General features: G+C 31.6%; 14 protein-coding genes, 3 long non-coding RNA genes and 2 other non-coding genes across 35 annotated transcripts; 9 read left to right on the plus strand and 10 right to left on the minus strand.

Annotated features, from left to right (window-relative positions):
• Positions 1-6,945: 6,945 nt before the first annotated feature.
• On the plus strand, positions 6,946-9,514 carry LOC121114996 (uncharacterized). 4 transcript variants are annotated; one of them, XR_005863395.2, is made up of 3 exons: positions 6,946-7,816; positions 8,437-8,900; positions 9,223-9,514. XR_005863395.2 is itself a non-coding variant. In XM_040709134.2 (2 exons), the coding sequence occupies exons 1-2, from the start codon at positions 7,293-7,295 to the stop codon at positions 8,654-8,656; spliced, it is 744 nt and encodes a 247-aa protein (XP_040565068.1). In that variant the 5' UTR covers positions 7,177-7,292; the 3' UTR covers positions 8,657-9,514. The 4 variants fall into 4 exon arrangements, 1 of the variants encoding a protein (XP_040565068.1); XR_005863396.2 differs by having other exon boundaries at positions 7,100-7,816; positions 9,439-9,514; XR_011779402.1 differs by having other exon boundaries at positions 7,177-7,816; positions 8,437-8,785.
• Positions 9,515-10,561: 1,047 nt separating this feature from the next.
• On the plus strand, positions 10,562-11,666 carry LOC121114999 (uncharacterized). Its single transcript, XR_011779403.1, has 2 exons — positions 10,562-11,201; positions 11,494-11,666. It is a non-coding gene; the product is annotated as an uncharacterized protein (transcript).
• A 3,110-nt stretch (positions 11,667-14,776) lies between these two features.
• On the minus strand, positions 14,777-15,866 carry LOC121114998 (uncharacterized). 2 transcript variants are annotated; one of them, XM_040709136.2, is made up of 3 exons: positions 15,715-15,851; positions 15,416-15,647; positions 14,777-15,332 (listed from the first exon to the last, which is right to left on the minus strand). In XM_040709136.2, the coding sequence occupies exons 2-3, from the start codon at positions 15,630-15,632 to the stop codon at positions 15,058-15,060; spliced, it is 492 nt and encodes a 163-aa protein (XP_040565070.1). In that variant the 5' UTR covers positions 15,633-15,647; positions 15,715-15,851; the 3' UTR covers positions 14,777-15,057. The 2 variants fall into 2 exon arrangements, with proteins under 2 accessions (XP_040565070.1, XP_040565069.1); XM_040709135.2 differs by having other exon boundaries at positions 15,416-15,866.
• Positions 15,867-19,285: 3,419 nt separating this feature from the next.
• LOC139905002 (uncharacterized) lies at positions 19,286-20,652 on the minus strand. Its single transcript, XR_011779404.1, has 3 exons — positions 20,252-20,652; positions 20,057-20,196; positions 19,286-19,998 (listed from the first exon to the last, which is right to left on the minus strand). It is a non-coding gene; the product is annotated as an uncharacterized lncRNA (long non-coding RNA).
• A 1,115-nt stretch (positions 20,653-21,767) lies between these two features.
• LOC121115357 (protein FAM200A-like) lies at positions 21,768-22,193 on the plus strand. Its single transcript, XM_040709581.1, has one exon. The coding sequence runs from the start codon at positions 21,768-21,770 to the stop codon at positions 22,191-22,193; it is 426 nt and encodes a 141-aa protein (XP_040565515.1).
• Positions 22,194-24,817: 2,624 nt separating this feature from the next.
• Positions 24,818-26,061, plus strand: LOC121115002 (TBP-associated factor 9). Of its 2 annotated transcripts, none has more exons than XM_040709141.2 (2): positions 24,818-24,957; positions 25,313-26,061. In XM_040709141.2, exon 2 carries the CDS (start codon positions 25,359-25,361, stop codon positions 25,932-25,934), a length of 576 nt encoding a protein of 191 aa, XP_040565075.1. In that variant the 5' UTR covers positions 24,818-24,957; positions 25,313-25,358; the 3' UTR covers positions 25,935-26,061. The 2 variants fall into 2 exon arrangements, with proteins under 2 accessions (XP_040565075.1, XP_040565074.1); XM_040709140.2 differs by lacking the exon at positions 24,818-24,957 and adding an exon at positions 25,025-25,231.
• On the minus strand, positions 25,925-28,899 carry LOC121115001 (TAF6-like RNA polymerase II p300/CBP-associated factor-associated factor 65 kDa subunit 6L). 4 transcript variants are annotated; one of them, XR_005863398.2, is made up of 6 exons: positions 28,410-28,899; positions 28,108-28,348; positions 27,885-28,042; positions 27,651-27,830; positions 26,224-27,589; positions 25,925-26,164 (listed from the first exon to the last, which is right to left on the minus strand). XR_005863398.2 is itself a non-coding variant. In XM_040709139.2 (5 exons), exons 1-5 carry the CDS (start codon positions 28,596-28,598, stop codon positions 26,363-26,365), a joined length of 1,995 nt encoding a protein of 664 aa, XP_040565073.1. In that variant the 5' UTR covers positions 28,599-28,638; the 3' UTR covers positions 25,925-26,362. The 4 variants fall into 4 exon arrangements, 2 of the variants coding, with proteins under 2 accessions (XP_040565073.1, XP_071743472.1); XR_011779405.1 differs by having other exon boundaries at positions 28,108-28,362; positions 28,410-28,575; XM_040709139.2 differs by having other exon boundaries at positions 25,925-27,589; positions 28,410-28,638.
• LOC121115000 (uncharacterized) lies at positions 28,601-31,076 on the minus strand. Its single transcript, XM_040709138.2, has 2 exons — positions 30,596-31,076; positions 28,601-30,534 (listed from the first exon to the last, which is right to left on the minus strand). The coding sequence occupies exons 1-2, from the start codon at positions 30,914-30,916 to the stop codon at positions 28,687-28,689; spliced, it is 2,169 nt and encodes a 722-aa protein (XP_040565072.1). The 5' UTR covers positions 30,917-31,076; the 3' UTR covers positions 28,601-28,686.
• Positions 31,077-32,784: 1,708 nt separating this feature from the next.
• On the minus strand, positions 32,785-35,023 carry LOC121115006 (uncharacterized). Its single transcript, XM_040709144.2, has 4 exons — positions 34,799-35,023; positions 34,377-34,560; positions 33,914-34,298; positions 32,785-33,844 (listed from the first exon to the last, which is right to left on the minus strand). Exons 1-4 carry the CDS (start codon positions 34,809-34,811, stop codon positions 32,999-33,001), a joined length of 1,428 nt encoding a protein of 475 aa, XP_040565078.1. The 5' UTR covers positions 34,812-35,023; the 3' UTR covers positions 32,785-32,998.
• A 249-nt stretch (positions 35,024-35,272) lies between these two features.
• On the plus strand, positions 35,273-39,325 carry Ranbp21 (exportin-5-like protein Ranbp21). Its single transcript, XM_040709142.2, has 2 exons — positions 35,273-35,885; positions 35,945-39,325. The coding sequence occupies exons 1-2, from the start codon at positions 35,576-35,578 to the stop codon at positions 39,142-39,144; spliced, it is 3,510 nt and encodes a 1,169-aa protein (XP_040565076.1). The 5' UTR covers positions 35,273-35,575; the 3' UTR covers positions 39,145-39,325.
• On the minus strand, positions 39,313-44,011 carry Fcp1 (RNA polymerase II subunit A C-terminal domain phosphatase Fcp1). The gene is made up of 4 exons (XM_040709143.2): positions 41,628-44,011; positions 41,199-41,569; positions 40,940-41,139; positions 39,313-40,870 (listed from the first exon to the last, which is right to left on the minus strand). Exons 1-4 carry the CDS (start codon positions 42,006-42,008, stop codon positions 39,603-39,605), a joined length of 2,220 nt encoding a protein of 739 aa, XP_040565077.1. The 5' UTR covers positions 42,009-44,011; the 3' UTR covers positions 39,313-39,602.
• Positions 44,012-48,554: 4,543 nt separating this feature from the next.
• Positions 48,555-48,965, plus strand: LOC121115007 (uncharacterized). The gene is made up of 2 exons (XR_005863400.2): positions 48,555-48,693; positions 48,755-48,965. It is a non-coding gene; the product is annotated as an uncharacterized lncRNA (long non-coding RNA).
• A 2,586-nt stretch (positions 48,966-51,551) lies between these two features.
• LOC121115008 (uncharacterized) lies at positions 51,552-56,222 on the minus strand. 2 transcript variants are annotated; one of them, XM_040709146.2, is made up of 5 exons: positions 56,066-56,175; positions 55,374-55,696; positions 55,086-55,241; positions 54,356-54,583; positions 51,552-54,264 (listed from the first exon to the last, which is right to left on the minus strand). In XM_040709146.2, the coding sequence occupies exons 2-5, from the start codon at positions 55,382-55,384 to the stop codon at positions 51,789-51,791; spliced, it is 2,871 nt and encodes a 956-aa protein (XP_040565080.1). In that variant the 5' UTR covers positions 55,385-55,696; positions 56,066-56,175; the 3' UTR covers positions 51,552-51,788. The 2 variants fall into 2 exon arrangements, with proteins under 2 accessions (XP_040565080.1, XP_040565081.1); XM_040709147.2 differs by lacking the exon at positions 55,374-55,696 and having other exon boundaries at positions 56,066-56,222.
• Positions 56,223-60,890: 4,668 nt separating this feature from the next.
• Positions 60,891-62,703, plus strand: LOC121115011 (uncharacterized). Its single transcript, XR_011779407.1, has 2 exons — positions 60,891-61,302; positions 61,403-62,703. It is a non-coding gene; the product is annotated as an uncharacterized protein (transcript).
• Positions 62,704-64,089: 1,386 nt separating this feature from the next.
• LOC121115009 (centromere protein L) lies at positions 64,090-66,947 on the plus strand. 2 transcript variants are annotated; one of them, XM_071887374.1, is made up of 4 exons: positions 64,090-64,223; positions 64,333-66,249; positions 66,324-66,483; positions 66,561-66,947. In XM_071887374.1, exons 2-4 carry the CDS (start codon positions 65,510-65,512, stop codon positions 66,675-66,677), a joined length of 1,017 nt encoding a protein of 338 aa, XP_071743475.1. In that variant the 5' UTR covers positions 64,090-64,223; positions 64,333-65,509; the 3' UTR covers positions 66,678-66,947. The 2 variants fall into 2 exon arrangements, with proteins under 2 accessions (XP_071743475.1, XP_040565082.1); XM_040709148.2 differs by lacking the exon at positions 64,090-64,223 and having other exon boundaries at positions 64,308-66,249.
• A 2,175-nt stretch (positions 66,948-69,122) lies between these two features.
• Positions 69,123-82,357, plus strand: LOC121115012 (steroid hormone receptor ERR2). Of its 7 annotated transcripts, none has more exons than XM_071887372.1 (10): positions 69,123-69,179; positions 69,290-69,938; positions 71,290-71,547; positions 73,994-74,194; positions 75,633-75,759; positions 77,274-77,489; positions 79,551-79,712; positions 79,889-80,070; positions 81,628-81,800; positions 81,875-82,357. In XM_071887372.1, exons 2-10 carry the CDS (start codon positions 69,624-69,626, stop codon positions 82,029-82,031), a joined length of 1,791 nt encoding a protein of 596 aa, XP_071743473.1. In that variant the 5' UTR covers positions 69,123-69,179; positions 69,290-69,623; the 3' UTR covers positions 82,032-82,357. The 7 variants fall into 7 exon arrangements, with proteins under 7 accessions (XP_071743473.1, XP_040565090.1, XP_040565085.1 ...); XM_040709156.2 differs by having other exon boundaries at positions 69,290-69,507; XM_040709151.2 differs by having other exon boundaries at positions 69,152-69,938.
• Positions 82,358-85,828: 3,471 nt separating this feature from the next.
• Positions 85,829-86,737, minus strand: LOC121115013 (mitochondrial import inner membrane translocase subunit Tim10). The gene is made up of 2 exons (XM_040709157.2): positions 86,601-86,737; positions 85,829-86,536 (listed from the first exon to the last, which is right to left on the minus strand). The coding sequence occupies exon 2, from the start codon at positions 86,252-86,254 to the stop codon at positions 85,973-85,975; it is 282 nt and encodes a 93-aa protein (XP_040565091.1). The 5' UTR covers positions 86,255-86,536; positions 86,601-86,737; the 3' UTR covers positions 85,829-85,972.
• A 741-nt stretch (positions 86,738-87,478) lies between these two features.
• On the minus strand, positions 87,479-88,570 carry LOC139905003 (uncharacterized). The gene is made up of 3 exons (XR_011779408.1): positions 88,324-88,570; positions 88,192-88,252; positions 87,479-87,878 (listed from the first exon to the last, which is right to left on the minus strand). It is a non-coding gene; the product is annotated as an uncharacterized lncRNA (long non-coding RNA).
• An 840-nt stretch (positions 88,571-89,410) lies between these two features.
• LOC121115014 (uncharacterized) lies at positions 89,411-91,677 on the minus strand. The gene is made up of 4 exons (XM_040709158.2): positions 91,075-91,677; positions 90,738-90,955; positions 90,277-90,662; positions 89,411-90,207 (listed from the first exon to the last, which is right to left on the minus strand). Exons 1-4 carry the CDS (start codon positions 91,076-91,078, stop codon positions 89,730-89,732), a joined length of 1,086 nt encoding a protein of 361 aa, XP_040565092.1. The 5' UTR covers positions 91,079-91,677; the 3' UTR covers positions 89,411-89,729.
• Between the last annotated feature and the right edge of the window lie 51,927 nt (positions 91,678-143,604).

The following is a 143,604-nucleotide window of genomic DNA, read 5'->3' on the forward strand; positions in this document are numbered from 1 at the left end:
CGGATGAGAAACAGATGGCTTGTCGGATTTGTAGATATAAATGTGCCTTTAGTCCCTTGTCTAGAATTACACGCCACTCATTATCCTCATCTCATATCAAGAGCATGGATATTCATCTAAGAAATCAAGTTAATGATGAAATACATCAAGTCAGACTTTAACTCTGATCTCACAAAGATGCTTATTGCATGTAATATAACCTTATCCATTGGCCATTGCTAATCATCTACGTTCAAAAAATTTATGAAGATATACATGGGTAAACCTATCCCTTCCCGAGGAACCATCATTAAATTAATGGAAGATGTTGGTACTGATGTCATTCATAGAAATACATATAAAAATGTTTTGAGTCTCCCACACCAAATGACGATCAAGTTATCAGTAAAAAGTATAAAATATTTACTAATTTCGAAATGGAACTCTGAATTTTGTACTATCTAACAGTAAGTATTCAATTTTTTTTAAATTTAACCCTAAAATATGATTCTATTTTAGCCAAAATTATCAAGAATTATAATACACAACCCCTTCAATGGCAAAAAAAAAGTGCTTAAATGGTCACAACAACGGGAGTAGTAGCTTTGGATGGTTCGCAACTAGTTTGTCTGACACTAGTTTCTTCACTTAAAGACTTGGGTATGATCATTAGGTTTTCCAATATTATATAGTCAATAAATATTACTTTTTTTATCACTTCAGGCTTAGCTATGGTTGATAGGCTCCAAGAAATGGTGTTCAGAAAACTGATAAAAGGCAAAAACAACTGCTTAAATGGGTACAACAACGGGTGTAGTTACATTGGGTGTAGCATTATAATTAGCTATTGTGTATATCCTTCATGATAATAGTATGTTGTTATATAAGCATAAATAACGGGGAAAATAACTTTTTTGATGCTCTTAATAAGGAGTAATATCGCCGGGCATTACTACATAATTAGCTTTTGCTCTAAATCTTTAAGATGCATTTATTTCTAATATTTTTTTATTAGTATATTTATTGTCTAATTTAATGATTTTGACATTTACTTTATTATTAATAATTAGTTAGATCTCATCGGTAGAGATATATCTTCCTGTGCACAATTGTATATAGGAACTTCCACATGAAGAAAAGGGTGATTATCTTTTTGATTAATCTCCACGTCTCGCTTGTGTTTTGCAACCTAAAGTTATGACATATTTAACTGGATTCCGGTGTCAGAACAAGAAAATATTATTTGGATCAATCTATTATTTGAATATTCTGTATATATAATTTATTGTTATTAGTTATATGATTTCAATTGTTTAATTTTGTATGTTTAACATAAATGTATGATGGTATATTTTTTATTATGTAGATTATATTTAATTAAAGCCTTCTTTTTTAAACTTGGAACTTCAAATATATTTCGAAATACTCTACTTTGTCGTTTCATTAGCTATTATTCTGAGAATAAGTTTCATAATGAATTACAATTTTATGGAGTGTGACGTTATAAAATCCACTGTAACGGATAAAAAATGTCAAAATCAATTATACGTAGTATATTTTCATTAAACATTTTGCTAATAAATACTTTCGTTACACCCTCAAAATCATAACAAAGCAGGCAGATGATAATCCCATCAGTATTTTAAACAATGATACCATATGTATTTCCCCCCCCCCCCCCTTCTCCTTGCACGCGTTTTTCTCTACAATATTATCAACTTTTAATAATAATAATGAGGATAGTACTTTATACAGTATAAAGTACTATCCTCATTATTATTCATATAAATAGCCGTGCATTGTGTATGTTTGTCAGAGTAGTAATGATTATGTATTAATAAGAATATATACATGCTCCTATCAAATTATATCGTTGCCTTATTCCTCCAAGCCTCTTCCCTCCTCATTTCTCTCGGTCATCCTGGATTCCTTTATTTAATAGTTTGTATCTCTTCAACCTCGTCAAGACACAACATTTTACACTAAATATACCATCAAATTCAAGCTCATCACCCCGAAAAACATATAACTTGATACCAAAATTATACTTTGATCATGAGTATGACCGCTAAAATCACTGATTAAAGTTTTTCAATATGTGAGCGCCAACTAATTTTAAAAAGGGCCTTATCTCGCAAACCGTTTGGCCGATTTTAAATTTTTTTTTTTTTTAAGTGTATGTTTAACTGCATGCATGCCATTATTAAATATTTTTTTTGCATAATTCAACCATGGGTACATGGCATTTGTTTAAATATAATGGAAATATCCCAAGGGAAATTCTTTGACGTCGCGACAGCAGACGAGAGAAAAAAGATAGTTGACCAAAATAATCGAAATATATTATTTCCCGCTATAACTCCAACAATTTTATAGTATTAGTAGAGCCGTTGTAAAAAATATTGGCTTTAAGAAAAATGATTAGGTTTTCAAATCTATTAATGATCATGTCTCTGATTCATTTCATCAATCAAAATATATATTCACATTATATAAATCTATTTCAAAATGTTATATAGCCATAAAATTATATAATTCGGTAAAACGTGAAAGTGAGATAATTCATGGGACCAAAGTTCGAAGCATACTCACGAATCTATTAAATTTTAATCAATACCGCGTGTGTGATACAATAAAAGTAACTACGGGTTCAATGCAACTGTTTATGTATAATTAATTTATAATCTTAATCAAGGAAGTCTATAACAGCTAAGTCTAATAAGATTTCCTTGTCTAAGACCAAGGTTAATAGAAATATTTCTATTAACCTTGGTCTTACTATATGTCGCTCCAAATACTAATCAAGATAGATCTGGGATATAATGATACATTTGCTATGTTCAAAATAGATAATATATTTCTTTTAAACTAGGATTAAGCAATACTATACATAAGCATTTTGATATCTGAAAAATTTCTCGGATCTTTTATAAGATTGGAGTTGGAGTGCCAGAAGCCAGTTCGGGTCACGGATCTTTTTGAGTATTATAAGTTTAGTTATAACGTACCTGGATAATTAGTATCTGGGTCCACGACTCGTCCCATCTCTACTTATAGCTCTAATTCTAAATAAATCATTTTTAGTATCAATATAACTTTAGACAATTTCAACTAGTTTAACTCTCTTTATTCCATTTTCCCTCCTTAATTCCCTCCACAGATTTCCCTATTAATGTTATTAATATTGACTATTGTATAATAATTAATATGTATTTTGTATAAACAGGAAGTACTTTAGTACTCTGTAAAGTACTCTCAATTAATGGAACTGTTAGACTAAGCACCGTCCTTAGGAGAAATGTCCATATGCAGGGCTGTAATTACTAGGGGGGCTCCAATATTTTTTGAATTATTGTATTTATCGCCCTACTAATGGTGAGTCATCATCTAGAGGGGCTTTCATTAAAAGACAGTTTTTCTAACTTCGCACGACTGTTTTTTTGTAATAAATATACAAATTTTAGTTCAATTTATTTCAAAGAAATTTTTTTTACATATTACAATTAATATAATCAAATTAACTTGCCAATTTATATATATATAATCCTATAGGGGAGACCAGAAACAACTGAAAAACACATCACTCTTTTGTAAAATTGCCTTCAAATTAAGATGTGACATCAGAAGTTTACATCTTTTACTTAAAGTTAAACTTATCGAAATACACTTATTATAATTACTTTTTCAGTAATTTGCATTTGAATGTGAAATGCCACAGTACTCCCTGAGCTCAAGTGAAGTTATAGTAGGGTTAAGCTCAATTCGGCATGTGAAATTCCGTTCTTAATAAATATATGTTTTATCAAAACATACTCATTCAGGAGTAATTTCAGATAGAGCGTTTTCATATAACATCAGCATTGTTGATGTTGGGCATTTGGGTGGTGTTAACTGCCATATTTCATAAAAATTAAAACTCTTTTTTTAATTAATATTAAGGAAAATAGTGAACTATTGGATGTCAAAATGGAACCAACAAACAAATGGATTAATACTTTACTGTTTGTACAAAATTAATCCCTTTACTCCATAGTTTTATTATATATCTCAACCTAAGATGTATTAAAAATATATTATTACATCGTTATATAATCTTATTTCCGTATTGTAGATAAAAATTAGCAATTACACTGGAAAAAATAAGATATATGTCTGCTATTATTCCTTTATTTCCGTAATTTTCTTACTTTTATCGTCCCTAAACGATTAAGAAAAGAAAAAATAACGAAGTAATAATATATTTTTAATACATTTTAGGGTCGGATATAAAATAATAAAACAGGACAATTTAGCGATAAAAGGCTTAATGACATAAAAATGTAAGTTCTTCTATTTGTGGGTCCCATTTTGACATGATCCAGTAGTGCACTATTTTTTTTTTTTTTTTTTTTTAATATTTATGGAAAAAGGTTTTTCATTGTTATAAAAATTGGTTGTTTAATAACAAACTGGACGACATCAAAATTGTGACGTCACATACAAATACTCTATTATTTAGGCTATACGGTATAGCCTAAATAATAAAGCTATACCGTATAGCATGTTTGTCGGAGAGAATTAAGTGGGTTTTAATACTGATCAACAGCGACTTCGCTAGTTTTCATCATTTTTTTTTTTGGGGGGCTTAGCCACAAAAATTGATAACACTGTAATTACTTATATAAATTTGTTTATTATATCATATAATTTATATGTTATGTTGTGTATAAGTTGAACCAAAAAATGAGATAAATAATTATCAATGAAGGATTTTCAGTATTTGGGACGATGATTTTGTAATAACGGAATATTCCATGAATGATGGATGTATTAATTCTGTAATTTTTGACTATTTTAATAAATAAAAACTGAAGTATAACTATTCTGTGGCACATTATAAAGTTCAAAAACCGACAATTATATTACACATAAATACATAATGACCATGTAATTTTAATAGATTAAAATGAAATGATACTACCAATGTATAGTTGGTAATTAAAAATACCCATCTTGTAATTAAATAATGTATTTTCAAACGAAAAAATTGAAACTTGTACACAACACACATATATAAATAATATTATATAGACAAAAATTGTTTGTGGCTTTAGAATTTTTTTTTTTTTTTGCTGCTATTATACATCGAAGGTTAATAATACCTTTAAAAGATTTAGTTATTTATTCCTAAAAAATAATTATTTACTCTAATTTTACTTCATTTCTGAGTTCCGAATGATTGAACCAGAAACCAAAATTGTTGCATCTGTCCTCTGTGCTATTGATTATTCTAAAAAAGTACACAATATTCTATCCCTACGGCAACATTTTAAGAAGGATGCTGTACTTTTTTTACTCGGATTCAAAAAGTTTTACGACCGCACGAGAAAGAAAGCTACTAACCATTCTAAACACATAGGATAATCATTAATCTGCTAATCATTCTAAGCTCATGGAAAACAACATATCTACTAATAATTCTAAGCTCATGGAAGAATCTATTCTGCTAATCATTTAAACACATAGAATAATCACTTCAGTAATAACCCATGGAGCTAAGCTTTTATTATTTTTTCCCCTTGAGGGAATGAAGTAAAAAATGGCGTTTACTGTTTTTTATATTTTATTTCACCTATTACTTCTTTTATATTCCCCTCATGTGGGAATAAATATTTTGCATGATTACTCTAGATCTCTAGACTTTTATGGATGTATCTAATGAAAAGGGAAAAAGAGTGTATTTGGTAAGTCAAGATTAGTTCGTCTTAATTTTTAAAATTTGCTAATACAAGCTACAACTTTTACAAACAGTTAACCGATTGTATTAGTTATTTTAGCCGTAAACTGAGTTGTCAGACTTTCATTCTTGAAGCAGTTTCCATAAATATCGCTTCAGGTGAAACGGAACGTCGCCCTCGTGGGAATACAAGCCCAAAACGGATAATTATTTTGCATTTTCCTCAGAAAATGTTTGCGTGTGGAAGGGACCTTATTTTGTATAATCTGGAAACCAACAACATCTTTGTTTCAACGAAAATGTTTACCTTATTCGAATTACATAACTATAAGTTATGTAGATATTTAGTTCACTATTAATTTTTAGATATATTATTTAGTCCATAAAATCAGACATTTTATATTTTTTTGCTAATTAAGTTTCGCGTAACATTTTACTTCCTATCTCATCCAACGGTGGAATTATAAAGTCTATATTCGTGGAAAATTTGTATAGTTGAAAATTTAAATCTGTCATTTTTTTGTAGATATATTTGACATCGAAGTTTGGTTAGGATAAAAATTCTCGATTTTGCTCTTTTCTTATTTAAAGTGGAATAAAAATCAACTAGATATATAATGGATTTATAAAAAGGTTCCGGACAACATGTGAAAAGAGGATCTATCTTAGGGAAAGAAGACAGCTAGTCAGCCTATCTATGGTGAAATTCAAAGCTATTTTTATCTGGAATTGAATAAGTGAGGAAGGAATATACAGTTGCAGTTAAGAATGCCATTTCATTCTTGCACAATGTCGAATATGTACGATTTTATACTATGATGAAATTATAAATTAAATTATATTATTATTGGTGTTGAAATTAGAGAAAAAAAATTGCCTTAATTAAAACCGACAATTTTTTGAAAAATATGACTCAAATGATCATGAGAACTCGAAACATACCAATAATAATTTTTAGTGCAATTTCTATTATCACTCCAAAGGACAGTAAAAGACTAGAGACGATCCTGTTTATTCAAATAAGAGTTGTTGTACTAAAAAGGAGAAACCACATAATTTATTAAGTGGAAACTATTCGAAATAGGCCTAACTTGAATTCAATTCGACTCAGAACACAAATTCTGACTCGAATCTAACACTAATATCTACAGGAAAAGATGAAACCGAAGATAAGGAAGATTCTAAATCCTGATTGGTTTTAACAAGATTATTTTATACAACTAAAAAAGAGGATCATAATTGAGAATAATGAATAGTAAGTTTTTTTATGGAGAAGTGAAAATCTATGGCCCTCGGGATCTAGAATCCGACTTACTACTGTGGACATTGGACTGAGAAAGAATCATGATTCATGAATTTATTAACTCGATCTGTTGCCCCCCTACACACGTGATACGGTACACCGTTGCTGCTAGGCGCAACCGTCTAGCTAGCTGGAGCAGCCCGGAAAAGAGTGAATTGAATTATAAAGAGTTATTAAGAGAGGAAAAAGGAGAAAAAGAAAGAGAAAAGAAGAAGAAGGACTAAAACCTAAAAAGGTATTTGGACGTACGTCTCATTAGTGATTGTGGATCTGGTGATCATTTTGACTTAAGTAATGAGTTCGGATGGAGAGAAGGAAGACTTGAAGGAGGATGAGGGTGGTGATTCCTCCTCCCCTCCCCCAGTAGCACCAGCCTCATCGGATGTCAAAGAGGACCAAGAAGTGCGGCGACCCAATGGGAGAGTGATTTCTGATTTTTTAGGCGCTTGTGGATCATTAGACATTAAGAAAATGCGAGAGATTTTAGATAAGGATGATCTGGATCCGAATGATATTGTGGATGATGTGGGTCAAAATGGTTTTCACTATGCCGTGTGCTCCATTCTGAGGAACAACACGTCACGACAAACCTCCGTTTTGAAATATTTACGAAAGAAGGGTCTGAATGTGAATAAAGCAAGAACAACGGACAAATGGACACCCATTTTTCTGGCTGTGGCTTTTGGATTTCAAAATATTGTGAGTTGGCTCCTTTCCAAAGGTGCAAGGATCGATATATCCGACTCTGAGACTCGCTCACCAGAAGAAGTGGCTGCAACTTATCGATTTCATAAAATCAAGGATATCCTGATTCATCAGTAATATATTTACAGTCAAATCATTTAATTCTATTAATTATAATATGCATATATATTAGGAGTCCACCAATGCATCGTCTGGGCCAATCTTTGTCTAGTTCACTCCTCTGACTCTTTTATCATTATTTTTACTTTTTCATAATACTCTACTTCTAATATCAATCAGAATAAAATTAGCTATTATTAGTATAATTTCTGTTTGATTAATCGGCGGCCTGATTGAGCTTGTGCTCATTCAAGTTTTAGTGTGATGGAGAACTCTAAATAGCTTGTAGTAGGTTTATTACAAGAACAAAGGAAGAAACAGGGCAAATAATAACAACATAGGTATTTGCCCAGAATCGTTGCATCCCTAATATATATACATTAGTATAGTCAACATGATGTAGTAAGGCCACCTCCCATCCCTATTAATTTTTTTGAAACGTTTTCATTTACATGTTCCAAGAAATTAATATTCTCTAATTTTTTAACTTGCGTACTAATTATATAAGTAAAACATACATATTATTAGGTTTACACATTTGATAATTAATTATCAGTCCATTGTTTGTTCTATTACTTGTTTGCTAAATTGAGATAATTAATCATAATGAACGTTATTCTATTTATGATTTCAGTCGCTCTCGTGTACCTCATTCAAGATTTTCCTGCGTTTTGAGTGGACCTGCCATTAGTAGTCCGACATCCCCACCACCCCCGGCCCCTCCAACGACGACGACGACAATTACCAATATCTCATCTCAAGAACCATCATCTACTGATAATAATTCAAGTGTATTTTCTCCAACTGTTGAGGGGGAAGCAGCGGAGAACAGTATGATGCTTAAAGCAGCCTAATGAAGACGTTGAGAATATCAGATATAAATTATATCTCCAATGAAATAAATATTTTGAATGTGTAGCACATGTGCAGTTTGACTAGCTCATCACATGTGCTAATGTTTTACAACAGAAGAAGTTTAGGAGGTTTAGAAAGAGAAGAATAATGAAATTGATTAATAGCAATTATTATATCATTATGAACTTCAACGTTGTTTTTTTATCGTCTTTTAAACTTACTTCCATCTTAATCATATAAACTGTAATTATAAATATATATATATATTCTATATTTTACATAGAGTCGCACAATTATAATCCTGATATTATTTATTAATGTTAAAATTTCAAGGGTTTTTTCTTCTATTTATATATATATTAAAATGTTTTTTTGTTTTTTGACAAATTATAATTTAAAACAAAATATTTAAATTTATATATTATAATAATATGGTGATCCATCAAATGGATCCTCCTCACCCCATAACAGAAGTCAACAGAATTTTCTTGAATAAACGCATCTAGAATTTTAGTGAAATAATAATATATATTTATCTATTTTCGAATATGGAATCGATCATCAGTTTATAACAAAGCAGATAAATGGCATTTCTTTTCTAAAATCATTTATTTATACCTTGTTTCTATATGTCTTGGCTGTGTTTTTGGTGAGAGGTGAACATTAATTCCTATAAATTAACTCGTAATTATAAAATTATGTTTAATACATATATATATATATAATTCGATTTTCTCTTTATTAACAATTGTGCCTATAACCTGTCAATCCAACTCTTTAGAAATGCAGTCAAAATAACTAAAAGCTTATAACTACTAATACTTTTATACTTGAAATATATTTGGAGTGAATTTAAATACATAGAAGGCGTTTAACTTTATTTACTCATATTTTTTTCTGGATATGAGTAAATCCTCATTCGGGTCGTATTTCCGAGCATTTTCCCGAGCTAAATAAATTCATTCTTTAAGGTGATCGAGATCATCCCAAAATACCGGAATCCTTTCAATAATTATTTTAGGAATAGCTGGATGAACGTATGATTAAAAAAATAAAATGGCTTTGTTCGTTTCTAAATAATTTGGCTCCAATCTAATTACAATTGTAACATTAGTGTTGGGTTCGAGTTTTTGACTCCTGTGGCGATTTAGTTCGTTTTAGGACAATAAATCAATTTTAGAGAATTTCTACAAAAAAAAAATGTATGTAATTTGGTTTGTCTTTTTTAATGAAAAGAAGATTCTGTAGTTTTTACTGTACTTCTGAGTGATAATATAAATTTGACTAATCATTAAATCGAACTTTGATTATTCCAGTACAAGTAAAGTCGCATTTTCTGAAAAAAAAAATATTTTGGCTGATTTCGAGTATTTTTACGAAAATTGTCCGGTTTAGTAAGGTCATTTTTTTTCTCGAGTTTGAGTAATAATCAAATCCAACACTGGTAAATAATAATTATATTGATATCATATCAATACTTTAGAAAATTGTTATCCTCTTTAAAACTATCTTAAAAATATATTCCAAACAGTATGTCAGTTTGAGTATTGCTGTTAGAAGAGGTTCATTTTCATATTTATTAATAGTACATTTGATTTATACCATATTAAATGTATTTTAGTATTAAATTAGTTAATCATTAATACTACTTTAACTAAGTCGTATAGTGTAGATATTTTTATTTTATTAGTGAATTTGAGGAATACCTGTATTAGTTTAAGTTGAACAGTTGTAATAATATTAATATTTAAAAGGCGTGCGTCACTTTAAGATATATAACTAAGTAACACAGTAACAACAGTGAGTAATACTTCTGAAATAACTATGAATATGATGATTCCTGGCTATAATAAAATAATATTAATACCTTAGTTAGTGGTTACTTCATACTTATATTATATTTTATGCTCAGATTGTGATGTGCAAAGAAGGGGCGTCCTAAAGCTGATTTCGTGTAACTAATAACGAGAAATAAGTTCTAATTAGTAATTAGTGTGTGTAGTGTAGAAAATGACGTCTACTGCTGAAACCAACATCGACGCTTCCTTGCGATGGGATCCTACATACGTAAGGACCCTTCCTGGAATACTCAAATTAGCACAGATTGGCCTAAACGTTCTAGGATTTTTTTGTATTATCTTTTCTGGATTCTATCAATCCTTCTCTCAGGCCGAATGGTTCACTTTTGTATCATCTACGGGATTTCTAATTAATGTTATATTTGTGCTATTCTATTGTTTTCATTTCATTGAGAAATTTCATGTTATTCCATGGAATCTCATCGAAGCAGGATATGCTGGTCTATGGGGTTTTTTCTATTTAACTGCATCCATCGCTGTTGCTTCTTATGCCAACGTTATATCAGCTTTCGGAGCTGCTGCATTTTTTGGATTTGTTGCTATGGTCCTTTATATTGTGGATGCAGTATTTAAACTTAAAGGCTTTCGTGGAGGTTTCATTTCTCAGCATAGCACTGCGGCTAATACTCCTTCATGAATCACCATGCTTCGACTTTCATACGAATGATTTGATTATATTATTTTTGTATTTATTGCTAATGATATCAAACACATTTAATTGTATTTATTTCTTATAAAATTACACAATTTATAATTTATAGCTTTTTTGTGATATAGAAAAACTGTTTTAATAGTCTTTTAATTTTTGTTTTTATTCATTCATATTGAAGTAGTACTTATCTACTTAAATTAAGATATTAATGGAAAAAAGTATTTGAATATTAATAAATAAACGATCCTTAAATGTCAAACTTCCAATCAAAAGCAATTACAAAAATTCTTGACTTTTGACAATCATTTTTCATGATAAAACAAAGTATTATTTCCTGTGCCTGTATAAGTATATGGAACATATCTATAATTAATTTATCTATTAACGTTTTTGCTATAAATATTTATAAAACTTATGACTGATAATAAAAATTTATTTTGATGTAATAGTAGTTTTATATAAATTTGGAATAAAAATATGCATTTGTACTAATCCAAACATACTTTTTTTTAATCTCTTTTTCAAGAATTTATCTAACAAAAACATTATGCATTTATTATTTCATAAAATATATAGTTTAAGTTAAACTTTAGATAAAAGAATATGAACATATTTGATATTTTTAGTAAGTAATAAAGTCTTTGTTCAAATTGTATTGATCAAAATATAATTTTATATCAAATCCAGATAATAGAAAAAAAATGCTGAAATGCAATTTTCCCTCTGAGACTATTCTTTTACTCTATAAACTACTTCGCTTAAAAGCCTCTTGATTACTAAAAGTACGAGTAAGTTCAATTTTGAACGTAATTTTCGACATAAAAATGTGCGATATTGACAATGTATTTAATGAAATTTAATATATATTGTATACATACTTTAATGTGTTATATATTTATATTTATTGTGTACTACAAAGAGATTATTTCAGCGTTGTATCTCAATTTGTTCAAAAGTGATTGTTGATTATGCGTTTTTGATCTTTCGTGTAACTTTGACCTTTAATCTTAACCTTAAATTTTTTTCTATATGAAGCATTTTTTATTAACCCTATATAATGACACAAATTTGAGCTCTGTACCTCAAAATGATCTAAAGATATTGTCGGTTATGTATTTTTAAAGTTTTGGGCTACCTTGATCTTAAAATTTAATAATCCTTTTACAGCGACCATATATAATCTTCGAACAAAGTTAGACAAAAATTGATCAGTAACTTTGGCTGTAATCCTATAGACCAACAGACGTTCAGAGGCAAAAAACATAGCTTCCGTTCAACTTCGTTGGTAATATCTGAATATATGAAATAACTATGCATAATAGTAAATGGTCTTATTTCATTTTGTAGGTCATCATTGTACTTAGATAATTAAAAAATGTGTTATTTTTTTTTCCTATTTACTTTGGATAGGAGCAACATTTTTGCAGGAACTGATGAGTTGCTCCTATCCGCATTTGACTGTATCAGCGTACTTGGACAAATAGCCGAAAGTAATTTGGCTGAGGTTCGAATGTACAGCTATCCATGGAAGTATCTTCATCATGAAATGAATGAATAGTATCAATTCGTAGTAAATAAATAAACATTTCTTCTTTCGAAATTGGTAAAATATAAATGGGAAGTAGAGGGGGAGACTGGGGATAGTTTCCAACATTTTTTGCTATTGACAATTAATTGGACCTAGTTTGACTCAGACACGCCAAAATTTGACGTCGTATTGCCACTTGGCTTTAGCATTGGCCTTGGAATAAAATAATTAAAAAAACAAAACAACAATTAACAACATATCTGCTTTTGATTCAATCTATTTAAAGATTATACCAATTGTATTTGAATACAACCCGTAGAATATTGTAAGTTTTCCAGAAGTCAAGGACGGTTGTAACAGTTGAAAAATTGAGTTTGAGTTAGAAATTAAGAAAATTAGACCAGATAGTATTTTTGAGGAATAAACTACTAGACCTTTCGAGGTATTGAATTATTAATTTTCAATGTATTATAGCATTTTAAGACATATATTATAGATCGGTGAAATTTCCTCTTGAATTTTTTTTCCGGGGCCTACCTTCAAAAAAGATATACTTGTAGTTTTGTGTCTAAATGAAAATAAACTTCATGTTATTCAAAGAGTATCTGTTATCAATTTCAACAGTTTATAATAATATTTTTTGTAGTGAATATCTTTTTTTTTTTTTCATTTTCAAAAATGGAAGCCTTATTTACCATCTGGACCAAATTAACTTAAATGAATTAACTGAAATAATCTTCTATTGTTGTACTTTCATATGTAAAAATTTGTTCCGATTATTGAATGTATTATATTGAGAAATCAACGATAATAGAGAATATGTTTTAAGTGTATTCTGATCTTTCTAGTGTTTGCATATGAAATCTTTTTATCGGCCAAAAGACGTCAATTTTCTGGGAAAAATATTTTTAGCTCTAATTTATAACCATATTAACTAAATTAAAAAGTTTCATTCAAAAATCTAAAAAATGTTTATCGGTACTATTTGTTAATTTTTGAAGTTTTAAAATTCAAAATTATCACTTATGATTTTTTGTTTGTAGATAGCTCAATAATATCCAAGGTAAGGCATGATTAATTCATTTGGTATAATATAAAAGAGGAAGTTTCACTTATCACATAAAACTTTGGTACAATAATTTTTTTCACCAAAAATAAAAATGAAACATCAATCACAACGATAAAAAGACATAGAATGTAATAAAATATATCTTTCTTTGAGTGCCTAGTAACCAAAGAGTTAAAATTACATGACCCCTTATTCTGTTATACACTAATTCCCTTATGTGGTACATTGAGTCTTGAATAATGGATGTGTGTGGAGGGTGAATACAACCCACACGCCCCATCTTAGACTAAAATTTTATGGTCAAAATTTGAAAGAATTCATTTTGTTTTTCTGGATTTTATTTTAAAAAAAATCAAATGAAAGTGTTTTGATAACAAAATATAAATTTCACATCTAATATGTTCCTGTATAATATAATGTATGTAGATACTCCTTTTAAGTTTCTAGTTATATTAATAATATGTCAGTCCTTCTTTAAATCTCATCCTACCATAGATGATATAGTTTAACTTACTTAGCACTTCGAAATTTGTGTAACTTTGCACTGATGACATTTTATAGGAATATTTGGTTAACGTTGGAATAACTTTAAAGAATTGGGAATGTGACATAGTACCATCATTAATTAGAAAAGAAATAGAAACCAAGTGGGTTAAAATCCAAATTGCTAATTAACTATGATATCAATTAAGATAGTTATTAAATTATATAAAATAATGCAAGTCAATTATAGTTTAAAATTGGATTCTTGGACTGGATTGGATCGAAAATTTGGAACCTAAACAACACTAGTTATGACTCAATAATATTAATTTCACAGATGTGTAACAAAATACATAATGACGCCATGTTGCGAAACATAATGTTGATATAATTATTAAAAATATCAGGCAAAAATCCCAAAAAATGTTACGGAAACTTCACCTAATCTCTTTAAAAACGAAAATAACTAAACTGTTGTATATTGATTGACTCGATGCCAAGGATAAAATAAATTAAAACCACAATAGATTTTGAGCAGTTAATTAGTTTTAGTATTCGGCAAGTTCAATAATATATTTACTAAAACAAAGTACCCTGAAAAAATGTTGTCTAAGAGATCACTTTGCTCAGTGATAAGTTTATCACTGCGTCTACTACCATAGGCCTGTGGTATAAAACTTTCAAGTTCTTAGGCCTGTCGATGAAAACTTCAAAGCACTCTATGCATCTTCAAATGAATCCAATTCATATTTTTTCTTTAAACAAAGTAATTTCTTCTCCATTTTGAAGTTTGATCCGCTGCGTAAGGATTAGTTCTCTTCCCGAAGGAAGTCTAAATATTCTCCTGTGATGTCTGGTTGAACTTCAACAATTTCTGGAGATGGTGGCATGGATTCAGATAGAAAAACAGGTTCCTCTGGTCCAGGTACACTTTCTTTTTTTAAAGCAGGCATTCTCTTCTTCTCAAGCTTCCCAGCTTTCATGCGCCTGGATAAAGTTTCATCATCTCCAGTGGAACCGGGACTCATTCCTAATGAAGGGATCCAGTTCGGACTGTCCTTCTTATAGAGCTCAGCTTTGACTCCTGAAAAATATAGGTATAGCGCATAAGTCTCTACATCCAGGCTCCTTTTTATGGATCAAAGTATCCAAAGAACTGAGACTCACCCTCCACGAAATGAGCCGAACAAACCCTGATGTTATCCAGATTCTTCCCTTCGAAGTTTTGCTTCAAACTATCAATCCAAAGACGTCTTCTTTCGGAGGAGAGTTTCTCAGTCATTTCGCCTTGGCTCTTGACGATTTTAGGAAGACGGTAAAATTGCAAGTGCTTGTGTTTGTCATTCCTGTTGTGGCACCCAACCACGCGGCAGTAATTCACCATCTTCCCTCTCTTCAACTGTATCCACTCACGGAGAAAAGATTTCTATTCCAAGAAGGATGTTATCAACTTGCCTAACTTATACCTCCAAAATGGCTGACTTCAAGAATGATGACGTCACGACAAATCCCTCTTCATTTATATCATTCAATTTGACAATATATAAATAAAATATATAGCATAATTATTCACGGCCTTACCCCACTAGCACAAAAATATACAGAGTATTTTGTTGTCAGCTGTCGATGCTTCTAGCTCTTCTCTTCATCATTGTTCTAAACGTTCATTGGTTCAAATAGAATTAGCTCCTTTTAAGCTGCTTATGGTTCTCAACAATTATTGAATAATAATTCCAATAGTTGGGAAGAATTGCCTAAACAGCAACTAAGTTTTTGACATTTCCCTCGTTTCTTTTAGGAGTACAGGTTGCATGAATCATTAATTGCTAAAATAAAGTATTTGACCAGAAAGTTATATTGAGCATGTTTGAAGTTAGCCCAAAATACATTAACATATTAAAATTTATCAGGCCAATATAACTACTAATTAAAAATAGTTGGACTTTGAGGAAAAAACATAGAATATTATAGCTAATAGATAATTATTATTAATGATATGAACATTTTATTTTTTAAGGAAAGGTTGGGTGTTATTAAGTACTAAATCATTAAAGTACGTGCGGACAAACCTGTGTCCTGCTAACACGTCGTAATTCGCTCCATAACAATAAATCTTATTCGTTGCTTTTTTAGTCAGCTGTCAGTTTTCTATATCTCTTTTGTACATTTTTATTGGTGCTTTTAAATATTGATGTTGAACTCGAATTAAGATGAATTACTATAGTATGTTTTTGAATGAAAATTGAGCAATACGACAGTGAGGAATATTTTGTTAGTCCAAGACCACTACATACATATAGTGCTCCCTGCCTAATCATAATCGAACCAAGGGTCAATTACTTAACCTCATGTATGGGGATCATAGAGATAGAGTGCTTACTCTCTAGAATGACGAGGGCAATTTATTGAAGCGTTCAGCTGATGAGCCAGAAAGAAACATAAGGATCAAAACATTCAGTTATTATGTCAACATCAGAGCCCTATAATAAGCCTTTCTGTCTACTATAGTATCTAAGTTTCCAAAAGAGCTCTTTCATCGTATGATCCATAATAAAAAAATGGGAATTATAACAACAAAAGAAATATTCAGAGGAATTAAAGCAATTTGGATTGCCTATACAGTTTTTCTCTCAGAAGGGTTATGATTATATCCGAAGGACTTTCAACATGGTATTGCCACATCCTTCTGTTATTAGAACCTGGTATCGATCGATTGATGGTTCTCCTGGCTTTACTCTAGAATCATTTGAAGCATTAAGAATACAGCTCATCTACAAGAAAGCGCTAACGGCGAAAAAATCTATTGCAACCTCACTCTAGATGAAATGAGTATTAAAAAAAAGATGGAGTTTGATGGCAGTAAGTATCATGGGTACGTTGATATTGGCACAGGAGTGCCCGACGATTCAATGCTTCCTGCCACAGAGGTTCTTGTACTGATGGTGGTTGCCATCAATGGGAGTTGGGAAATACCTATCGGAAACTTTATGATCTATGGATTCTCTGGATTGAAATTGCGAAAAGCTTTCATTGAATGGAGAAGAATGAAAATGAAAGTAATTTTGGCATGCCAAACACTTTCGAGAAGTGTAGCAGATGTTTAGGACATGCTCTCAATGGATCTTCAACACAAAAACTTTTCGAACTGTACGGCTACAGTGGAGTTCATTAGAATATTTGACGCCTTATTTGACATTTTTAACTCTCGGAATATATTAGGAAGCTCAGCTAAAGCTCCATTAAGAAGATTCAACTATGATTATTGGCGCCCTCTCATGGAATCAAGCTACGACTATATCAAAGAATTACAAACTTGCATTGGTCAAAAAGTTGTTAATACAAAGCAAAAAACAGGATATGTTGAATTTTTGAGTGCAATTCAGAGTTTTATACACTTATATAATTCTCTTATATAAACAAATTATCTAAAATATATTCTAACATACACATTCAGTCAAAATCCCTTGGAACTTTTCTTCTGTGTAATTCGCTCTGCCAACGGGCATAATAATAATGCTTCGGTCAGACAGTTTTCCTCATTATAAAAGATTGATTATTCAACATAAGATTAAAGCAGGAACGAGAGGAAATTGTTTAAGTCAAGATAACACCACCTTTCCATCTTCCTAGAGGAAAAAAAGGAAGATGCCTTATAAATATGGATAGCAACCAAATGGAATGTATTCGTAAACATGGCTTAATTTATAAGGGTCCCTTATAGATCGACCATGACTACAGCAAAGTGCCTAATCCTAATTCTTGCATAGCAATTTAGGACTATAAAAGAGTAGTCATCACTTACATTGCTGGATTTGTAGTGAAAAAATTGGAAAGAACAATCTTTTGTGAAAAATGCATTGAATCTTTGTGATGTCTTGACAACGAATTCAGGGTCGATTATGCCTTGACAAAACAAAAGGATTGCATCAAACAGCTCTAACTTATCCTTCTAAGGATGTAATTTAAGTTTGTCTAGAAACTTAAATACTTTTAAATTCTACAAAACGGGCTTTGCCCAGAGATTCCAGCCTGGCTCTTAAGATTAGCATTGCAACTTTGAAAAATATTGGCTTTCGTAAAAATTAGGCCTTTCAATGCCTTAGTGATCATATATTTGATTCATTTCCAGAAGCTCATCATGTATTTTCTCTTTTAAAAGCAATTTCTCGATGGCAAGTATAAAACTGTATCACTTTGGAAAGCTAGAAACTGATACTGTTGTGGGAACCAAGATTCGTAGTGTCTCTACGGATCTTATACAGTTTAAGAATCAATAATATGTTGAAAGGCTTAATTTTATTAGTATATAATATTTTTTAGAATAAATTATACTTCATTGATTAGATCAGGGGTTCCCAAAGTGGGGGTCGCGACCCCCCCGGGGGTCGCGAGACACAGATGCGGGGTCGCGAAATGCATTCCAAAAAACAAATACAATTTTTTTTTTTTATTAAAAAAAAAAAGAATTATAATTTTTTTTTTTGTATAACATATACATATGAGTTGATATTAGAGTTAAACCATGCAATTGTAGCCGAGCGTTTAGTTGTTGTATTGAATAAGGCCTCAGCCTAAAGAAGACACAGGAGACATAGCAGCCGTTTAGTACAGCACATCCTTCCGGTAAAACCCCTCTTCAAAATAAGAGTCACTAAATAAAATAGCTTACACATTTCCCATCAGTTTTTTTCTTTTTTCTCCCCTTTTTTTCCTCCACAAAAAGAACATTTCCTTTTTTTATCTTATGAGTATAGTTGATAATATTGTAGAGAAAAACGCGTGCGAGGAGGAGGGGGGAAAAAAGACATATGGTATCATTGTTTAAAATACTGATGTGATTATCATCTGCCTGCTTTATTATGATTTTTGAGGGTATAACGAATGTATTTATTAGCAAAATGTTTAATGAAGATATACTACGTATAATTGACTTCGACGTTTTTATCCGTTACAGTAGATTTGAAAACGTCACACTCCATGAAATTGTAATTCATTATGAACCTTATTCTCAGAATAATAGCTAATGAAACGACAAAGTAGAGTATTTGAAATATATTTGAAGCTCAAAGTTTAAAAAAGAAGGCTTTAATGAAATATAATCTACATACTAAAAATAAACCATTAAACATTTAAGTTAAATATACAAAATTAAACAATTAAAATCATATAACTATTAATAATAATAAATTATAAATAAAGAATATTGAAATAATAGATTGATCCAGATAATTTTTTCTTGTTCTAACATCGGAATTCAGTTAAATATGTCATAACTTTAGGTTGCAATACACAAGCGAGACGTGGAGTTTAATCAAAAAGATAATCACCCCTCTTCTTCATGTGGAAGTTGCTATATACAATTGTGCACAGGATAGATATATCTCTACCGATGAGATCTAACTAATTATTAATAATAAAGTAAATGTCAAAATCATAAAATTAGACAATAAATATATTAATAAAAAAATGTTAGAAATAAATTCATCTTAAAGATTTAGAGCAAAAGCTAATTATGTAGTAATGTCCGGCGATATTACTCCTTATTAAGAGCATCAAAAAATATTTTCCCCCGTTATTAAGGTATGCTTATATAACAACATACTATTATCATGAAGGATATACACAATTGTTAATTATAATGCAACACCCAATGTAACTACCCTCGTTGTTGTGACCATTTAAACAGTTATTTTTGCCTTTTATGAGTTTTCTGAACACCATTTCTTGGAGCCCATCAACCATAGCTAAGCCTTAAGGGATAAGTAATATTTAATGACTATGTAATATTGGAAAACCTAATTATCATACCCAAGTCTTAAAACGAAGTAAGTAGTCTCAGACAAACTTGTTGCAAACCATCCAAAGCTACTACCCCCGTTGTTGTGACCATTTAAGCAGTTGTTTTTGCCCTTTACTGAGTTGTGTATCATAATTCTTGATATGTTTAGCTAAAATAGAATCATATTTTATGGTTAGATTTAAAAAAAAAAATTGAATACTTACTGTGAGATAGTACAAAATTCAGAGTTCCATTTCGATATTCGTAAATACTTTTTACTGATAACTTGATCGTCATTTGGTGTGGATGACTCAAAACATTTTATATGTATTTCTATAAATGACATCAGTAACAACATCCTCCATTAATTTAATGATGGTTCCTCGGGAAGGGATATGTTTACCCTTGTATTTCTCCATAAATTTTTTGAACGTAGATGATTAGCAATGGATAAGGTTATATTACATACAATAAGCATCCTTGTGAAATCAGAGTTAAAGTCTGACTTGATGTATTCATCGTTAAATTGATTTTATAGATGAATATCCATACTCTAGTTATGAGATGAGGATAATGAGTGGCGTGTAATTCTAGACAGGGGACTAAAGGCACATTTATATCGACAAATCCATCTGTTTCTCATCATTATTGACAGTCACAATGAAACGTTGGTTAATACCAACCAAATCGAGGAGGCCACAGGAACAGGACAGGCTAGCGGAGAAGGAGAGGCTACCTGAGCTTGAGAAGCTAGCGGAGAAGGAGAGGCCAGCGGAGCTTGAGATGCCAGCGGAGGTAGAGATGCAAGCGGAGCATCTCTATATAACCTTAATTAAACCTGCTGCTATAGCTATGAGTCGGGCCATGCATGGGGATCAATTAGCCCGTGAGCTGGAATCGGTGCCGGTGTCAAACGGGACTATTGCCCGGCGCATCACAGACATGGCCCAGGACATAATGTGCCAGCTGGTGGACAGAATAAAAGGAGGAAAATATGCTTTACAACTAGATGAATCGACAGATATATCCAACTCTGCCCAGCTGCTTGTTTTTGTCAGATACAGCTTTGACGGAAAACTAAATGAGGACATGCTGTTTTGCTCGCCGCTGGAGGGAACGTGCACAGGTGAGGACATTTTTGAAAAGCTTGACAGCAAACTAAAAGAAGAGGGACTATTTTGGGAAAATTGCATCGGTGTGTGTACGGACGGGGCTGGAGCGATGCTGGGGAAAAAGAAAGGACTGAAAGCGAGAGTATTACAAGTGGCGCCGCACATAAATTTCACACACTGCATGATTCACAGGGAATCGCTTGCCAGCAAAACGCTTGAACCAGACCTTAAACATGTTCTAGACACTGCGGTTAAAATGGTAAACTACATAAAAACACGTCCACTCAATGTTAGACTGTTTGCCTCTCTGTGTAACGAACTGGGATCAGAGCATGAGGGCCTGCTGTTCCATACCGAAGTCCGATGGCTCTCGCGGGGAAATGTGCTCAGCCGCCTGTATAAACTGCGGGACGAGGTGCGCCTTTTTCTGATGGAGCATGGATCCCAGCTCGCCGACCACCTCAATGACCCTGCATGGATAACAAGGCTGGCGTATTTGTCTTGCATATTTGAAAAATTAAATGGACTTAATCTGGCACTGCAAGGTGAAAACACTAACATCTTGTCAATGAATGACAAAATCTGCGCATTCAAGAGGAAACTCGAGCGCTGGTCAGGGCAAGTGAGAATGGGGAGTCTCGATATGTTTTCTGAGCTGGACGAATTCATCGAGGAAAATGCACTGAGTGTCAAAACTGTGCAGAAGTTCATCACAGCGCACCTTCAGTCTCTCCTGGAACACTTCAACAAGTATTTTCCGGAGGAAACTGCTCCAGAGAAATATGACTGGATAAGATCACCATTCACCGTTACGAGGGCTTATCATCTCACATCCGACCTGGAGGACGCATTGGTTGAACTGTCAAGTGACAGAACCTTACAGGCAGCATTTAACACCAAGACGCTGGCGGAGTTTTGGATTTCGGTCGAGAGGGAATACCCACAGCTATCCAAGGCCGCTATGCATCTCCTGATTCCATTTGGCTCTACTTACTTGTGCGAAAAAACGTTCTCAGCACTGACCTACATAAAAATAAATACAGATCGCGGCTAAACGTGGAGGAGGATCTACGAGTGGCCGTCTCTAAAATAAAGCCCAGAATGGACTTGCTCTGCTCCAAGAATATTGCCCACCCATCTCATTAGGTGTGTTTAAGAAATGTAAATAATAGGCTAAAATAAGTATCCCTAATAAGTAAAGTTTTTGCACATGCAGCAATAAGGTGTCTGTTGCACGTTATAAGCGCACAGATCCTGTGTTTTTCTCAGACAAGACTTACCTGCGCACTTGTTTATAATTGTATGTTCACTCAGCCCTGCTGTTTAAAGTTTCCCTGTATTCTGGTTGTATTTTATTTCTCAAATTACTATAAAATAATTTCATCTCTGTAAGGCTGTTGTTATTTTGTGTTGTATTAATGCCCGTTTTGCATAGGCCAGGGGTAAGCAACCTTTACTATCGAAAGAGCCGTTTTGCCCCCTCTTCCCCCAAATCAAATTTGTCTGGAGCCGCAAATCATATTTGATAACACAGCTTATAAAGTTTTATATATAGTTATACTATATATATTAAAACTATAGTTTGTTGCAATGATTAAAGTATAGAACGACAACTGTTGAAATTTTTTTTAGCTATTTTTACCTGTGACAACAAAGGAAAATACCAAACTCGTCTGAAGAGGAGAAAAAATACACCTGCAAGTATAGGCCTATTTTGAAATAAATTGCTACCCAAATATGTGTGTATATGTATGAAATGTATAAAATAAGAAGCACTCTATTTTGAAATAAATAATATTATATAGGTGCAGCCTAATAGCTTAAAAAGATATATTTTAGTTGACGAAATATTAAAACTAAACGTGAGAGCAGGTCGGACTGGAGGCGGACACAGAAACTCGGTACAAACCACCAGTAGCTTCTGCTCTGTTCAAGAAGCTGCGGCGCTGATCTCTGAGCAGCTATGACCAGAGAGACTCTGTGTTTTCACTGTTTCAACTGTTAAGAAGCAGTCAGTCACTGATCGGCTGCTTCACGTGAACGAGCTCTGATCTCACTGTGTGCGTCTCTCTGGTCGAGTGAGCGGGGCCCCGTGGCCTGTGTGTACGCGCGCTATCTGGGAGAACAGACACGCACGCACAGTGCATGTACGCGTGGCTGTGCGCAACGTTATAATCCACCTCCAGTGTTGTTGGGGGTCGCCAGTCTCTGGCACCGTTATTTTGGGGGTCGCAGGCTGAAAAGTTTGGGAACCCCTGGATTAGATGTTCATGTATCTTAAATATTTTTAAACATTTTTTTATTAAAATTAGTATGTACATGAACAAACGAGAATATTAGGAATTTATAAGAAAAAGTCCATTTTGAAAATGTTCTTCATTGTGTTGTTAGAGGCTTCATGGGATTCAAGTTGAATTTAAATATCAATCGTAGATATTCCTTTAGAGTTGAATTATGATAATCCTTTCTAAGAGTGAAAATTGAGGTTGATTAATTATTATAATATTAATAATGAACTATTTTGCAGATTTTATATTTATACTTGCCATTTTGATAAGAGAATAATTTGAAGTAAGTTGAGTACCCTCATTATCCATTACGCCCTAAAATCACATTATTAAGTAAGACAAAACGGCTATATAGTATTTACTATATAATATTTGAATGTTTTGATCCTTTTGTTGTTTGTATTGATCAGCTGTCTCTCCCTTCAATTTTGTCCTCAAGTATATTTTTTATCTCTGAGGTGGATGTGTATTTTTGTTACTTCACAATCAGATGGTATAACCTGATAGACTTCGTACAATATTACTCCATTTTTATTTCAATTGCATCAGAAAATCTATGTGAAGTCACATAGAAAATGGCAAGGACACAATACTGTCTAATATAATATTAATATTATTAATAATCATTCAATCCTCTCTTTCTTTCTTAATTCTGTACTAAAAATTTACTTTGTAAATATTGTACATCCTTCGCCTAAAAGATTATTCCTAATCTTTACGGATAAAATGTTCGATCTAAACTTTACTTTTTGTAATTAACTTGTAGAAAAATGTGAAAAGTAATATCTGTATCATTCTCCGATTATCTCTTACCCTACGCAAGTTTTTTAATCAAAAACATTTTTATTTCAGTTCAAAAATGTTGTCTTGGTGGAAGATATATTAATTGTAGTAGCACGGTACTTCATATAGATTTTCTGATGCTGTTGAAATAGAAATGGAGTAACATTGTACAAAGTCAATTAGGTTTTGATAATTGATTTTTAAGCATAAAAAATACACATCGCCCTACATGAGGTTAAGTGATAGACCCTTGGTTCACTCCAGATATTACTATTAGTAAAACTCATTTTCAGGGCCTTCGTTCCTTATCCTTTGAGATGATGAGAGGTTTCGTGATGTACACAGAGTCATAATCAACATTTTACTAGCTATCTAGTTATGACTTATGTGGTGGAAAAAGAGAGAGAAAATATGAGCTAGAAAGTGAGGGCCGGCTGGAGAGTTAGAGAAGGAAAAGCTAGAATAGGAAGGCGTATCTAAGGACAACTGGTCAATGAATGTGTTAGCTCGCAGCGGTAGTAGAAGTAGGAACAAGCAGCAGCTTCGCGTTGTATGCGGATGAAAGAAGAAAAGAGAAAAAAGGAAATTAGAACTGAAGTAAGAGGATCAAAGAGAATCTTTATCTGGGGACGTGGAAGGGGCTTATCTAGGATTTTGTATGCGGAATTTATAATTATGACCTATTTGGATTCATGGGAAGCTTTCGAGATAGCCGCTGAGAAATTGTATCTGCAAGATCCTATGAAGGTAATGAGAATTCCTTTTCCTTGCTCGGCCTTTGCTATTGGCATTTCCCTATAATTTATAATCTCAGGTGAGGTATACTTTAAAGTACGACCACGCTCATGGACTCTTAAAGATGAAAATGACTGACGATGCCATTTGTCTCCAGTTTAAGACGTACGCTGCCCAAGATGTAAAGAAAATGGACAAATTTGTCAACAACTTGATGCGTCACATGGCATCCAAAGAAAGAAACTAAATGCTTGTTTTTCCTACTTTTCCGCTCTCAACCCTAAAGGTGCTCCTCCATTCACTTGACTCCACTTCTTCTCGCTCACTCACTTAATTCCGTTAATACCTTTCCTCTTTTCTATTCCAGACTTAAACTACTCTCATTTAACCCTAGCAACACATTGATATAGAAAATGGTGAAAGATTCCTTGCCCAAAGACGCTCGAGTCATGAGCGCAATTCTCCGTGATATGGGCGTCTCGGAATATGAACCCCGTGTTCTTAATCAACTTCTCGAATTTTCTTACCGTTATATTGCATCCGTCTTGGAGGACTCCAAGTCTCTTTCGTCTCATGCTAAGAAGAAATTGATCGATGCTGAAGATGTGAGACTTGCTGTTGACCTATTAACGAGACAAAACTTTACGAGTCCACCCTCTAGAGACGTTTTATTAGAGACTTCTCGTACTAAGAACGCTGTCTCTCTACCAGTACCCAAGTCCTCTTCAGGTGCAATGAAATTACCTCCCGACAGACATTGTATTACTGCTTGTAATTACAGGCTTAAGTCTAAAGCGAAGCCCAAGGGCTATTCTAGTGGAGTTGGCTCAAAAATGTCTAAAGGGCTATCTTTAAATTCTAAGTATTCCACATCTAGCGCTTCTGCGCCTGTTTTTAAGATACAAGTAGCGCCAGGAGTTCAATTGGGCAATTCTTCTTCTCAACCTTCTGTCAACTCAAATAAAAGAAAAAGAGATGATGAAAATTAAGTGATTTGTATATTTTGATGTCAATGTGAATATTTTGGTGTAGTTCATGACTATTTCGGAAAATGTTATTTGTTAGTATAAAATGTCCAATAATTGCATCTCATAAATTCAGAATCTTGAAGCATTATTAGTGGCTGGTTTTCTTTATTTTGTCTTTGTTGTGATGATATAGAGAAATTAGAGAATTGTACGATATAATTCTATACGACATATTTGATATTAAGATGAAACTAAAGTGAGAATGGGATTAAATTATTTAAACAAAGCTTTCTCGAGTTCGGTTTCTTACAATAGTAGTAGTTGAAAGGCTTCAAAGTCTTGTTAACTTTGAGTGTAATTGAAAAGCTAATTATGATTACAAGTTCCATTTGAAAAACACCTAGTGCCTAGAAATTGGGAGTAGAGGAGATGAAATGACTATGATTGATTTAGATCGTCGTATAAAGAGAACATGAGTGGAGTAGGATCAACCTACGTTGTTCTTCAGTATAAAAGGTTCCACCCAACTTTTTTCCTATAAAGCAATTTCTTTTTGTCTTAGTATCTTCTCGCAAATGTTCAAACGACTTTCTTTTTAATTGTTCCCAGGGCCGTCCATAGTAGAATGAAATCTTTGGATATTGAACTACAATATATTTCGATGAAACTTCAAACTCGTTTTGAACACTTTGTGACACAGGGGTTCTCGATGAGTCTGTTATATCTTCAGAATTCAATCCATTGTTTTGAGTACTGCTTGTATCAATAAAACCGTCGTTCGAAGTTTCGTCGAATATATCACTGGGTACTCCCATATGAGCCAGATGGTCAAAATTTTGTGAAGTTGAGAAAATATTGTCAGATGGGGTCGGATCCTCTAATTCCTTAGATACCATGGTCATGGTGCTGTCGTGATTTTTTGATGAAAAGCCATCAAATTTTAATAGATTACCACACTTCCTTATACAAAATTTAACTTTTTGATTTGTTATATGAAGTGCATTGTGCTCGTGCTTAACTTTATATGCAGGGCACAAAGGAATTATGCAAAGACTATCTCCAAAATTATTATATGCAGAGTTATATACATCTAATAAAGAAGTTGAAATCTCATTTATGGTCACAGATGATCCATGAGTATGATTAGAAACTGTACCAGGTTCCTTTTTAATTTCATCTTTGATAGGAACTTTGGAAATAATAACCGGTTTCAATTCTGGATTGGAAGATCTGTGATGAATAATTATCCTTGAGGCTGTGAGAATTTGACCCATCATATGTACTAATACTTGTCTTTCTTTTTCGTACAGAGAAACAGATCTAATATTACTTCTACTCGATTCAAACTTGGACTCAAGTGATAGGTAATAATTGTTCATAAGAGGAACTAGAGTATCTTCTAACACCTCTGGACCCAAAGCTATTAGAGCTGATAAAGCTCCATATTGAGAACTATAGGAAAGTTTAGTGTCTTTGAGATATTCGCGGAGGGCTCTTAATGTTTGAGATCTTAGTAGGTTAACTGGGGTAGCCCAACGATCCAGAACGCCTCTTAGTATTCTTGAGGCCAACGGCACATGCTCAATTTTAAGTGTTAATTTATCGATTTCAGAAATTTCGCGACTTCGACGTTCAATAATAAGACTTGATAATAGACCCGTCACTAAATGACTTAACTAGAAAAAATTTATGCAAAGTAAAACAATAAGATATAAAACAAACTTTTTCCAAACTTACATAAGGTTTAGGACTCAAATTTAAATATTCATTCGAGAAAAGGGATTGTAAAAAATATAAGAGCCGTCCAGTAATAATGCGATTATCGCAATGTTTTTGTAAAGTATTGCGAATAAAAGTAACAAAATATGGTAGAAGGGTGCTAATTTTAGAATTTGTTTTTAAATCATCAAGTATTATCTGAAATGTTAAAAGAATGGACTATTTTACAAAATATTAAATAGATTCTAATACCCTCAACATTTCTTCAGAATTTCCAAGAATGATGTTAGTAACACTAGTATAGTATTGAAGAAGGGTAGGGGTAATATGATTGGGTTGTGGGTGCTCAATTGGTTTATTATCTTCCGAATCAATTGGCAATTGTGTGCCCTCAATACTTAACCAAAACCCTACAATAATAAACATACAACAAACTTATTTAAAAAAAAAACACAATATAATAATGCTTAACAACCTTTTATAATTGGGTCTTCTCCAATTTCATGTGATGTATTACTGAGAGAATAATTTGTAAGATTGATTGGCTTCTCCTCATCAGGTATAAAAATTTCTGCTTCTGGAATTCGAATAAAATTTGGACAAGTTTCAGAGCCCTGGCCAAAGATTGGGCTAACGTCATACCAACGTAGTGCTCTATTAAAATCATTTGTTGTTAGTTTTCTGCGTTTTCCATGTCGTAAAAATTGAGTACAGTACTGAATAAGAAAGGCTATTATTAAAACTTAAGGCCTCTTCAACATTTGAAATACTACTTACATGAACCACCTCGCGACATCTATAGGATGCATCCTCTGACAAGGATCGTGTAATACTTTCGGGTATATTAGTAATTCCCAATGTTTCACCAACTAATCCAACTGTTTCTGGTGGGATCTGCACAAATCTTCGTTCCTCACTGTCTGTGTCCTCTTTTTTAATATTATTGCTGCCATCGATTGAATTCATACTCTGGGAAATAAAAATATAATATATAAATGTTGAAGTAAACTCCCAAAAATAAAATAAATGTTTTTTTTATTAATAAATTATAAAACTAAACAATTTTGCTAATAACAGGGAGAGATAAACTAAGAGTTTCTTCCTCCTCATCAGGACCGGATACAAGCATTGGATCATGATTGACTACATCAGAAAATAAATGAGTTTGCTCGCTCAAAGTATCTTGAGAAAAATCCATAAGAACATTTTGTTCTCCTTGAGAAGCGTATATAATAGGGTGATTCACTTGGGTGGAGTGACTTTCCCCACTTTCCACAACTTTTTTTATAGTGTAGGCTCCTTCAGATGCTGTTTGATGACAAGTATCATGATGACTAAAGTGCTGTCTAAGACCCGATGGTGACGTAAAAGATTTGTTACAGTTTTTACATTGGAACCGCTTCATTCCAATGTGTGTACAAATATGATATCCTAAATGTCTTTTCGATCTAAACGTTTTTTTGCAAAAATCACAGGAGAAAGGAGACTCTCCTGAGTGTTTAAGGGTATGAATTTTTAAATCCGAGGCATTAACATAAGTCGCTGGACATGCTGAACATTCATAGTACTTCTTTTTTTCTCCAGTATGAATTTTAGAATGCTCCTTTAGATTTGAATGAGTAAAAAAAGATTTTCCACATGTTACGCAGACAAAAGGCCTTTCTCCAGAGTGTTGAAGCAAATGAGTCTTAAGATGAGCCTTTTGGATAAATGCTTTTCCACATTCCACACATTTAAAGTTTCTTTCTTGATTGTGAGTTTTTGTATGCTTGTTAAGGGCAGATGAAGTGAAAAAACCTTTGTCACAAAATGAACAAAAATGAGTCTTGGGTTTATTTTCATGGATTGAGGCGTGAACAGTCTTTAAATGATAGTTCAATTGAGATTTTTGAGTAAATCTCCTATCACATTGATCACATTGATGAGGTTTATAGCCTGTATGAATTAAAGAATGAGTTTCTAATGCAGATTTTGATAGACATGTACGTCGGCAGACTGTACATGTAAACTGAGTCTCCCCTTTGTGAAACTTTTGATGAATTTTTAGTGCACTTATGGACGAAAACTTTTCATGACATTCCTCACAAGGAAACAAAGGAGCTTCAGTGGAATGCGTCTTGACATGTATACGTAGATAGTGCAAATTGTCATATAATCTCCCACAGTATTCACATACATGTTTAAATTGCTGCTCAGTAGAGGACTTCCCATCTTCATTGGAATCACTTTGTTGATTGTGAATCAGTAAATGTTTTTTCATATTAGATGCAGCAGAAAACGTTTTTCCGCAATAGGGACACATGTTATGCCTTAACCCCTGATGTGTTCCCTGCTCGTGCACACTAAGATGAGATTTTTGACTAAAGCGTTTTTTACAGAAAATACATTCAAAGGATTTCTTTTCTTCATCCCCCAACAATTCTTCTTCATCATCATCATCCTCATCTTCTTCTTCGTCCTCTATATCACTCATTTCTTTAACATCTGGCTTTTGATGTATCTTTATATGACGCCTCACTGCAACACGACTTCCAAGCTTAAGACCACAAATTTCACATACATTACTACATCCCTTTTTGGTAGGAGTTATGGATTCATTATGAACATTGATCAAATGATCATTCAATTGCGATGTTTGGGCAAAAAATTTAGAGCAAATGTGACAAGGATAGGGTTTTTCCTTAGTGTGGATCCGTACATGAATAGTTAGCTCACTTTTGGATCGACATCGGTGAAGGCAAATGAGACATTGATATTCGGGGTTCGTTGAATGAACAACCCGAAGATGACGCGAGAGAAGTTTGTTCAAAGTAAACTTTTTAGAGCAATGTGGACATGGGAAGACAGAAGGCTCCGAACTAGGGAAATCAATGCCAAGAAGACAACCCACTGAGAAAATGACCTATAATAAAGATAGATGTAAATAAGCGGTTAATAATAGAAAGCAATGAAAGTATTCTAACTTTTGAGTCCGCTTTGGAATGTTGAGGCTCCAAGAATTTGTTGAGAAAAATCCTTAATTCTGAAGAAGAGACATCGGGGAGGTAAATCAATTCTCCACCTTGAAGTAGTGCGTGCTTAATACTCTTGGAGACGGAGCCCAGGAGAAAGGCAGAAGTTGAAAAGGGCACTCCATCTCCGGAAATGATCATCAAATCCTTGTAGAAAGAGTCTGAGTCCCTCTCCTTGAGAAGAAGCAATTGGATATCAGAGAGTAATCGCCGACCTTGAAGAACAAAATGATTCTCTTCACATCCCATGGCGTCTTCTTCGTAGAGGGACATGAGTCATGTATGGATAACACTTGGAATCATACCAGTGGCAAAACAAGACTCAAAATAATCTAATATATCATTAAATAGTTGCAAATTGTCAAGTGGAATACAAACAACAATAATAATCACCAAATTTAATAACATCAAACATGTATTTGATTTTGTAAATAAATAAATAAAAATCCCCATAGCTATTTCTCTAGCTTATACTTATTATTAAAGGACTCAATCAGAAGAAACACTAAAGAAATCACGCAACCTGCTATGAAAAAATACTTAATCTTTGATGAGAAATTCATTGATTGATGGTAAACCTGGGGTGCAATTTTTATTTTTAAACTGGGGATAATTCAAGGATGTCATTTAATAAATACTACATATCTGTAGAGTAATTCCCCTCCTAACTACGCTCATTTTGTAAACTAATATATGTTTTGTCGTAGTTATCATTACGGAGAATTTTAATCAATCCTTCCAATTTAAGGAAATATAAAATACCCAGATAAATATTAATCTAGATCAAAAAATGATAGAATCACTGGAGGTTTTTCTTTAAAATACATTGAATATTTAAACTGATAAATTTATACTTTAAAATCAAATATCATCAACTTCAGTACGGGTTTGTACATGATTATTATTTAGTCTTATTCAAATAATATTTCTCTATTAATTTCAATACAAAATGTTTCATTCATTTTATCGTGAAGAAGGGTTATTTTGTTGGGTCCTGTAATGTATTTCGTGCTTCCTTCCCTCTTGTTCTTCTTCTTATCGTCTTGTATTTTCTTATATATATATATATATATGTATTAAAAGTACTGTCTTTTACTTTGTATAAATAGTCTTGTATTTTATGTATTAATTAGAGTAGGGTTTTGTATTATAAAGAATACAGATGTCCTTTAATAACTATTGTATTATTTCCTCCACGCCATTCCTTCTTCTTATTTCTCTCGGTCGTCCTGGATTCATCGTTATAAATAAGTTTGTGTCTCCTCTCCCTCGTCAAGACACAACAGGTCCCCAACTGGAGACGATAGGAATCTTCCCCTTGCAGAGTGATTAAACAACAAAATATTATTATTATATAACTGTAGGATATTCATATTTGACTAACACGAATTTTTCATCATTCATCAACTTAGCGTTATCTTCATAATAGGTTGTGTGATTTAGTTAGTTCTTCTCCTGATAGTAATATATATATAATAATTAACTCATTGTCCATACAATATATTATTCGAATTTCAATTTTACCCCAATAACTTCATTATTCTTCTATTTATGATTTATTTTTATCTAAAGAAATTACTATTTGCCCTTGATTCAGTATAACCTAGAGTTTGTACTTCTTATAATTTCCAAATTAGTAAGAATTTTCATTTTTTTCAGCATTTACATAAATAATTATTAACGAATTAGGAAGATATCAATATTAAATTAATGAAAACATTAAGTTAAACATTTAATGTAGCCTTGGACATTCAATAAGATTATATTAATTCATACTACCAGGACGGATTAAAGCGTGAGCGGGGACGGAGCAAAGATAAATGCGTGAGGCCCTTTTTATCGTTTCTTTTTGTAAAATATGGGCCCGTTTTTTAAAGAATTTTCAATAGTAATTCTCGAATGACTTTTTTTGAAAAAAGGTCAATTCATTTTTTTTTAATATTTTCTTGGTTTACTTATTTCAAATTTTTCCTAAATATACAGCGCCAGGCCTAGGACAATTGTCTCCCCTCTAAAACGGGCCTTGCCTACCTTAGTAATGTGTTTGGTTAAAATAATGTTTTTCCGCTTCCCTTTCCATATGGTACTTTAAAATATCCTGGTCTGTATCATTATAATCAATTAAATCAAGATGCTGAAAATTATGTATGCAGAATGTTTTATTATTGAAGTTAGCAAAATTATATCAATTTTAAATTCAAAATTATTCGAAATAAGAGCATATAAAAATATATTTGACAGAATATAAGAGGCAACAGTTACAAGATAAGATATTATAGTCTCGTTATAAGTTAGTTACCGCACAAATTTTCAATAAATAAACAAATTTTGAGTCATTTTTTTGAATAACTAAATCTAATTCAGATGAATAATGTCTCCATCAACATCCCTAAAATTTTTATCATGATAGTTGGCAATTTTGACAGCTTTCTCTTGAAGATCTTCGAGAATTCTTTCATCATCGTCAATTACAATGCCGTATCTTCCCGTCTTTTGAGCAGATAAAATTATTTCACTAATACCTTTTCCTGCCAAGTCTAGGATCCAATCCCCAGGCTCAGTAAAAGCATCTATTACTTTATTTTCTATATCCTCTTCCGATTTTCCAATAAAACAATTTGTCATAGACTCGTTCCTCATCATTTTATGTCTTAGAGTAGAGCCTTCTTTATCACATCCAGGGAAGAAATAAGCTAGGAAATAGGTTGTACATGTTTCCCTCATTTTGTGAGGATGGGGTGGACTCCCATCATCAGTACAAGGATTAGTACATTGCAAAAATAATTGCTGAACATGATCAGTAAAACGCGCTGTTAAACTAGCCTTAGTGGATGCTGCATTATCAACATCACACTTAATAAGTAGTAAGAACTTATCTAGGCCTTTACTCAAATTTATATTAACGACGGATTCGATGGCCAAATATATTTCTGGAGACATCCAGTCATCCGGTGTATGAATGAGAGATAATGCTGCTCCGGGAAATGAAGGTATTTCACCGACCAGGGAGTTCAGGTTAATTCGAAAAGGAGAAGACTGAACAATATAAACTTCATTTCGAGCACCATTAGGCAAGGTTAATGCTCCAGAAAACGAATTTTTCGGCTTATGTGGCTTGGGTTCATTTACAGATTTTTTAGATAGAGCCATGCTGTTATTGTTGTTCACTCCGATTCGCTTGGAAGCAATATCCAACATAGCCTTAGAATCATACATAAGAAAGAAGTATAACAACCATAGCCTCATTTATGAGAATATGTACAATGTTACCTGAGTAGGCTTATTTCCTTGAAGACGACAGTCCACCTTCTCATTTACCAAAATTTCGGGAGCCATACTTTTCCTTCTGCTTTTAGGTCCAGAGGCCGTTTTATTAGGAGTTGCACTTAAATTCAAGGTTTCATTAATACAAGAGCGCCGACTTAGCTTCTTGGTCCTTTTGTTGGTGGGAGGTGCTTCATCAAAGGTAATCTCATCTTCTTCATCCATCCTGGCGAGGCTTCTTTTTCCAGGACTAGAGACAAGGGATCCGTTTGCCTCTAATATGAGCCAATGCGCCAGTTTCCGTAAACTACTCACATCTAATCCCGGTCCATCAGGGGGACTTGGAATCCCCAACTCCTTCTCAATAGTACCAATATTCTTTCCAGTAAGACTATAATAAATTAATAATACGTAATAATAATTAATAACAATTTACATAAATCGAAAGAGATGATGAAGGAAGACAAACCTCTGGATTCTGTGCTTAAGCATACTCTTAGCCATGGAACCCACTTTCTCATTCTTCTTAAAACAAGCCTCTTGATCTACAGGAACGGAAGAAGCATTGAAGTGGGAATACACTCGAGTTAGATCCGCGTCCAAAAGAGAGGATTTGGGATTTAGCATAAGAACACCTCCTCTATCCATGATTACTATTAATTATGTAGAATTCACTTTTTAGCGCAATATCAAATAATTATAAATAATTTATATTAAATATTAATAAATCAATATAGTAATCAAATCTACTTAAATGAAAATCTGAGATACTAATAGAATTAAAGCAAGATAATGAGTAGTTGAGTGAGTGAAAAAAAGGCTCCAACTGAAACTGGCGCTAGTTATTAGCAATGGACAGTTCCCGCTTAAAAACCAACGTACACTACGTACCTTGTCCGCCCATTTTAATCAATTGTAGCAGTGGTTATAATAATATTTTATCTTTCTATAGATCAGAAGTGTGCAAAATTTTGAGTGAGACATTCAAAACATTGCATTTTTGATATTATTTAAAAAATGTGTAATTATATTCAGGAAATTTTCTTTTTTAATAATTTATATTTAAAAGTAGGAACTTCGCCTGACTTTGTATATCTTATAAATTATAATACGACTGAAAAGCAATTAATTTCTAGCACAGATGAGCTATCAATGGAATCAGGAATAGGATTGCAAAGGATCAGCTAGTAAAATATTTGATAACGTGAATGTGGTGTTTGGATAGATAACATATTAATATAAATATATATATATTAACATATAAAGAAGTGATACGAGACTGCGTGACTTAGTGAGGATGTGGCTTGCTCAATGCAGGGTATGAATGTATGAATAAATAAGTAAATAATATTGCTGCTGATTAATATTCGTGATAAGTGATAGTGATAAGTCACAACGAGTTCTACGTACTGGAGAAGTATTTATTCATTGTAAGTTATGAATTATAACTTATAATTTATACTAAGGAAAACGTCATCAACGTACGAAGCAATTGAAGTTAGCAGCTGGAATACACACAGTAGCTCCAGCAATTGAATTAAAAGGCACTAGTTTTTCATTTATTATTTATGAGATTGAATTGAATTCATCGCTATCTATTTTTTGTATTGAATCATACCGGCTCTCAGTATCTGAGGATATCCATCCCATCGGCCATCCTCTCGAAGGATGTCTCATGAAGACGTGAGTTCTGCTTGCTTGGCTCTTGCTCAAGCTGCTGAGTTAGTCACAGATCCTAAAACATCAAGAGAGGATCGACTAAGAGCGTATCAAGAATGTGAATCCTTTAAAGATAGGTCTCCCATTGCTGCGGAATGTGGATTTGCTTTGGCATCCGACACTTCAAAGTCTCTTGTTGTACGTATTTGCGGTTTAAAGATCCTTGAGGATTCCATTAAGTCCCGCTGGAATGACTTCAACCCCCAAGTCAAATTGTCTCTCAAGGAAAATTTGATGAACATGATTCGAAGTTCCATGGGTAATTCTCGTTTTATGTCATCATCTTTTTAAAAATGACTTTGAAAACTCTAATTCCAGGTGATGTTCTGAGTGAACCTATCCATATTAAGGATGGAATCTCTCGTTGCATTGTGGAAATTATCAAAAGGGAGTGGCCTCAACATTGGCCTACTCTTTTGGCTGAATTAAATGGGTGTTGTGTATCAGAAATTGGTACCGAGATCAGTCTATTTGTCATTCTTCGCCTGGTTGAGGATATTGCCGTTTTACAAAATTTAGAACAAACTCAGCGAAGAAAAGAAATTTATACAGCTCTTACGCAACAGCTAGGAGATATTTTTGCTTTTTTAATGAGTCTCTTGGAACGTCATTACAAGGCCTATCTGGAATCAACCGAAATCTTAGCTAGAAAGCGTCAAGTCAAGGTTTGCTCTGCTGCTCTAGGAACCTTTAATGCATTTGTCGAATGGGTTCCTGTATCCTATGTAATGGCAAACGACAAGTACTTAATACGCTGTCTTTGTCATCTTCTCATGGACGAGTCTTTACAGCTCAATGCTGGAGAATGTTTACTCAATATTGTCTCGATTAAATGTGTCAAGAATCAAGACCGTCTGCAATTTTTGTCCTTCTTTGAAACTGATATGATTACTCAGCTTTTTTCTGCCACAGAAGCTGCTGAACAAAAATCATCTTCAGATGATGTACACTATGTATTCTTAAAGAAGATGGTGTTGATACTTGTCGAGCTGGGTAATCAACTCTGTGGGTTGTGGTCAATCATAGAAAAGCATACTCAAAGACCCTCAAACTTTGACGTTTATTTGAATGCCATCCTTTTTTTTACTCGCCATCCTAGCCTAACTGTTAATTTCTATGTGAACGAGTTATGGATTAAGTTCTTTAGGCACACAGAAATATTGAAGGATGATATTTTTAAAGATTTTGTTCCTAAATGGGCTGAAATTGTTCTTAAAAAGACTGTTAAACTGGGATATAGAAATGAAGGTTTTTCAATTTTAGATTTTGAAACTGAAGAGGAATATGGAACATTCTTTGGAAAATATCGTATCATTATCCTTGAAGGTGTTAAACTTGTGTGTTGTAATTATTCCCCTACATTGGTCTATGATCATATTGAAGAATGGCTTTCATCATTATTGAGAAGCCAAATCCTAAACGAATCTTTGTACTTGCAAATAGAAGCAGTTAGTCTAATATTGGATCCTGTATTATCCAAAAGTAATTTATCACCCATTCTTGCTCGAGCTTTGCATCTACTTAAGTCTATATTGGAATATGAGACATCTGATCCTATTCTTTCATCAAATTTATTATCATGTGTGAGTGCATCATTCGTTTTGGTTGCCCACGATTCCACCCTTCTACCCATAATCATGAACAAAATATTTTCCTGCATTACGTTTACTGAAAGAGGAACATCTAATGGACATCAAATATCTCAAGTTGTTAAAACACTAAGACGCCATGGTTGCTCTCTTCTAGTAAAAATCGCTACTAAATTCGCGAGCACTCTTCATCCAATTTTTGATCATCTTAAAGACACAATTGCAACACTTCGAGAGACTGAAAAAATAAACAAAATGGAGTTCTCGTGCCTTGTTGAAGCACTGGTCTTGGTGTCTAACGAGTTTAAAAATTATTCAATACAAGCAAATTTTGTGGAAAATGTTTCTGCTTTTCCTTTCGAAGAGTTTAAAAGTCTTCAAGAAAATTTATCTTCGGCTGAAACTTTTGTTGAATACATTGGATTAACAAAAGTGAATGATGTTAAAGTTGATAAATTAGCTCAAGATCCTTACTATGTTAATCGCTCAAAAATTTCATTTTGCACAACATTCTTGTTATCAGTTTGCCGAAGGACTAAAGTACCTTCAGATATAAATGAATGTCACTCGGGTGGATTCATTTTACATGAAGAACCCTGTGGTAGTGGTTCATTTAATGTGCGTAATCCTGCGGCAAGTGTTGCCAATGCTGCGTTGCCTTTGTTTTTATCATTGGCAAGGGTTATTAATTCATTATGGACTCCAGAAAATATTTCAAAATACGGCTACTCTCGCACTCTTGAAATGATAGATACTGAAAAGTTAACAGTAACTGGATCAACTAATGTTGACAGTTCTACTGGTCTCAAAGAGAAGAAAACCTCTTCCCGTGATAAAATGAAAAGCTTTATTTATGAAACTTACGAAAATATATTTCACTTTTTGTATGAGTGTTGCTCTAGTTTTGGATCAGAATTTTATCGTTTACCTGGACTTACAGAGGCATTAAAGTCGTACTTATTTGCTGGAATCCACAATGTTCCTGACTATCGTTTAAGGTGCCTTGTAAAAACGTTCATGAAATCTTTCATCAACAAATGTTCAAAAAGTTCGTTTTCTGATGTGCTTGGACCTATACTTTTAGATTTCTGTCCTTATATGCTAACTCGACTCACCGAACGTTGGAAGTACATTGAGTCTATTGTTATAAGCGACGACGATGCAGTGAATGATAATGAAAAGGATTCTAAAGAAGTATTAGAAGATGTTTTTCTGCGCCAGCTCACTAGAGACTATTTAAATGCAGTTAAAGTTCTGTTCATGTCAGGAAATGGAAATGATGTTGTAGTTAATCCCACAACAGAAGACCAATCAGCTCTAAGTGAACTTGGAAAACTTGTTTTAGATTATGATACCCTTAGAGAGTGTTTATTGGTTACTCTTCTCAGAGCCTTAGTTTGGAATGACTCACTGTCTTCTGTCAGAGCATGCAATTTAATCAAAGTAATACTGCCTTATGTAATCCTTTCGAAAAAGTTGAATGAAGACGGTGCCAGACAAATAATGATAAGTATATTATCTGCATTCCATGCCCTCGGGCAACATGAAATGAATAATATAGCTCTGACACAATTAGCAATCCAAGCATATGAATGGATGAGGTCTGGCTACCCCTCTGTTCTTAGTGTACTTTCTCAAGTTCCTGGTTGTAATCAGGAAGATTTAAAACGATTCGATGATAGAATAGTGGTAGCTATCAATGGAAAAGATGTAGGCAAGGTGAGTGATCGCGTCAAGAAAGATATGTTTAAAAAGATCATTAACCAATTTGTGGGCAAAGATAAAGCTCAACTATTTAAGAAAGAAGTTATTATCAAAAATTTACCTTCATTTATCCCACCTAAAATTCGTCATAAAAACCTAAGTTTAGATGAAACAGAAACAAACGATATAAGTCTAACTACCCTATTCAATAATGGAACTAAATAATAAGTTCAGTTGTGATATTATGATTAATAGTGATGAAAACAGTCGTGCATTTTTCTATTATTAGCGCTAAAAACCTGTGATGTTTTTAAAATCTCTTAATGTTCTCACTCAATTGACATATAACATATGGGCCAACATAATAGTATAATGTGAGAAAAGAAATACATGTTTATATTCAAAATAGTCGTGTTTATTTATTATAATAATGATGAATAAGTACCAATTCATATACAATATATTAATATTATGTTTGTATATAAGACTATAGTAATGGTACTTTACTAAGTAATAGTTATAGAGCATGAGAGACGGAACACAGCCTTTAGGAAAAGTAATAGTTTAACACCCATTCAATACAGAGAGAAGCTAGAAAAATAAAGCTCCAGTCTATATGTACAGTTAACTCAACAACAAATCCATAATACTTTTTTATTGCATGGGGAAAAGAAGAACCTATTTCATAGATTAAATAAGCTGTCATCGTCACCGAGAAATTCTCTTTCCAATTCTTTACCCATTGAGTTCCAATTGGCGTCATCGTCTTCTTCATTTGCATCTTCTTCCTCCTCTTCTTCTTCGTCAATTACATCTTCGCTTTGTTCAATTTCTTCATCCTCATTATCATCACTTTGCCTAGCAACGTCAAAGTCCTGAGGTAGAGTTTTACCAGCCCTAAAACGATCATAAGCGTCATCTTCATCTTGACTACGTTTTCTTTTCCGCGAAGGGTTTCTTAAGACCTCATTTTCAGTTTCTTCGGATGAAGAGGATGAGCTTTCCCCAGACAAAATATCGTCTATTTCTTTGTCCATACCCTTAAGATCTTCACTGGAAAATGCTAAAAAAGGATTCATAGCTTCTGGAAGTTTGGAATCTTTTTCAATATGGAAGTCGGGACTCCCTGAGCAATGAGGAGGAGGACGTAGGGTTACTGGTGGGCCTCCGGATTTCTTTAAAGGAAATAATTTTTCTTCGCAACGTTCCCACCTTTCCGCGCAATTCCAAAGCCAATCAGGTGTAACTATATGAATTCCTTTGATCTTACGAGATTCATTGACTTTGGCAGTACCATATTTGGCTGCGATTAAATGTGTTGTTCCTGGATTTTCCAATTTATTTGTCACTTTAGCACCCAAACTCTTAGCAACCATATAGGCTTTAGATGTTTCCAACTTAACTGACGTAGGAAATACTCCAGAAAAGACGAGACTTGTACCTTGAAGAACCTTGCGTTTTACATACGGAACAACCGTTTTCAAATCAGGACTTTCGTTGTTATTATCCATTTGATCAAAAAGATCGTAGTATGCCTTGTGTATTGTAATAAGTATATCTTCCAAATGATGGAGATAATCATCATGATCTTCAATTTCGATTAAATCGTCTTCGTTTTTCTTTGAAGAGACTGCTTCAAACGGTATGTTTTTTTGCTCGTCTTCATCATCTGAATCCAGATCTTCAATTTCTGTTTTTTTATCATCCTTAGCATTTAATATTTTTGAATCTTTGAAAGATAGGCTATCTTCGTCAGACAGTTCCAAATCATCAGACACCACGGATACTGCGTCATCTTTATTGACTATTCCATCATTGGTGTTGTCATCAAGAACTGGCATATCAATGCTTTCTCTCCTTTCCATATTTTTGATAGCCTTGTCTTCTTTTTTTACTTCCTTGTCTACTACTTGGACTTCTTCCTCATCTTTGTCAGTTTCATTTGGTGTTTCTATATTAGAAATAAATAATCAATGTAATGAGACAATTAAATCTTGATTGACTCAAAATAACAACACACCTTTAATAGAGGTATTTTGATCAGAAACTTTATTATTATTATCAATTTTTTCATCTGAAGATCCAGGAGGTGCGTTTATATCCCCAGTGTGTTTGAAAAAATGGTAAGGCTTCACATGAATTAAATTTGGAGAATAATTCCACACATCTTCTCTATCATCGATAATACACACCATGTGATCCCCACAAGGAAAAAGAGCCCTACAATAAAATATGGATTTATTAAAGATGAAAATGAGAATGAGAATATCTGTAATTACGATAAGTTAGCCGTTTTGGATCGATTATTGAAGCTTTCATCTCGTGAAAGTATTCTATGGGAAAAGTACTTGCTATCAGGATCCAAGAATCCAGCAATGGTATGTGCATACATTCTTGCTCCAAAGGTACATATGTGTAATTCATAATATTTTGAAATGGACTCTAAGAATTCCATGGTTCGAGGGCGTATTCGAGTATGATACCAAGGGGACTGGGGCCCATAAAGTTGAAAATGATAGACATCTTTCATATTGGGTGCTATATTATCGTTGGTCGTATGTATGAGCGTTTGGTCTAAATCAACAAGTAGAGCCAATTTACGATATTTCAATAAGCGTTTCTCGTCCTCTCTTCCTAGATTCTGAGCTTCCTATGAAAAGAGAATGAATAAGTAGAAGTAGTGAATGGAAAGAAGAGTCAGTTCTTACATCACTGTTGACTTTAAGCTCAGGAATGGAATGGACCATGGCAATACTGGCAGCTGGCCGTGTAGTTGGAGTATGTGTGCTTTGTAGTTCTCTGAGATCCGCACCGCACTCTGCACACATGTCTTTCATGACTGTCGGGTGGGAACAGCCTTCGGCCACTTGGAAAAGGACATCTCCCTTCTTCACCCGGGAGCCTTTTTCCACTAACACTCCTAAAACACGTCCCGACGTTTTGGCCTTCAATTTCAAAGTACCGGAAATAACCCCAAGGAGCTTTCCCTTGGAGAGTGGCATCCCAACTCGTACCTTGATCTCTGTAATCTCCCCATCGCACGGAGAAAGGATCTTCCTACTCTTGTCGTCCTCTTCTTCTTCACTCATTCGACAGGCTTCAGTCCCGCCTTCTCTTCTCTCTACCAATCAACTACTCACCTCTTACTCTGTAACGTGCAGCGAGATACACTATGAACAATGAACCAAGGACTCAATCAATCCCACTTCACTCTTCAGGCTCACCTCAACTCTGAACTCACTATTAGTATTTAGTATTTAGAATAAAATATGTTATGTACACACATATTATTATTCTATTTGGATGACGTCACCTTTGGGTTATATGACGTCACTCGCACTCACACCACTATTAAGGGGGACCGGCGTAGGAAATGGAGATAGTTAAGTGTTAATCCTAATAAGCATCTTAATTATTTATTGATGAACATTCATTTAATAAAACATTTCTAATATACCCGTGATCTCACGATAGGATTATATTATCACTAGTATATAAATTTTATATCAATTAATCGGGGATCCTTGGGATTTATATTTAAATGACTAATGTAATTGATATTTACATTTACCATTCATTAAGATCAGAAATAATCCCTTCACTGATATCAATTAAACTTAAAGAAATGAAATAATTGGCTTTATATATATATATATATATAGATAAAGAAAAACGATGAGTTGCTTAATTCTAGTATCCAGATTCCATGTTCTCTCCAATCCTACTCTTACTCTGTGAGAAGAGTACATAGTATGAGAAAATCTCGATTTTATCATAATTTATTACAGAAATTGTCAATAGGATAAGTTTAGGAAGTAATAGGAAATTGGTGACAGCCAATCGATTTCGGTCTCCCCTAAAAACCTAGATAACCTCGCTCGCCAATTTTTCTCAGAGCTATTGCTGTACAGCTGTGTTCCCGCCAAGTGTACTTCCAATCATTAATCATACTCTTTTCAAATTAACTGAATAATATCAAAATCAGATAATGTGATTGATGGACGATTATGTATGGACTGTATAATAAATTCGGAACCTACATCGTCATGAACTTATCCATTAATTTCATAGATAGACTCAAATACTCTCATTACTGAAACAATTTTGGTATCTGATTTTTGCACTCATTAGCCGTGTTATTAATGCAATATAATAGCATAATTTTTGTAGACTATGATTCTCTTAATTTAATAATATGTTGCCCTTGGCTATTTATATACAATAGAGTGTTCTCACATGACGTCAGTGTTGTAGATGTCGCCCATTTTGTGGGCCTAAATAATCAAGTTTAATTACAATGAAAACCATTTTTTCATTAATATAAAGGAAAATAGTCAATTATTGTTTGTCAAAATGAGACTAACATATAAAAGGGCTTAAAATTTACTGTTAATCGAAAAATTATCCCTCTAATGCCCAGATTAATTCTATGCTCAGTGTGCTCAAAAACAATTTCGTGTTTTAATATTACACTGCTTCTTGACTGGAAAAAATAGTGTTCAAGCTAAGCCATAGCCAATGGCTTAAAAGTGTTATGTGGACTCCATAAAACGAATAAAATTATAATTAAAAGAAAACCAATTTTGAAAAAAACAAAACGTGTTTTCTTTGATAAACCCCGGATTTTTCAGCCCATGTGTTATGTATATTAGCTTCATAAGTTGTTAAACTTTTAATGAAGTCATCCTCCGACAATATCATGTACACTATTAATATTATACGTAGTTCAAAACATAGGTATAAACCGGCTAATAATGGCACTGACGTCAATCCATAAAGTATTATTATGCTATTAATACTTATCTCTATCCAGATTGGAATTTGGGCCATCTAAGACCGGTCCTCCTGATCGTATAGTATAACACTTTTAATTTATATATTATACCTATAAATTTTATTGATACCAGATTAAAAAACTATATTCGACTATCATTCTTGGTTGAATAGATTACATTAATTATTATCAGTATAAAATAATTTAAGTGGTGTGTCTTGACTACTTTACTTGACACAAACTATATGATAAGAGGAATCCAGAAAGGCCGAGAAATGAGGAGGAGGATCGTGGATCAATTTTTTCTTATAGGCAACCAATTGCGATATTATATCGCTGATTGCAGTATCGCAATCGGTTCTGATCTTTATATCACAACAGAAATTTCAAAAAAATTGCGATACAATTAATTTGTACAAAACCGATTTTTGTCTTGAGACTGTTCTCAAGACTGTTTTTTATGGTTTTGGTCTCGTCTTGGTCTTGATACATCAAAGTCTTTGATTCAATTTAAAGTAATGTTTCTTACTGAGGAGACTCAAGAAAAAGCAAAGCAGTTCCTTCTGGAGGGACGTCCGAAAAAGATAGATACGGTGAAGCAGGAGGTGGAAAGATACCTGGGTGATGACTTTTAAAGTCTGGAAATGATTTTGGCCTACCGAAGGTTTAAAAAAGGTATATCAAAGATACAATGTCATGCTTCCCGGTAGTGCCAGTAGCGAGAATTTGTTCTCGATCCTGATCGTTATATCGCAGTGAATTTCTGATCGCATTTTTTCCCCTGATACCTCACAAGCCTGAAGGACCATATTTATCATTAGTGATATGCTGCGAGCTAAATTTTGCTGCTCGAGTATGTTTGAGCTTATAAAAACCACTTGATGAATTACGAGCTATACTCGTTACTGGTTTGTATATTCGTTACTCGTTTCAATATTCATTATTCATGGTTATTGAAGTTACAATTTTTGCCTAACTGATAATTTCGGGTGATAAAGAAAAAAATTCATTAATTTAAGAGGACTATAGTCCCTCCATCCCACCCTCCTGGGGACGCCCTTGACACTCCCTAACACTTTTTGCATTCTAACAAATTCGTCAGATGAAAAATCATATTTTTTTAGGATTATTGAAAATTTGTCGTTAAAAAAAATGTTTTTCCCTTCTCTAATTATTAATAATTAGATTCCCATTCTTAACCGGCTCGAATGAAGTAGCTTTCTTCTTCTTTTGGATGCGAAACTTTTTAAATCTAAATAAAAAAATACGTTTTGAGAATTAACATGTTTTAATATTCTCAAAAAAAGAAAAAGGGGGAAAACATAATTTTTGACGAGTTACGAGTAAATACTCGCATTTAAGACACGCGAGCCGAGTTTTTGGTCTCTTGTTTCGTTTACTTCATAAATCATAGAACTGGATTACCGATTTAGGAGTTTTGCCCGCAATACATCACTATAAATTATAATAAACGATTCAATTTTTTGCCCTGGAATATTATTGTAATATATATTCACGCAACCTGACCAGCTTAATGTATTTAAATATCTTAATAAATATTAAAAACTAAATTAACCAAAAATCAATAAAAATTTATCTTTTTTAAAGACATTTAAAAAAAAATTGAAATATAAAGTTTATTCTGTAACTTCTGGTAGGATATAAAGCATTTGAAGAGAATATAAAAAAGATATTAGCTTCTAAGTAAGGTCCTTCATTTTACTCCATTTTTTGGTGCTTATATACATTTTTAAATTAATTAAGTAATCAAGATAAATTAATAATTAATTCATTTTTCAAATGTAAATTGTTTGTATCAATTTATATTTACTTTTATTTCCATCTATATAGTTCTTTCATGTCGAAATATTCACTGAATCGTAGTTATGCCCTAAATTTTTTTTTTTTTTTTAAAGTTTTAAAGGCCAAACCGATATCTGTTGAAAGTTTTAATGGTCATATTAGTATTTTATGGTTTAAATGGCAATAATAAATGTCGGGTTCGGTCTACGGGCGCTCCAAGACCTTCATTTTGTTGTATAGTGTAATTTATATTTGTTTTATCTAACCCTGATTTCACAGAAAAATTCACTATTCAACAGTAAAACTGTTACAAAAACAGTATATACTCAATTTAATAGAATTTGATCTCTTGATTCCAAATCAGCCTTATTTTTTATTTGCTAGCCTCATGGCCTTCATAAAAAGGCCATACATTTTTTTGGCTATTTTTAAGATTCAAAGCTTTTGTTAGGTCTTGGTGTTGAAGATAAGGATACATTATGTGAATATATTTTAAAGCCCAATGTTAATAAATTCTAAAACTCTTTTTAAAATGCCTTTTATCATGCTTATAACTAAAGTTATCGTTGTTAATATCAAATAAAGAATTCAAAGGGAAAGAGCAAACAGACAAAACATCTACAACAAAAATATAAGGGAAAGAAATAAGGTCTAATTCTACAGCTATTCCACCGACTGATATGATTAAAAATGGTTATTTTTTATAAAATAGTTGTTAATACTTTGTGTTAATATCTTTATTAAAGAATTCAATTAAAAATTTAATTTTTTGAAATAAATATAATATTAAAAAAGAATGGAATTTACTTTTTAAATATTAAATACTTGAATGATTTTTTTTACTAAACTTAAATAATATTTTTAGGAAATAATACACTTAAGTAATTAATTATAATTATATGGTCAATAATCAATACCTGTGATGCACAATTTCATGCATACATCCACTTTTTTTTTGTTTCAGTTAAACGGGAGCTTTCGTTGTTTTTTATCTTAGAATATTCAAATAAAGTATGAATTGCATTATGTACCAAACACCACCGTCCTTTTTTGGAGACTTCCGCAGAAATATTGATTCTTCAAAGTGAGCGTAAATAGAATAATTTAAGTATGAATAATTAAAATATGGAGCCCAGTGACATCCTTATAAAACAACCCATTAATTTAATTTTTACAAAACTCATATAGGAAAAAATAGTTGATTATATCACTTGGTAAACTCTTGAGTTTTTGACGGGAGTCCAATTCCTACATTTGATGGCATTGCTCCACAACTTCCTTCGATTGATGTCGTTTGGAAAATTAAACATATTCTTGGGCGATAGGCCAGGAGACTTTTTAGTCGAAGTTGATCTATTATTACAATACACTGCACCACACATTACCATTATGAAAAATATATTGCAATTAATAAGTATTGCCTAATTATCATAAATAATTAAAATAAGCTCACAAAGTAGTACATAAAATGCCTTCAAGACCTTTAAAATAGACCAGTTGGCAGCTGACAATTTTAAGCCAATCAGCAAAGAGGAGGAAAAAAGAATTGTAGTAATTGTCCACTCTTTCCCTTGAGCCCTTTAATATCAAAATCTCTTACGATAATATATGCCTGCAGATCAAAAAGGAATAAACTTCTTGAAGGTTTAAAAAACAAACAATCGCGAGATAGATGGTCTCAATGGATTTTGAAACTATATCACATTAAATACTTTTATTATATATTAGGGACTTCTACCTATCTTTTAACAACCCATACATCCCTAATAACATTTAATGCAATTTATTATAACTTGAGAAGACTGAATTTTTCTAAACTTATTTTAAACAATTTTACATTTATATGCATTTGGCAGATTTAATTATCTGAATCGAAAGTAATGATGATCATAAAAAAATGTGTATATACTTTACTCAGAGTGATCCATGTAATTTTTTTATCTAATTTAAATAAAATGATTGTTTGACAGTTAATGAAGTGTTAGGGCGATCAAGGCTAATAGAAATACAAGATTAGACCATCATGTAATCGGGCTTGCTAGAATTTTCAATCTGATGTATTTTATATTTTATTGACTGCTGGGCAAGAAAAACATATGTTGACAAAACACGCAACCACTCAATTATTATGACGTGAATATTGAAAGCATGTTGGAAGTCAAACATCAGTCGTACACGCGTTATGGACGGTATAACCTTGTATTTCTGTTAATCTTGAGGACGAGTAAAGAGTATGATTTGTAATTACTCGAGTATTTTAGAAACTCAGAAATACTTGAAAAGCAAAAGTTTGTAGCACACCACTACCTATTGTCTGATAAAGGATAATATAAGAAGGGAAGGGACGAGGGAAGAAGATCCATCCATAGGCCATAGGATCCTTTTTACTTTGTACATACACAAAACTAAGAATGCATGCACAACGTTTGGCAATTGGTATATTAGCTCCATTATTTCATTACTATTAACCCTTCATTACTTACAGAGTGTTTGAACACTCTTAACATTAAAAGGGATATTTCAGTAATATAAAAATTTATTTACGACTATATTTTTTTATCCATGAATGAATAACCTAAAATAGGGGTAGGAGAAAATAATATTTAATTTAGAAGACTGTAGAGAAGAAGTTCATAAATTTTTTTTACCCAATAAACCACATGTCAATATTTTGTATTCTGTCGACCACCTATTAAATTTTATCAGAGTAGTAGTACTTGAGTCTGGACTCGGAGTTGGCACGCGCAAAAAAAGACCCCACCTATTTCGAAATTTTGGGTGCGGTCCTGTCATATAAACAAGAGATAGATTGTAATTATCATGAAATGCATAACAGATATGTCCAGAATGTAGAAACAAGTACAACTAAAGTTGTACTTGGTAGAAAAATTAAGACGAAAAAATAAATCAAAACAAAAGAAATTTTGAGCGTATTTATTCATTTAAATAATATACAGCTAATAAAAATCAATTTAAGAATCACATTTGTTAATTACAAGCTATAAGTTCTCTCAAAGAGGGACATTATCTCATCCTCTTTGGGAATAAGTGCACCAGTGGCCAATGATTCCTTGATTATTTTGTATCCCTGAGACAACAACCTAATGAAGCACTCTACATGGATCTTGATGGGCAATCTTTTGAAATTTTTCAACAGCTAATGGTTTTTGACCTGAAAACGAATCTTTTACATCAATGTAAGTAATATAATTTATGTTATGCCTTTAACGAGGTTGAGAGACACAAGCTATTTATTAGAGAAATCCAGGACGGTCGAGAGAAACGTCTCTTGACGTGGAGGAATAATGCAAGGCTTGATTTATAAGAAACACAGATCTATTCTTATTTGAGACATATTACTCTGACAATTATAATCCATACATTCTATTTATACCTATAAAAAATGTCACTCTACTTTATATGTATCTTAAATAAACACAATAATAATAAAAACATAAGAGAAATAAAAGAGTCGGGGAAAAGGAAGGAAAGAAGAGACAAATACATAACAATTTATATTAAATATATAAGGTGCCACAATTAGTGATGAGTTAGTCCTTATTTAGGACAAAAGACTGCAGTTCTGTCCAGTTCAGTCTCGACCTAGCCCGGTTCAGTAATGCATATCAATCCTAAAAAGTTATACAATTCGGTCCTGGATGACGTCACTCAACTTCATTTCCTCTTTTTTTTAGTTTTGATTTAACTTATATAATACTGATAGTCCGAAGAACCGATCTTAAGACTAGACTGGACCGAATAAATAAGGATTGACACAACACTAACCACAATGAACTATAACAAAAAACAGAGCTCTGTAAGTAGAGTTACGTCACCAGGCTATCCGCTTTGACGATAGCTGACTTCCTCATGTGTTTGAGTCACGGGCCAAAACATTCAAAATTTAATACTATATTTTAGCTGAAGAACTCTACAATGGCGATATATTTTGTTAAAATACTCCAAGTATGCCTCTTGTCGTGCATCGTGGGTTACAGGAATCGTTCTTGAGCTGAAGGGATGACACTTTTTTCATTTCTAAGGGGCAAATTCCTTGAAAAAGCAATGGGTCCTAAAAATGAAATGAAATCTTTGGAAACCATAATATAATTCTCGATTGTACTCTAAACATTTTGAAGAAATAAGAAATTCCAACTCTCAAGCCATTCTAACATTGTTTAAACATCTAAAACCTAAAGTTTCAAGGCTCACCAAAAACTCCAACAAACCCATTTTCATTCGGGAGAACAATGCTGGTGCTAAAAAAAATTAATAATTAAGGAAATCTCAAGCAACTTTTTTATTTAGAATTTCAGGTAAAAAAAGATCCCAACAATTTCCGGATCATATATACTTAACTCTTTATGTGGAACCTTCTACTTCCGAAAAGAGAAATAGACTTAGTGGACATGAATCTAATTTCATCAACAATAGAAGATAAAACTTCTTATAATGATATATATGAATATTTTTTTTTGCATTAGTTTCTTTATCGTTAGAAAATAATTATTGTATGCTGTATTACAGATATTTCTCCTGAGGTAAAACATCTAAAGGAAATAAATACCAACATACAAATCCAACCTGGAGTCTATGAAGCAAAAATAAAGAAATTTAAGAAGAAGTTGAAGGAGAAAGGTGTCAAAATTTGGGACGCAGAATCAAAGTTTAAGTCTTTAAAAATGTGCCTCTCTTCAGTATTGAATTCAAACCGTATAAAATTTTTAAATGGCAAGTCTTCACGTTCCAAAAATTCATCTAATGAAACCATGGATAATTCACTTCAGTTAAGATTCGTTGTGTAACTATATGTTGTCCAATTAATCTATTGCGACTTTGTACTGTTTGGATGAATTTGCAAAAATACAGGCTTTATTCAAATCTTATGTAAATCAATTAAAAAAAAATACAAAAAATTGTAAACTCAATAACTGAAGTAGCGGTTCCATTCATTCAGTCGTCCATAAATTTCGCCAAATGTCATAAAATTTTATTTTTTACCATGTCTGAGTATGTATGTTAGTATAAGAATGAACATACATTTACGAATGCAAACTACGATTATCAAAGAAAATAGAATAGCTTCTTCTACTTTCGGAAGACGAAAAATGTGTACGCGAAATTAAGTAAGTTAAATAAATTATTATTAAAGTAATTATTCCATTTTTTCATAATAATCAAGCTCAATAAAATTATTTTTTTAGTATGCATTTATTGTATTAAGTTCTTTTTGGGCCGTTTGATATATGTCACAAGGGGCACTGAAATCTTGTGACGTAACTCTTCTTATAGAACTCTGACAAAAAAGAAACAAACGCAAGAGTGAAGGAGGATATCCAGACCAGAGTTCTTCATAATTGTACAAAATTTTATATTCTGGTAAATTTTGAAAAGGAACTTTAATGAAACTTTTGAAATTCAGTATCATAATGTTAAAATTAAAGCCGAATAGATAATTTCGTTAAAAAACCATTTTCAAATAACGAGAGGTTATAAAAGCGGCTAATTTTAATTTTTATCTCATCAAAGCACTCCCAATATATGTGGTCATCAGAAAAGGTGGCTAAAAGTAAAATTGAATCTGCTCATTTTCATAAATGTCATTAGAATAAACAGATGTGGTAGGTTCAACAATTGTTATTTTAGTTCAATATGTTTTGTTAATGTAATCATGCATATTGTCTCATATCTGGGACCGTACCAAACGTGTTGGATTATTGTACTGTATAGGCTTCCGTTAACTTGCTAGTAGTGCTGTAACATTGGTTGACCTAAAGCATTAGGTTTAATGCTTTAGGTCAGTGTGCAAGATGTAAAATAGTATAAAGATCGCTAGCAGTATTATAAATAATGTGGAATCGGCATCAGGATTTTTTTTAATCGTCCGATGAAGTTGTGCAATAGATCTGGTGCCACTCCTTATATTTATAAAACTCATTCACCAAACTTTATAAGAGAACAACTTTTTCGCTAACTTAATACTCTTAAAATCGTAAACTACTACCGTCTACTTGGATCACAAAATAGGACGGACAAATAAAACGAACAAAAGGAATTAAACCTTTACTATTTCAAGAATGTATTATAATGATTAATATCATATGTATTCAGTTTATTGTATACATAGAGATAAATGATTGTATAATTATAATATGAGATTAATTTTACTCTAACATTGAAGAAGGTGAATGCATACGGATAACTGAAACATAACTATATAATTTTATTGAACATAGTCATATAAATATTTATTAAAAAGCTTGTATTTTGTAAATTAATCCGACAAAAAGGCTCAAGATTCTGAGCTAAGTTTAACAATTTTTTTATCGGTGGGATTATGAAAAGTGGACGATCTTTTTTTAGACATCTGTGTTATTATGTTATCACTTTCGTTCAGCTTATTTTTGTTTGAAAAATTGAAAAAATTAAAGGCTACATGGGAAGCATAGTCTTCAAAAATATGTTTTCTTTTGCATTTCAAGCCTAAAGGAATTATACATTCCCCATTCTTCATTAAATCTATAAATAATTTTATAAATAAGTTTCGAGGGTTTGGACTGGATAATAAAATCATTTTGGCTTGAGATGAAGCAAATATCAACTCATTAAGATGATGTGCGTGCAATGTGGTCAAGTAAATTAAATCTGATGCTTTCTTTAGACGTCCTCTATCCATTTGATTTTGAAAACTCTTCAACAGAATATGAGAATCATCATCTGAGAATTCAATATTTTTTGTTATGAGCTCATCAGAAATTAAAAAGTTAATGCAGTCACAATTCTTGATCTGGAAAATGTCAACAATTGACGATGCGATATAGCCTGATACGAAGAACATAAGATTGACTTGTAATTCATTTATACTAAAATTAGAAGATGCAAAACTGTAAAAGTCGAGAATTGACTTAATTTCATGCATATCTTTTTCATATGAGTCGTCGTTTTCTTCTTTTAAATCGTAAAAAAATTCTGATAAGTTGAGCTTGCAGGAATTGATTAACACTTTGAGTCGGATTATTTTTTCGGTCTTAACAAATTGTCGACAGTTCAAATAATAATCAATACCGGAAAGTTGTTTGTATTGTCCAAAATGGAGCTCTATTGGATCAGATGTAATATTACCTAAACAAACAAACTTTAGTCCTTTTACATCCAATAAATACTCTGAGAGTTCTATAATACTCGATGTGGTATGAATAGCTGTCATAAATGTATCTTTGGTTAATCCATTTTTGTAACAAAACGGTAAAGTTTCCCATGACAGGAGCCAATTTAAAAAGTTGCGTAAGAAGTCCAAATTCTGTCTTTGGTTTATTGTAATAAATTTTCGTTCTTCTCTCCGCTCAATAAAACCTGACTTGGGAATTCTTACAGACGTAATATTCCAAAATTTGTTAATTATCTCAAGAAATGAGGATGTATGACACCAATCCGGATTTTCCGGACTATATTTTAAAAGTCCATTGATTGTCGATGGACTAAAAAAGAGTTCGGCCAAATTAACTTGTACTTTTTCTATTGAGTTAGTTGCCAAGACTTTTTTATTTAATTGGAGTTCATCTTCTATTTCATGAAGTTGAAATATGTGGTCTAAACTAGCAGTGAAATTTTTTTCCTCATCTTCATTTTTTTCTCTAAACGATGGCAATACTAAAGTTTTTTTATTTAGGAAGTTGCTATAAATTTTTTTAAACAAATGGACTGTATCAAAGAGCAAAAATAATCGATTTCCTGGTGAATACGGATTTTCAATCGATGATTGCAAGGCTCCATGACATAATTCCTTGTTATAAAATTCTATATTAGAAGCATATCCATCACACACCAATCCAACTACATCAAATCCAAGTTTCGTAATCATTTTGATTGCTTCCATTGTCCAATTTTTGATGATTTTGGAGTTAAGTGTAAATACAGGAACCATAGCGACAACATCATTGTAATTATAAGTGACACTTCTTATCATAAAGCATAAAATAGTTCCTGTTGGAGTCTCAGAACCATACAATTTTCCACTAATGAATTCAATGCGTTGTGAAGAATATACTTCATCAAATATCAATATTCCTTTTCGATGTTCTGGAGGTAGCAACTCTAACCGTTGTTTAAGATATGAGTTTGTAGAAGAAGAGGGTATTTCTGTACTTAGATTTAAAGGTCCAGTCAAGTTTCTCAAGTATGAAATACTTGGCATGCAAAAACAGTCTTCATATACAAGTCTTTTATATAGAGAGGGGCTACAACTTTCCCATAAAATACACATGGCTAAAAACTGTATGGAGAACTGTCGCGTTCTTTCTGGTTTTGATAGGAGATCCAACTGTTCAGCGATAAAATCTATTTTTCTTTGAAAATTATTTTCTTCATTTTCTATCGTACTTAGAACTGTTGTACACTGTTCAAGCTTGGATTTTGCCGTAATATCAATTGAAAGAGACTTAGCAAAAGCAATCAAGTTTTGAACCTGACTAACAGTTTCAATTTTCTCTGACTGACATATATGGTTATATTTGTCTTGAGTGATAATTGTATTCTGATTACATAATTTAAAGGTTAAATTATCAAATATTTGAAGAGATTGATGAATTTGCGGAATTGTTCCCTCAATAAAGCAAAAAAGTAGATTGTCTTTCCTTTTTATAAGATGAGTGCCAGATGGAAGATGACTTAATTTGATTTTCTTTTTTATATCTAATAAAGATAATATTTCTTTTTCTTCAAAATAAGGTACTTCTGCTTTTAATCTAGGATTTTTTTCTTTTTTAAATCTGTAAAAAATTATAGAAAAAACATTAATAGATTCAAAAGGGCTGACTTATTTGTTGAGTTAATATAGATCATGATAATTGGTATATTTACCTAGTAGGTGAAACTGAAGCAGTAGTTCTACGAGTTTGCCGAGCCTCGGGATGTTTAGCTGGAACACGATCAAAAATAGATGGAACTGCATCTATCTTTAAGTTACGACGAATGAGAATAACTGGCTTTTTTCTATAGGGATTTGAATCTGTTCGTATTGCTTTATAGTCTTCTTGTTTAAAATGCTTGCTACATAGCCTTGAATGTTTATTCGGTTCAAAATCTTTTCTAAAAAAATATGCATCAGTAAAATTATTATAATGGTGGATAAGTTCTTTTGGTGTTCAAGATTTAGGTAAAAATAAAATAATATATATTTATGTATAACAAATACATCTTAAAAAATGATGATCAAATTTTTTAACTGTGACAGTGCTGGGTTCGACTCAAAATATTCAAATTCGAGTTCTTGAGAATTTCTACATATGTCATGGTTTCTACTTTTTAATAAATGATCAACTCTTCTATAAATAAGAAAATATCGTCTGTAGTTTTTTACTACTGCCCTTTTGATTGATACTAGAAATTTCACTAATAATAATTACTCAAATGTTTCGATTTCTAATGGTTATTCGAGTTCAAGTAGAGTCAAATTTTTCACTTAAGTATTTCGGGCGAGGTCAAATAATTTTCAGAAAATTATCGGCTTTAGTTTTTTTCGAGTTCGAATAATACTCGAATCCAACACTAATAAAAAGTACTAACCAACAAGTCATAAAATATTACCTACCTATGTATTGCCTTAATCCAACAATGAAGAAGAGGTATATTTTTCAATGGTAGCCTATGAAAAAAAACATCGTCATCCTTCGGAGTGCCAGGATAACCTGTCCTACACATTGGAGCACAACAAGTGGAAGGCATCACAGTCTTTTGAAAGGGAAATCTGAAAATAAATTACAGAGAAAAAAAGTTCAATTCTTCACATATCGTATGCTTAATTTAAAAGCCTAATAAAGTGAATTGAATAAGTAACAAAATCACATATTATTCTGTCATAATTTATTAATGAATTAACTTGAATAGCATAAGTATCCTTTTCTAGCCAATCCTGAAGATATCAAAATGTAGCATTGATCCGCATAGATACATTATTTCCATTTAGTAATATTTGTATATAGTCTGGCCGGAATAGTAGAAGTTGAAAGCAGTCTGTTGATAAATGTGATTTGATTCCTTATTAGTTATTCATGGTTACGCTTATTACGGATCACTATAAAGTTTTAAAATATGATGTATCTTCCCGTTGAAAACCAGCGCCATGGTCTCAATGTGAGATTTGAACGACTTGTATGTTTTGACATTCAACTCATATAACTTACATAACGTATCTATACTGCTCTGAGAAGTTGGAGAATATATTAATCTATATTTAATATTTGGTATAATTTATCAAGAATTACAATTGAAAACTTGATATTGATACTTATAGCTCATGTATTAATCCTGGCTAATGGTATACTTGACTTCTGAATTCTGAGTAATGTAAGATACGTAAAATATATGTTCATATATCAGATGATAAATATGCATATGAAAAAAGAGATACAATATAACTAATTACAGTCATTAGTAATTACTCATAGTTCTAACTTTTTATAACGTCGAGTTGTTTTTTTTTGTTGGAATAATTAATACTCGAATCCGACAATAATAAAAAGTGATGACCAACAACTTGTCAACAAGTCTTAGAATTAAAAAAATACCAACCTATAATATTGTCTTGATTAATTGTTATTAATTAATTATGAATAGTGCGTAGACGGTACAATGAATACTAATAGTATATTTATTGAATGGGAATTCTTGTGATTGATTCCATGCGACGAAATAAATAAATAAACATTTTGAATTTCAAAGTTTTGTCAATGTGTTCCAGTACTATCTGGAGAAGCCCCTACTCTAACCACGCAACCTGTTGTGGTGAAAAACCGTTCACAGTTTTTGAAAAATAATATTTTCTCGTAATTGTAATTATATATCAACATCACGTGGTATTTCAATCAAACCTTTCATTTCGAGCTAATTTTTGGAATCCCCAAAAATGATCTTGAACAAAAAATGATAGACTGACTTAATATATAGTGTTCAAAATTAAAATACATATATTTGAAAGCGTTTTCTAAAGAAAATGTTCAAAATATTGTTGAATTAATTATTTAAAGTTTAAACTGATGAATTTGCCCATCAAAAATTAAGTATCATCTATAGTTCCTGTTTGTACGAGATTATGTTATACCTATGTAGTAAGTTTCATTAAAATAATATGAAAAAGAGATGTTTTTATTACAACAGGTTGCGTGATTGGAGTTGGTACAACCCATAGATAACTATAGATTGCTTTAGGGCGCTGTCGTTGCAGCATTTCATATCAGCTATTGTTGGGGCTCGAACTATATAAAGGGGGGGGACTTACATATTCTTTTTAACTCACAGAACTTATAGATATTGAATTCTATTAGTGACTATTACTCAGCAATCAGCAGAAGAATGGATGTGAGGGATGAGAGGAGTTGGAAAGACATTTAATTCAATCATGGTCATTTGAATGGACCTCTCCTACGTAGAAAATTGGATGCATGAATCTGCATCCATGCATCTTTCCTGTTCCTAGGAATATCCAATTCACACGCCTTCTGATACTCTCTTCAATGTCATAGTCTGTTGAAGGGATCTCGACTCTTAAGACATGATCCCTTGAAAAAGTGTTTCACTCGTTGGATCTCATCTCCTTTAATGGAAGGATCGTTGATTGTTCAAGTGCCTCTTCATGTCAAGGTCTATGATAGCGACTTCTGATCTCGTTAATCATTGTTCCTATAGATAAATTCCTCTAGATCTTCTACGGAATCAATAATATCGTCATCTTCTACATACAAGAAATATGGAGCTCCATAAAACGACAGAAAAACGACCCAATGAGGAACAGAGAGAGTTCTCATCCTCCATCCACAGCTCCTTCTTTGAAATTCTTTAAAGTTAGCTCTCTTTTTTCTCCTACTTTAAGAAAACTATTTCATTGATAAGAGTCGTTCAGTGCTATGGTGAATTGTATATAATGCAGTAATCACTCATCGCGATCAAATTTATATCAATTCCATTTATAAGTTGGACTTTGTGATATACGGACAATTATACAACCTGGACACTTCAATCTCACGCCTGATTTCTTTATTACTACTGAATGCTAAGGGATTATGTGATAACAAATTATATTATACCTCTAAATTTCTGTAGACTTATATTTGAAAACCTTAATACAATTGCAATATCGAAACTTAGTTAGTCTTCATCATGTTCTAAAAAACTTATTTGCATATCACCATATTGGAATATTACCCCCACTAAGATTTAGGATCTCCACGCTAATAACGATTATTAAAAAATGTTTCCCGTAACAGTTCTTATATTTAATTATTAGTTATTCTAAAAGTACTCTTTAATGACATAGATACAGACGTTCAAAATTAAACGGTAACTATTTATATTTTATCCTTCTTTTCTTTGATATATATATATATATAATGAAAATGTATTATTATTTTACAATCTGAATAAAACACCTTTTAGAGTAAATCCCTCTATTAAACGAAACAAAATGAAAATTCAAGATTTAGAAGATTACTTAGTAATTTTTCTGGAACTTGTACCATGAGAATTTGATCTTTTTTACCCAAGTTTATGTTACTATTAGCCTCATTTATGAGATTTTTTATAGATATATTAAAATATTTAAATCCTACTTGAGCAATATAATTAGCAAAAGGATGTTTTTTACACTGCAACCAGATAGGAATCTCTTGTTTCTAATAAATTAACAAATAGCTTTGTAAAGCACTGTCTTGAATTTGTCAAGTTTTGGTCTCCATGAGTTATTTATTTCTCAGAATTTAAAAAGGTCGTGCATTCGCAATCTTTAATTTTGAAAAACTTAATGATGGAATAGGCTATGTATGTGGATATATAAAACAATAGATTGGCTTGAGATTCTTCCATACTAAAATTAGAATTAGAAAAACCGAAAATAAATATTGGTATTTGGAACAATTAGATCAGTGCTTACAAATTATATGATGTTTTTATTTTCACATTCATACTTATTATTTGATTTTCATATAATATTCTTAAGTTTTTAGTATAAATTCATTTCTTTATTTATAAAAATATATACGTAATATTAACATAATGATATATGATCTCTTAATTAAAACAAATGTATTGAAAAATGTTCATAAATGGCTTAATATATCCCTTCAATACTACGATATAACTACATAATACTATTCATAGTTCATTCATCTTCTTCTATCCCTACTAAGGTATAGTATGATAATTTGATGCAAGTCAGGAGGACTTGCATCTTATTTTTGGGAGTTAGTAAATCAATCAAATTTATTATTATAAGTAAAGAAAACATGCTCGAGTCGTCCATTACTTTATACTTTTATAATAATACAATAACTTTATGTATGACGTACATATGAGTTATTACTTATGACGTATTATAATTTTGAATGAAGAGGTCGTGGAGGTAATTATCATTCATGTTTATTATTATTATCTATTACTATTCACTTATTTAATTTTTTACTGCCCAGATATTATAGAAAAAGTCCTTTATCCATCCGGGATTGAATTAAATAATTCAAATTATTGTCTAAAATGGCTCATAGTTGTGCTGCTTTTGGTTTTTTCCAAAATAAGGGTGATATTTTTCAAAGTTAAAATAACTATTAAGTATAAAATTCAAATTTAAAAAAAAAAAAAATATTTTAAATATAAATTACTAAACCAAAATAGTTAATCTATCATTTGACGAAATTTTATAAATATGCATTAAGCTTCTATGCGATATTTAATCTTTTATTTCTATGGACATAATAATAGTATCTTTTTTCATTCAAACAAATCATAAATTTTTGTCCATGACTGGGTATAAATTTTTTTTTTTTTAAATTTTAAATTGTAGTTTTATGTATTTGCTACAACTTCTATTAGTTTTTATATTTTTTTTTATTTTCGTATTTTTTGAAATACTAAAATAAATAACATTAAGTATATATTAATCAATTCTCGAATAACCTTTTTCATTATCGAAACGGTACTTTTAGCGCTTGTTTGAAACGTAAATTATTCAATCAATATGTTTCATCTATCATCTGATAAAATTACATAAGCATAACATTAACTATCCATGTGATATTTAAACATTTTAGCTGTCACTGATAACTAATAAGCAATAAGTATAAATAGCTAACAAGATTCAATACATAACATAAATTTGCCCTGACAATAGCTGGGTCTTATTGCAGGACCAATTTTTTTCCCATAGAAGTGATTTTTTTAAATTTCTCCATTTAGGGGTGGGGCTGGAGAAGCAGACGCCCCTGATAGGTACTCACACCTTTAAGCCAAGGAGTCTAAAATTTTGCATGGGTCCCTCTTTTGAACCTAGTAAAGCTAAGACGGGAATGTCGATTTTGGGGGGATCATATAAGGGGGGCTTATGCTATACCCAAAACACAAAAACGGTTTTTGGAGCTCAAGGAGACTAGGTATGGTGTTGAGTTACAAAATTAAGAAGTGATTGGCGTTTCAAAACACAACTATACGAATAACTACGTTTTCAAAATTAATTCAAAATCCAAAAAGTTATGGACAAAAAAAGAAATCGGCAAAAATTGCAATTTCATTTATGTTATGGTTTTACAAAACTTCTATTAGTTTTTAATCGTATTTTTTGAAAAAATAAATGCAAAGTTTCATTTTTGTTTTTTCATTATCGAAACGGTACAAAAAAAAATATGTTTCATTTAATAAAATGAACTCCCAATGAAATACATTGAAAGTTAGTAAAAATAATAAAGTTTTTAGAAATTTGTAAGGAGATTCGTTTCCAAAAAAAAAAAAATATAAAAATTTGACTAAAAATAATAAAGTTTTTAAAATTGATGTTTAACTGAAATATCTGTCATTTTCTGAATATTTTTTTTCTCATTTTTTCATCGAACGTCAATTTTCAATTTTTTAAAAAGAAATGCCATAAAATGTTATATTTTGCACATACAACTTTCCACTCTGGGCTACTAATTGACTCAGTATTTTTAATTTCTGGAACATTTTATTGCATAATTTTTGTAATATTTGCAAAAATGTACCATTTATTGAGGGTTATTTTTTTGACAACATTATTCTTCATAACTTTTTTATTTTTACAAGTATGAAAAAAATGATTTTTTAATTTTCTCAATTAATTTGACCATTTTTAGTGTGATTTCCAAGTTAACCAAGTCGAATTTCTCAAAAAAAAAAAGTGATGCTTTTCACCACAGCAGGTTGCGTAATTGGAGTTTGTGCTCCTCCAGATAGTATTAGAACTCATTGATTAAACTCTCCATCAGCTCCAGCCGTATAGGGCAGTGACAGTTGTTTAATTTTATTACAACAATATGAATATCAATGCAAATTTTTAAACCTTTTTTGTTCCCGCGAAACCTCAACTTTCAAAAAAGAAAAGGAAAATGTATGTAATAGCAAAAACTAAAGGATCTCTCAACCTATGTTACCCAATCCCCAACTCCGTTTATAACAGCTTCAACAAACAACTCAAAAGTATTACTATTATTTCAAAACGAGTATGACTATGGCTTAGCAAATAATGTCAATGCTAAACTGCCACTTTCCTTGTTAATTCGGGGCTAATTAAAGTCCAATGAATCAACTTTCTAAAGAGGAATAGTCGAAGAGATTTTTGACAGCTTATACAGCAAATACACGGAAAAGGATCCTCATTAAATCACTACTCATTACTTGAATCGCAGGTCCCCCAATCTTGATTATTGTGTTTTTCCTCACGATGGTAACAGCCTGTGCTGCCTTTGGTTGTCGTAATAAGAGCAAGGGTGCTGCCTCCGGCCGTAGTTTCCATTGCTTCCCCAAAGATCCAGGTTAGACTAACAAGATAATAATTAATAATCATATCCAATTCTAAATTCACTCAAAGTTGGTTTAATATTTATAACTAAGATAAGATTTTTATTATGGTAGAGGTTCGTGTGAAATGGATACGAGCTCTTCGTCGAAAGGACTTCACGCCCGGCACTTATACAGTCATATGCTCGGATCACTTTTTGCCAGAGGATTACATAGATAATCCGGATTTTGTTATAAGGAAATTAAAAAGCACTGCAGTGCCCACTCGACTTCCAACTAAATCAACATATCCAGGGGGGAGAAAACGTCGACTTTCTGAGGGAGAAGATGTCGAAATAGATGATGTCCAAAAGGATGATGATATTTTATCTAAAATAATAATCATTCCTCTGGGTACTACTCAGGCGATAAATATGGATCATTCATATGCCTTCCCGTCGAATATAACATTGGCTAAACTTAAGCATGATCGTCTTCAGTCATTATTAGCAAAAAAACTTTTGGTCGAGGAAAAGCAACGACAGAAGATTCGTCAATTAAAATCAAAGAACAAACAACTTAACCAGATGCATCAAGTTAAATTTAAGAACCAAATACGAATGGAGAATATGCGTCATGTAAAATTTAAGAGCAGAAAAGAACGCTCTCGAGTTAAGGGAAGTTTTTGAGCTCATGTCAGAAAATGAGTTTTTATCAAAACAAAGAATTGTTATGTCTGAACATGGATTCACCTGAAGAATGTTAAGGGTTTGATTAAAAAAAGAAGCAAAACGCCTTATTTCTCTCCAGAATTGAGGAATTTTCCCATTTCATTTTACTATAATGACTCCTGAGGCTTTTAAATTTGTCGCTCATCTGTTCATCTCCAAAAATATTATTCTGGATTTTAAGTCTCAAGATTTGGAATAATTGAAGTACCTAGGTATCGATTTAAATTTTAAGGAGAAAAACCTCTAACATCGACGCTATGGTGATAAAAGAGATGATACCAATCTGTGAAATAAATTTAGATACTTTGATTTCGTTGGACAAAGTGGATCAGTGGAGATGTCTTACTAGCTAATAAGTATCTACTTGTTAAGTTGGTTGGTTAGTCTGAAGAGTTTAACCCTTTACAGCTTACATTTTTTTAAATATGTAAATAAAAAATATTCAATATTTTTTTTGATTTAGTATTTTAAATGCAACACAATGCAATTGATGTAAAAAAAAAAGAAGAAAATATGGTCCAATCAAACCTAGCAAATATTAAAGGAAAAATAAAAAAAATAGTATATTCTTATACATAGGAATTGGAAATGATAAAAGCCCTTATAATTTACAGTTTGACAAAAAAAATGTTATTGCAATCTTAACATATAATCGTGTTTCCTACATACTTAAGAAAAATGATATAAACACACTTTATTTCCTGATTTATCACTTCATGGTTCAGGAAGGATTATTATTTTGGATAAAATTTCTGATATATCATTCATTAGAAAACATGTTCTTGACCTATTTATTCTTGATTTACATATCATAAACCACTGAATGAACATTTTTTTAAAGATGAGCGTATGGCCCTCTTGAACGGTAAAGAGTTAAGATAACGGCTTGCTACATACTTTTTAATCAAGAAGCTTCAATTAGATTTTCTTGCGGGATTAATTCGTGGAGCAATTAGTAATTATCTTGAGTTACAATAATGATTTTTATGTTACAATCTGTGTTTAGATGGTGACATATTATTTATTAATTATTTGTTCTAATAAAGAAAAGATTATCTTCTAAACAACAAAATTACTTGTCACCTTATTGGAATATTACTCTAAAGAAGAACTAGGATCTCCCACAAATAAATAAATCATTAAATGTTTGCCATACTTGCTAATTACAAATTATTTTACTGAAAACAATAGTTGAAATGTAACCAAACAAAAATACGATTGTATTAGTATTGATTGAAAAAAAGAAAACATTAATGATATTTTTCAAAATTTACATTCCCTATTTATGAGTTCGCCGTTATTTTAGTTTTTTATTCATTCGGTTTTATTTTGGACATGCAAATGCTGTTTAGTTATTGTGATTATTGTCAGGTAAGTAGAAATGTCAAAATCCTTCCTTTTATTAGTTGTAGAAATATTATTGGTCTGTATTACATGCTATTTCAAGCAATATGAAGGTAGGGATACTTCAGAAAATTTGATTTCTCCGAGTATTATTCAAATATTTACTAAAATATAAATATCTTTGGTGAAAATAATATAAATCACAATGCAACAGGCTTATTTAAGCATCATCTTCGGTTTTATTAGCAAAATATTAACATTGAATTCTATATTTAAGATAAGTGACAAATTAAGGTCTTATTCTAAGCTTATTTTATTCACATTAGCATTTTATGTTTAGTACATAATATCCACTCATTCTTAATATATTATTTATTTCTTCGCTATACTGATGGTTTTTTTATAATAAAAATATACCTGATATTAAGATAATGATGTATATCTTATACCTAAAGAAAATTAAAAAATACTCAAACAGTTGTTTAAAGTTACTAGGCAACTAGTAGTAGTCTACTGTATTATATTTATAAACGTAGCTTGATAGATGTTCTCTTTTTTCTATTTTTCATACCTACTAGGGTATAATATGAAAATAAGATGCAAGTTCCCCTATAAATAGTCCTACATAAATAATTAATATAAATATTATTGATTATTTCTATAATGTGTGTAAAGTTAACAAGGTTTCGTTTTTTTCTTAGAGCAAGTTCATTGTCATTAATATATAAATAAATAAAATCTGAAGGCAGTTGCAATTAATAAAGAGACTAAAATGGATTTAGAAGACAATATGGTTGAAATTAAAGGACTGCTCTAGAGTCCTTTAGTTGAAAATGAAAAGTAAACAAAAACTATGTAAATGAATTGTGTTCAGGATTCACGTAAACTCAATCAAAAAATATAAATACCCTTCGTTGATGATTAGGATTATGCATTTTTCTTTTAAAATAACTTTTAATTAATAGTTTATGTTTGTTGTTAAATCTACAGAAAGATGGATAACCTTGTCCGAAACGTTGAAATCTACTAAATTGCATTAGATTAATCTTAGTCAAAAGACGTGAAAACAATGAACTGTGAAAAAGAAGTCCATAGCATATTTACAAAATTTTAGACGAATCAGAATTAGAGATAAGAAAAAACATTTGTGATTGATATACATTTCCCTTACAGTCTCTTTAGTGGCAACGAGTTTTCCTTATATCTGGAGTAGACCAAAGCTCAATCACTTAACCTCGTGTAGGGGAAAGTGTATTCTTATGGTTAAAATTCAAATTGAAAAACATAATTGAGTTTGTACACTATTACTCTCTTTTCCTCAAGTCACATGCTACAATTAATATATCTTCCACAAAGACAACATTTTTGAACTGAAATAAAAAAATTTGTTAAATTAAAAAACTTGCCTAGAGGAGTTTCAATCTGGGATAGCTACAGATATTACGTTTAACATTTTTCTATAAGTCAACAACAAAAAAATTACTAAAAATAAAGTTTAGATCGAATATTTTATTTCTTAACATTAAGAACTATCTTTTTCGCAAAGGATGAACACTTTAATACAGAATTAAAAAAAGAAAGAGGATCTAAGGGATGAATGAGGATTAATTGATATGAAATTGGTTAATAATATTTATATTATACAGTATTGCGTCCGTGCCATTTTCATTTCACTACTAAGTATTATTAGTTAATTTTTCTTTATAGAATAATTAGTTGAAAAGGTAACTATACATTATCCTTTCACATGTATCGTGGACAGAATGTATTTTTTCTACTACACTACTGATAATAAAATTTTCAAAGGTAATATATATAACAATCCCAGGTTGAAACACTTACTCTTAGCATGTTGTACTTGTTCTAATCAAAAACATTTTTATTTCAGTTCAAAAATGTTGTCTTGGTGGAAGAAGATATATTAATTGTAGTAGCACGTTACTTCACATAGATTTTCTGATGCTGTTGAAATAAAAGGGGAGTAATATTGTACAAAGTGAATTCGGTTTTGCCATTTGATTTTTAAACCTAAACAATACTGTTCCCTCTACACGAGGTTAAGTGATTGAGCCTTGGTCCAGTCCAGATATTAGTAGAACTCATTGGCTGTGGATTTTGAATAGAAACGAATATAAATTAAAATAATTTGACGAAAACCCCGCCAAATATGACGAGTCTCAAAGTAGTTCCACAAAAGGGGAAAACTATCTATGAATTCTATCGAAAAAGGCCTTTGAAGCAGAAGAATAATGTACGAGGATCCTCTGGGAGGAGGATTTCTTTCAATCCTGACATTGTGGCTTTTATGGAGGAAGAAGGACACACTCGTATCTTGGAGGAGCTTTGTCATAACGAATGGATTATATTTAAATCAACTCCTTTATTCAAGGTCCCTCAAAATAAGAAAGGCTTCTCCGAAATCTCTGATAAATTGAGCAGGATCATGTCGCTAGGAGAGCTGAGTTATGTGGTGAATGTAGAAGAAGTGTGTGGTCTTCGTGGCTCCTTGGCGGATCATAGTGCCTTGAAGATTACACTTCATGTGTCTTATCACTCTCGTGTAGGCGAAACCCCCATTCTCATTGCTTTCTTTCTGGGAGTGGATACCAAAGACATTAATTTATACTCTGAAAACACAAGTGTGTTGCCTGTTTTGCTCATATCTGGTCATAGGAAAGCCGTTTCAGGTCTTGTAGAGTCCCTTCAAATTGTGTTTGATTCCTCCATATCCAAAGCTTGCTTTCATGAGGATGAGCTTCGATGGATGTTTGCCCTTTGGAGTGGGTTCGAAAGTAGTCCGAAAAGAAACACTGTCTATATGGACTATAAACTACCTCCTTCTGTTAAAGGAATCAAATTGCTACAAGTTGCAGTGAGCTATACAGACTTATTAAGCATTTGGAATAGGTAATCATATAATATAAGCCTATCTATCCTTCATTATTTCTAATATTAATTTCAATCCATTATTACCTATATAGTGTTCATTCTACATCCGAATCCGAATTCACATTAAAGGAGATGAAAACTTTTTATAGTAAACTCTATGATCATTTAGAGACCGTATATGGAATTCATTTCTCTTCCTTCGCTTTGAACGTGTTTTCACTCCCAACAGTCACATTTCATCAAAATGGGACGGTAAGACGAGTTGTTTTAAGTCTATTTAAAAGTTAACATTATTGTATTTAACACACACAAATCTTGTTACTTTTTAGATTAATATTCACGAAGTTAAATATCTGAAAAACATGATAGGCTACTTAACTGAGCGCTTTCAAAATAATCTCCAAGCTGCGCCTCGAATAGGAGTACAACTCGAGTCTTTCTTATAGTATGAAGATAATGCATAGAATATTGGCGAGAAAAGTATTATGCAATGGGTTTGGTGCCGTATCATGAAATCATTCTAATTCATTATAAATGAGTACCAAAAACGAAATAAGGATTTTTTAAATAGATAAATGGTTGTTTTTAGTAGCAAATTACTATACCCCTATGAAATTGTTAATTTGTATCCATTTGATAAGTTCAAAGGATAAAAAAAGAAAGAACAAAAAGTTTTTTATTGAAATGAAATATGAAATATATAATATTACTATAAACATTGCTGAAATTGAAAGATATTTTTTATTTATATACAATCAAATCCAGATAAAGGAAGCTGCTATTTTTCGAAACAAAAGTTGACTATATCCGGTTTTTTCATATATCTGAAATATTTTAAAAATCAGGATGTTTCGGATACTTATATTAATAATTAATTTTGAAACTCCCCATTTCGAGGCAACAACCAGTGTTTGATTAGATCCTGTTTTTGACAGATCATTGAGAATTTTTAGCTTACCTTTCAGCTAAAGTGTTTTTTAGGGCGTACTTATGACATGTAGTATCCGTATTAATTGAAAAGCAATGAGACATGAATTTTAAAATATACCTACGGACCTAAGTAACGTAAACATTTTGTAAATCCTCTTCAGTAACTATACGAACCATTTGTTATTTATTAAATTTTTTTATAAAAAATGATTGATTTTCACTGAATCCGTAGTTAACTTGTTATCTATATAACTTGAAAGAATATGGAGATATGAAATTTCCTTACTCTTTAATGATGATTATTGATTAATTAATAACATATCTGATAATTTTATTTTTTAAACAAGTCTGAATCGTGTTCAACATAAAAAAAAAATTATATTCTATAGAAATCCTTAGCAATAGTTGTTTGCGCTATTATGTGGAATGGATCAATCATATGATGATAAGGATATTTTGGATATATATTCTAAGCAATATCAAATTGAAATTTCGAAAACAGTATCTAATTATACTTTTCATTAATAGGTACTATTTTTTCCACGGGAAGATAAATAAATAAAAGTGTTTGCTACTACTATTTTAAATATTGTAAGTTCAAACCATTTAAAATCACAAACTAGACTTGAAAATGAAATAAAAATATATAACCTCATAAGTATTTGTTCATTAAATCATACATCCCTTTATTTCTTGATGATCTGTGTTATACTTGGTCCTGATTTTCTCATCCTTTTCATAAGATCAGAAAAGTTTCATTTTAGTTATGCAAAATTTGCTCAAATAGTCCTAACACATTTTGCTATGTACGTATGTAAGGATAATTCATCTGATATATATTTAAAATATACGCTTGAATTTAACAAATATTCTAATCATTCATACATACTTTAGTATATGTATTTAATAGAGAAAGATAAATAAATTGATAACCAAAATAGGTATATTACTCTCTATAAAATCACAGGTTGAAATTATAAGAAATTCGTAAAATATTAAAAATAATTAGGTACTTTCAATTGAAACATTCACAAACAAACATAAGATAAATTAATGGAATCGATGAGATTTCTAAATGAGACGTCAAACGCTACTTTTGGAATAGCTCTATGTTTGTACCTATTAAAAAATCAATGAGATTTATAAATATAGATAAATCCCTATGGCAATTCTTCATTCTCATAAATTCTTAATAAGTTGATTACAAAAAAATGAAGAAAAAGTTTAATTTAAGCGGATTTTTTTACTGCGTGTTTCTTGTATGCGAATATTTCATGAAGTGAAAAATTGGTATCTGAGAGAACTTTGATTATAAGTGTATTCTAGTTATATTGACCACCTTATGTAATATTACTATATAATATATTAGATATATATCTAGGGCTGTAAATCGTAAGCATTTTGTAAGCATAGGCAGGAATGACTCCGTTTTTTATCATTAATTATTCACTGAGTCCACCAACAATGGCTTACACAAATAAATCTTCCCATCAAATCTTTAGCGTAGCTATGTCATTTATAAGCACAAGCTTTAGTGGTTACACTTTATTCTTAGATGTTATCTCGTCAAGGTTGAAATAAATAATGATAACAGCTTTTGAAACAAAAAACCTGTTTAAATGCAAGCAACAACATAACTTGCATGCTAAAAATGCAAGGATTTGCATCCCTAAATATATTCATTTTCGAGTTCACGATGCAAACAAAATATGCTATTATATCCCTGGTACCTACTCCTAATAACATTTTTAACAATTAATGGTATGCAACTAAATAACTAAGCGACTCCATGGTATGAAAATCTAGCATAGTCGAATGGCAGACTTAAATTATTTATGATTAATATAAATCATTGTTTTTTCAAACTCATAACTTCCGTCTCTTATTCAATTTCTTATTTATTATGATGTTCCTTATATCAGTAAAAGTTGAATAAAAATATATTTAATAATAATTATGATAGACGTATCTAGCTAGGACAGCTTTCTCCACATGAGCACCTATTTATCTCTCTTTAAGTACGAATATGTAATAGTAATATTAATATATATTTGGATAAAACATAGACAACCTTTTAGATGGGTTTAAGTATATAAAAAGTAAATACCATATAATTTTCCTGTCTTAGTTAAGTGTTGAAAGCGGATCGAGTCGAGGACTGAGCTCCAGTACTAGAAAGACAGCAATGTGAAGCAGGAAAACATAAAGAAAGAAAGAGAGAGAATGAAGCTAAGAAGAATAAGTTAGATGAGGAAAAGGCAAAAGCTGCTGGAATAAAATTATGTATTAACAACTAAGCTGGGGGAAGGAGAGGAGCTGTGAATGAATGGAGTTGCTGAGTGCTGGGTGAGTGAGTGAAGTCATTAAAGGGGAACAACTAAAAAGGTACCGGGGGCGTGATGATTATTAATTATTATGAGTCTGATGACTGAAGAAGTGATCTATCGTCTTGAGAACCAAAGATGTCTCGAATCATTGTAATGAAAATAGGACAGTTCGGTGAGCTCTGGAAGATCTTTGACAAAGTTTCTCCCAACGGAGTTTCCATCGAGGACAACAACTCTGAGAATAATAATAACCTTTCTAAGAACCTTCTTTTGGATTCCACAGACTTGTCTCTACATAAATCTTCTCCAGGAGGGAGCAGTGGCGGTGGAAAGCTGCTGCAACAATTGTTGGACACTGATCCAGAGAGTTCCTCCGAGAGGGTTCATAAGGGTAATAAAATAGGAATCGCTCTAAAAAACAAGATTCTCTCCTCTTCAGTTGGAGAAGATGTGAGTCGAGTTATTTCTTTCTTTTTTCTATCTCTCCCTAATCTTCAATCCAATCCCTTAGGCAGTCCAAACTCTTATGGGCTATGTTAATACATTTCTTACTTCAGCATACCTTTTTTAGCTTGATTTTTTTCATGTACATCATTAGGCTGGTTCTTAAATTAATTTAGTTCCAAATATTGGAGGGACATAGTCCAAAAATGTTTCTTATGAAAAAAAAAAAATATATATATATAAGGTTTGAGCCTTATTGATCCATGTTTAAAGGTTGCACAGGGCCTTTGAAGTTTCAAAATTTCACTATTTTATGGAGGAAAATAGAATTATTATCTACAAAAATGTCAATGTATGTCAAAATAAAGCAATTTATAATAATACATAACTATTTTTGATGAATAAATTATCTTTCAAAAGTGTAAAAATGGGTTTCCCTTAAAAAGATTATTTCTTATTAAAAAATGATACATAAAGTTTTGTTGTACATTTAAGATCTAAACTTCTTTACTTAAAACGCTTGACTTCAACTTTATATTTCTTCCTTTTTTATCAAAAAGGACAATTATTAGCTATATTTTCCAACATTTTGTGGAGAAAAAAATCAGACTAAAGAGTCCCAACGAATATAAATTAAATTTTTTTTTCATTAAAAAGTGTCATGTATATTTACCAATTTTTTATATTTCATCTCAACTAAACTCATTTTTTTCTTTAGAACAAGCATCATTCTGATAATTGCTTATAATTGAGCTGAAACATTATTACTTGAGCCTAGTGTGGATATTTCACACTCAAATTCAAGTTGAAATAATTTTTATGAAAATTAAAACCAGTCTAATATTATACAAATACTTCAAAGCAATTGCGTTGTTTGTGAAATATTTGTAAAAGACACATGTGATGTCCCTCAAGTAATTATCGATATATATAAATATACTCCTCTATACATAAATTAAAGAGAATTAATAAATTATGTATAGAACTCTACAATCATTATTGTCACGTCACCTGTGAGTTGTGACCCATGAACGGTTGATTCAGGAAGGTAATCATACACCAACATGATTCTTAAATTCTACCCATATTTTGTAAGTAGTATTGAATTCCACTATTTATTTTTAAAGTACCTGGGTATCCAAACTGGTAAGTCTTTTTAAATTCATATATTTTAATATAAGATAAGATAGGGTAGAAATGTAATTGTTGTTATTGCTTACAAATTATAAGCCCCATAAATATTAGACCATTTTAATTGAAGGTCAATTTTTGTGTAGCTCTGGATATGCCTTATGATCCAATTATCCATAATTTATTTTAAATTTCCATATCACTAAGGCTTTTATTAATTTTTTAGGTGTTGAATTCCCCACCGTCTCCTTTGGACTCCTTAAAGGGCAAAAATGTGTGTTCTCCCAGTACGAGCGTTTCTACCTCTTTCAATAGAAATGATACTAGCAATAACAACGACACAATAACGAGTTCCTCAGAGGAACAAGATTCGATTTACCTCTTAAATATCATCAAGGATGAGGCTGCTCCTTCCTATGAGGATAATGAAATATTATATTCTCTCAGCAATAGTAGTACTATGACATTACTTCAGAATAACGAGGTAATTAATAATAAAAAATGAGTGATAATTGAACTGATGTTTTATGGATGCAATTTAATGATAATTATGACATTTTATTCATAGGTATGATAAAAAATAATTTTTCCATAATGATCCAACACTTCAATTTTCTGTTTTATTTTTTCTTAACATGATAATTAATCTAATCAAGTTGCAATATTAGTCTCTGAAATTTGTTTATTATAATTTAATTTTTTGCTTAGGTAACCATTTATATCTAAACAAAAAAAATCTAAATTGCAAACTTAAAAGAAATTAAGTTAAAGTCAATATTTATATACTTTTGAACTTTCTCCATTTAAAAAAATTCTTGATTTTTTATTTTCTTCAACAAGGTCTAAAGCAAATTGTAGTAGAAAATGTCTCTATGAATATTAAAAAGTCATTTTTCCTCTCGTTATATTAGAAATAATGTTAAATTCAAATCATCATTGCAATAATCCTAAATTAAGATTTTTATTATAATTGATGTGGCGAAAATATACATTTTTCATTCAATGGATATTTGCCAAAATCTTTATGTTACTTGTGATGATAATTTTATTTTGTTTATACATCTGAGCTAGACTAAGCTGTCATTTTGTAGGATGATGTATCCATGTACAGAGATAGATATGTAGAACTAGTGTTGAGACTCTATTCGATACCTAATTTTTTCACGATTCGGTCTTTTTTCTTGACCAATCTGAATCAATATATTTGATTTTGCTAACTTGTACAAACAGATATGTACAAGTTCTATTTCTAACTATAAAGGATGCTATGATTTGATTTTCATCTACTAAAATAACAATTTTCTTTAAGTACTCTAAATTCTACATTTTATAACTAAACTATTCATCTTATTTTTTGTTTGCAAATTTTATCTGCTAAAACAAATTACAACGCATTACACGGCATTTTTTTTTTGTACAAGTTATAACTTATACAAGCAAATTGTACAATTTGCAATCAAAAAATGGGATGAATAATTTTAAATGAAGGATTTACTGTACTTGGGATGAGGAAAATACAATAATTGAATATTCTATGGATAATCGATATATTAATGGTATATTATAATAATGAAAAATAATAAAATTATTATGTGGTACATTTTAAATTTCAAATACCCAATTATATTACTCGTAAATACACAATAGCCATGTAATTTTAATAGATCAAAATGAAATGATAGTATTATTAAGGGCTTTTCTATGCTTTCACAATTGGGAGGGGGGAGGGTAAGCTTACTTATCTTAATTGTTTTATTATATATATACATATTATATAATTAAAATAATTTATTATTTTGAAAAACAATGATAAACACGCATTTATTTCAAAAACAGAGACAAATACAGACTTTAGACATGGCATAAAAGTTGTTCAGAATTTTGAGTTACGTACGTAAGGCTATGTTTAATTCTGATCAGACCAGATTCCTGGGCTCTGGAGGGCAACTTCGATTTTTCGCAAATAAGTTGATTTTTTTCATAAAACAAGATCGATTCCCCGTATCTCAAAGTTTATTTGAGGTATGGGTTGTATATTCGAAAATGCACCAATAAATTAAAAAATCCTAAAAACGAATTATGGAAAAAATTGAAAAAGGCAACTATGTCTATTAGTACAGCACAGGAAACAGCGGATTAGCAAGTTAATCTTAGTATCTTCAATTTTCATTATGGTTGAAGAAGGAACAGGGTAAGCTAGCAATGACAATAAATAAATCATAAGGTCAAACATTTGAAAAAATTGATTTATATTAACTAAAATCAGTATTTGATCAAATACGTTAGATTTTCAAGGGGGTGCATGTTTGATTATATTTACATCAAATGGACAGAAAACTCACCTGCAAGGAACACAAGGTACAAGGAAGTTTTACGAAAGAAATTTACCTATTATATAATTATAGTTTATAGTAGATCGATTTACTTTAGAATTTGAACAGAATCAAGCTAAATATAAATAACATCTTCTTAATTGGCTATCTTTAAGATAGCGTGTTCGTGCTAGTATATATTATAAAAATTTGAGGAGGCTAGCGACGCCCCTGGTATCGATTAATAGTTGCTAATTGGAATGACTAATGTTCTTAATTAAATGATGCATTTTAAGATAAAGAAAAAGGAATTTGTACAATGTTCCCATACAAGTCGTACATACATCTTGTACTCAATATATATATAATTTTGTCAAATGCACTTATGTAGGTATTTTTTGGATCATACAAATATTGTTTAATTGATTTTTAATAACCGTTTAATAAAATCTTGAAAAAAATGTTGAACTCAACGACTTTATTTTGCTCAATACAATTTGTACTTTAATAACGTTTATCTTGAATTTGTGTTAAAACAAAAATTATTATATATTTGATATTGTATGTATGTACATGATGGGTAAAATAAATAATCATTTTTGAATAATTTATTTATAGATGGAGATAGCTGATAGCTGTGAAGTGAATGCTAATTCGCCAACGACATCCATGAAGGACTCAGATGTTCACTCTTCAAGAGATCCCTTAAATACTCAACTCAATGTAACCACAACAACAAATATAGCGTCTTATGCTCCTCCTGGTAGTCCAGACCATCATCTCTGTTCTTCAACATCTGAAACTAATTTATTTTCTCGAGTAAGTATATGCATTTATATATGTATATACATTAGAGCAGTTTTATTTTTAACTCTTTCGAATTTATATTACGGCTGGTGCATTAAAGTTGTAATATGGAATAAAAATTACCTATACGAAATTGCATTAACCTACGGACGCATATCTCGATCAAATTATGAAAAAGGCAAAATCTCTTTATTTAGTGAATATATAAAGACATTTTTAGTTGTTTTGTATAAAATAATTTTGATAGACATTTATTTAACTTATAAAAAGTGTTTTATCAATGTTTTTTTTTTCTAGAATTGTCCTATGAAACAAAAAAAATCGATGATCCTCATGTATCGCCCATCCTTTTTTAACATTTTCAGAAAGGAAAGATAAAAATTTTCTTATGTTATTCTCTCTTGTTGCTCAACAGGGTAGCTTTAGAATAAAACTTTATTAATGTTTTTTATAGGTTAGAACAGGGGTCACCAAACTTTTTTTTACTCGGGCCTGATAAATGAAAGAATGACAAGCGCGGGCGGCATAATAATTCTATTTTGTAACTTGTAACAGAGACAGACTCATTTTCAGCAAACTTTCTCGTGAAGAAGTTTCTTTGAGTTTCTAAACTACATTTCATGGACTCATAATTCTCAGTGTGTAACGTTCCAGAAAACTTTTGGTAGATGTTTTGCTTAATTTTCACGACGGAGATGTTACTCTTTCAAAACTGCAACACTTTTGCTACATATTAAGCAACTAGCTTTTTGGTCCTTTATTTCCACAAAGAAATACTTTACTCCCCACTCTTCTTTGAAAACGCGACACTCTGTGTCCACTTTTCACGTTTTTAGTAGGCATAATGTAGAGTGAAGGAAACGGGATCTGAAAATGAATGAACGGGAAAGATACATAATTTTGGGATAACTACACAGAGATGGAGAAAATGAATGTAGCTCCTGCTGATGCTACATGTGCACTGAATCTATATGTCTTGAAATGCAGTGAACAAGACAAAGATACTCTATTGTTATTTTAAAGATAATACGCATGACATAAAGTATAGCAATAGTAAATGTAAGACACATAGCAATCAATATCTTTCTAGTTTTCCCAACATGTTCAAATTTAAATTTTATCACAAAGTTTCATGTTCCGTACGTTTTATAAAGCAAATTATAGTACCGTCGGCGGGCCACATGAACTTACGTGGAGTCTGGACCTGACCTGTGGGCTGTAATTTGGTAACCCCTGGGTTAGAATCATAATTAAAAAATGATTAATGCTGTATTTTAATCTTTATTGACGAAATAAATTACTTTTATCCCCTTTCAAACTTTGATCTAGATGTGCTACCTAAAGATGGCATCTTATGACAACTTTTCCGAACTAACCGTAATCGATATTCGAAAAAGGTTTTTTTTCCATCAGTAACAATGGTTTACATTTAATTATAATCTTACATTAGGATATTATAAAAGAGGAAGAGGGACAAAGAAGAACGTGTTTGGTTTGTGGTGATATTGCTTCTGGCTTTCACTACGGCGTTTCATCTTGTGAGGCGTGCAAGGCCTTCTTCAAACGAACTATTCAAGGTACACACTAGAACATTATAGCATATGCATAATTATAAAAAAAAAACATACAGACAAACCTGTATGTACTGGTATGGCAATGGAAACTGAAAAAGTGACCGCTATGTACAATTTACCTCTTAAACCGGGTTTTGTATTTTGGAAAATAGGATGAGATTTACGTTTGGGCAGTGATGGCATGATATACATTCTATGGGCGTTCGAAAGTTTATATATATATTTTTTTTTTTTGGGGGAGCTTGGTGTTAGAAATTTAAAAAAAAAAAAATCCAAAAGTTTTAATTTTTTTTGAACATTTTTGAAAAATCCATAGTTATTCACAAAAAATTTCCAAAAGTAATTTCAAATGTTAAGTTTTTTGCAAAAGAAATTCATAAACACAATAGCCAATCCCAAAAAAATGATTTTTTGGAGAAAAAAAATAAATTCCAAAATCCTGAGCTATTCACAAAAAATTTGATTTTTTCAATTTTTTTTTCAAAAATACACAGCTGTTCAAAAAAAAAATTCCAAAATCCATATCTATTCAGGGAAAATTAATTTTTTTGCAAATTTGGATAAAAGGGGGAAACATTCATTTATGTACATGCAACTAGTCAAGAAAGGGTTTATAATAAGCCAGCCCTTCTTTGTTTTGTACTCAACACTCAATCTAAGTTTAAATTAGTGACCTTTAAAATCAGGTCATCTATGAAACTAAGAAAGGAGAAATTTCAATCATTAAAACTTTCCATGGAAAGTTTCGACTAATAACAGTGTTAAACTTTGAACATTCTAGTTTGAAGGCTATAAACATTAATAAAAAAATATATGTTTTAACATATTAGTACATAAAACAAACAAATTTAGCGACACCGCTAGCCGTTACCCTTCATATATAAATAGTATTTAGGTAGAGCCATGTAAAAGGAAATCATTTTCAACTGTCTCACTGCTAAAAAAACTAATATCTGAATATGTAACACTAACAAAACGCTATTTTCTATTATTTTATTGGTTCGACCCACATGAAATCAAATGATCTTGAACTGTCTCCAGCTCCTTATTGAGTTTTATATGCTTGCCCAAAGTAATTCCTACCTTTACGAACTTTTGAACTATTCATGATACAATTCAAATGTATGGGGCACTAAAAATATGGTTGTGTCTTAATTGTTACTTCCATGTAAATTTCCTGTAAAAACCTGCAAATCTGTATAATCTTTCTATATACACCCCCCTGAACGACGTCGTCTAGTCCAGCTATTTTATTGATTTGTAACCATAATTTTGTCTCCGAATAAGTCATATTAGCCATATCGGTTCTGTGTCGAAATTTAGTCTATCTTAATGTTTATTTGAATACAGTACCGTAATCACGGTTTTCTTATTGGGATTGACTCGCTATTAATAGTACCGATAAATACTACTATTTAAATACAATAATTGGACCCTCTGCCCCCTCCGGTGTTAACGTCCCTGGAATATGATTATAAAAGCCTACAAAAATAGTTATTCATATTATATGTATATAGGTAATATTGAGTATACGTGTCCAGCCTCAAATGAATGCGAAATCAATAAAAGGAGACGTAAAGCATGTCAAGCCTGTCGATTTCAAAAATGTTTAAGAATGGGAATGTTAAAAGAAGGTGTTCGTCTTGATCGAGTTAGGGGTGGACGACAAAAATATAGGCGCATGATTGAATCCAGTCCTTACATTCAACCTCCTCCAAAGAAAACGCTCGAAGGTATGTATTCTTTGGTTACTTTTAAAGTTAACTAACTATTCCATAGAGTTACTTCGCATTTTATCATTTCCCAGTCAATAACTACTGATTTTTGGAATCAATTCTGATTTTGCATGCATAATATTTACTGCATGACTTTGTTTTTTATGATGTGCTATAAAAATAAATATCTTTAGTACGAGAGACTAAAACAGAAAAGTGCACAGATTTAAAGTTCTTCTTGTATATGGTGCTGAAGCAAATTTTTCCGGTCAGGAAAAAAGAACAAAAACTTTTTAGTTCAAAAAACGGACCGGAAAATTTTACTCTGGTACATTATACAGTGTAATATCATGATTACATTCCAAAATTTACCTTAAACAATTATTGAAGGGGTAGGGATATTAATATTATGTTTACTTATTGTAATTTAAAAAATATTATTCTTTATTATTTGCATTTGACGATTAGTGCTGACCATCCTTACATTTAATAAAAATATATGCCGAGTCCATTAGATCTCCACAGCATTGTAAACCTTACCAAAAACTTAATTTGAGCAAGTATTACTTAGAGTGTTTGATTTAGAAATTTTAAATTTGATGTTTGAAAACATATTTGTACTCTCATGTCTAATAAATAATTTGTATTAAGATGGAAAAAAGACAGATAGATACAAATGTTAAATTAGCCAACTTTACGAGGTTTGTGACTTCATATTGAGTGAAATATTTATTATATTGAATAAATTTATAATTTTAAGTATCTTGTCAATTTTTTTCTCTTCTGCATAATTTGCTCTACACGTTGTTTTAAATAGTCTGAATGAATCTAATCGACTTCCTGTATACAGGTAAATTATGTTTAACTTATAGTATTAAAAATAATACTATTTTGATTATGAAAACATCTTTGACTTCTTCTGGACTTCTTTGTTAGGACATATAATTTGATACAGGGGATTTCGAAGTCATTATGATTTTGTTAGTTGCTCCAGTGCATAAGATTTTTTAAGAAAAAAAATTACATTATATAGGGTGTAACGATTTTTGCAAAGAAAATTTTTCCTGGAAACTTCAAGAAAATTAATTGAAAGTGAGACTTATAAGCAGATATTTTGTTTAAAAAATCGTTATTTGAAAGGTGACAATATCCAAAACCATTAAAAAAATTGCTGTCTTGCCTCAGTTTAAAGCTCAAAAGTGGCACAGAAGTTATTTGAGGACAGTGTGGGGGCCTTTTGCAAGTGGGGGAGGAGCGGCAAATTATATAATGCTGACGTTATCAGGGGGAGCCCTTATAATTATTTTTCTTAAGGGGGACTTTTTTGAGAATTGCCACAGGATTTTTTATTCTTTTTTGTAAATAGAAAATTATTATTATTCTTTTCAAAATTAGCTCCGATGCCTATATCAAGGCTGTCTGCAAGGACTTCCAGTAGAAATTGGAGGTTATTTGTTCAGCTTAGGGGGTATATTGACTAAAAAATATTTTAAATTCAATAATATAAAAATAATTCCTTTCAGTTAATTTATTTTCTACGACTTGTTGTTACGGATGAAGTCAGAGAGGTTTTTTTTATTACACCCGATATATGTATAAATAGTTTTTCTCATAAATAAATAAATAATTTGCTAACAAAATAAAATGCCCCTTCTTATCAATCAAGCACACTACTTTAAAAGCACCTGTATTTGATTATTATGAATCTCAACCAGTTCCAGTCTACTTTACAATTTAAGTACGAGGGCAAAAAAGTTCATTATGCGTGTGAGTCTATAACTAATTTATTAATTTAAATACAGAATTGAAATATAAATTTTATTCATGATTCTCCTAATTTAGCTTATATAGATAAGCTCCCATATGACTCATTCGTGATTGTATTGATCTCAGAAGGTAACTCAGGGATTTTCATCATTGTTATTATATTCAAACCTATTTATTTAAATACATTTTAAAATTACAACTAAGTAATATCGAGATATTCTGACGCGCGCATATTGAAATTTGTTATTCTCGTATATTGATTAATTAATCATCTTCATTTCAATTAATCATTGAATATGATTTTTACTTTAGATAACAAACTACTCCAAGTTTTACGACATTGCGAGCCGGAGGCTTTTCTTGTGAATATGGATATGACTCTGCCAAATTACAAAATTAGAACCATTTCAACGTTGTCAGATTTCTATAATCGCGAGCTTATTGGGACAATAGAATGGGCTAAACAAATTCCTGGTATAAAAATAGAAATCTCAATATTTATTTGCCATACTTCATTTATTTTTCAATCATTTCTTCTTCTTTTTTTTTCTACTTTATTCAAATAAGTGTCACATATATTTTCTATAACGTTTGTTCATATCATGAATTTAATTTTTTTAAACTTACAATTTACTTTAATATATATCTAGGTTTTTCAAATTTAACTATAAACGATCAAATGAAGTTGCTTCAATCTAGTTGGTCTGAAATTCTCGTCCTATCTCTTGTATATCGATCCCTACCATACAACGGAAAAATTAGTCTTACTAATAACTTTTCATTGGATGAATCTCAAGCACGACTTTGCGGCCTCTCGGAGTTTTTCTTTCAAGTAATAATTTATTTTATTTCTATATACTCGCACATTTTTTCACAATGCTCTAAGAAATTGACTAAGTTGATTTATCGTATCGATATTTTTCGCTTTTCATCAATTACTAATGTTATTTTTTCATAATTAATCAGCTGTAACATGAAGAGGGATGAACGTCTGATGTATATTCAACAATCATACTTGGTCTAAGGGTCACCTGTTTTAAGCCTTTTACCGCACTAAGTTACTATATCTAGTTTGCAAATCGTTACAAAATAGGAAACCTGGTTTAAGAGGTCACCTACACAAAGCGGTCGTTATTTTATTTGTCCTTGCCTGACCGTTTAATATAAGTTTGGCTCTATCTCATTTTTGCCATATACAACCATTTTTACGTTCAAATTGTTACATCAATATTAATTTGGACCCGGTTACCCTTTTTCCGTTTATTTTCTGAAAAGTTCTATTCTTTTTTGAGCTGCAGAAAAAAAACCCATGACAGTAGAAATTTTTGTATTGTAGTAATATGAATGTTCCCGCAACTACATGGCAACTAATCTAGTAAATTTGGAGCTTGTGAATATAAATTTATAGTACTAAATAATTTCTTCAAAAAAAATTCGTGAAGTAGTTAAAGATCTTTGAACAGTGAATTGGTTGATGGTTCCTCCTAAACTTTTGGAAACACAGACCAAGGAGTCGTAACATGTATGCGAGTCATTGGGTGTAACTAAACCCGAAAGGCTTTAACATAATGTAAACATACAGTCCAATATTTCCCAGGAATATTTAAGTTAATTATAGACATAGAATCAAAAATGGTGTCTATGGGTTTAAATGAGTTATTATATTGACATCGAATGTAAACTAAAAATATACAATAAAACCTGGTCTAACGGCTGTTTTGAGCTAGGCACCACTCTAAAGAAAGGGAAATTGAAAAAGCGACTGCGTAGTGCACGTGAAATCTTGAACCAAGTTTTTTCTATTTTGTAACGATTCTGAATTTGAAAATTGCATTGACGCGTTTTGATATGAACATTTTTTAAGTGTCGGGGGAAAAAAAGGAAATTTCTAATTTATTTCTTTGTAATGATCGATTTGAATCAAGTAACAGTATTTTTATTTTATTAAGTACTATAGATGAAACATATATTTTTCAACAATATTTTAACAGTCTTTTTCTAACTTGCTTCATGGTATTAGTATTTTAGTTCCAATCTTGTTGTGAATAAATAAATATTTTCATTTAGTACTGCTTATTACCCGCATTTATTTTGATATTTTTCTTCATTTTTACTACTCAAATCTCGTATTTTGAAACCAAGTGTGTAATATATTATTATCAAATATACTTTGATTGTTCATTTATGCCAAATAAGACATCCTAAAATACTTATATATAATTTTGGACTTCAAAAACTGTATATTATTTTTATTTCATGTTTCTTCTATGCGAGGTATTTGATGTAGTAAAAAATGGGTATCTGCGAGAACGTTGATCGTATAAGCTTTTTTTTATTATATCCGGATTCAACTGTATATTCATTTATATATTATGTTCTTTTGAATTAGTGTTTACGTATTTTGGAACGAGTGGAACATTTTGGACTCCGGAAAGAAGAGTATATTATAATGAAGGCCATTATCATAGCAAACTGTGATATACAACTTGAAAACTATTCTTCACTCCTCAAATTAAAAAATAACTTGTTATCTGCGTTATATGATACAACTGCAATCTTAAGGTGGAGTATGATTCTTATAATTTAGTCAATTATTGTAAAGATTTCTAATCATATTCTTATATTATATTATGTAGGTCTGGAAACCCAAGTATCAATGTACAAAATACACTCCTTCTACTGCCAAGTATCAGGCAGGCTGACATATTGATACACCAATTTTGGGATTTAATTAGGACTGAGGGGAAAATATCTCTCAATAGACTTTTAGTTGAAATGTTGGACGCACAATAATTATGGCGATTGTGTCATGTATATGCTTTGTATGCACATATTAAGCGCTTTTAAGCTTTATTTCAGGATAGAAAATTTTATTTATGTTATTATGAGAGAATTTTATTACATATAGTGAAAGAAAAATTGAAGATGATAAAATTATATTTGAACTTTTCAAATAGTTGATATTAATTGATATATTTCAATATATTGTATTGTAATATATCATTTTTATGTTTGCACTTCAGCTTAAGTTAGATGAGAATTTTATTTACGGAATTAATAAAAAAACTGTATTATCAGACAACAACTAATATATGCACTTGTGTGCTGAGAATATCCTACGATCAACATAAAACATCAATTCATTCATAATATATTTTTTAGTCCATTTGAAGTTGATTCTATAGCTAGATCAGCTTAATGGTCAGCCCACTAATATCTTTTTAATATATCTGCGAAAATGGTTCAATTGATCATGGAACTAAAATTAATTCATTTGAGGAAGTAATTCCTCAAGATGCGAATAAGTATATACTTAGCTCCGATCGATATATATTTTGTTTGGATGCCAATACAGATTATTGGGGAAGACGATAATAGATTAATTGACTGATCCTCCCCCCTTTAAATAAGTCCAAAAATCACTGTTTAATTTTCCTTATCAGTCATAACTATAACAAAGCTGCTAATTTGCCAAGATTTTGAGACATTACACTATACTCTAGAATTTTCCTCTTGATAATTATTTTAAATTTTAATCGTGGGGTCATTGTTGAATAGAGTACAAATAGGGGGGTAATTACCTTCGGCAACAAAGTTGGACGGAGGTTATGTTTTTTTTTGTCAGTCTATCTGTTTGGGTTCAGGATTATGGCAAAAGTTACGGATCGATTTTGATCCAACTTGGTACGAAGATTATATATGGTCACAGTAATAGGCCATTAAAGTTTGAGAGGTCAAGGTCAAAGTAGCACAAAATATTAAAAATATATAATTGACAATAACTTAGGAACATATTAATGTGCAGAGCTCAAATTAGTGTCATTATGTAGGTTTAATAAACAAGCTTCATATATTTAAAAAAAAGGCAAAAATTAAGCGTCAAAATAACTCAAAGGGTCAAAAAGCATAATCGATCATAACTTTTGAACAAATTGAGATATAGAGTTGAAATCATCGCTTCGTGGCACACAATCCATTCATATTAAAGAATGAGTGCAATAGATATTAAATTTCATTAATTTCAACTTGTTCTATATCGCACATTTTGAAGTATAACATAGAGAAGAAATTATATTTTATTGAGGAAAAATTACCGAAGGTAGAGGTTTGCACTCTACCGAGTGCCCATTCTAGTTCTATTTTATATTTGTTGATATTGTTTGTTAAGAGGGAAATATTTGTAATAATCGACAAATTTTTGTCAATCTTATTAAATTGTCTATAATTTGATCGGGCACTTGAGATCATTGGTCCAGCTAGGATTTTTAATTATTTTCCTATATAAATGTTGTAAAATCTGGATGAGAGGAGTTATTTTGGGGTTACATGAATGTACCCTCCAATTGTTCTCTACTTTACATTAATGTTCTATAATAATGTTTCTTAACTGTATTTTTACGGAATAATGTGAGAATATCTGGTAATGGGGAGAGGAGGAATGACAAAGAATGATTTTCTTTATAAATAATATACTTATTTCAATTATATTATACTCAAAGTATATCAATAGATTCGGAACACACCTCATTCTATTCTGTTTCATTCCTGTAATCACGGTTTTTATCGATGGCGTCTCTTATTTTTTTTAAAGGTAGGGAGGGGGTAGCCTGACTGAAGTGTCTATGGATGACTTACCATTAATATGCCGATAATGACTACTGCTGAAAAATGGGGATCTGGCCCCAGTGATTTCGGCCTACCATTATAGAAAATTATTTTTATATTTCAACTATGATTTTAATAGTATGTAATAAAGAACTAAAACGAACAACTGCTGATTCTTGGAGTGTATGTATAATGTATCAAATCATCAATTCAACTTCGTATTTTGGTAGAAGGTAATTAATTAAATTTTCATAAATATGAATACGTCATGGGATTTTTTCTCAATTACGTAAATACATTTACCTTTAATTCCAAGAATACTTTTTGCTATATAATGATGGAGCATCTGAATTATTAAGCAAATTATGAGAATATGAGTGTAAAAAGTTTTTGCTAATTGTTTGGTTCGAATCAATCGAACAAAAGACGGCTCCGTTCTTCCGTAATGCATGCAATTTTTCATGCTTTCATTCATGTAATAACCGTAAACTAGGTCTGACTCAGGTCTAAATTCTGTACTTGTAAATATTCTTGATGATAATTTAACAGAACATGTCTTGATTAATTCCCGATTCTTTTCTGCAAGTATTTTAACTCAGAAAAAATAGAGTTAATTAATTATTTTAATTACCTCTAAGAAGACGGACTTCTTTATTGATCTTTTCAACTCCATAATCCCTTATATGTTCATCATGTTTCCTGAAAAATGATCGTATAATATATAATCATACTTTAACCATTCACGAAGTATCTTCCGAGTGCTGAATGTCATTTCACTCTTACTTATTCTGATATTATGTTTTAAGTAAGTAATGTTGTCCAAGCTCCAGCATAATTTTCTCATCATAAGGATTAAAGATTGATCAATTTTTTCTAATATTAGGACCAGATCAAAAATGTCATCAAGTTGACTTATTGCACTATCAATTGAGTTTAAATTATTCAAATTTTGAAATCCTAAGTCCCAAAAAAGTTGATTCCTTCCAATAAAAGATTCATTTTTTCTTTTATTCTCGTTTTTGAGGTATTTTTGAGTAAACTCGTTAATGTTGGAACCGTTATATCGACTACTGAGACCCATGTATACGTAATTCGATTCAAAGGTCTCGACGGGATCTCTTAAAATCGTAAGCACAATTGGATCAGAAATTACTTTTCTTAACTCATCAATGTTAAAACGACTGGAATATGAAAGAGACCCAATGAATTTATGTATTGTAAAAGTAATATTAAATATAATGAGGACTTGACAGATACACTAGCCCTGGCTAGTAAAATACCAGTCAGGGTGGTGCATTAGTGAAATATTTTCACATTTTCAATGAATACATATTATTGAAGATTCATTTAAAATCCAAGTTTTCAACGATTTTTACTTGAGCTAATTATGTGCATTGACAGAAAATATCCCCAACGATTTATCTATAACAAATGAGGCTTCACCATCTAAAGTCGGAAACATGGATCTTGTTAAAAATCTTCTTAAAATATTAAATAAATTTTACATTATGTCATCCCGAAGTTGCCGGGAATTGAGAGATACTAGTAACTATGTTAAGTATAACCTGTGAAATGCAAATACATCCATGGAAAAGTATTTTGACCAAGGTTGTTCATTGCCTTTCGCCATTTCAGCCTCAAAGCCTTTATCCAATGAATACATCCAACCCTGGGGTGGTAAGGCAAATACTAAATCCTGCAAGTATCCATATCGAAAAAGTATGTTTTGAAGAGTAGAACCACCGGTTTTGTGAGTTTTAACAAAGACAATTTTAGACTTATAAACACATTCTTCTTCAGCTACAAGTTTAATTAGAGGAGGAGGAGAAGAATCCTTCAAAATCAATGAAATAAATGCACAAGAGACCATGACAAGTACAAGTAGTAGAGTATAACCTATCTTGTAGCACCTCATTTTTAGTAGCTACCCAATTTACATATATATGAAACTAATAAATAAATAAATCCTTGACTACTACTAAAAATAAAAAATAAACCGTTTATTGATACGGCGACTGAACACATAAAGTCCTAACAACGAAGGGAATAATAGAATAAAGCTCCCAGCTTCAAAAATGACTTAAGACTAAATTATGAAATAATTTATAAATATGAGAAATAAATGTCAACTATTGGGAAACACCCATGACTCGCTCTTGGAATTGTTGATCCTTGGTCGAGATTTCCGTTAATTTCTTCCCAATCCTTTCGTGTACTTCCAAATATTTGGCAACACAGCGATCAATACAGACAGACTCCCCTTTTTGAAGCTCGGCTTCTCTGTACTTGGGTGGAATACACTTTTTATGACAGGCTTTGGTTAATCGGCCGTACATGTCCGTCATCATTTCGATCTCCAATTCCTGGACGAGTTTCATTTTATCAGCGTCCATTTCAGGTAGTTGTGCCATAATGAGAATGAAGCAGGGTAATTACGTAGACGGATTTAATGGGGCTCTTTTAGAAGGATGGGAAATTGTCGGAAAAAAATTAGGTCCTCTGTGCAAATAAATACACAGAATACGAATCAAATGGATTTAAAGTCGAACTAATCTTCTTTCACTTTTAAGTCAGCTTCTTCACGAATTTGTCGTATAACCTCACGCTTTTTCTGCATTTTCAAAGATCTTGCATTGTTCACGTCAGACACTACGTAAGAAAAAGACCCAAATCCTAAAATTGCCAATAGACTCCTAGTACATACAATAAAAATCAATGATAGATAAATAAAGACATAATATGCACGAATCCACTTACCAAGAAACAGCGATTTTGAACTGAGGAGACTTGTACCAAGGCTGAAGATTCATAACCAACCCTCGTGGTCTAGAGCATCAATAAATTATTTAATATACATGGACATTTTTACACATGTTTTTTTTTATAAAAAGAACATACACCTCAATATGCTCGTAATGACGTCATCACGCATTCGCCCCTAATTAAAAAGAAGTTCGAACTCTTTTACATGTACATGCGTAATTTTATGCTTTTACCGGTCAACAGATGACGCTTCACAAACTGATAGTGCTGCCATCTCGAGTTATGAAGTGATTAGGAGGGTAGAAAAGTACACAGACGCTAAATAAAGACATTTCGTTAAGGAATAGATTTGGATATATATTATTATCTTTTTTATTTATACTTCTTATTTAATTATACAATATAATAATGATTATAGATGACAATGATTATTAATTTCTTTATGTCAATAATAATGTGAAAAAATAATAATATACTTAAGATAACAAACCATTCTGGACCAAATAAAAAAAATATTTTAATAAAGAGATGCATGAACTAGGGAATTTTCTCGAGTCCAATGATCATTTGAGGGTGTATTTATATTAATAATAAAAGAACAACAATACAACTTGTAGATCATTTATTTTCCTTTCTGTGTATTAAATAAAATAATGCCTTTTAAAATAGTAGTAGAGCAAAATAAATGGAAGAAGCCATTGGAAATTGTTAGTTGGTATAAATGTCAAAAAATACAAAAAAACAAACAAACCATTTTTGAGAGCAGATTAAAAAATACTGTGCTTTTGTGTGAGACAATAAATCCCATCAAATAAGGGGTTGTATCACAAAACATATTAATTTTTATTAGTCGAATATGTTAGTGAGGGGAATTTTTTTTTTTTTTTAATAATTTGATCATTTACTATCTTACTATGGCACGATACAATTATTCGTTTTTATTTATAATTAGAAGGATCCCTAAATCCTAGATTAACAGATACCAACTTCCATCGAGTAAACATGATATTATCTTAAATAATATTTAGTTCGCAAGACAGAAAAATAGTTATTATTATTACAACTCTTGACTAAAAAAATTCGACTTCATCTTGACAACTTTTTAAAGGATATTTTCTTTTTTTAAATCCGTAGTAAAACATTATTATTTTTTTCTTCAAATAGGATGTATATATAAAAAAATAAACATAAAATCAGATGTGGTAGTATATATAGCGCTGAAAATAGCATGGCCAGTCCAAGTAAGGGGTGGTGATAGTAGTAGAGAGATAACTTTAAGAGTGGTAAAGGACAAAAATGGTTTTTAATATATATTATAATAGTAATAATAAATTGATATTTTACCAACATTCTTAAGAAACAAAATCACAATAGAGCCCAAGAAATTATTAAGTTTTTTTTTTCATATACATGTTTAATAATTGCATATTAATATAGAGAAAGAATAGTTGTATTATAATAATAAATTTTAAGGTACATTTGGCAGTAGACTATTTTTTCCTTTCAATCTTGAAATATAAGTAGCATTCGTTTAAAAATATTATTAATATAATATATATATAAAAAGTGTTATTAAATTATTTACTGAAAAAATATAATGAAAAAAAGAAGAGAATAGTAATTAAGCGAGTTTGAGCGTTCCGGGTCTATAAAGAAAAAAAAATGGGAAACCGAATCATTTATGTATATATATAAATAGCTTAGTGATGAATATTACCAATGAGACATCATCACGACTGCCTTTACCCTTGCAATTCAAATATAATTCTACTAACAACTAAAGTTATCAATATAAAAAACACACGTAGACATAAAGTACATTATAATATTTAGTATTAGGTATAAGAATTGAGAAATTACGGCTAAATATATATATATATATAATTTTTTGAATATATCTGCTTCTTGTTTTGCTATTATTAAAGTATTTCTCATCGTAAATAGTAGATTAAGTATTGACCAACGCACGCGACTCAAATACCAATAGTATAATAATATAATTATTAATTACAACAGTAGTAATTATTCTCATCATAATAAAAAAGTCCATGAACAAAAAACCAGCATATATTTTTTTGCGAGGTTAAAGCGGTAAATCTTCACACAGAAACGTAATTAGCATGTTAAAACATAAATACGTTCAAGTCGTAGTGGTACTAAGCATAGATATATATATATATATAAAGAGCTTTCTATATCTAGTATATGTACAAATTTATATACACAAGTAGTAACATAGATAATAATTAATATAAATCTGAAAACAATCATCACACACCTCTCCTTTCACTCAAAAAAGTATATATATAAAAAATTAGCATTCATTTTTTTGTTTTTTTTAAAGGAATATATAGGAAAGAGAAATGCTGCTTTTCGTATTATTTTTTTATAAATTATATATAATATATAGACTTTATTTTTCTTCAGAAAAAAAAAAAAAAGACATTCTTGAGCCAACGTTAGGTATTTATTATATATATATAGAATTTAAACGCTCTAAAACGAGCGAAAAGGGGGAGTAGGGGTGAAGAGTAGGAGAGGGGGTTGGGATGTAGTAAAAATCGAAACAATTCAATATCGATGATGAAAATATGTATAAATATATTAGAAGCAAGCTTGTTTTCATATTTTGTTGTGTCCTATTTCTGTTTTTTTTTGTTTAATTCTTAATTTTTTTTATCTTTTTTACTTATACATATATCTATATAATTTTAAGCGGTGATGTGACAAACATCTTTTTTTTTCTTCAATTGGGGATTGAGAGAGATGGAGATAGAGAGGGAAAAAAAGATAGAGAGAGAGAATACGAGATATAATGATATTATAATATAAATGTGTATAAATATAAACATAGTAGACGATGTAATAATACATAAATATAATTATATAATTATAATGGTTGTAGTTTAATAATAATAATAAGGTCTTAAGCGTTATGTCCAGATTCACACACACACATATACACCAATCATAGGAGATGATGAAGATGGGGGTGGCCTCCACCGGCCTTGAGATACATATTTCTAAAAAGGATCATTATTGATGTCGCAATTATTAATATCATCAATGTGGGATAATATAATAATGTTAATGTCAATAACTTTGACTTGACTTGATACTGTCCTAAGCCATACAAAGAGACTCTGCAGCCTTTTCCTGTAGCTCTCTTTCTCGCATATCCACAGCCGCGTCCACTAGCATGTATAAGCACCGAAACTTATCTTTCTCATCTTCCATAATGGATTCTGATTCTTCGGGTGGAGATTGAGGAGGGGTTATTGCTCCATTGACACCCCCTACACCACCGTAGAGTACAGAGCTTGTTTTGGACATATCGAGAGGGGCATCATCCCGTACTTCATCTGCTGCTGACCTCGGAGGGTAGTATACATGGTTTACGGGTTGCTGAGGGTAGGAAACGGACTTTGTTGGTGACGAGATCGGGGATTCTGGAACACGGTATTGAGGAGAAGAAGAGGAGGAGGGTGATGTAGCAGAGGCATTCTTCCCATGGTTGTCTTTTCCACATCCACATGGACAGGTAGGGACCAGTGAAGATGCGGCCGGTACATAGGCCGAGCTGTTCGACAAACCTGACGGCCTTAAATAGAGAGAGATTATTTTAGTATAATGATGCTAGCATTCAAATAATGATGAATAAAGGACTTACCATGATGAAATATGATTAGTTTCTTCAGATCCAGACATTTCGGACTCATCCGAGTCGTCTTCTCTTTGATCATCCGCAGAGTCGATATCTGCACGATACATAGTAATAGTAGATGCTGCTTCCCCGTACTCGTGGTCCCTAGAGCCCATTTCCCACCTTGGATTCTTGAGAGACACATTAGGAAGATAGGAGGAAGGAGTTCCATGATGGTGGTGATTGGAAGAAGACGAAGAGGAGCTTGAGGAAGAGGAGGAGGAGGAAGAAGAAGAAGAGGCTGGTACTTTTTTGCCTCTTCGAGAAATAGTATAACGGTGGGGATCATTCCCTTCCCGCCTAATTATATCCGGAAGAACACGACGGCGTGCGTTAATGAACCAGTTGCAAACCTGAATAAGGAGAATAGAAAAGGGATGAATGAAACACCTTTCCAAGAGACGTTAGATGGACAAGAGGAGACATACCTGAAGGACCGTGAGATTCGCTTCACGAGAGAGCGCAGATTTCTCTGCATCGGATGGGTAAGCGTTGTAACGATGGTCATAGAGCCACTTCTTGAGGATCTTGATGGATTCCTTGGGAAGATTTCCACGTCTTTTCCGAATGACAGAAGGACGAGGTCGACTATATTCCTCCGAAGAAGAGTGATCATCAGTCGAAGAACTCGGGTAACGCTCTCGAACTGCAAAAACACAAATGAGTAATAGCTTGGAGTTAATAGGAATGCTTAGTACTTGAAGCACAAACAGTACATTTACTTTCAGAAAATGTAACAGAGTAGTAAGAGCAACAATAACTTACACATATCGATCTTTTCGAATATGTCACCGACGTCCTTGTAGACTACAACCTTTTTGGGATCCAGCCTTAATTCTTTTTGGGTACACTTAACGTCACAAAAAGGTGGGTGAGGCTTGGAGAAGAGGATTGAAGAGAAGATGTCAATTTTGTAGACTCACTCACTCACTCACTCGAACACTTATTTGTACTTAGTAGTTCACGTATTATAAATGACTACACCAGATAGGAGCTAAAGAGACAGACAACTAATAGCTGAGTATTCTTATTATTTCCAGCAATCCGGCGATGAATACGACTTCGTAGAAACTACCTTTTTCAGTTTTAACAACTTATGTATAAAAAAATGGAACACTCTTTGACAGATACACGCACGCTCCCACGTACATACAATACATAATACTGCTATCGTCTCTTTGAATTTTCACACGCCCGCAGTCACTTCGCAAACTATGTTTGTATGTTACAATACGAACTCCCTATCCAATTCCCTTCTTTTTTTTCTTTCCTTCAAAGAAAAAAAATTGTGTTTCTCCCTAGTTCGATGTGATTCCCCACGAAAGCGCGGTCAGACTGAATCATTGAAAGGAAAAAAAACTTGACTGCATCTTTTGCCTTCCTTCGTTGCCTCACATAGAACGTGAGTAGTAAATAGTACGGGCGTGCTCCGTCGCCGGTGCCTCTAACACGCCGGTTGATGCGCGTCATAAACCGGGGTGTTTTTTTTTGTGTGTGTTTGTTTGCAGGCTCTCTCCTCTCCTTACAACTAGAAAAATGCAGCCGACGTGCGCCCTCTGTCAAAAAAATGCATCTCGTAACAGCAGAGGCCGGCTTTTGGATAGTTCGTAGTAGTAGTACTATAACAAGCTGTCTTGTAAAGGCCGGCCGGCCTCATCACCCAGGGATAGCAGCTTTTTTTTTGTTTGAAGGCGTCGTCATAAAAAAAAATACAGGCTCGTTTTATCGATGACTTCTTCACGTTTTTTCTTTCTTCTTCATCTTATAGCGTACAATTTTTCCGGTTTGTAAAGTGCTGTCCTCTAGCGGAAGGGAGGAAACAAATAAAATTTCTTTTAAGTTATATGAATGCGTTTAGTCATGATGGATATTGTAGGAGGAAAGGATTCGCCGAAGACGTTAATTATACTTTTTTTTAATACTTAAAATCATTTGTTCTTCTTTTTTTCCGTCTAAAAACAAAGATTAACTTTAGATAAACTTTGTTTATTCCACTAAGAAACTACTGAAGGCATGAATAACTTTTTCTTCTTGAAAATTATTATATTAAAATGTACAGGAGTCCGTTATCTTTGGAGTTGAAATGGATAAATGAATAGATAAAACACTTATTTATTATTCGAATTTGGCGGGGAAGACAAATATGTATTCAATTGTCATTCCACGAGTTTTATTCATGTTTTCTGTTAATTGGAAATATGTACTTTATTCACACATAACATTGGCCATGAAGGACTGACAGAGGGGAGAAGGGGGGGGGGGAGGTAGGAGGATAAAAACAAGACTCCCTCGAAGAGATTTGTTAAAAAAATTTAATTTTCTCACGGGTAAATATTTGTTGATTCGTTCGTTATTTAATATCTTAAATTCTTTTGCATATTTCGGTCAAATAATTCTTTCCAACATCATCATCTATCGGGGATTTTTTTAATCTTCCGTCTATCGAGCACATTATATTACATACAAATATAAATGGAACAATAGTTGTCAGATAATATAATGATGTATTTATTGGGTCCAAGGATGATGCTTTGAAAATGATTTTCCCGCCAACAACATGTAGGATTTATGGTTTTATACGCTCAGCTGAAAGAAGAGACGATGATGAAGAATTTACAATAAGAAGCTAGATGAAGAAGACATCTTATTTATTGTCGTTCAGAAACTGAAATTAAGATTTGTTGTGTATAATACAAGTTGGGATTATTTTTTACAAGTTAAGGGGCCTTCAGTTGATAAGAAGTAGTACATACAATACAATGATTGGAATTACAGGTATTAGATGATCGATATATTCTGGACAAATGTAAGAGTAATACATTGAGACACGGGTCGCGAAAACGCAATTTTTTAAATTCATTTCTTGTGGGATAAATTGCTTGGACTTACGTGACCCCTCCAGGTCAGAATTAAACTCGTATGTCAAGGTATTACAGTATTTGATAAAAATTAATTAATGAAGAGACGCATTCTGTGGGCACATTTCTATCATAAATTCAATGGCCCACACTTACATCACTCGTAAATATAGGATAACTGATAAGTGAAATACAAGTTGATCTGATCTAAATGGAATGATAACATCAATTTACTTACATAATGAATTTAAAATAAATGAGTTACAATTAGTTTTATCTAGAGACTCGGACTTGAGTCGCACTTAACTTTCATTAATATGTTAAACTGTTGCAAATTTTTATTAAATTTGGACTCGGTTAGTGAGAGGACACACGATTCAACACGTAAGTAATGACTTGTACAATCTCTTTGTACAAATTACAACACAGTCTCAGCTTGTACACAATATATATATGGTAAAAATTAGAGCAACTCAGTGTGCATATTTTGATTTCTAAAAAAGTGGACATGACCAGTGTCGGATTTTAGGAGGGATTTTGGTGGATAAGTCCCTCAACTAGATATTTCATGAATTTATAAAAAAGTTCCCAAACGCCAGGAAAGGACGTAAAAGAGGACACGTCGATAGATTAGAGGACGATTATGCTAATTTATCATAAGTAGATACAATCTATTAGATTACATATCAAGATCTAGAAAAAGAAGAGGTACTCCTTGGAATTTTTAAAACATGGATCTACGGGAGTGAAGAAAGGGGATGAAAATAACCACGTTTAACCATTTATATTTTACAATTAACCATTGCTGCCCTTATACCAATATCTTTGTACCGGCCCGTGTATAAGTTTTCGATTCTTTTTCGACTAAAATATACACTAAGGGGAAATTCACATGCACTTAAAGGGGTGTCTGCAGCATTTTTGGTTGGGTTGAGGATGACTTTTTCTTTTTAAAAGACAATTTTCATTGTTAGAGGCTAACTCAGAAATTTGGGAGTTAAATTCACTTTTTTAAAAGCGTAATGTCGCTGTATGTTCCGGTTCTAATTCCTATTTAGTTTTAAATAGGTGGAGTTTGCAGGGGAGAAAGACTATGACCCTCAAACTTTAATATACATATATACTATCATATTTAGTTTCCAAAAAAGGAGGAAACGTGGTCAGGGTTCAGTTTTTTCCTTAATATTGTAAAATTAAGAAAATTCAAGAAGAATAACATATTTATAAATTTTGATTATTGTTTAGTTTTAAAAAATATATTTTAGATCTTCCTTTTTTTAGGACCTAAATTTTTTTTGAATTTGGTCTTTTCTAAATATTTAGTTTAACTTTTATTGTAAGTCTATCTTTAACAAGTTGTCCGACAAAACACCGGGCATTTCATGAATTTATAAAAAAAAAATGTCCCTGGATAGAACGTAAAAAGGGAACATGTCTAATTAAGTTAAAGTTAATTTTGAGTATTTTTTTTTTTACCTACCTAGTTAAGTTTAAGTTAATTAACTTTAGAGTAATTTAAGTTATTTTAACTTACCCATCCTTGGTTAAGTTAATGTTAATTTTGATATTAAAAAATAAATATTTAAGTTCAAGTCAATTTAGAGATTTATCAAGGCTACAATATAAAGATTATTTTGTTGGTCTGTCTGGGTGGGATTTTCTCCACTTCCAATTGAACGATCAAAAAAAAAAAAATACTGATTCAAAGTCCTAACATCTTCTGTTTTGAATCAAAAAGCAATGTAAGGGAAGCTTGCTTCGTATGATAACTACAGAGGAGGCTAATGTGGATTGAAACACGTTCAACAACGTGTCTCCAGATTTTTACTTAAACTTTAACTTAACCAAATGAAGTTAAAGTTAAGATAATGCTGTTTAAAAAATGAACTAGTTCAGTTAAAAGTTAATTTTGATAAATATAAAATTAATTAGTTAATTTATAGTTAAAATAATACTGTTTAAATAAACAACTAGTTAAGTTAAAAGTTAATTAACTTAACTAACTAACTCATATAAGTTAAGTTAAATTACAGTAACTTGCCTAACTCAGATAATTTGTATAAAAATTGGACCCCTTGGAATATATTGTCAAACTCTTTGTCCTTTAGTATAAATTTTCAACTCCCCTATATCCGGTACGACTATAGTACCGGTATACCGAACAGCAACAACACCACTAATACTAAAGTCATTTGACTTGTGTTACAGGTCATGAAGTAATGAAGCGAATTGATCCAATGAAGCGTTTCATTATTCATCATTCATCCCGAAATTGTTCCCCTCTCCCATAATATAATATAATGTATGTCATTAAGATTATGAATGTACAATGTAGGACGTAGAACGTAGGTATTCTCGACATAATATTAGAGAAAAAGACATCCGAAAGGGTCCCTCCTCCTCTTTCTTCTCTTCGGTTGGATTGTTGCAGTTGAAGAAAACAGGACAATAAATGCATTGGGTCACTCAAAGGAGAACACAATATGCTATACTCGTAATAATAAAAGGAAAATAAGCGGGAAATGCTTTATGAAAAAAAAATCAAACTTATACAATTTTTACAGTGTTTTTCCTCTTTCTTTATTTATTATCTATAAAGACTATGAGAACAGGTAGTGAAAGAAGAATGGTCAAGCTAGAAATAATCTCTATAAAATATATATTGCTCCAATTCATCTTTTACTTAATTTGTCACTTCATTAATATTAATATTCAATCAGATTCGGATATTGAGTTGAAAATGAGCGCCATTCATCTTGAAAGCTCATTTTTGTACGCTTGAATAAAAAAACAACAACTTTGTACGGCATTCATTTATCTGCTGTTGTATTTTGTGTTTTCCAAAGACATCTTTTACCCATAGATCAAAGCTAGAACCAAGTGGCAAAAATGACAACCACGTGATCCATTTTTGTTGGAGAAACTTAAAAAAATATATTAGTCTCAAGGTGTTGCGACTGTATTTTAGGAGACAACAGAAATTTTTCACAACGCCCTCTATGCGAGTAAAATGCCTATATTTTATATTAACTTATTTTATTTTGTAGCCAGACGGCGCCACTCTTGGTCGCTTTGCTTAGAAACTAATAGTAGTAAACAAAACTCATGCCTTATTATGCCGTAATGGCCTTGCTCTTCATTAATTCATATTTGAATTAATGATCTTTTAAAGTTGTTTAATAATGAAATATTATTTATTTACTCTTGAGTAGTCGAGATTATAATATTGTTTACTTTCAAACTGAAGTGGATTTCGTAGCTTTAATGCATGATTATGGCGTCTTATATGTACCTTAATGTGTGACCGTACCCTACATTCACATTAATTCTCCAACAACTCCTGCTCAAAGCAACAACCACTTGAGTTTTTAATAATAAAAATAATATAAAACCATTTATTTAATTTTCTGTTAATAGAAAAGGTATTCTACCTATGTTGAAGATAGTACGTATTGTTTTCTCTCGCTGTCATCTGCCAACTGACTTGTCAGATATTAAGTTGAAAGAGAAAAGAAAAAGAGGGAAAATGAAAAAAGTGGGTGGAAATTTTTGCTGCTTCACTCTCTCACTCAAAAACCATTTTCAACAACAACATGGACGGCGCCCCTCGGATCTTTTATATTGTTTCGAAAATATGTTGTTTGTTTCCTTGTTAAAAACTAAAACATGTAAATTTGTCATCAATACATATAGGTATGATACCGTGTCGTAATCAAGGTTTTGTTATTGGGACTTGATTGGAGTGAATAACCATGAAAGGTGGGAAAAAGTAGTCGATATACTGAAAGTCCAAGTTTGGCCTCAACTCTTTGTTCGCAAGTGAAGTCCTTGAATATTTTCATGAGGTCCAGCTTGAGTCCTTCATTTCAAGTCCATAATTATAATATAGGACCCATAGTAGTATTAAGGATTTTCTTGAGTTCAGTATGATCTTGGTTTCGAGTCCAAGTATGGTCGCGAATCTTTTATTGTGAGAAGTGTGAAATATGGACTCAAGTCGAGTCAAAAGTGTCGAGTCCAAGTCCCACCACTTCTCACCATTAATATGGCTGGTAAATACTATTACTGAAAAAATGAATGCGTGGTACCCAGGTACCTCAGGCCCAGTGATTATGACACTGTCTATTAGTGTTGTAACGATATCAATATTTTTATATCGGTTCTGTCACTCAAATTTCTATACTTTTCGAAAAATGTCATTAATGCAATAATCTAGCACCTAATGGGGAATCCATACCTGTGATTTTTGTTTAAAGACAGAGAGGGAGAGCTGGCACAGATATTGTGTGATTTTTTTTTGACAATTTTCACTTTTTTTCTGAATAATGTCTTCTTTTTTGAGATGTTCGATTTTAGGTTAGAAATTGAGAATTTTTTAAAATTCAAAGTACTTGAACAAATGTTCTTACTATTGTTGTTAAAAAAATGAAATTTTTCTCCATAGTAATCGAGGATTTGAAAATCCAAGTATTAAATATAATACTTATGTACATATATTTGTCAACAAAATAGCAATCTTGAACAGAAATGGAGAAAAAGAGAAATGCTCAATTTATGGTTTTAATTCCTAAATACTCATGGCCCATTATCATTTAACTGACTTTTGTCGCTCAATTATGGGTTTCATATTACAATTTGTCAGATGGGTTGAGAGATATAGGAATATTAACTATAGTCTGGAGCTTTCATTTGATATATGATACTTTGTGTAGTTGCGATATTGCCTTTCAAATATAATCTATTTTATCTTTTTCTATAATTGATCAAGAGCTTTTTCTATCTTTAAGTGCAATTTGCGGCATATTCAAATGATTTATCAATATAATTTATTCATAGAAATGTAAGGTTAATTGGATTCAAGATAATAATGTAATCCAGGCTTACTTTTGAGAAAAATAATCCAAGCTTGTTTTTGTTTTGACGGTCCACATATGGTGTTAAGTGTAGAAGTGAGCCCTGTACGGGTTATGAATACGGTTTTATAAAATATGAAAATGGAAGATCGCGCTCTTTTTGTAATTGTAACCTGTAAAGGACTTCTTATTTTCCAAACCTATTATTATCATACGTTTATTCTTGAAGAGATAACATATAAGTATAAAGTAATCACTAGTGAGTGAAAGACAAGGAGTAATCTAAGGATTCGTTACAGAGTTATAAGTGTAAGTCCTTGTTGGACTCGGTGTAGAATTGAGAATCGTCATCGTTGGGATTCCTGCTTAGATCATTGTTAGATACGGAGTAAGATTTGCGTTTATTTCCATGATATCATAACTGCTCGCAGCTAATCTAATAAAAGGTCGTGACAGCTTATCTGCTCTCTTCTCAAACATTTGTAATATTACCATGTTATTATTTTTTAACATGCCGGGATTATATGAATCTATGGTTATGAAAAGTGATTGTTTATTTTCTTTTCTTCTTCATGCCAACTCTTTGTAGCTTATCTAATGAAACGTCATGACAGCTAAGCTGCTCTCCTCCAAAACATTCTTCAAATTGTCAGGGTTACCATGTTGATTTTCGTCTTCTTTCTTTTAACCTGTCTAAACTTCCCCGGATAAACATAACTGGTAATGAATGTTATGATGGACCAATGGATACAAAATTAGTCATGTGAATTAAATCTGAATAATTTTCTTGTTTCTTTCATAGCCTGTAACATTTTCCTCAATTGATTGAATAATATCTAACACTAAAACATCACTCTTGCCACAAAATATAATTGATTATGATCCGTCTCTAAATGAATTTAAGATTTTAATAGTCTATATGGAGTCTATTCCAATATATTACTTATGAACATAATATTATATGAAGACTATATACGGTCATATGTACAGAAATCAAAACCACAATTACTTTGAAAAGGAAACAAATTTTGCGTCTCGTGGTTTTTATTTGGCATATGTAAAAAGACGAAGAAGAAGAACAACAGTTTTGTTGAGTTGAGGCGAAACATGAATAAATTGCACTAATCTTTCCCCCCTTCTTTCTCACTTCCAAAGAAACACTTGTTTTGACATTTAAAAAAAAATATAAGTAATAAAATTTTTAATGTGTAGTTTATGTATGGAACTAATCGCAATGCATCCACAAGTATGATTTCGTAGGAGATTTACCTTTCTTCTTTTTATAGTAGTAGGTACATAAGTCGAAGGTATGTCTGCATGCAGGGTTAAGTAAAAAGAAATCCATGCCTGAATATAATGAATATCGTAATCGTTGAGGAAAGTTCTATTTAGCCATATTATAGGTATCTAATTTCAAATAAATATCCCTAGATCCTTATTCATCAATACTGAAATCAACAGGCAATAGAGGGGTATCCTTACCTCTAATAATTTCTTCAGAAGCAGTATTTATCGGTCCTACTAATAGTGAGTCATCCATAGTCACTCAAATCAGGCCCCAGTAACACAAAATGGTATTACGACACTGCTATCTAGTTTCATGTCAGACCTTATTTATTCACTCCAGCCCAGTCCAGTCATAGGATCGGACTTATCAGTCCTTGGGACCAATCCTTTGGACTAAAATTGATAAAAACAAAGAAGAAATAAATATGAGAGACGTCATCAAGGGCCGAACTTTATAAGTTTTCAGAACTGATATGTAGGACTGAAATAAATGGGACATCAGTTTTCTGTTCTAAATAAGGACTGACACAACAATCCTGCTAGCTAAATAATACGAAAGACTTAACTAAGGGGTTTTCAATCAGGAAGGAAATACATCCATGCCCTGATATTATGAATATAATTTTTACAGAAGTAGTTTATATTGACCCTACTAATAGGGACTATTTGATGTAGAATAAGATCAATTAGAACACGCTTTATTTAAAACCTCACAAGATATCAAATAGAGGAAGTCGACTTTCTGTCGAAAAATTCAAATTACTCCAAGTCATCATTTTCTTGTGATATCACCTTTGGATTTTTCACATTTTATAATGTTTTCAGCCTAAAATTATCGATTAAAATCTTTTTGAAGAAATAAAGACGAGACTTAATGTGACAAAGATGGGACCAAATGTGACGAAACAAGACTAAATTACCACTCACTATATTAATGGTGAGTCATCCATAGTCACTCAAATTAGGCCCTGTTCCAATAACAATAACGTAAGGGAAGGTAAACCAGAAACTTTATTTTTTAAATGTAAGCACCGTTACCTAATTCTGAAATTGAGGTAGTTCATGTGGGAAGGGGGTTCAGGGCAACAACACTAAAATGCATTTTAAGGGAGGCAAATTGTATATGCTGAAGTTATCAGAGGTGTCCACAACACTATTATTTTAGTTGATAATTTTGAACTATTTTTTTTTAGAAGACACCAATAAATTTTCCTTTATTTAAAAAAACCTTTTTTACAAAAAGTTTCTTTTTCTTAAAAATTATGACATTAAAATTGAATTTTTGAATTGTTATAAATTTAAAAATTCTGCAAAAAGGGCGTGGAGGAATGACCCCTTGGTCTCTATAATTCCGACACCACTGATTTAGGGGTACTATAAATAACTCAAAAGTGTAGTCTCATAATAATGACGTCATACATTGATGAAAACATAATTAGTAATCACACAACTTTTCATTCTTATTGTCTTGCAAAAAGTTTTTATTGGCTATGGAGGGGTACAGTTGTTATTCATTCATTTTTTGGAGGGATGGGAGGCTTGTTTTCTTCAAATTTGAAAACCCCATAGTCTAACTTAGTGGTTCTCAAATGGGGGTATGTATCCCTTGGGGTACTTGATATTTTGAAAGAATATTTTACAAGTGGTACATCACTGAAGCTAAAAATGCTTTGTGCTTGTAAGGGGTATTTGGGTTAAATAAATATTTTACAAGTGGTGCATCACTAAAATAAAAAAGGTTGAGAATCTCTGGTCCAACTTATATAGATAGTTTATGTATTTACATATAATGTATTAATTGTCACGATAGAAATATTATGGTAACGGTTCCACTAACAAAATTAGTTGTTATATTCCGGGACTTTTTAAAATAAAAGGATATCACAAAAATGACATGACTGATTTGTTTTAATAGGAAAGAAAAAGTTTTCCTTTATATTAGAGGTGTATTGGTGCCAACATTTGGACATCCCGTCGTATCCCATCTTAGATCTTAAGAATGCATCCAAAAGAAGCAACAAAATCACGTCCCATGTAACAATTTTCGCAAAATGATGTCATCATGAATTTACCTAGACTATATTGGAGTTATTCATATCTAGTACATCTAAGAATTAAAAAAATATTTAATTAATCCTTAATTAATAGCAGTGGCAGAATACAATTATCGTACATGAAAGATACTTGATGTTTTGAACGGATTCAATATATGATTAACTGACATTAATTCAATATTTGGATTGGTGAGGTAGGGGTTATTTTAAAATATGGAAAGTTTTTCTAGAACCAATAACAGAGATGGAAGGGATTTAAATCCCTTATTAAGGACCAATTCAGCCAATAAAAGGCATTAAGTGTAAAAAATGAATATAAACTTGTTACTATCTGATTAGGATTCTTTTGGAAGGGAATGACTCAGTTTATTCTTTCTTTCACCAATATTTCTATGACGTAATGGCACTGTAAGTACCGATTTCAATACAAATTTAGTACACATAATACAGTTTTAAATGTATCAACATCCCATATTTGTGTAGTATTGGTATACACAACAAAACTACTGTACTTATATATCTATGGACACCTACTTACTTAATAAACCTTCAATTTCATGCCAAAAAGTCTATGTAATCTAGTTTACATATGTTGTAACACTGAAGGATAAAAAGCTATTCATTCCTTCAGAGTTGATATCAAAGTTGTTTTATAAATATAATTATTACATCACATCGGTAGGATCAACAAAACCTATCGAGTGTTTTGTCACTTGTTGATTTCTAGGTATAAGGTGATTTATTAATTTTAATTAAATATTGTTAAGTTCTGAATATCCCAAATAGGAAATGAACAATGTTTGGATTTGCCTTTTTTGGGAAGGGGGATAAGAAGTTAATTTTTTTAAACTTTTATGTATATATATATATATAAATAAATGTTGTTTACAAGTTGCAACTTGTATAAGAAAATTATACAAGTTGCAAGCAAAAATTTGATGAACAATTTTAAAAGATGCATTCACTGTACTTGGGATGAGGATAATGTAATAATTAATGTTCCAAAGATGATCGATATACTAATGACTATTTTTATACAAATTACTAAAACATAAGTATTATGTGGCACAGTATTATGTTAAAATGCCCACAGTTATATTACTCATAAATTAAAAATAACCATGTAATTTTAATGATAGCATCAATCTATATATTATATAGTTGGTAATTAGAATTACCACTTGCTCGTTTGCCAAATTTGAGAATAACAATGAAAATTGTTATGTGACATTGTAGACACATTTAAGCATGTGTCACGAATGAATTAGACTGCCTCTTCTATATATGTACTATGTACCTATATAAAGTCTATTCATCCAGCAGGATTCTCATTCCACAATATTGCTTATCAAAAAATTGAACTTAAATTCCAGTTGTCAAAGATAGGCATAATAATATTATGTACAAATACTTTTATCTACACGTATCGATAATAACTAACAATGATGGTACTTTGATTCGTTAACTCATCAGGCGTCCGCAGGATTATATATAATAAATAAATAAATATATATATTTTTTTTTTTTTTTGGGGGGATGCTTGGTTTTTGTTAGAAAGTTAAAAAAATCGAAAAGTTAAATCTTTTGGAAAAAATTTCAAAAATTAAATTTCATATATTGAAGTTTTTGGAAAAAAGAATTCAAATTTTAATTTTCTTTCAAATATCGACAGCTATTCACAAAAAATTAAATATTTAACAAAAAAAAATTCAAAAATTAACTTTCAAATACTAAATTTTTTGAAAAAAAAAAATTAAAAAAACCACAGTTATAACAAAAAAAAAAATTTTTTTTGAAAACAAATTTAAAAAATTAAATTACAAGTATTAAATTTTTTGGATTTTTTTTAAAAGTCCACAGCTATTCACAATAAGATTTCAAATATTAAATTAACTAGTAAAAAGCAAAAATTCCTTAATTTAGGGATGGCTACAGCACCTCCAGTGCACCTTCTTCGGACGCCCCTTCTCATAACTGACAAGAGTTCCATAATATATTTTTTACCTCTTACGCCTATGTTCATACATACATACATATAAAGGTATATTTGAGAAGAATGCGTTTTGATAATTGAATATTAATCTATAAGTATTTAAGATATATAAATACATTGATAATCTTTTATGAATTATGTGTGAGTGAGTAAGGGAGAGCGAGCTGAAGCACGGCTAATGCCGCATCTATGAATCTGTTAAAGTTTATCATTTGTATGTAAAACATCTTCTGGAGCGTGTATGCATATTATCCACTCAAATAGCTCCTTATTTGAAGCTCAAACAGGAATGATTAATAATTGATAGGTGAGAATCAGGATTTTTAAAATTTTTTTGAATTAATATGTGTATGGATTTACTTGTAATTGTGTGAACCTAAACAGACTCTAAGGAAAAAGGTGACCGATATATCAATTGAAAAAAAAAATATATATATATAAATTACCTTGAATTCTGATAGGTTTAAAATAGTTGAAGTGCTCTATGATCATTATTTGAGTCGTGTCATTTTTTAAGGATGCAATTTTTGTAAATAAATATGACAGTTTTAAAATTCCAGTGGGTTCACATCTGATGAGGAAGGGGACCATATCTTTTTGTACCAGAATCGAGCCATGCTATCTGTGCAGAACTTTTGGCACTTGGTGGACGTGTGAGAGGGGCACCTTCCTGAGCTCACACATAGTTATCCTCCAGGTAGTTGTTCTTCAGCCAAGGCAAGATACCACCTAAGCAACTTATAGTAGGCATCTTGGCCGTATTTCTGTTCAGCCATGAAAAAGAACAGAACATCTTCTTTCCATCAGAGGCCACAACGACGAGGACCATGGCTTGGATTTGGTGTGATACACCCTTTGGACCTATTCTTTTGTTTCCGCAAGCCAGTGGTCGTTCTAGCTGTTGTGGCATTGATCAACAGTGAAAATCGCCTTTTTCGAGAAAATTTTCACAATTGACCCCTTTGCCTTGATCTATATGAGGATTTTCTTACACCTCTCGAGCATCCTGGCCTTCATGCCCTCTTCTGAAAGGTGGCGTGAGATCCTAGTGAAACAAATTAATCCCAAGTTGCGCTTTATAGTCCTCCTGATTGTCCCGGCAGCCACAGATAAATCGTTGACGAGGGGATGAATCGACTTTGTGGGATCCTCCTTTATATTCTTCTCCAAACTTAACAAGAACTTTGCATCCCTCTTTAAATTATGCCCTCCACTTCTTGATATCCTGGAGATTTTTTTGCTATTTTTTTTTATCTTGGCCAACTTAAAAACCAGGCTCTTACAACACTTAATAATGTCCGTAATTATCATCCCCTCAAGTGCAGCATCTAGGAGATCTGAGATGAGCTACCTTTTTTACTTGCTACTGGCTCATGATGATGAAATAACTTAATGATTAGAATAGTTTTTTTTTGTAAAAAAGGCGTTGAAAACAGAATATCAAAAAATAATCACTAAAACGTTTCATAGTAATGAGAAAATAAACATTAATTAACAGTCCTCGTTTTGCTGCCTCACCCTATATATATATATGTAAAAGATACAATTTTATCGAAATTGTAAATTGTAATCATGTAACAGGGAGCTGATATTAACAAGGGTCTTTATTCAATAATACCATATATCTCGCGTCCGCCTTCTCCTCGTGATCTTACAAAAATGATATGTTCGATTTATTTAGATTAAACGTAGCCGTAGACAAAATAATCCATCAGAGTAATATCCGGACTTCTGGGAACAATATTTTTCTTCCCAATTAAGTCATAGCAGTGCTCACTAAGCCACTTAAGTGACTTATCTGAGGCATGACAAGTTGCTGAGTCTTATTGGCAGATCCAAGGCACACATTTTGACACATTTGAGACCTGCTGATTTGAAATTTCCATCTTGTGAATAAAAATTATCATCACGGCGTAAAACCGTTCTCTTCTGTAAATTCAATCTAAATTTTGTTAGATACAGCAACGTTTCTGCTGGGAAAAAAAAGATACCATAAGACAGCTCTATCATAACAAAATCGCCGACGCACGCAAGTCCCCATGTGATCTTAACGCCCCGTATATATTGCTATTTGATAAATTTTAATAATTATAATTTTGTCCCAGATATATGTAGATTCAATTTAAGTTATTTTACTGATTAAGAATTCACATGGGGAGCTGTCTCCTTGTATTTATGTTACAAAATAGTAATTTGCCAGAATCAACCAAGATTATGTGTTTTATTCGAAATATATAGTATATTGTACACAGTAGTAGTCTTACGTATTTAAAGAGTCACTTGTAGAAATCTCTTAGCATTGTACGCTTATACCTATGTATACATATTTGCACAATTTTGATTTGCAATTTTGCGGTAGAAATAATTGTGAGACTTGGATATTTGAAAATTTCAGCAATTAAATAAAATATTTATAATAATAAAGGCATTTATTCATTTATGTACCATCTCTTCCATTTACATTAGAAAAATACCTTAATTACAAGTAAGTAAATTTAATCTCCATTATCAAAAATGAATCTTTTGTCTATGTACTATTATTGACTGTAGAATATATACTAGGGTCGTTTGGAAAGTGCGTGCAAAGTTCAAGATATGACACTACTAGCGACTATCGATGTTTTGTTTAGTTAGTAGCTTCTCTTGGAAGAGCACACACTAATTTTCATCCAGATGCCTCTATTTATTTCTGTTTGGCATTCATTTAAATCGAGGAATCGGCCGGAAAGATTATGGAGACTCTCTTTTGGATTTGCAAGGAATAATCCTCATCGGCTATCGGGAAAAGGGTAAACATATTACAGATTTCATATAATTTGTCGTTATTGGACCGTTTGAAAACGGAGCTGCAAGAAAAACGCCCACGATTGGCCCACAAAAAAGTCCTTTTCCACCACGACATTGCACCAGCTCACACCCCAGCAATTGTGGCTGCAAAATTAATGGAAATAGGGATCCAACTCGAGATGCCCACAGCACCAGTAATCTCACACACCTTCACTTTTCTGTTTTCTATCATCATATTATGGATTTCATCAATGATTTCTGGAGTAGTAACCTCAACAGGGCATCCTGAACAGTCAGCGTCACTTGTTCCCATATGGCCACTCCAAAAATTTTGAAACCACTTATAATCTGTTCTAATCGCAGTTGTAGAGTCCTTATTATGTGTATCTAGCTTCTTTTTAGTTTCTTGAGGTGTTTTGTCTTTCATAAATTTCTTTAATTAACATACAATTTTTTTTTGCCCATTTCTTGAAAATCCCTCGACTTCCTCGATTCAAACAAATGCCAAACATAAAGAAATATACCGATTTGGATGAAAGTGGTGTGTGTTCTGTCAAGAGATACTACTAATTAAACATAACCAGAAGCGCTATTCCTCGGACTTTGCACGCACTTTTCAAACGACCCTCGTATATATAGCAGTACATTTGTGTTGCTCGGTATACTCGGTAGTATAATTACGTCATACAAATATAGACTCTCTCATGACAAATAAACCCCCACACCACAAATTTATCCATTATGATTTTTTTTTAAAAGAAGGAATGTTCGTAAAAAAATCATTTCAGATTTCTAAATTAGACATCTTTTTCCGTCTCTTAGCAATACTAATTCTCATGGGCTCCGCATTATGAGCATGTTAATTGTCCAAAACGACGTTTTTAAATACTTAGTATTAGTATCCTTGACAGAAATAATTTGGATATATGTCACGTCGTCACCTGAAATGTATTTTGCGACATTTCCAGTGAAAATAAATGGAAACTAGAATAGTCACTAGGTAGAACGCAAATCCTAAAATCAAATTGAGTAATGTATTTCCATTTGTTCCAAAGTTATGGTCGATCATGCATTTTTTACGTTTTGTGTTGCCTTGACCTCTCAAAATTTAATGACTTCTTACCGTGACCATATATATATATATGTAATCTTCATACCAAGTTTGCTCAAAATCGATCTGTAACTTTTGGCTTAATCATGGTAACTAACAAATGAAGACTATAATATAACCTCCGTTCAACTTTGTTGGCACAGGGAAAATGGCCAGAATTAGGGGGCAGGTGTTAGCTAATTATTCCCAACTATAAAGATATTTTATAATAATTGTTGAAAATTGTGTAATGGAAATGTAACTACGACATAAATATATATCCGCTAATGGCGCAATCCGCCTCCTAACAAAAAATTTCTTTGTTAAAAAAAGACATCAAATTTCTGAGCTAAAGATTCAAACCCCAAACAAAATAAAACTGCAATCACAAATATGCCATTAGTGCGGAGGTAGGAGAAGGGACTCTGAAAACAGTATCGAAATACCGATACAATTGTTGGTATTTCGATACTTTTTTTCATGTTCCTTTGTTCCGATGGAGTAGAATTAAATATGCACAAACATTATAGTATTACAATTACTCCATCTGCCCTAGGAATGGTCTTTGAAGTCCATCATACATAATTTATATTTTCTTCTTGAGGAGCAACCGTGAATCGAACCTACACACATTGAGTTCAAGAGAATAATTTGTCCCGAGCCCGTTGTCCACTGAGCTACATCCCTCCATTTGAAATACCAATTTTGATAGGGGAATCCGTTTGAAAATATTGGTATCGTGACAACACTAATATAAATAAATGGCCCTTTGTTCCTTCCACGTTTATGCCAGACAGAAAAAAAAAAGATGTTCCCTTAAATGACTCAGACCATCAATCAAATCGAATGCCAATATACATAATATGTAATTGTATTATTTTTAGGATTTTTATGCAAGCATCAAAACTATTCTTTATTGTCTAGGATGTGAATGTACATAGTATTATTTATGATAGTATTGCAAGCTTTGAATCGAGACAGGTGAAAATTATCTCTCAGTCAAATATTGCGTATGGTATGTCTCTTTTTACGGATGTAAAGTACATATTATTATGTTTATATGTCATATATGTACTCTTAATATTAGTAGTAGTAGAAAACACTTTGATATCCCATTCTTATTTGACAGAGGTATTAAAAAGTTGGGCTGCAAAAAAATTAATGAAACCAATTATAAAATAATACTTTAATCAGTAAAAAATTATATATTTTATTTATTAATTCGCCAATTTCTCTGTGAAGATGGTTATTTAAACCCTGGACCAGAAATGTGTTTGTGCCTCTGCAATAGAGCAGTACATGGCCATTTTGTTTTCTGTCGGAGAAGGCAATTATTTCAAATATATATAAAAGAGGGGGCACTAACTCATAAGAGGCATTACAAAATAATTTTTGTATTTGGGAGGGAGGCTTTTAGCTCTCTCCTTCTGAAAACACCCCTAAAATTCCACATATATGGTAAATCTCATTGTACCCAGAAATTTTAATGAAGATAAAAATAAATGATCACACTGAATATCTTATGAATAGAGATGTAAAAAATGCTGGAATCCTGGTGGGAATTTATTTAAAATTTAGGTTAAGTTGTTAGCCTGTCAAATCTTTGCAACTTATCTTAATTAAGAAATGACTACTACTCCCTTTTTGGAAATCAAACTTTATCAGCAGGAAAAGAGAACAACAGTAGTCTCTGTCAGCAGATTTATGCTACTCTGAAAAAAATAGTACCTCTGAGAGACGACTCCTTTCTAAGAGGTACCATATTTTTATGACATTCTCTCAGGTGTTGTAGTTTTTACGCTCACCGGGATTTCAGCAATTTTTTCATCTCTACATTATGAGCTCAGGATTTTAACAAACTAAATATATGCAAAATAATTTTTACGTAAGATACACCCTGGTATTGAATTTCTGTGTAGCAGGCGTTTTATGCCGCCCACATTTTGTGGCCCACTACTCTAAGAGAGTACTGTATTTTTATTCATATCGTTTCCTTACATCAAAGTAATTTACTCGTACTTTTTTAAGTACATCAATTAAAGATATTAGTGTGACAAATTTGTGCAACTTCGCTCTTTATTTCCGTATTATAATAATTCAATTATCGTACGTATAGTCGTATATACATATGTTTAAATGCAGGTAGGTATTTGTAAGGCTTCTAAGCCCTTTAATAGCTTTTTTTTTCTTTTTCCTTTTTCATCACAACCCTTCCTTCCTCGACGCGTCTTTCCTTGAATGAATATTTGAGGAGGATTATTCTGTCTCCTTTTACTCAAATTATTCAAAGATCCACAATGTATTTGCATATTGTTATGTCGGTCCTTATTTAGGACTAAAGACTGCAGTACCGTCTAGTTTAGTCTCGGTCTCCTTCAATTTAGTCCTGCATATCAGTCCTATAACTATAAAGTTCGGTCCTTGATGACGTCATTCAACTTTATTTCATTTAAAAAAAAAAATCAGTTCTAGTACTGACAGTTACCGATAGTTTTAAGGACCGGTTCTAAGGTCTGATAGCAAAGGTCCTAAGACTAAAGTGGACCGAAAAAAATAAGGACTAGAACAACACTATATTAACATATACTATTATAAATTTAAAAAGATCTTGTACATAAAGTGGTTAGAATTAAAACATATCGACTTCTTATATAATATTAGCATATTTAATCAAATTATTCAATTTACAAGAAGTTAAAGAGCACTCTTCTAGACTGAATAATATGTAGGTCCGTCCAGGAAGCCCTGTAAAGATCAATAACCTTTACTTACGCATATGTATATTGTATAGAATATAGATAAATTTAAAGGGCTCTATATACCTAAACATCTAGACGAAGAAAACGACACTCCAAAGCTTGACATATTTATAAGTGTTGAGACTCGGTCCGACCGAAATTCATTTTTTTTTTCGATAACAGAGTTTTACTATGAGATCGGTCCAGGTCTGTGACACCACAGTGTGAGATTATGGGGAGATGTTACAACCCTTGACTAAATTTAAGTATCAAATTTGTCAGGAATCGATTTTATAACGTCAGGAATCGATTTTATAACTTCAGAAATCGAATTTCTAACGTCAAAAATCGAATTGATATGTTCCAAAATAAAATAACTATGGACGAAAATCAAACTAATATTTTCAGAAATCGAATTTATATTGTCTAATTTCTTCTTTCTTTTTTGTCATAATTTTAAATAAATTCATTGTTGTCAATTTCTTTTTTTCTAATAATTTTGTCATGTGTCAAAGGTCAATAAAAAAGATTCTGTCAAGGTCTGTCAAAGTTTTGTCTAAAAGCCCCGTGACAACACAAAAGAAAAATCCAATAAACGGCTCTGGGACTGCTCCAGGTAAAAATTAGACTGAATTTTTATAGTTAATGATAGTTTTAGACCGGTTTAGTATTTACAACCCGGTATCCAACACTAATGTATGTGCATAAATAAAATCTAGATTTTAAAGATTTTTTAAAGCAAAATATGAGGGACCATTATTTTCGTATTTTGGATATTTGTACGAATAGCTTCAATCCCAATTATTGTATTAGAATATTTCGATTCTCTCAAACATTTATTATTATTTATGTATTTAACTTCATCTTCTCAGTTAGTAGGTTGGTTGTGTTTATTTTTATTTTTTTGCCTTTTTTTAGCCGATGACCTTGAATTCGTTCATTCAACTTTTCAATTCCTCGCAGAGTTTCCGCTCACTCTTTTTTTCTCTCTCTTAACTATTTTGCAAATAACTTTGTATACATAAATATATATATAACCAACAAACCATTCAATATTGTATGGCATAATAGCAACCACTACATAGAGTGGTTATGTATGTATATTCATATGTAAAACTTCTTTTTTTTGTATGAGTGTTCATTGTACAATTGTCTGCATTGCTGTTTATTTATATAATAACTATTCTTGGGAGTTATAAGAATTTGGTAATATAATATGTACTTGATATATACGTAAAGGAACCCTTTGAAGCACTGCAATCGTTTCGTGCGGCTCTCTTTATTGCAGCTGCCGTTCTCCTGCTGCTGCTGTTGTAGTCAGAGAAAGAGTGAGATAAAAAAAAAGAAAGCTCTTTGAGAAAGAAAGAAAAAAAGAAGAGAAAATCCCATTTTGAAGAAGCGTTACGCAGAAGGAAGGAAGAAGCAAAAATTTAGATTTGGCAACCTCATCATTAGTTAATGTGTTTGTTTTTTTAAACTTTATGTTTATTTATGTAGTTTATAGCACTATTACATACATTATGATCCACAGCGTTACAAAAATGTTTACATTATTTTGTTGTCAGTTGAAAATGTTTCTATTTCTTTTCCTCTTTATCAGTGTTCTGAACGTGGATTGCCTTTGAAAAGCTGTGAACAATGATTAAATAATAATTCCATAGTGAGGAAGAATTGGTTAACGCCTACCAACTGATTCTGGCCATTTTTCTGTTTCTTTGCGACAGACAGGTTACCAAATACAAAAAAAGTAAAGAATTGACATATATCCAATGTGTTTTGTCACAAAGAAAAGCTTTTGTACCAAGTCGGGTATCAATATGAATAGCGATATTTCGAAACTTTTTTTAGACTAAAATATAAAGAAAAGTCTTTAAGGGGAATTAATATGTACATAATGTATCATATAATACCTATGATTTTTAGGGGCGGAGAAGAAGGGCTTACACAGAAAATCGACAGTTTTTGTAAGGTGCTGGTGGTTATGCCTTCAGAGAGTTTATCTTTTTATGATATGATGGTTCTGGAAGTACCGGTTCTAATACCAATTTAGTATAATAGTGTTTTAAATGCAGAAAGTATCTTGGTACAACTATACTACCGGACCGGGATACCGAACACCTTTCAGGATCGTCCCCAGGATTATATCCATATATATATATTTTTTTTTTTCTGGGGGGGGAGGAAATTTGGTTTTGGGAAATTTGAAAAATTAATTTTTTTGAACAAAATTTCAAATACTTTTCTTTCAAAATCCACAGTTGATTACAAATAATTTCAAAATCCATTGCTGTTATTAAGAAATTCACTTTTAAAAAAAAAAAATTCTAAAACTAAATTTAAAATACAATATTTAAAAAAAAAATTAATCAAAAAACAAAAATCATTTCGCGGGGTGGGGGGTGAGCACTTTCAGTAAGTACACAGCTAAAACAGAAAAGGTACTAAAAATGTTTCTGTTATGGACGTGATCTCAATAATATTTTTCTTCAATTGATCATATCCTTAGCCTTTTGTTCCTATCTCTTTGAAAAAAATAAAAATAACTGTCATACTTCGAGATCAAAATATCAAGAGCCCTTCTAATAAAATCTCTTGTATACTTAAAAAAAATGCCTCCCTCAATGAAAATATAATAATACGATACTGATCAAAATTTGTTAATGACTATTTCACCATCTGAAGATACTTTATGATTATACCTATGGTTGTAGTATTTACACAGGAAGTCAAATTGGTTATGACTGTTATTTTTTTTTTAGAGTGCGTAAGGAAAAAACATTTTGTAATATCAGTGTGTCAGAACTACAAAATATATATATATAAACGAAAATACATTTTGCACTAGTCTTGAAATTTTGTCCAAGACCTAATTTCTTATTCTCTTTTATCATAATTGATTTTTTCTTGATTGAGTGACACCAAAATTTAATGGTTTCCAAAATGTACACCAATTATTTCAGTCTCACTCTATAGAACAAATTTCTCACCATCCATATACAGGGTATAAAAATGAAATATGGTCCTTTTGATATATCAACATTAAATAAAGATAAAACTCTCATTTTTAAAAAAAATTATTCAAAAAATAAAAAATGAGCAGCAGATACACTCAATGTAGCCTCTGTGCGTCTCAGTAATAGCTTCTATTCGGGCCTTGAACCACACATAGGCCCTGGAAACTAGATTTTGATCTAAATTCTGGTATTCCAGGACGATGAAGTCGACCAGGGACTTTTTGGTGGTGTAAAGACAACTGTTTACCCTTCACTAACGGTAGCACACGACAAAATAATCCATCAGATTCAGGTTTTGGGAGTTTGGAGGGCTAGTATCCTTGGACATCCAATCGTAGTTGTGCATGTGGAGACAATCTTGAGTCATTTTGGAGGTATGGAAGAGGACAGAGTCCTTGTCGATCCCTGTTATCTGTGATACCTCAGAATTGCCAATATCCAGATTATTGTTCACTAAAATAATCACAAGAGTGCACCTGTGTTCTCCCTCTGAAAATGTAATAGGCTTGAAATCTCTTGTTGTTGGCGTTATGGTAGTGTTTTGGCTACTAAGTGAAATGTTTATAAATATATATCACAACAAAGAAAACATTTTACACAATTTCGTCATCATATATGCCGTAAAAATATGGAAATTTGAAACGCAGGATTTCGTTGCTACACCCTATACATAACACTTTAAATTGTACATAAAGTCATCGTAACGATGTTCAAAATTTGGTAACATACATGACATCAGAATAAATCATCTATCTATAAAATTGGTCTAGTACAAATTTTAAATGAGATCGATCACGAGGGTTTTTTTATAGCCGATCTAGACTCATTTTTTATTAAGAAAATAATTATGACAGTCTCAGACTAGTTTAGGATTTACATTTTCTGAGACTTGAAATTTTGAATTCATATAGTCATATTGAATAGAAATTTTTTTAATTACCCACCCTTAAAATAGTGTTTCTATGAAGTAAAAATGAATGCACTATACAGCAACATTTTTGCCTACCGGCTAAAACACACATTTGTTATTGTTATTTAAATGTTAGAACAGGAAAATAGCCATTAACACCTTCTAAAAAAATTAAATTTTTAGAGTATGATGTCGACTCAGAGCCGATTTTTGATGTGAAAGAATTAAAAAGGTATATAGATGAAAATAAAAGTTAAAATCAAGTGATAAAACTCAATTTCATAATAGAATATTTAATTAATAAGCCATTCAAAGCTAGATGAAAAATACTCCTTAATTAAATATAAATAAGTCGAATATTTGACTAATTGTAATAAGTAATTAATATTTTAGAGGCAAGGAGATTAAGTTCAACTTAAAGATGCTTTATGTCCACTGTAGGTATTTGATTGATATTTATTACAGATTTTGTAATTAAATCGACTTATTTATATTCAATTTCAGAATTGTTTCATGCAACTTTGAACTGCTTATTTATTAATAGTCCCATAATTAAATTAAAAAACATAAAATAAATTGCCTTTTTTTAAAAGCAAATCTTTTAGAATTGTAATATAAAGTAAAATCATGATTTTTATCTGTAATATAAAGCATTTAAAAAAAATCAATGAAAAAAATTGTATTTTACATGATTTTTGTATGATTAGTCACATTTTTTTTAGGAATTGTAATCAAGATAGCATAATAAATTATTAAACTTTTATATGCTGCAATGATTTTATAAACTGATTTTAATTTTTGATTTTCCTCCAAAAAGATTTTTTACCTCGAAATGTGGCTCTGAATTGGTATTAGGTACTCGCATGTCATAAAAATGTTATTTTAAAGACATGTTTTAAAGACCAACTCTGTTTTTTTAGGTTTTAGCCTGCGGGCGTCCCAAGACCTAAATTTGGTTGTATCTTTTGTATTCATTCTGGACCAGCAAGGAAGTTAATACTGTAATAACTTTTCTTTCAAAACATTTTATATTTGAAATTTTTTGAGAATAACTATAGATTTTTGAAATTTTTTCCAAATAATTTAATTTTTTGTTAATAGCTGTGAATTTTTGATATTTTTTTTCTAAAAAAATTTAATATATGAATTTGAATTTTTGAAATTTTTTTCCAAAAAATTTAATGTTTGAAATTTGCATACAAAAAATTTACTATCCAAATTTTTTTTTTAATACCTGTGAATTTTGTTTCGAAAATTTTTTGAATTTGAATTTAAAACTTGTTTCAAAATGTATTAATTTTGAAAGACAAAAATTCATTGATTTCTACAGCCCTTCTGTCCAGCCCACAAACAGATGTTATCATTCCTTATTTAGGACAAAAAAAAACCGCTGTTCAGGGCAATTCAGTACCCCTTTTCTGTCGTAAAAGAAGATAAAATCGATCCCTATTTTTTTTTAAAATTATTCAATTATAATGAAAACATGAATATTTTTTACAAAATATATGCATTACTCTTAATATATATGTCATATATATGATTTGACTTAATAAACCATCGTCATTTTTGGGAAAATTTCAAGAACTGATAGGAACGGCCCTAAGACTGGACTGGACCGAATAAATAAGCACCGACTCAACACTAGTGATAATGATAACAATAAGAATTGATTCGGATAATGCCCAGAATCCCGTAGCTTAAAAATATGCTTCTCGAAATCCCACTCAGAGACAATCTCCCCGAGAAATGAGAAACTCTAATATAAATGGATATTTTGTTGTTAGAAATATGTAGAATGTTCAAATTTTTCACATGAATGTGACCAATAATGATACAATAATGGTATTAATATACATCTTATTATTATTGTTCCTATAGAATTGCTTTATAATACAAGGGGGAGGAAAGGTGGGAAAAGATTAGAGTAGAGAGGTACAACGTAGCATGACTCTGCAAATCTCTTTATTATACCTTCAACTATGCATAATATGGAATTACTATTTGTGAAAAGGAGCCAAGTATGTTAAATAGTTGGTCCCTAATTGTGGAACGTTATCTATGAGAAAAACCCCAAGCGAGAAATCTTTATTGTAATAGGCTTTACAGCCAAAAGATTTGTTACAAAATAGTGATATGCTTCTCAAGATGGGTTTTGGTCTTGAGAGTAATTTTTTTGTAGGCCTTTGTCTCATTTGGGTCTCAAAGATTTTTAAAACACTACTGTTTTGTAACCTTTTTACCTCCATTATCCAATTTCAGAGTATCATTATATCCATTCCCAAGATTTTTTTTTAAAAGGTTACCTTTCATCTTAGAAAAGTGATTATGGATATTTTTCTTGAAAATAAAATAAATTTTGATTCAGGAAAAATTACTCGTGTTAATTTTTATAACGGAAAAAATGTAAATTTTGTTATTTTTCAAAAAATAGAGATAGATTTTTTTAATAGTTTGAATTAAGATTCTCAAACCTAACGGTATCAATGATGAGCTCTAATGAATGTTTTTCAACAGGATTTAAACCCATTTCCCCTGATTAAGAACAACTGTTTTAAAGTCCTCCCCTTTGTCTCATTGGCAAGATCAAGACCAAAAAACTAGATTTTCTTTTTGTAGAGAGAAAAAAACAAGAATAATTTCTTGTTTCCATAAACCTACTGCTAAATAAATGACTGGACTCCGAAGAATAATTATTTATTTTATACTATGTGAAAGCTAGTTCAACCTCAGGGTAGCCAAAAAAAGATCTGTAAGTTAACGACTTTAGAGAGATGAGTATAAAATCTTTATTTTTCTGCTTTAAAAGAATATTATTATTTTTAAATGAAATAACCGCATTGACCACGCAGACACGTACATATATATTTATTTTATAAAAATTAAAATGGTTCATTTGAGAAGAATATTATTATTAAATATTATACATGTACTCATTTACATATTTTTGGTTTGGGAATTGAAATAACTAGATACAATGGTGGCATTGAGTCCAACTTGATACAGATAGTAGTAAATACTTGAGTACAGAGGGTCCAACCACACAAAAGGACTATTTTTTAAACATTCCATATTTTTTAAGGGGGAAAATGTATTAAAAATAAATGAACTATGAGTTCATGAGTAAATAATTTTTTCATATTCTTAGATCGTTGCGTTTCAAATTATTTATTCATCTAAGCCTTTCACAGTGACCGATTTCGTAATTAAAGTCGATGGTATAGCCTAGAATGGTGCTTGCATATCAATCATCAAATTTTCATCCAGTACATAATTTTCACTAATATATGTTTCTCAGTTTAATAATTGAATAAGTTTAGTATAACTTCATATATATCATCAGTATATCATTTATGTACGAAAATGATTTGCCATTATTCTTAATTAAGGCTTAGTTAGAGTATAAATTACTCCCATAAGAGTAGGTCAAGATTGATTGATGATGACGTCACAGGCTGATGTCTATGATGAAGGCTGTTGCTCCGATTGGGACGCGTCCTTAAAATGTAGGACGGGACTGGACGGAATATCTAAATTTTGGAACCAATTTTTTTTCTTTTTTACTATAAGTATTCTCAATAGGCGCTTGCAGCGTAAGCCCGACCCTCAAAAATTACATGATAACAATAATTTAAAAAATTATGTTTGTAAAATAAGCCTAGATGGGTTTTATGGTAAGTCGGACATGCACTATCCCATAACCTTGCGGGAAAACGGGAATCAATTATCACTGATTCCTTCTACCGGTGCTATCTAATATCCTCCTTTTTTCCTCACATACCTCTGGGGCGTCTCCAAGGGTTAGGCTGGAGGAGATGTAGCTACCCCAACCCCAAATTAAGCAATTGCTATGAATTTTTGAAATTTTTAAAGTTTGAAATTCGCTTTCAATAGCTACGAATTTTTCAATTTAATTCCCAAAAAAATATAACATTTCAATTTTTTTTTTTGAAACTTTTTTGCCAAAAATATTTTCCAAATTTATTTTCCAAAAAATTAGGGAATTTTCTATGAATAAATGTGGGGTTTTGAATTTTTTTGCAAAAAATTTAATTTTCTGTGAATAGTTATGGATTTTTGAAATTTTAATATTTGAAATTTTTTCCATAATATTTAATTTTTCAAATTTTTTTCCTAAAAATTAAATATATAAATATAGTTCTGCAGTCACCTTTGTGTATTTAAATCAACCAAAATTGGCTACACTCTAAATTATTCACAAGTAAAATTGATTCAACAACCGATTTCAGTGTTCCCTGGTTTCACCCTATATTTTTAAGGAAGCAATTCTGTTTTTTCTGAGATGAATGCGGTGAAAAATAAATGTGGTACAAAACTCACTTATGAACACTTAGATCAGATAATGAGGATTGTAACACCTAGTCTAGATGGTAACTTTAAAAAGGTAACTCAGAATTCATGAGTAAATTACAGGCATTAGAGTTATAATATGTAAATATTCAAATAAAAATATTCAAACGTGACTTTTATCGTGTTTATATTATTTACTGTCAAATTTAAAGGCAGTGTTTCATTTGTGTGACCCATAGATGATCCCTTCATCCTATTTTAACTAATACTAAAAAATTTGTTGAGAACTCTTGCTCTAAAAGGTGCAGTTGATATAAGATATTTATAATTTGTTAATGATCAAATTGCGAATTTTTGTAGGATATAGATCTAAAATGTTCAACTTTTTAACATAATTGGCCGTATTCCACTTGAAATATTTTAATGGACCACAGAACATATCAAATTAATTTTCATGAAAAATGTCTTCATAAAACAAACGTATTAAATACATATTTATTTATAATTTTGACCAAATATAAAAAAGGACCTAATTTTATTTTTCAAAGCCAAACTACTTCAAAAAAGGCAAATCTGCCAACCCTTTTTAGGGGAGTACGTAGAACTATACAATTTTTTTTTGAAGGGGTGGAGGTGGGCTTGGTTTTTTAAATTTAAAAAAAAATTTTTTGCTCTGGTAATTTTTTTTCACCAGGGCGATAATTTTTCAAAAATTCATATATTTGCTATATAATTATGCGGGTTCTAAGTGTTTTGATGATGTTGTGATAATTTTGCTTGACAATACTACTTGAAAATGAGCAGTTGGACCCAATGGTTTCACAGTTTGGACATCACTAGTATAGATGGATAGATTTAAAATAAGGTTTGAAATGACTTCCTGTAGTCAAATTGCACTACCCTGGCATTAAAAATTACTTAATATGTTTATATTAGGTATTTATAATATAATATATGAAAGATGAATCTTGCTTTTTTTAATGGTATTCCAAATATTTTTGCTTTGTTTTTTTATAACATGACCAAAAAAAACAAACATTTTATGTATAAGAAGATGAGTTAAAGAGAAAGAATTCACTTCAATCTGCATTAATATTTTTTGTAGGAATTTAAATAATAATAATATTGAATCTTCAATATTTGTAAAAAAATAATATGAAGGTATTTTTATCGAAAATTATATCAATTGGTTGTTGCTGTTTTTTTCTGGGGAGAGGTGAGGAAGGATTTTTATACTAGTACATGGTCCTTCAATCAATTAAAATATCTTTTTCTTTTTTTGTTGGAGTTGTCAATTTCGTGAAAATTACTTGATGTCTTGATTTCCCTTGAACTCGAAACATTTGAGTAATAATGATTAGTCAAATTTTTTGATTCATTACTCGAAAAGGAAAGTCAGAAGCTATTGATGGATTCTTATTAAGCTGACTTATTAAAAATTAGAAGCAACATTAGATATTTTGCGAAAATTCTCAAAAACTCGAACAAACTCGTAATTTAGTTTATTGTACTAACCCAAACTTGACTCTCCGTAGAACTTGACCAAACTCAAATTTTTTCACTCCAGTGAGGAATGGTGTAAAAGACAGAGTCATTTAATTCACAAGATACACAATACGGTACAGAATATTTCCTCCCTTAAAACTGATAATGAGTGACTGGAAAATAAATCAAGCCACAGTTTTTATTTTTTAGCTATTTGTTTTAACTATTTCCACATATGAAAAAAAGGTATGTTTGAATTTGAAAATGATCGAATTTGAGGACCTGCCTACTATAATGCTCCGTCCTATGATCAAAGTAATATCTAAAAAATGCATTTTTGGTTGCAGTCTTATCTTAAGATGCAGAGCTTTCCATTTATGGTAGATTTAAATATGTATGTTATTTTCAACAAAAGATCGGTCTACAATGTTACAAGATATTTAGAGACTTATAATCTTAGTATTTTTCAAAGATAGACCTATGAAATAAGGGTCTAAAGTCTGCTATTGATCAAAGTAGGTAGAAATTAATGAAATGCCCATTTGATATGTAAATTGAAAATTGAATTCAATATATCTAAGTGATTAATAGTGATCGGACTACTTATACCTAATTGGTACAATTCCATCTGGTCAATAATGGGGAAGAGAAGGGAACCCGTTTATAAAAATTATTTAAAACTGAAAAAAAATAAAATATATATATATCAATCTCTAACCAAATCACAACACTACCATGCTTTAATGAATCAATTTGATGCCAACATGGCCTTTTAACAACCCTTAATCCAAGTTGATTTTATTTATTTAAATGACTAAATGAGATCAATATAATTATTAGTATACTTGAAACACTTCTAACACATGAGGAAACATATCAACTAATAAATACGGGTGGCGTTATGGAACCGTGCCCACCCAAAACGATACTTAAACATTATTCTTCTAAAATTGCAGAATTTTGCCAAAAAAGAGTAAAAGTTTGGTCTTATGAAAAAGGTCATTAAAAAATTTCAAGAAATAAAAATATCATTTCAAGCAAGTCAAAAATTTTAGTTATGCCCTAGAAGACACTCCAAGAATTTATAGTATTCAACCTTGATTAAATTTCTAGTTAGAGGTAATTCATAAACCACTTGGTTCCTCCATAGAACCGATTGATTTTTTTAATACCACATGTTAAAGTGGCCCTCCAAAAGTGACATAATTTATTGTTAGAGTTCCTTATTTTTGAATTGATTCCTTAGTCATTTATACTATTTTGGGCCGTGATTCAGGTCTACGTTGTTTTATGATAACCCCTTCCCCCAACAAAAATAGATGCGGTTTTAGGCCAGATCTTTCACCTTAAGTAACCACGTGGTTTGTGCACATTTCCTTACAGGACTGTACATAAATTTGATGATTAATGAACCAGAGCTACATACACATATAAGTAAGTAGCAGCTAGCTCCGTTGAACACAAGTAAAAGGGGTCAAACGCCTTTGTATTGTTTGTGCGTCATTTGTTCGGTGTTTCTTTTGATTAGTTTATAGTATTATGTATACATATATGTACATTGTACAACGGAGCAGGGTGTAAACATTGACGAAAAAGAAGGAATATTAACGATTTAATTGCTCTGAAAACAAAATATTTAAGAAACTACTGTACGAGTAGCAACTTGACTCTAGAAAGAATAAGGGGGAAAAATAATTCCAAATTTACTATGTTATTAATTAAAATTAAATATTTAGCAATATTTACAATTACTACTATATAGAAATCTAAGAAACTATGTACATTAGACTGGCCCGCTTTCGAATTAATAGTTTTTTCCTCAGTACAAAGATATTTTCTACTGAGCACAATAAAAAAAACTAACATTAGCCAATTATGAACCCTCTCAGACCATTTTTGACATGTAAGCTCCATTTTAATTTGCAAAATAATAGGACTTTTGAGTAGAAATTGTAAGCATCTTGTACCAGCGTGTCAAATATGATGGCTATAAGTAAAAATTGTTGGATATTGGATTTATCTTCAAAAAATACTCTGCACTTAGTTTTTATTATTATTCATGGGGTGATATACCACATCCTAGACCCTCAAATGATTAAAGTGGTGCATACTAGGGATGTGTCCAAATAGTACCTAAGCCTGTGGACTCGTACCCGGAAATTAATTTATAAAATTTCGTCGACAGGTTAAATTTAAAAAAAAAGTATTCTGATTGTTTTAAATTGGTGGGTACCCGTTTTTACTTTGATATTTGTCATATCTCTATTGACATCTAATTTCGAGTTTTCCTCTCATTGTGAGTACTGTCGTAAACAAGTAATGAGTCCTCACTTGAGTATAAAGTATACCTTGGCTCAGTCCTCAATTAGTTATGACAGAACCAAGGAGTAATCTAAACATGGAAAGTACAATCTTTTGTTTCCTGCCCTCTATCTCATCATCAAGGGTTGCTGAAAACCAATTGAAAAGTGGGAGATGGATGCAGTTTTATAAAAATGACATCTTAAACTGTAAGACAATATTATTATGGAACTTTTCACTGTTATGGTCATTAAAAAAGTGGCTTGGCCAATGGCCTATTGGTCCTTTCTCCTATCACTCAACGTTAACTGATGTGTTTTACTTATTTGGTTTTGTACATGATTCTGTACTCTACAAAAGGTTCCTTGTAATTCAGGTTTTAACTACAAATTACTCAAGGAGATTAAAATACCTGCAGCTATCCGATTCTAAAGTTCAATTACACGGCTTTAAAATATTAATAATATTTATAATAATAATAATAGTTTCTATAATGCCCAAAATGGTCTGAGGTGAAACAAATTTTTGTCAAAGTTAGTATTTGATCAGCAAAAAGATCTTTGTGCAGGAGGAACAATATTATCGTAAAAAAAGGAGCAACCTAATATATTTAGTACAAAGGATTTGATTTATGTCATTTGATTCACACGAGGCTTCAACAACATTCTCTGGTAATTATGTACAAACATAGATTGTACACCTTTTGCATACATTCATAAATGACTTTAATTACTCCAATTTGTGGAGTGAAGTTTGTAGTGTTAAAGTAGGACTATTAAGACATATTCATTATATATAGTTATTCGTAGAGAAGTAAAAATACGCCCATTTTCACTTTTAACTTATTGACAATTCAATTTCCAAGCTACATATTATCGTCAGGCCCGTTACTAAGTGTGTGTGGGAGGACAGTGCTGGTTTGGGGGATAGAGGGTACTTGGTCTAAGCCTCCCTCACGATTGGGAACTCCCCACTGGATATACGAGGGTCGTTTGAAAATTTAATTTTGTCATATCCCTTCTTGTATAAAAAAAAGTCATTCAAAAATATGTTTATAATTTTTTTTAACAATCTATCAGCCATTGTCAAAATATTAAGAAGTTTGTTATTAAAATGTACTTATTACTACCTGATTATTGTTGCCTACATTTTTACTTTTTCTTCTACGTTGGTATTTAGTAGTGTTGAGACTCTGTCCAAGATCGAACTTTTTTTACTGTTTGGTCATAGGTGATTTTTTTTCTGTCTCAATCTTTGGGCCAATTTTCTACCCTATCCTGATTTATTATGAGTTGTATGCAAATGATTTATACGTCAGATTTAACTTCAAATGACGTTATGATAGGTCGATGATCAACATTTTGAAACACAAATGATGTCTTTAACAGGTCAATTATAGAATAGGTCCTACCGATTTTTAAATGAGACCGATCCAGACTGAATTATTATTTGATATGGTTCCAGACCAAACTTCTTTAAAGGGGCCTACTTAGTTCGTTCCACTAAGAATTTTAAACGAACTCACATTGATATGGATTTTCAGACCGGAGACCAACACTAGTATTTACATAAATAATAATATGTATTTTTTTAAATTCAAGCATAACATGCACATGTTCAAGTCACTCGTGAGAATTTACTTTAACGATGACGAAAAGGGAAGTTCATCATTACTACCACTATTATTATCAATTTAATCTTATATATATATATGTATATTATACAGGGTTGATCTTATCTAGTGGTATACATTATATTATTTTAAATCAAGAATAACATTGGTGCAAAATCACGGAGGGGGACAACAAACCTGAACAGAGCAAGCTGAGACGGCTGGAAAGAATAAAGAAGATTCTAAATTTTCTCAAGGACAACATAAATTCGCGTAAAGTTTGGGTCTTTTCTGATGATTTTTTTTTCCAACGTTGATTCCACGGTGAAATACCAGAACACCCGCTACATCACAACCAAACATCCAGACAATGTCTCAGCTTCAGTGAGACGTGTCTTCAGAGCAAAAAATCAAGTGTCCAGCACAGGCGAAGTCTACCTTCTCGTTTTTGTGGAGAGGATGGAGCAGATGCTTACATCGAACTTCTGGAAAAGAAAGTACTTCCTTGGGCCAGATAAAAGTTCGGGGACAACTTTTTTTTCATTCATGACAAAACTCCATGTCACCGCACCACTAAGACTCAGGCCTTCCTGGGATACAACTTTCCGGAGTTTTGGGACCTCAACATGTGACCGCCCTCCTATCAAGACGCGAACCCCTGGGACTACTCTATCTAGGTGTGTCTGAATGAGAGGGTTGGTGATAGTCCTTACAGGAGTGTCCAGTCCTTAGAGGGGTTTAGGCCTAGTATTGAGGCAATTAAAAATGCGTACCACTAGATAAGATCAACCCTGTATATAGATATAAATATCTATAATAGACTCTACCGTTTTCGGCTTAATAGATTTTTCCCTCCCTAAACAAAGATATTTTCTGCTCGGTACGGTAAAAAAACTTATATAAGAGGGATCATTTCAGACTTTCATTCCGAAATATAATCAGATGTATATATTTGATTGAAAATAAAAGTCCTCAATATGTAAAGTATTAAAATCAGATTAGGCCGGGACTAGGAAGCAGAAGTGAGTTCATAGACTTGAGATACTCTTTTATCGATGGATGATTTCGACGGGGAGGAACAAAAGGGGTTCATGGATTGTTTTAAAGATGTAACCTTCACAGAGGATCGATCGATGGGTTTTCGAATTTGTCATAATCCTTCTCTCACAGCAGATTGATCATGACTGATGACTCCTTCCCTCTCCAAAAATTCAAATATCGACAGCTGATATGCTGTCTCTCTGAAATCAGGGCTACTAAATTTATTTTATATGGTTTCAGGTGTGGTTATTTTACAAAAAATAAACAGTTTTTCAGAATTTGTTTCCCCAATAAATTGAAATAGATTTGGAAAAAAAAAAAAAAAAAATCAATCTGAATAAATGTAGAATTTTTGACTTAGAAACACATATTTGGGACAGTATAAGATGATTAAAAATGGCCAAAAAAAAAATTAGATTGAAATCATAAAATTAAAATGACATGTACTATCCCAAAAATGATCTGAGAAGCTTCAAACTTTGCCTCAGTTAGTTTTATGATTTTCTCAAGCAGAAATGGTTTTGTGCAGGAAGAAAAATATTAGCTCAAAAACAGGACAATCAAAAATTATATATATATAACACAAAAATGGAACAGTATCGGACTTCACACAAAGATGGCGCTTTTTTAGAAAATTCACCTTATTTTCAGTTAGATTCAACCTTCAAAAGACAGTTGTCAAAAAGTCATGTGTTTTTAAGTTTGTGTTTTAATTTTACACTCCTTTTTGGATGGGATCATTATCGTTTGTGCTAAGCAATGGCTTGAAGAGTTTTATGGGAACTTCGTTCTATAAATCAACTAAGAAAAAAAACAGTATTTTCTTTGTTAAGGCCGGGACCTATCAGTCCATTTGTTATATGTCTTGAAGTTGCGTATTACCATATTGAATGATTGTCTAAGAGAACCGATGTACAAATTGTTTATACATATATAATTAAAATCGTGCGACATATATAAATTTAATGGGTATAAGATTTTCTCAATGACCCATCAAATACTTTGTAAAAACAACGTACACACTATTTAAAAAAAGAAAATACATATATAAAATCTACAATCTTTGACTAATCATAGCATCGTATGCAGAGTGGTAAAAAGAGCCAATTGCGAGCCTAAAAACCTATTTTTCAAAATATAATAAGTTGTACCGTGGCAAAAATGGCCTGAAAGGGCCTGCAACTTTGCCAAAATCTGTTTTTTGATTGTCTCCAACAGAAAAAGTTTTGTCCAAGAGGACCCGAAATTAAACAGAAAACGGAACAGTCTATTTTATACATTTATATGTGTAGAAGTAGCGTATTGACAGGCTGGGTGGTTTTTCAAGAGGATCTGATAAGGCAACTACGTCTTCTATGGTGAGTTTGAAGCACTTGCCATCCTCAAAGAAAACAACAACAACAACAAAAAAGACATCGGCACTTACTTAATACCTAAATTCTTTTAATTACACTTTACATGCATAGGTACCTGCATGTGAACACCGTAATGATGTAATCTACTTCGTTGTACTTCTACAAATTGTTTGTTATTCCTCTTATTCTCAGGGGATTTAATTGTTGTAATATGGGATATTAAAAAAAAATCACTTTCCGGTAAGTATGATTTCTATAAAACAACGGTTTCTTAATAGAGTTGTAGAACTGTTATCATTATTTTTTTATTTTTGACGAGAGAACATCTAATTCTAATTATAAGTGCGCGTTTTCATGAAAGACAGAGAGTCTCACTGTGATTTGTTGGTTAGTTATAAGTATATGCCTGTATTGGACTAAGAGAAGAATTGAGGATTGACATCGGAGTGATTCATGCCTTTGTCCTTATTTAGTTCCTTCTCCCCATCCCCCTCGTCATAGCTACTTGTAGCTGATTTATTGTAACATCATGATAACTAAGCTTATCTTCCTCCAAACATTTTTCAAATTATTATTATTATTTTTAGATGCTGATAGAGTATATTTTTTACAATTCTAATTTTTAACTTTTTACCTCAATTCCACAATATTCAATAATGCCATTATTTCACTCCTTCCATATTTTGGATAACAATAATTTTTCATTCTGTTTTGTACATATGTACGCATAAAGGGATATTTTTTACAAGATCTAAATTCCCTCAAAAACATACAAAAGTCGCCTGGAGGATCATTCCCCCTTGTTAAGAACCAAAGTTTTAAAATTATGCTGGTTGGTTGGTAAGCTTTATTCAGGGGCGTCAGAAGGGGATGGCTGGTCGGGCTGTATCCCACAAATTAAGGAATATTTGCTTATGACTAGAAAATTGAATGTTTGATTTTTTTTTACAAATTGTTACTCAAATAAATTTTATTTTCTGTAAATAACTTTAGATTTTTGAAATTTTTTCTTTATAAAATTTAATATTTAAAATTTTTCTTTAAAAGTTATAATGGTCTCAGACCGATCCATGATTCCTACACGGAACCCCAATAGTACCAACACTAATGTTTATGTTAACTATAGATTAGTATTGTCAAGATACATATATTTTCTCTACTTTTCGATAAAAATATGTTGTTACGGGAAATTCATTTGCATTCGGAATAAAAGGTAATTATGTTCGAAGTGGAGATGGGGGTTACGTCCATCGGTGAGCCATTTATTGACATGACACATTGGAGCTACAAGTACCGATTCCAATATCAATATAGTTTACTATCGGTTAAAAAGAGGCTAACGACGACCCTGCTACCGTTTTACATGCGATCCTGGTATCACTATACATGAATGTAATGACCTTGGGGGGGGTCAAAAATGTATTTAGTACTATTATTTATCGGTCTATTCATGATGCTGAGTCATCCAAAGTTGCTCAATCAGGGCCCCAATAAAATAATCCGGGTTCCCAATAACAAAGCCGTAATTAAAGCACTTATATACCTAACAGCAATCATACATATGGTTTGCGTCAACATAAAAACAATCTTGAACAAAAATCTAAAAAAAAAGAAGAGAAATCCCTAATTTATTTAATACGATATACACGCACTTTCCAATATTTCATAGACATATTTGAGTCAATTATAGTCTTTGTATTCAAATTTGTGGGATGGTAAAGATACAAAAGATCTATAGCTATAGTTTAAAAGCTTTATTTTATTTAAGAGACTTATACTGGCTCAGATATGGCTTTCCTAAAAAAGATTCTCATTAATTTATTGTGACTATTAATTTTGGCTTCTTATGTTGAATTTTTGGCGCCTTGAAAGTGTTAATAAGAACAATTTGTTTAATTGAATTGACGATACTTCGTATAAAAATACAAATGTAATCCACACTCAACTTTGAGAAACTGAGTGTAGCATGCTTTTGTGTTGTCAAGAGAGATATATATATACTAAAAATAAAGAAAAGCAAAGGTTTAAATGACAAAGGGATTTACTTGAACTTATTCCATGGAAAAAGAGAATGAATTAATAATTAATTAATTCTAGAGCCTATCAAGAAGATGAAACATGACCTTATGTATCGTACATATTACGTTTATAGTTATAAAGATATTTAGTAGCTGTAGTAAAGGGTCTTTAACTTGAAAATGGTTGAATATCATTGTTGGTGTACGGTATTTGAGTGGATCTTATACCTTCTATTTATATTGTATATCTTATTATTAGGTACATAGTATGTTGGCTTGTTATTATTATTATATCAAGGGGGGTATATTCGTACATACATACATAATACTATTCTCTGTAGTACCGTTAATTTATGTTGCTATTCGCGTAGACAGGCAGACACATGTGTGGTAAATCCGCGTCTCCTCCTAAAACCACTGGGTCTTTTTGCAGTTCATTGCGTAAATATTCCTCTTTATATACCATATATAAATATACTTTTATCAAAGACAGCAAAAAACATAACAAAAACAACAATAATAATAACAAAGTGAACACAAAAAATACGAATAATAACAAAAGTAACCTTCAAAAATGATGTTCATTGTACATTAGGGTGCATCAAGTAGTGTATGACTTGATAGTTTTTGATGGATTTCATTACCTTTTCTATCAAATGTGACACTTGGTTATGGAAAGATACATGCAAAAAATGAAGGAAATCAGAGATGGTTTGGATTGTCTCTGTGGGCTTATATATATCTACTTGGACCATGACTTAAACATCCTTATTTTTCTTACATTATCCTTGAACTTCTTCCTGTTTGGTATGAAATAAAAGCCGTTGATGTGGGTAACACAAATATGAACATACTGTACAAGAATACCAATCCTGACTAGGTTTAAGGGGAAAATAATAAAGTGAAGGAGTTTTATGTTATGGTTCTGAGTACATATAATTAAGAGTTTTGTGGCCCCCCATGATTGCATCCAATTTTCTTGACTTTTTGCATACATAATTCTATTAACAAGTGTCACATTTGAGAAGTAAATCGAGTAAGAAAGTCCAAGAATCTAGGGGCGTTTGATACACCCTAATCACTGTACATTGTACATACAATCGTCTGTATACATAGGTAATTACTATTCCAACATTTATTCATTATTCCATGTCTGCTGATAGTACCAACTACATACGTGCGTATGAAAGATACGCAAAAAGCGTAACTTTGCTATATATATATTTTTTTGGCGGGAAATATTTTTTTTGTTATTCTTTATGCTTGGAATGTCATGTAGTACGATTACTCTTTACTACTAGTAACTATCTACTCACTGCCTTGTTTTTATTTTGAAAGGAGTTGCAATACGATATACAACTATCGTCTAGCCTGGTTGTGATATCTACATACATATTAGACTGTTTCAGAATTGCAATTACAAAACACAATGGAAATTTTTAAATAATGAGAACATGATTTTTCAAAGAGATTGGAAAAAGTCCTTCTGCTGCATGCAAGTCCAGGTTGGATCTCAAGTCCTTTGTTTATAGTCCAATCAAGACCTTGAATATTTTTTATGGAGTCCTGTTGGACTCCTTTAATATTCTTATGAAGTCTAATTCGAATCCATAATTTTAGTATTATAGGGTCCTTCATAGTGTTAAGCCTCAGTATGATCTACTCAGATGTATGTTTTGAGTCAAAGAATAGTTGCAAGACTTAGCTATCGAGTCAAAGTCAAGTCCACATCCTTGAATATTTTTTATCGAGTCCAGTTCGTGTTATCAGATTTATTTTGACTGCTCGTTAGAAGTCCATTAATTTTAATATTAGGGTTTTAATTAGTGTTAAGATTTTTTCAAGAGTTCAGGATTATCTATGCAGCTTTGGAGTCCAAGTGTAGTCAGTAGTCTTAGCTTACTAGACCAAGTCAAGTGACAAGTCTTTGATAGTAAAATGACCATAAAATCTAATTCAAGTACAGCTTTATGTTTGGTTATAGGTAAAACTAGCAGATATATTGACAATGGACATTTTTGGTGTACGTAAAGGTATTTACTTCAACTTTGTTATTAACTCCGCCAACGAAGGTTATGCTTATTCCTCTGTTTGTTTATTAGTCACCAGGATTACAGAAAAATTTGCCGATAAAATTTGATAAAACGTTGTAAGCAGATTATATATGGTCATAGTAAGAGACCCAATTATAGTATTTAAAATGTATCAATATTTCATTTTAAATATAGTCCTTTACTCCCTTTTGAGTGCATAATAATCGGTCAACAAATTAAGAAAATATGAATAAATTAGTATTTTGTTCCGCACAACCCTCTTTGAGTATAATAAATGAGCAATATGTGCATTTTAGTAGTGGAATAACTTGTTTTTATTCAGTTTTGTTATAAAATATCAATATATTGGTTTGAAATAAAGCTTCTAACCATTTTGAATTTTCATAATGAGTTAACAAATATATAAAATATGAATGATTCAAGAAGGTTGAAATGTCGTCTTAAGGTAAATCTCACGATTTCTAAATCTTTAACCTCAATGGTCTCTAGAAATATCATCATTTTGGAAACATTATTGATTTACAGCACCATAAATTGACCCAAACCATGAAGAAATACTGCTCTTCATTACAAATTACATTGTGATTGCAATTCCGAAACAATCTTATCTACTTTTGTATTGTACAAACATACTGTCTATAATGTGTGTGAATTGCTGAGCAAATGATGTTCATGATGTTCTGCATGAAGGAACATGGATCTACTTTCGTCTGAAGGACGGCAAAACTGTTTCCTCATGTCTACCTACTGTGAGTACAACATTGATAATTCGTGAGAAGTTGGCTGGGGGGATGCATCGACAACCAAGGAGAGATGTATTTTTATTTAGTATATATAACGATGTAAGCCCCATTCTTTGATCCCTGCATATGAGGGGTGGGGGGATTTTCTATGAGTCCCATTTGTGACGTCATAGATGACAGTTTATATTATAATATCCATATAATATTATTCTCTGTACATGCATAGTCTTGTACAATGATTTCTATCCACAAAACATCAACAATATGCTTTCTTGTCAGCTGTTGATTTGTATACTTACACATTATGATGATTAGTGTTCCAATTGATGATTTGAAGAACTCTCTTAGCTCTGAACTGCAATCTTTGCTATTAACTAAAGGAAGAATACTTTTATATGTAATCCCTCAGTTTGGACAAAACGTGACGACATTGTTTAAGAACTAGTCAATTCCTGACATTTATTGCTTCTCTTTTTCGAAAGGTTGAGATGTTCAATGAGGATTACTATGTGTCCTTATTAGTGCTCTGATTGTTGATTTTGGCTTAATTCCTATGAAGGAGTGAACAGATTCCTACTATTAAAAGTAGAATATTCAAACACAAGGGTAGTGAGAATGGGGAGACAAGCCCTCTTTCAGATTTTCTGAAATCCCAATATGCCCCCTTATAAATCCTATCTGCACTCTAGGTCCAACTGATGGGTAGAGATAAGGGAAGGGTTATTGTCAAGATGACCTTAGTCGATATCAAAAGGAGATCAAAGCTTTGAGGAATAGAGATCGACATAAATAAATGATTTGCTTGATTGTTTTCCTTGCAATATTTTAATGGATTTGCATTTGTATTGGTAATAACTACAAGACGAAGACTTTCAAGGCTGAAGACCAATATAATACCAAGTTCTTCAAAAAATGGCCTTTAGACCAAAAACTATTTTGAGAATCAAATTACAAGTACTTCAACAAGTAATGAGTAGTGTTGGATTCGAGTGTCACTCGAACTCGAAAGAAACTCGCCTAAACTGAAACTGACAGTTTTCTGAAAATTACTCAAAATAGCCCTAGACTTTAGTTGAACTTGAATTATAATCAAAACAAGACGAAATAATAGAGTAATAATGATTAGTCAAATTAAGTCTAATATCTCTCAAAGGGACAGTAAAAACTTGATATAGACGATCCTTTCTTATTAAAATAAAAGTTGATCTTATATTAAAAAGGAAAAACCTTATGAAATATTATGTGAAAATTCTCAAAAACTCGAACTGTATCGAACTCAAAAGTTGGTAGGTATATTATTGATTATTATGGATTAATTGCAGTACTAAAGTGTCACTTATACACGGAGTTGACATGTTTGTAATTAAAAAACAAGCTTTAAAATTTAGAAAATGAAAAACAGTTGTTGCGTGTGCTCTTTCTTCTTTTTTACTCATTATTTAATAGCTCGTCGTGCTGTAAACTTCTCCCGCTGAACCATTATCACCTATCCTTACTTTTAATAGTTTTAAAATCCATACTATTTTAGATGTGGAAGGTTCTCCTTTTTATAGGTATAATTCATTTTCTCCTCACAAAAACATATAACAGGCAGTTGATATCAACAGGAGTCTTTATTCAGTAGTAATAGCATATGTCTCGCTCCTGCCTTCTTCTCGTGCTTTTTTTTTTTGGAAGAATTGAGAGGTTGAGGTACAAAAGTACATTTTAGTTCTGTTTGATTTGTTGTCGTTGTAGTAGTCTTCGTCTCAGTCGGAAGACAAAGCTTGAAGGCATTATTATTGTTATTGTTTGTTATTTGGTTTGATTCTCTCTCATTTTGCACAAAAATGCATTATATGTAAAGTACATAGTATTCCTACTTCTTCCAACAAAGAGTTGTCGCAAAAAAAAAAAAAAAAAAAAAACTCCTTTATGTACAAGTTCTTGTTTTAATGATCTTTTTCACATGTCTCCTCTAACATTATGATTCCTTTAGATATTATTATTACTATTACTAATATTGATTTTTTACGTTATTAAGGCAGCAATGATCTTAATCAACGTAAGTATAGTTTTTCGACTTTCCTTTGTTCATTATTTAGATCGATATCAATGTTGTAGGGGCTTCCCACAAGGGGGGGGGAGTATTGTATAGCCATCACCCCAAATTGCCAAATTTATATTGTCATATAAAATTTTCGTCTTGTATAAAAAATATAAAATTTCAACTTTAAAAAAACCGGAGGACGCTCTTGTATTGGGTTTCTCTCTGAAAATCCTCCAAAGACCGGTATTAGACAAGTATAGCTTAGCTAATTATCTCCAACTCTGATAAGGACTGGTGTTGAACCGTTCCCACGTCATTTTGTATATAAAAATTGAAGGGAAATTGGAAATTTCGGTCAATCATTTGAATTTCAGACCATAGTTTGAATTTTGTTTTGACAAGATTTGTTGTGAAAAAATTACTTAAGACCAAGTTGAAAAAAAACAAAACTTGAAATGTGTCTCAACACTAGTATGTTGTAACAGTACCAATACTTTGTACCGGTTCCAGTACCAAAATAGGTATACATACGTATTTCCGTACTTTTCAATATTTTATTGACTTAAAATATCAAAAAAAAAAAAAAATCGTTAAGAGCAATTCACATACGCAGGGTTTGTTTTTGAGTGGGAGCTTTTTCAAAATTTAAGGACTTTTTTAAAACCATTTTCCTTCTTGCTTGTTTTATAAAGGACAATTTTATTTGGAGTGGGGAGAAGGCTAAAAAAATTGAGGGATTACATTATCGACAGGTCAACATTTTATGGCGTAGTGGTGCTGTAAATACTGGTTTTAGAACGAATTTAGTTGGATGCCGTTTTAAAATTATACACTATAGATACTATATTATATACTATTTTGTTCTCTCTGAAGACAAAAGGGGAGAAAATAAAAGAGGTCAATTTGCATATCCTTGGAGAGCCTAGATCCAAAATCAATAAGTCCTAAGAAAAATCTTGCAAATTCTCCTATAAGTGCATGTGATATTATTAGTATATTTTTTTAGCCAAAAACTATCAAAATACGGATAAATTTTTTGTTATTGTAACCCGTACGAAAATAATAGTATCGTGATTCGTGATAACACTGGTAGGTAATGGGAAGTTGCATTTGAGTGATATCCTGGGAAATATCATGATCCTGTTAGTAAATTATAAATAAATACTGTGAAATTTATGTCTTTCTTTTTATTTATCAAGAGGAAGTAATTGATGTTGATAAATACAATGTATAGTATTGTACCTGGGCATTAAAAAAAACAAAAAACTAGGAACGTATAAGATTGTTTTAGTAAAGTTCCATCATTTATAAAAAAATATGTTTGTTTAGCATAATTAATTATTATCAATGGATATAATGTGGCATTTTGTAACATAAAACTTAAAAAATTGTAATCGCGTGATTTTTCAATTTGTATTTAACACTTTATGTATAATGAAATGAAACTTATGAAATAAGTTAATGCAGGTTGCTCCGGCGAATTTCTGTAGGTATAAAATACTCAAAAATCCCAGGAAAAAGAGATTCTTGTAGATAAATCCTATTAGCTTATAGAATTTCTTTCTTTGGATAACTGTAACTTGTTTTTCCGTGATTTCTCCGGCTTTTACAATTAAAGAAATTTCCTGGTCAATATTTTTTTTCCCCGGGGAAATCCTGTATTTAATTATTTCATAGTATAAGTTTCATTTTATTTTATACTTCCAGCAAAAATTAAGTTGTTCAACCGTTAAATTTTTTTGTTTGACCGAATAAGATCGGTTCAACAAAAAAGCTCGGTCTGAACCGGTCTCATATAAAAATTCGGTCTAGATCGGTCCAAAAGAAAAGTTTGGTCTAGAGCGTTTCAAATTAAAAATTCGGTCTAAAAAAAATAGGTCTAGGCCAATTTTACGGATAAATTGTTATAACATGACATCATGTTTTTTCAAGTACAATGACGTTATATAAAGTTAAACAGAGATAGCTCCGATTAATTTTGATTCCACCGTCGTTTATATGTATATAATATTTATTCTAGAACTAATCGTGTACTTTGAGATTTTTTTGAAAAAAATGAATGACAGTTGATCTAGAAAAAAAATGGTCTTTCATAATATATGAGACCGAAAAAAATTGGTCCATAAAGTGAGACCAAAATAAATCGATCCAAAGTCTGAGACCACGGTCTGGACCGAAAAATATGTCAATAAAATATGACATAAGACCGAACCGAAAAAAAAAAAAAAATCGGTGCTGGTCCGAGTCTCAACACTAATCCATACTCATATACCTATATATGTGAAAGAGGTCAATCTGGAGTTTGTACATAATACTTGCACCCTCCGAACATTACCTTTTTCTCTTTCCTTTTAGCCCCCCATGTATGTATTGTGTGTATACCTATATATATATGTATATATTATAGTTACGTACATATGTATGAAGTGAACATATGCGTTTTTTATATGTGCATACAATTTGGTTCCAATCTCATACCCTGTGTCAAACCTATTCAAAGACTACACTCAAAATTTCATTATAAAAAAAACACACACACACAAACTAAAAGCTTTGACTGAATGAACCGCACTCTAATAAAGTAACTGCTTTCAGGTATACCTTAATAAAGAAGACTTTCCTGTTTAACTATTTGCAATCCCTAGTTGTTTGGCTTTATGTCTGATTAACTAATGCAAATATGAGTGTGAGCTGATGATAGGTATTAGTTATTGTATGGACTCGGTCCAAGATATAATTTCCCCCCTCCATTTGGTCTAACGGATTATTACTAGACACATTTATATATTTCAGTAAATAATCATAAGCTGAAATTTAATCGTTTTCAAGTCATGGAATCGTATACTGACATTTCTTTTTCCAACAATATGTGATATATCTTTAAAAAATTCTAAAACAAATTGCCATTTATATATGAAACCGATCGAGTCTGATTCTTTTGTGTAAACTGAATGTTATTACGAGACCGATTCAAATCGAAATTGGACGTAATTAGTTTGTTCTTAAAAAAGTTAATACAGTCTCACCAAATAAATTGTGTTTGTACACTTCTAAGTGTATATATACGTACATATAAAGGATATTTTTGTGAGAGCAACCCTCTCCCGATATCATTTATATGTATATGCATTTAGACGTCAGGGGCGTCCCCAGGGTTATATATATATATTGTTATTTTTTTTTTTTGTGGGGGGAGGGAGGGGTTGTTTTTTCAATAGTTAAGTTTCATTTATTCCATTTTTTGAAAAGAAATTTCAAATTTTAAATTTTTTGGATAAATATTTCTAAAATCCACAGCTAGTCACAAAAAATTTAAACAAATAAATTTCAAATATTAAATTTCCTAGTAAAACGCAAAAATTCCTTAATTTGGAGAGGGCTACAGTCCCTCCAGCCCACCCCTTGCAGATCCCCCTGGACGTGTACACGTACAATAGACGTGGTTACCACCTTTATACCGGTGTAAGACCACCAAAATGAGGCCAAACACTAGTATTTATGGAAGAAATTTGCCAATTTGAAGTACATTGTTATTTGCAACAAGAAAGCTATGTAAGGTGAAGCAACAATGCATTTTGTCACGAATCTACCTACATTCTAAAAGCGTCATAATAGAGAGGATTTGTGTTATAGGTGGGATACAATGTTATCAAAATCTACGTAGATGTAGTCAGTGACACAGGGTTGCTCATCCAACAATGGAAAGGAAAAAGGAAAAAAAACAAAAACTTAACCATTGCATTTTTTAGGAAAAAAAAAGAGGTTAACTAAAAAAAAAAGGAGGAGAAATGGTTATTTAAAGAATATCCTTCAACATTATTGCCCCTAGAGGGAAGGAGGAAAAAAAGAAAATCGTTTACCGATGATATCCGTACTGCACTGAAAAAACCAAACCGTTTTTCTCGACTCTTTTCTTCTTCTTCATATATAGATATATCAAAAGTGCATGCAAGAAAAGTTACAGTCCAACGATTTACTCAGTCAAGAGGACAAACCCTCAAATCAATCAACACATGTAATTATAGATCAGTACAAATATTTATCTATATATTATATTGCAGCAGTGCAGTTGTGCTTGAAAGTAAGTAAGACACAGTCAAAAAGTGGTGAAGTTGTTAAGGCAGAGATGTTCATGAATAATGTTTTACGAGTATGAGTCAATTATTGACTCATACTCGTAAGTTTGAAGTCCCAGTTGAATAAAAATGATACTTATGTAATTTGAGTCGTAGGAACCATGAAAAACAAATTTTCCTAGTACGTGATAGGCCGCTATTGATGTTTTTTTTTCTTTCAGTGTACGAGGTAGGTATTAAAGAGTTTCGAGGCTTCTCCCTTTTGATCTTTATAGCCGAGTTGGAGGTTGCAATTTATTGAAAAGTAATTGCAACTCAATTCCAAGGAGCCCTAAATTCAAGTCTCTAGGTTTGGGATAGGCTATGGATATTTTCCTACAGTGTAAGTATGAGTTAGGTCTTAAGGAGTCAAACGACTTTCTACTTCGAGTATTCTGAATGGGTAAATCAGTTTAATAAGACTTCTTTAGATCCAAGGAGTCGTCCGAAACAAGTCTTGAGGGTTTGTGATAGACCAAGACAAAAAAGAGTGAGAAAACGTGCCAATAAGCTTGAGGAGATGAATTAATTGGCTATGTGATAAATTCTACAGTGTGAGACCAAGAGAAATGCAAAAATGCCCCGTAAAACCGGCCCTGGATAGACTATTAATGTGTCTCTCTCAGCCAGGTCTAAACTATGTAAAATGTTAAGAATCATTCTTTGAGAATTCCCCCACAAAATTCTAAGCATATTTTAGCATACAAGTTTTGTTATTCTTGGCAACCTGAACAATGTTTTATTATTTGGTCAAGCTGTCATCAAGCTGTCATGTATTTATTACCTTCTTCTCATAACTGCTTGCAGCTTATTGAATGAAATGTCATAAAGTTGTTGTTTTTTTTGCATAGCGTAAGTCCTCACAATTTGCAACCCTACTAGTAATGGAGAAACTAATACGTATATATTAGGCCTGTACATATACTTTGCGGTTTCTAAGTTTCCTTGTTCTAATGTCATGTGGTTAACTGTGTATATATGTTTGTGCATTTATAAAATGCAGACATATTTCTTACAAGTACAACATCTACCTATACCATGATTGCTTTCATAAATAGCCTTGCATGTGTGATTGTCACAAGATAAGAAGGACATTGACTAATGTTTTCGACCATATATATACATAAACAGCTGGGATTCCTTGCATTATGTCGAGTCGTCACACACACAAACACAGCAAGAAATTAAAATTCCTTAAGGATTTGTCAAAACAAGTGCGTATTAAGTTTCTACTTACATAGTCTATCTCCTGGATGAGGATGATGATATCAAACTATGTTGCTCTACTTATGTTAGGATGAGCCTGGCGCCTAAGAAATTAAATTTTGACAGATAATGTATTATCTTTTTTAGCACTGCGTATAAGCTTTGGGATAGTTAAAAAAAATCCCAATGTTGATTCTGATGCGATTCTAATAAAAATTCCCGACGTATACACCGATTCTTTAATATTTTGAATAATTGTTCAAAAATACCATTTTGCTATAAGGGATGTCCACTAGAGGGAGGGGGGGGCTTGATTTTTGGAATTATTTAAAAACAAAATCCCACAAAATTAAATTCTATCTGAAAAAAACTTCAAATATTAAATATTGGAATAATTTTTCAAAAAGTTTCTATTTTTTTGACAAAAAATCAATGACAACATTTCTGTTGAGCTGTTTTTTATTTCAGGGCCGGATTTTTAATTTTTATAACAAATAGACACCTAGTAAAAAAAAAAACGACATAAGTCACTTTCAAAAATCAACAAATATGATTTCTATAGCAGGTTTTTGTCACTTTACCTTTTAAAAAATCTTTGTCTTTGTGCTCAAAGTAAACATTGATATACCATATTTCAATGACATTGCACAAATGTGCACGTTGGAACCATGCATTGTAGAAAATGAAGGTTAAGCTTGTTTGGATAAATTTATCATCACCCTAATATATGTACAGTATAACTGCGTCGTATAGACAGATTGTTGGCTTGGATTTTGTTTGGTTCAAATAGTAATAGGAGAAAAGAAAATTACTACAAACATAGTACTACGGAAATACGCTTCTTGAATTTTTTTAATTTTTCAATGTTGAATCATGTCTAATGTATTATAGTACTACGTAGTATTGCATTACATATATTGATAGATATGACTATGAGAAGAAATCTCTACTACTCTTTGCGTCACTGCTGGGGGGTTGTACACATAATATACATATATAATTGATAAGAGATTGTCAAATTGACATTCATAATCTTTTTTGGCGGTTTTTTCATAGCAATTAGGCGGGAATACTTTGCTTACAATATATTCTTTGTATCGTTTGAAATTACATAATATGCAAGTTTATGAAAGCTGACTTCCAAATTCAGAGGTGGAAAAAAGTCATTATGCTGCATTTCCAAATTAAGTCCTTGGATATTTTTATAGAGTTCAACTCTAGTCCTTGAATATTTTAGAGTGTAGCTCCAGTTCCTATAAAATACCAAAAAGATACTTTATAGAGTAAATTACAATTTAGTGAAAAAATTGAAATGAGTCACAAGTCTTCAAAATATAGGTGCAAGTATATCGTTCCAATCCTAACCTTTGCTCTATATAATAGAGCATTCAACCGTTCTCTTGCCCCAGAGAATATACTCTTTTTACATCAGGTCTGAGCCTTTTTATGAAATATTATCTAAAGTATTTCATATTTAAAATTCAAACTTAATTGAAAGATAAAAAATCCTAATTATTTTTTTTTAAATATTCATAGTCATAGTATCTTTTCTAAAAAAAGAAATACAAATGAATTATATTTTATTCTGAAATTTATGGATATTCAAAATATTGATCACCTTCTCATTTACTGGCCACCTGTCTTCTTTTGGTCACCCCAAAGCCCTAAACAGAGGAACAAAACACGCCTTTTAGCTTGAGTAAATTTCTCATTGTAATAATATCTTTTTTTTCCCACGCAAGACTTCCCTCATGAAATATGCAACTATTTCTCCCCTTGGCAGAAATTTACATTTGCTAATTCCATTAAAAGGGTTAATTCATGGAGGTTGCATATTTAGCTATAGTCATATTTATGTCTACTGGACACCCTCTAATGAATCAAAAAGTTATCAGAAAGTATACTTTTTTTGATAAATTTTGAATAAAATAGCCTTTATTTTGGAACTTGACTTATAGTTATAGCACGTCGTTACTCTACTAGCATAAAAATGATTCGCCGAATTTTATTATCAGCTGTCGATGATTCTGTATCTTTTCGCTTAATCATTGTTTTGACTTTTGATTTGTTCATTAGAAATAGCTCTTATTGAGCTGTGAATAATTTTCAAAAAATATTCACAAATAGTTCCATAGTTAGGAAAAAATGGTTCAGAAATCTCAAACTACCAACTAATTTTGGACTTTTCTCTGTTTCTCTGTGGAAGAATCCTTTTTTATTTACAATTACGGTAACGACGTATTGGGTCAACCTTCTTTATATGTATATTGTTAATTGGTGCATCAATGTTTGATGACTCATCGGAGGAGGTTGAGAGATTATTAATTTGTTAATATACTTATAGAAAGTAATTCCCTTTCAATATATTTGCAACTATACAATGAAAAAGGGGTTATTTCCAATGTATTTTCCTTCTTAAAATAAAAAAATAAGAAAGAAAAAAAAAGTCATAAAACACAAAGTATGTAAAATGTACCTTCCTAAGTCTGTGCAAATGCATTTAATTCTCCCTGTTAATTGAAAAAGAAGAAAAAAAGTAAAGCACCTGATAATTGCTGTAACAGCAGCTCAAGTCTAATAACTATAAACTCTTTTTTTTGTAATTAGTGTAGGAAAATTGGATCTCCAGGTAGAATGTCATGAACTGGATTTATGAGGCATTTACTTTCAAAGACAAAATCAAAACAAGGCTTTTGAAAGGTTATACATACATATATTATATAGTTATGTAGCTCAATTCTAAGGAACATTCGTTGACTCGAAACTAATTTGATTCTTAAAATAAGTTTGGAGGGGGAATATATAAAAAATAGGTCTTTATTGGTCTTATTTAAAACTCGTTATACTTGTGACGTCAAAATGAATGCACAGCCCCACTAAATTTGAGGTTTACCAAATATTTGATCTAATACACACTCTCCATCTAGGTGGCTCTTTTTATTTTTTTTGTGACATTTGTAAAAACGCTCTATAACTGTGACTGGGACATAAATTGAGCCCTGAAAAATTCGTACAGGGTCTCAAACCCTGATCTTCACCGAAATATCCGTCAAACATGTTTGAAAAAATTTAAGACTGAGCTGAAAATAAAATCCCTCCTTCACCATTTCTCAACGCTAGATCATACAACTTTAATTGAGGATTTATTTAAGAAAATGTAATCACTGGTCATATCTTGGACTAATAGTTAAATTTACTACGAACCAAGGGTCACTTCTTGTTATTTCTTTCGTTCTTTCTTCTCCAATCCTTCACTTCAGGTGGTCATTTTTAATTATCGTCTTTTCAATCAAGTGCATAACCCTGGAAAATTGCATTGTTTTAACATTTTACGAAAAGAAGAGAGGAAGTTTTTCTCTTTCTCTCTTTCTTTTTGTTCTTTTTTGAAAAATTACAAAAATGGGGTGAATTCTAACGGTGGTAGAGATATGTACCTACACACAATAGGGAGGTTTGTTTTTCAGCTTTTTTCGAATTTAGATTACGACTAGCACAAAGAAGTTTCTGTCATTTAATCAAGTAATAGCCTAATTACAAAACTTCGTTGCTCTACGCGATGTCACCTTTCGGTAGCATAAAATAACGCATTATTTTTTATTTTGATTTCAACCATTTGATAGACATTAATATAAAGTATTAAAAAAAAAAATTGTAATGTTTTGAACATATATTTTGATATTTCCTGTCTGAATAGTAAGTATAGGTTAGCTGTGCCCCTCGAAAATGTTTTTTTTAACGCAATTTTCTTCTCGAGCCATTTATCAGATTAAAAAAAAACAAAAAAAACAGAGTCTGAAAGTTTGATGGATTCTGATTTATTTTATTCAATAAAACAATCTCTAGCCTCAATTACAGTCTCTATTTCGTCCCTTAGTAAATCTTGGAATTCCTTCTTGATCCGACTGATAAGTTCATCTTTGGTGTTGCTGGGGGTTCAATTGATTTGTCGTTCGATCGCACCCACGCAAAAAAAATCCATAGGATTCAGATCTGTAGACTTTGGAGGCCAAAAGTACAGCAAAGATGAAATCATCAAGATTGTCTTGGAGCCATTTTAGACTTTTTTTCGAGGTGTGGCTTCACCTTGGATGAAGCAATTCTTATGTTGTCGTTCCCGGTGCAGATTCCAAAGAGAGTTCCGTGCCTTTTCCAAATATTTGAGACAACAAATTCGTCAATGGATTCCATTTTCCAACTTAAAAGAAGAAAAAAACGTATATCAACGGCTATACGCAGATTATCAAAATTTCCGAACATTATTCTCTCTTATAGCTCCATGGGAGCACTTCAGGAAAAAAATATATTAATATTTTTTATAGAATAATACGTAATTTTAAAATTTACTGACTAATTATTATTATAGTCAAGAGCCTTTGTTTACTTATGAATTAGTTTAGTGAAACTTCAATTATATTCATGCATGGGATAATTTTTCATTATTCTTATAAACATTGTGTCTTTTATGGTTGTGATTTTATTGATGATGACGTCACTCAATGATATCCACTTATGACTTTATTTAGCATATTCAATTTTTATGGTATGGGGTTTCGTCCGATTTGGGGGCGTCCTCAGGATTTAGGATGGGACTCGACGGGATTTATAAATTTTGGTAGCAATATATCTCTATGTCATACACATTGACAACTTTTCCGCACAAGTCGTAATCGAAAATGGAAAAAAAGTTATAAAAAAACCCACCCTAATCTGCGAGACATATTACTCATATCCTATGGGTAATATGTATGTAATAATAAGTAACCATGGTTGGAACAATAAACAACCTCAAAGTGTAGTGTATGTTTACTCACTTATTTGATAAAGAGAGAGGGACAAAGCGTCAAATCCCCATCTCTCGATGGACATCTGTGCGTAATTACTACTGAGTGCCACATAAATAAATATTATTCCTCGACAAACACAAATTCAAAAAATACAAAAAATGCTCTAATTTATTAAAATACCAAAATATTGCAGGGAAAAACGGAATTTCTGATTAGGATCAGGGAATATAATGATTATTATTTTAATTTTTATTATCTTTTAAAGATTGTCTATTGAAACACAAGGTCTTTTCTATCTATTTATTTCATTTTAAAGTGATTCATGATTTTAGCGTATTTTTAGGGGATATTATATATATAATATACATTCACTCAATTAGATTAATTACATTGTAAATTCAGGAGGAAAATACATTATGATAATAATGTTTCTAATATTAATTTAAAATAATTATATTATTGTCAAATAATATAGGCAACACACCCAATGTCAAGTTCGAGTCTTCTCCCGAATCCACCACTTTTGGGCATTCATTAGTATCATTACAAAAGAAATACTCTAGTTAACATACTATAGTAAAAATGAGATTATTGGTTATTTTTTAGGGATGTATTGATTCCTAAATTTTGACATTCGAACAAAAATTCGTCCCATAGAAC

This window comes from Lepeophtheirus salmonis, chromosome 3, assembly GCF_016086655.4.
Source record: "Lepeophtheirus salmonis chromosome 3, UVic_Lsal_1.4, whole genome shotgun sequence".
NCBI classification, from domain to species: Eukaryota; Metazoa; Arthropoda; class Copepoda; order Siphonostomatoida; family Caligidae; genus Lepeophtheirus; species Lepeophtheirus salmonis.

Coding starts and splice junctions, on each gene's coding strand:
- LOC121114996 (XM_040709134.2), top strand. CDS start 7,293: ATGAGTTCGGATGGAGAGAAGGAAGACTTGAAGGAGGATGAGGGTGGT. Junction 7,817..8,436: donor AAGGATATCCTGATTCATCA/GTAATATATTTA, acceptor TTATGATTTCAG/TCGCTCTCGTGTACCTCATT.
- LOC121114998 (XM_040709135.2), bottom strand. CDS start 15,632: ATGGTGAATTACTGCCGCGTGGTTGGGTGCCACAACAGGAATGACAAA. Junction 15,333..15,415: donor TTCGGCTCATTTCGTGGAGG/GTGAGTCTCAGT, acceptor TATATTTTTCAG/GAGTCAAAGCTGAGCTCTAT.
- LOC121115357 (XM_040709581.1), top strand. CDS start 21,768: ATGGGGAGTCTCGATATGTTTTCTGAGCTGGACGAATTCATCGAGGAA.
- LOC121115002 (XM_040709141.2), top strand. CDS start 25,359: ATGGTGAAAGATTCCTTGCCCAAAGACGCTCGAGTCATGAGCGCAATT.
- LOC121115001 (XM_040709139.2), bottom strand. CDS start 28,598: ATGAATTCAATCGATGGCAGCAATAATATTAAAAAAGAGGACACAGAC. Junction 28,349..28,409: donor GATGTCGCGAGGTGGTTCAT/GTAAGTAGTATT, acceptor TTTCTTATTCAG/TACTGTACTCAATTTTTACG. Junction 27,831..27,884: donor ATTCTGAAGAAATGTTGAGG/GTATTAGAATCT, acceptor TTAACATTTCAG/ATAATACTTGATGATTTAAA.
- LOC121115000 (XM_040709138.2), bottom strand. CDS start 30,916: ATGTCCCTCTACGAAGAAGACGCCATGGGATGTGAAGAGAATCATTTT. Junction 30,535..30,595: donor ATTCCAAAGCGGACTCAAAA/GTTAGAATACTT, acceptor TCTTTATTATAG/GTCATTTTCTCAGTGGGTTG.
- LOC121115006 (XM_040709144.2), bottom strand. Junction 34,299..34,376: donor CTTAAGCACAGAATCCAGAG/GTTTGTCTTCCT, acceptor AATTTATTATAG/TCTTACTGGAAAGAATATTG. Junction 33,845..33,913: donor AAGGAAATAAGCCTACTCAG/GTAACATTGTAC, acceptor TATGATTCTAAG/GCTATGTTGGATATTGCTTC.
- Ranbp21 (XM_040709142.2), top strand. CDS start 35,576: ATGTCTCATGAAGACGTGAGTTCTGCTTGCTTGGCTCTTGCTCAAGCT. Junction 35,886..35,944: donor CATGATTCGAAGTTCCATGG/GTAATTCTCGTT, acceptor CTCTAATTCCAG/GTGATGTTCTGAGTGAACCT.
- Fcp1 (XM_040709143.2), bottom strand. CDS start 42,008: ATGAGTGAAGAAGAAGAGGACGACAAGAGTAGGAAGATCCTTTCTCCG. Junction 41,570..41,627: donor AGCTTAAAGTCAACAGTGAT/GTAAGAACTGAC, acceptor CTCTTTTCATAG/GAAGCTCAGAATCTAGGAAG. Junction 40,871..40,939: donor TCAAAATACCTCTATTAAAG/GTGTGTTGTTAT, acceptor TTTCTAATATAG/AAACACCAAATGAAACTGAC.
- LOC121115008 (XM_040709146.2), bottom strand. Junction 54,584..55,085: donor TGGATTAAGGCAATACATAG/GTAGGTAATATT, acceptor ATATTTTTTTAG/AAAAGATTTTGAACCGAATA. Junction 54,265..54,355: donor GCTTCAGTTTCACCTACTAG/GTAAATATACCA, acceptor AATTTTTTACAG/ATTTAAAAAAGAAAAAAATC.
- LOC121115009 (XM_071887374.1), top strand. CDS start 65,510: ATGACGAGTCTCAAAGTAGTTCCACAAAAGGGGAAAACTATCTATGAA. Junction 66,250..66,323: donor TTATTAAGCATTTGGAATAG/GTAATCATATAA, acceptor TTACCTATATAG/TGTTCATTCTACATCCGAAT. Junction 66,484..66,560: donor CATTTCATCAAAATGGGACG/GTAAGACGAGTT, acceptor GTTACTTTTTAG/ATTAATATTCACGAAGTTAA.
- LOC121115012 (XM_071887372.1), top strand. CDS start 69,624: ATGTCTCGAATCATTGTAATGAAAATAGGACAGTTCGGTGAGCTCTGG. Junction 75,760..77,273: donor CTTCAAACGAACTATTCAAG/GTACACACTAGA, acceptor ATATGTATATAG/GTAATATTGAGTATACGTGT. Junction 79,713..79,888: donor ATGGGCTAAACAAATTCCTG/GTATAAAAATAG, acceptor ATATATATCTAG/GTTTTTCAAATTTAACTATA.
- LOC121115013 (XM_040709157.2), bottom strand. CDS start 86,254: ATGGCACAACTACCTGAAATGGACGCTGATAAAATGAAACTCGTCCAG.
- LOC121115014 (XM_040709158.2), bottom strand. Junction 90,663..90,737: donor CGAATCTCACGGTCCTTCAG/GTATGTCTCCTC, acceptor CTCCTTATTCAG/GTTTGCAACTGGTTCATTAA. Junction 90,208..90,276: donor ACTAATCATATTTCATCATG/GTAAGTCCTTTA, acceptor TCTCTATTTAAG/GCCGTCAGGTTTGTCGAACA.